General features: G+C 41.3%; 5 protein-coding genes across 5 annotated transcripts; 1 reads left to right on the top strand and 4 right to left on the bottom strand.

The window, feature by feature from the left end:
- Nucleotides 1–27900: 27900 nt before the first annotated feature.
- vegfc (vascular endothelial growth factor c) lies at nucleotides 27901–67626 on the bottom strand. The gene is made up of 7 exons (XM_068592069.1): nucleotides 67496–67626; nucleotides 47029–47254; nucleotides 46250–46440; nucleotides 38913–39052; nucleotides 36361–36503; nucleotides 31418–31739; nucleotides 27901–28487 (listed from the first exon to the last, which is right to left on the bottom strand). The coding sequence occupies exons 1-7, from the start codon at nucleotides 67610–67612 to the stop codon at nucleotides 28379–28381; spliced, it is 1248 nt and encodes a 415-aa protein (XP_068448170.1). The 5' UTR covers nucleotides 67613–67626; the 3' UTR covers nucleotides 27901–28378.
- Nucleotides 67627–78381: 10755 nt separating this feature from the next.
- On the top strand, nucleotides 78382–86690 carry naf1 (nuclear assembly factor 1 homolog (S. cerevisiae)). Its single transcript, XM_068591823.1, has 9 exons — nucleotides 78382–78468; nucleotides 78968–79182; nucleotides 79291–79438; nucleotides 79823–79916; nucleotides 80017–80099; nucleotides 80183–80343; nucleotides 80434–80485; nucleotides 83535–83622; nucleotides 84681–86690. The coding sequence occupies exons 2-9, from the start codon at nucleotides 78968–78970 to the stop codon at nucleotides 85049–85051; spliced, it is 1212 nt and encodes a 403-aa protein (XP_068447924.1). The 5' UTR covers nucleotides 78382–78468; the 3' UTR covers nucleotides 85052–86690.
- A 14836-nt stretch (nucleotides 86691–101526) lies between these two features.
- Nucleotides 101527–105622, bottom strand: LOC137794952 (snaclec coagulation factor IX/factor X-binding protein subunit B-like). Its single transcript, XM_068592120.1, has 10 exons — nucleotides 105557–105622; nucleotides 105398–105465; nucleotides 105195–105224; nucleotides 105053–105097; nucleotides 103286–103357; nucleotides 102990–103022; nucleotides 102557–102648; nucleotides 102217–102342; nucleotides 101995–102094; nucleotides 101527–101709 (listed from the first exon to the last, which is right to left on the bottom strand). Exons 2-10 carry the CDS (start codon nucleotides 105444–105446, stop codon nucleotides 101639–101641), a joined length of 618 nt encoding a protein of 205 aa, XP_068448221.1. The 5' UTR covers nucleotides 105447–105465; nucleotides 105557–105622; the 3' UTR covers nucleotides 101527–101638.
- A 5960-nt stretch (nucleotides 105623–111582) lies between these two features.
- LOC137794956 (ladderlectin-like) lies at nucleotides 111583–114673 on the bottom strand. The gene is made up of 9 exons (XM_068592124.1): nucleotides 114615–114673; nucleotides 114452–114519; nucleotides 114263–114292; nucleotides 114121–114165; nucleotides 112976–113008; nucleotides 112545–112636; nucleotides 112205–112330; nucleotides 111983–112082; nucleotides 111583–111698 (listed from the first exon to the last, which is right to left on the bottom strand). The coding sequence occupies exons 2-9, from the start codon at nucleotides 114498–114500 to the stop codon at nucleotides 111628–111630; spliced, it is 546 nt and encodes a 181-aa protein (XP_068448225.1). The 5' UTR covers nucleotides 114501–114519; nucleotides 114615–114673; the 3' UTR covers nucleotides 111583–111627.
- A 5162-nt stretch (nucleotides 114674–119835) lies between these two features.
- On the bottom strand, nucleotides 119836–141295 carry slc43a1b (solute carrier family 43 member 1b). The gene is made up of 15 exons (XM_068592123.1): nucleotides 141214–141295; nucleotides 136320–136478; nucleotides 135124–135307; nucleotides 134964–135019; nucleotides 134401–134477; nucleotides 129613–129705; nucleotides 128718–128851; nucleotides 127993–128135; nucleotides 126956–127102; nucleotides 126601–126636; nucleotides 125949–126081; nucleotides 125563–125692; nucleotides 125348–125421; nucleotides 124804–124927; nucleotides 119836–124621 (listed from the first exon to the last, which is right to left on the bottom strand). The coding sequence occupies exons 2-15, from the start codon at nucleotides 136471–136473 to the stop codon at nucleotides 124406–124408; spliced, it is 1701 nt and encodes a 566-aa protein (XP_068448224.1). The 5' UTR covers nucleotides 136474–136478; nucleotides 141214–141295; the 3' UTR covers nucleotides 119836–124405.
- Between the last annotated feature and the right edge of the window lie 2884 nt (nucleotides 141296–144179).

The following is a 144179-nucleotide window of genomic DNA, read 5'->3' as shown; positions in this document are numbered from 1 at the left end:
CGGACAAGCAGTTTGATTCAGCAACGACAGGATGGCGCAGCATCTTAACGATAATTGGCTTTCGCAAGTCAGTGTACCGTGATTTTTTTGCAAGAGTTGGACAATTTGAGCTTGCACAAATGAGGCATTTGCATTATTTGCGTCAGTCGTGCTGCCCAGTGAAAATTATGGTTGTGCACAACCATTTGCATCTGTGCATTGACTATGTGAATAAGAGATGTTGTTAGTAAGAAAGTATTGTTGAGTTGTCGGCTTTGCACCTCAGGTGATGCATAAGAAAGGTATTCAGGCAGGATGAGGTGACTTGAGACACTGAGTAGCACTCACGTCACTCTAAATTGAGTTCTCAGTGCTGGATGAAAGTAAACCGATGCTTCCATGAAATCAAGCTCTCAAGGAAATGAGAGCTTCTGCAGGTCTTTGAGGTTCCTCGTTCACTCTAAGAAAACAAGGCACTTCTTTTTTTCTCAAGTGAAGGCTTTGTAATTCCGAGGATTTGGTCCCGAGAGTGTTGGTTAATGGCAGCACTCCTAGCACAACAATGTAGGAGATGACAATGGGAACTTGGTAATCACAACATTGTAAGATAGTTGTCTTGTTGAGTTATCATGATCTATAAACAGCTCATCACTCTTAGTTTGTAACTCTAGTTTTTCTCAGCTGAATGTTGCTGGTATGAATGAGCCAGCTTCCCTGCTCTATTATTATGAAATTACATCACTTATATGTATTGTGTAATTGCTATTTACTTTACAATGTAAAACCCCCGCGGCTTTCTTTCTTTGTCAAAACATCTGGGCTTTAATTGATTCCTTTTCCATGTCATTCACTTTTACCCAGCTTCCTACTTAGACTGTGTGCACATGCTCTCAAAGGTGGAGTCATACAAATCTGTGTGTGTGCATGTGTGTGCATGTGTGTGCATGTGTGTGTGTGTGTGTGTGTGTGTGTGTGTGTGTGTGTGTGTGTGTGTGTGTGTGTGTGTGTAGCATTGTCACAGTAATTGCTGGGATCATATCTCTGCTTGTACGACAGGGAGCTGAGTGACGAATCTATTTCCTCAGCGTAAGAAAAGCTGGAGCACATTCTTCCTTGTACTGCCTCTGAGGGGCGCTGCTCATTGTCTAAACATCTGGCTTCCTGTTGCCTCCGAGTCTCCAACTACTCGACAGCATTTGTGTGCATGTATGTGTGTACGTGTGTGTGTGTGTGTGTGTGTGTGTGTATATGTGCGATGGCAATTGTTTCAATCAGGGAGAGAACGTGCTTAGTGTGTGTGTGTTTGTGTGTTTGCGCGCGCGTGTGTGTGTGTGTATCACAGTGGGATGGAGATGGATATACCAAGTGTGGCATTGATAGATTGAGCTATTTGTTTTTCTACTCAGGAAATAAAGTGCATTGCTTGACTTGGCAGCTACAGTAGTTCAACTCAGTTTATTTTATGTCGCCCAAAATACACATGACATTCTGTCCGAGGACCTCACATCGGATCAGGAACAACTCCCCAAATAAAGATAGTGTAAACCCTTTCACAGGGAAAACAGGAAGAACCCTTTAGGAGAGCAACAGAGGAGGATCCCTCTCCGCAGACGGACAGAAGCAATAGATGTCATGTGACCAGAATGAACAACGTAACAAAGTTACAGCACAATACATGAATATGACAGAAATTATTCAAATAATGAGTAGTAGGCATGGACAAGTAGAACGTTTTCAAGAAGGTGAATTCACACAGCATGGGGAAATTGCAATGTTCTGATTGGATTAAATGATAATTATGTTGCTGTGGCTACCGTGGCAACATCTTTCGTAGCGTGGCTACATCTTCTGTAGCGTGGCTACATCTTCCAATAGCGTGGCTACATCTTCCAATAGCGTGGCTACATCTTCCATAACGTGGTTGTTGGGTGTGTATTATAGGAGACTGTGTTTTACAGAATCTGTATATTTGTATGAGCTATATGTGAAGGAAACACATGACACATTGCAACATTTTAAGGCTGTAACACTTCTCTACTTAAAAATAACTAAAGGGCAATAGAGAGAGAGAGAGAGAGAGAGAGAGAGAGAGAGAGAGAGAGAGAGAGAGAGAGAGAGAGAGAGAGAGAGAGAGAGAGTGTGTGTATTTATTGGGGGGGACTGCAATGTGAATTTTGTTGAGCAACCCTTATAATAAAGTAATCTTGGAACCGTGCTAAATGCATAACATTTATAATGAACACTGATGAAACCAAGCCAGGGGTCAAAGGGTCATCTCATTTATTCAGTGTAACTTCTTTATCTGAATTTCTTAAATCCACAAAACTGCTAAAAGAGAGTGACTTAGTTGTATCTTCAATAGCTGGACACAGACAGCTGAGATGACTGGTAACATAACGTGTAACAAGTGACACTGTGTCGGTTTTAGGACCAGTCGTAAAACCAAGCAGTCTTGGAGGAGTGCAGTACAATATACAACCTAAACCTACTTTAGTTACATCATTTCATTAGATGTTATCCATCCATTTATTTTCAGCCCCTTATCCGGGGTCGGGTCGCGGTGACAGCACGGCCAGCAGACCGAACCAGGCTTCCTTTCTCACCCGCAACATTTTCCAGCTCATTCTGGCGGACCCCAAGGCGTTCCCAGGCCAGATGGGAGATATAATCCCTCCAGCGTGATCTGGGTCTTCCCTGGGGCCTCTTCCCAATTGGACATGCCTGGAAAACCTCTAATAGGAGGCGTCTAGAAGGCATCCGAATTAAATGCCATAACCACCTTAGCTGACTCCTTTCGACATGAAGGAGTAGCAGCTCAACTCCAAGCTCTCTCCTGATGTCCGAGCTCCTTTCCCTATCTCTGAGCCCAGCCACCCTACAGAGGAAGCTCATTTCGGCCGCTTGTATCCGGGACCTCGTTCTTTCAGTCACAACCCAGAGTTCGTGACCATAGGTGAGGGGTGAGCAGTATATGGGGAGCTTCGCCTTCCGACTCAGCTCCCTCTTCACCAAGACGGACTGGTAAAGCACCTGTTTTACTGCATTGGGAGGGGCTTATTGCTTTAAATCTCTCCAAAGGGGCCGATTACACCTGACGCGACTCCAAAAAAACGCGTCACTAGCAAAACCATTGATTCTCTATGGTACGGCACCCCTTTCACGCACGCTTTTTAAACGCTGCGCGGTGCGCTTTTCTAGCGTTTTTTCAGCGCGTTTAAAAGTTAAAATATTCTCAACGCCCGGCAGCGTTTGTGCTTTTGTTCCTTCACAGTTTATGTGTGGACATCACAAATATAAGCATTGATAAGAAACAGAGTGCTCCGTTTTGTGTCTGTCGCCCTCCTCAAAGCCTGAAAGCATGACTTCAGACTTTTGCTCTGTCGGGCTGATTATGCCCCTGGACACGCCCACTAATTGCTCCAATAGCAGCTGATCCTCCACATGTTGGCAGGAGCAGAACTCTACAATACAGAATGCAACATCCATTTCCAAAGGTCTCCGTAAGACGCCTGTCCACACGACCACACAACCCCAGAGGTTTCAAACTTACCTGGTGTTGGCAGGAGTTCTGCAATACAGAATTTAACAGCTGGATGGATAACAAGGTCAGCAACGCCTGTAACCAGAGGGCTGTCTCACGAAGCCGGGTCAACATGCCCAGGGTTTCCCTCAGTTATCCAGCTGCACTTTACCAGCTGTCCGTGGTCTCGCTTTTTGGTCTCATGAAGCCGGTTATGAACTCGTTAAGTCAACCCAGGAGTGCCTCATCAAGATCTGTGCTCGTGCACATAAAAGGGGTGGAGTTAACTCCGCAGTTAACGCCGTAAAAGCCGCCGAGAGCAACGAATTTTACAACGGAGGAGCTAACCATAATCCTAAGAATGTAGGAAAAATATAGAAAAAGAATACAAGCAAAAAGCAACACTGCTGAAACAGCCAGAAGCCGCAAGGAATCGTGGCAAAAAAAACGGCGATTCTGTCAATGTGTAAATTACTGGGATTGTAATATAAAATCACTGTTTCAAATGTATGTGCCTATTTTTATTATCTTTTTCTTTTAACAATCTAACCTCATTTCAGTTGCAACCCCAGTGGAGCTGAAAGAACATGGGAGCAATTTTAAACAAAATACAAAAACATAGTTCAAAGCAGTTAGTGAGTTTATTATAATATCTTTCAGGCTTCATGTATGATGTACGGGTTTTGCCGGTCACGAAACATGCGCTCTCTGCAGAGCGCTGCTCTTAAAATCCGTGCGCCTTCCTCAACAGGATTCTGTAGAAATGGGCGGGACACGTTTCCAGGACAATGATTGGCCAGTAGGCGTCTTATATCCCGCTGAGATCTTATCCGGGAACTTAACCTGCTCTGGAGCAGGTTAGGCGTTCAGCGTAAGGAAACGTACCCCGCTAAAAAGTGAACCAGCTTTGTGAGACGGAAAACCCAGAGTTAATCCAGAAGTTACCTCGCTAAACTGAAATCCAGCTTCGTGAGACAGGCCTCTGGCATCCAAGTTGAATTTCCCACCAGTAATTGATGGGTAACCAAGGCTGCTGTTGGCGTGACCAATCACGTCGTGACAAACGAGATCGAGTCAGGTAGCAAAGGCGGGGTCGATGTCACCATCCCTCCTCCTGTCAGTCCACACAGGGAGGGAACCCTGGAGCTTATAACGAATCTTTCCTTGGAACAATTTTTAAACGTATCGATTTCTGTGCTTTGAAGCGCCATCCTAGTGGTGACGTAGTAAAATATTTAGGGTTTTAAAATACCTTACACACACACACACACACACCTTATCGTAACCCTTTCTACACTATCCCATTTTAATGAGCATTTATATGAATTGTTAAAAGTGTCATGTTCTGTTGATATGCTTTAACATTCATTACCTTTAGTATTAGTCCCACTTTGAGAAGAATTATCTTTGTGTACTGTTATGCTAATCCAATGGACAAGTAAGAATCTTTAAGATCTGAAGTTGTTAGTCATGTGACTCATGAATCCGGAGGACTCTATGAAAAGAAAGAGTCACAAAATATAGGCGTCTGCTTTGTTGTTACTTTTTTATCACGCATGGTGTTTCAAGACCATCTTCCTTTCTTTAAACACTCGTTTGTTGTTTTGTTCACAATTAATAAATGAGGAACTTTATGGACTGAACAGCGCAAAGGGCTCCACATAGAGAAACACTACAATCTGTGTGTGTGTGTGTGTGTGTGTGTGTGTGTGTGTGTGTGTGTGTGTGTGTGTGGCCTGCTTCTTATTCAAAGTGACATTTTAAGCCGTTTAGCTGTCACTCAGCGGCGCAGCGGCACAGTGTTGATGACCACCCCCCCATGGGGGTTTTGGTACGACCCACTGGAGCTTTGCCTGTTAATAAGGGCCCTGCCATGTCCGGTGGGTAGGGGGGCTGGGGTGACAGGATAAGTGGCTACCCTAGTGGGAGTGACACAGCTGAATAAGTCCTGAGTCACTGATGTGATGTCTAATAAGATTTAGAAGAAGTGAAAAAAGAAGCAGTCAGGGCAGAAAGGCAGTTAACTGCAAGTCATTTGAAGCGCTTTTTGAAGTTTTCTGCAGTGACAGAGAATCAATCACGCTTCTGAACTTCCTCAGAGTAAAGCTAACAAGTTCAGTCTGTTGTCTGTGGAGCTGACAGGGACACGTGAAAACGAAGCAACACTACTGCAGAGCTGAGGCCAATCAGGGTCTCAGATCCAGGTCTGTATTATCTTATCTGATAAATTGAAGTGATCACATTATATTGTCAGATTTCCCTGAAGGTTATCTTTGTATCACATACATCTCGGGAGAAAACAACAATATGATTGTACAATCCGTTAATAATTGGCATTTGTATCCAACCGCCCTGGGGACTGTTTCATGTCCTAAAGGTTGGACATGGACAAACAGCTGGAAGAGTTGACAATTCTCTATGAATAATGGATGCTATAGTGCTAAATGCATTTATTAATTTCTACATGACTGAACAAAGCTCTTTACAATGAGCCTTCCATTCACACACATGTTCATACTCCAGTGGGGGAGGAGCTACCATGCGATGCGCTGGCCTGTGGAGAGGAGGAGCAGGGCCAACAACCTGTGTGTCTCATATCTGAGCTACAGCAGTGGACACAGAGCTTCATCTCTGCTTCTGAAAGAGCATCCCCTGCTTCACTGTGTTGTAGTGACGCTGGATGGATGGACAGTGGATGCTCAGTTATTTGTGGCTAGAAGGCGGTTTGAGCTCGACCCCATCACAAAGTATCTTAATGCTCCACCAAAATCCTCCGGGTCCTTAAAGCTTGCTGACCTCTGACCTCATCTCATTTCAACATTCCATTTCAAGATTATTAATAATTTATTATGGATCAAACATGATGAGATAGAAAGTCATAATTATGAGATAGAAAGTGAGCATGCACTTCAGTGATGCTGGCATTTTTTTATTCACCAGAAGGAAAGAAAAAGCCAGTGCCACTGACTTTATATGACTTTATATCTCATAATTGTTTTATTGTACTGACGAAATACGCGTGCAGACTCGTTTTATGTGTGAATGTGTAAACATGGTTGAATGGCCTTTGCACATAAAACATATTAACTCATGGTTAAGATGTTTTTTTTCTTTTCAAATACCAGCTGAGTTCTCTATGAGCCAAATGATGAGAAAAGCTCTGTGTCAGATTGAGGGCTGTACCAGGTGTTCTGAAACGGTGAAACTTCATGCATAAGATTGACATTCAAATTCTAAATAGACATTTGAATATTGCTGACCTTTCCTTTTTTGTCAAGCCTTTCTTGTTTAAAGCCTGTATTTCACAGTTGCAGTTGAAGATCAGGCAACACTAATGTTATTAGTATCATACTATTTATAAAAATCCAGTGGTGGCTGTCAGATTGTCAACAATAAAACATTCACATGTTTTTATCCTATGCAAAGTTCTGCTTCAATCCATATGTGCTGGCGTCTCATGTCTCTACTGCAGGAAACCACAGCTGTCTTCACACATCTTCAGTTCTATTTGCCAGGGAATGGGAGACAACTACACTCAGATTATTATGCCAGATAGACTGTACTTGTTCTTCTCTGTTCCAGTTTTCTGATCACTCAAAGCTCTTTAACACTACTTAACATAATTCACCCCTTCACACGTTCATGGGAGAGGCTACTGTGAAGGTACCACCTGTCCATCAGGACTAACTAACATTCACACACTGGTGGGAGGAGCTACCATGAAGGAGCATTTTCAAAAGGGGAGTTGGAAACATGCATTTGCTGTTCATACTTTGTTATGTTGATTATCAAAAGAAGTGATTTGGTGACTGGCAGATGAAAAGGTTAGTCTTCAGCTGCATCCACTTTCCAAATGGACTAAATTCAAATGTGTTGTGTCTTTTCTCTTTTTCTTTTTCGCAGTTTCAGACATGGTTATGGCTTTTACATTGCTGTTTGGATAGCTGGAGACATCTTACATCAGAGTCCTGTCATGTTTTTAACGCATGATCAGGAGGATGGTGATGAAACTAGATTTTTTTTTTTACTACTTGTGTTTCTATCAGAAACCTGTAAGATTTACCACAAGAGAAAAGATAATGCCCAGGAGGCCAGCTGACTGAGCTTTCTTCTGTGGGCGGTTGGTAATGCGGGGGAACTAAATATTCCTGTGGTTATTCTCCTGTAGGGAGAAAGCAAGGCTATGGAGTGTGTAAGCTGCTCAGAGTGTGGGTGGTGTTGGTGATTGACAGGCCGTGACGAGGTGCCTCTCATTCCCGTCTGGGCACTGAGCTTCCGATCCGACAGCACTCGGGATCAATCAAAAACTTCCGGGATGGGAATGTTGAGGAAGCCGGAAAACATGACTCGCTTCCCTGGTTTTACACAAACCCAGTGAGACAGATGGATCGATCCACAGCCTCTCTCGACTGCTCAGTGCTGAATCTCAAGCAGTTCCAGAGGACCAGCAACTTTAATAGAACGAAAGTTTCCTGCACCAATACAGTTTGAAGTTAACCGTTTGGAAAATGAAATCCAATACATAAACAGGAGGGTTAAGTCCTGCGAAGATTGACTATGTTTTATTTATGTATTACAGCTTTCCTGGAAAATACCAATATGTTCCATTGCAGTACACAAATGAAAATGTAAATAAGGTACGAGGCAACATTTATCCTGACTCCAGTCTTTAAGTTTAAAAACATGTTTCAACAAAATGGGAGATACACAAAAGTAATGGTCAAAGGAAGTTCAACATTTAGGAAAAGCTTTTTTTCCTCTTTGCTGAGCTTGAGATGAGGAGATTGATGTCACTATCTTAGTAGGAAGCTGGACTTGCTTCATAGAGTCCAGCCTCCTGACACCTCAGATGAGCTAAGGTGGACCTACAGCTGCTGACGAGGCCTCAGGTCCACATCAGTCCATCATTATAAAGTTTAAGGAAATGTCACTCCCCCAACATAATATAGTGTTTCAAATTAATTTCCATAGCTTGTCAAAAACATTACTATCTCATAAATATGAAGTGCTAAGTCATAACTTCGACTTACTATATCATAATTATGAGACGCTAAGTCATAATTTCGATTTACTATCTCAGAATTATAAGATGCTAAGTCATAATTATAAGATGCGATATCATAATTATGAGATGCTAGGTCATAATTATGAGATGCTTAGTCATAATTTGGACTTAGATTCTGACGGTGTGGCGTAACAAAGCAGAGCAGGAAGTTCTGGTGAAGAAACAGTGAACCAGGTGAAGTCAAGATGAGGTTTGAGTTAACAACTTCCTGTTTCTGTCCCTGAAGTACAACCTTCACAGGTAAAAGCAGATCAGAGGAGGTGAACTCAACAACATGTAGAATAGCGTCATTTTCTGCTTATTTGACCGCCGTGTCTCGGTAAGTTGTACATAACCACAACACGCTGGTTGTAAAATAAGCTGAAACTGTCTGTATGTGGTCAACTTGTTCACATAGTCTTAAAAACAGGCAATGTATCGTAAACTCAGCCAGCAGCCGAGCCGGCAGCCCTTCCACCTGCCTCCGGTACACGCAGGTAAACCTGAAACACAACTGTTTTAACGGGAAGAGACACACACACTCTATATACAATATGTGCAACATATTGATAAGTTCATGTATAGACTTTCTGAGGTCAACATTATTGTTATGTTTAAAATGTGTTTTCCTGTTTTGCATTTGTTCTTTTAAATAATATATTTTTTATATAAAGCACTTCTTTAGTAATGAAAAAGAGAGGTGTAGGAGAGGATGGTTCATGTTACATCGCATGACATCTCATAATATTGTGTGTTGTTTCCTATGCACCAAAGCAACAGAAGCGAGTGGATGAGACCAAGTTTACCAGAACCAAATGGATGCCTTCATTGAAGACTATGTTAGTCGTGGATTCACAAATCATTTGATTTTAGTCGTTTTGAAGGAATCACATAAAATCAAACTAAGCCTCCAGAGTCTAGAAACAAAGCTACAAAAGAACCAACAAAATAAGACATGGCTGAGCACAATGTGTCTGATGACCTGTATGACATTACGGACTTGTATCTCATGCTGCGTCAAATGATTCCTGATGGGCTGGGGGAATGAAATATCCAGTATGGTATGAGAAACTGAGGAATGAGGAAGGATGATGTCAATATATCTATCAAGTATACTACAGTTGCAATGTTTATCTGTAGAATATATCACAGAACTGAAATCAAAAATACATATAATGTGTTAACACTTCCAGTATCTATTTCAAATTAAAAACCCTCAAGCGTTTCTGTGGATGGAATCCCGTCATTTGTTAAACATTTTATTTTACTGATGAAGCCACGTTGTAAAACAGAATGTGAAGATGTAGCCTCTGTAGGTGATGAAAAACAAAATGTTTGAACTTCTTTTCCAAATGTGATTTCGAACATATTGTAACGCTGACTTGTAAACAACATTTTACACAACAAGCGCTTAACTAAAAAACAAACTGAAAACTAAAAGCATTGTTTTCAACGACCCTGATACATAAAAGTGCCAACAAAAGTTACTTGAACGTACATGTTGAATAGGTCTCTTTGATCTGCACTGGCTGTCGGTGAAGAACAGGAGTTTGTCTTTAGAGCTATCCTTTGAATTTGAATCTTATGCATGGTTTTACATGAAGACGCTTGGTCACTGACATTATACAACTAAATAAACAAACAAGAGATTGCAATGTGTATGAATAGCATAAACACACACATACTCCCTGGACTAGACTAGATCATTTCCATTACCCACACATCAAACACCTTGTTCATTTATGAGCTGAAGTCAGGGGAGCGATCATAATGGACTGACAGCTCCAGCAAACAGCCACAAGTACGAGCCACAGGTTTTCTCTGAAAGATAATCTGAGTAAAGTCAATAATAATGTCTTTGCCCAGGAATAGATCTGACCCTGTGCAGAACCTGAGGAACAAACACAGATGCTGCACATCAGCATTCCTCAAATATGTGGTGAGGTACATCTGAATGTCCATGGAGACTATGGACTAAGTTGTCCATAGTCTCCAACTTTAGGAAAGTATCATTCTTTACATACACTATGATCTACAACACATCTGACCTGGAAGGTCAGACCTTTACACCTTTACATCCCTTCATCAGTGACTCTTATCATTTTGGTGATGACCCAGATTTACATGTTTTCTCATCACTTGATGTTTCTAACAATGTTTCTTATGATGAAACTCAGTTTAATGACTTATGTGTTTCTCTGCCACGGAATACATTCTCTACTTTTCATCTGAATAACAGAAGTCTTCTTGGCAATTATGACAAATTCATTTATTATTTATCTTTACTAAAGCATGATTTTTCAGTTAGTGCCCTGTCATGGCTTACTGAGGACTCAAGAGACCTCTTTAAAATACAAAAATACAACTCAGTTCATGATGTAAGAGGGAATAGATCTGGAGGTGGAGCATCTCTGTCATAGTGACTATGATTTCAAAATGAGACATGATCTGACTTTGAAGCCAGAGGCTGAGGAGGAATCTGTTTTTAGAGCTCTCTGGTGTCTGTGTTGGAAAGAATGTCATTGTGGGTGCTATTTATCTCCCACCTGACTCTGTCATCAAAGTTTTTAATGACAGTCTGCTCTTTTTTTCAATTTATATGTGGAAAATAACGCTGATTTGTCATATCAGAAGTTTATGAAAGTTATTAACCTTACTTTTAATGATTTGTAGTTCCACTCAGAAAAACCATGAAGTTAGTAAAACTGGTTCACAATACATTTATTAAAGCTACAGAAGAAAATAAATAAACTGTACAGAAAACATCATTCAACTCCTACTCCTCTTCCTCACGGTCCTTATAGATCCTGTAAGAATAATAATAGCCATACCATTACATCTGCAAAAACAAAATATTTCAGTGAAACATTTCTCAAGTGTTTAAATGATACAAAAACACATGGAAAGTAATAAAGCAGGTGCTGCAAAGAGAAAAAAAGACTACCATAGAGCTTCCTTCAGTCTTTTTGGATGGAGACAATTCTCTTGACAAGCCGTTTGACGTCTCTCAAAAATGTAATGAATTCTTTGTAAACAGTGGTCAGGATTTAGCTAACAATATTCCGGCTTGTCATGGGAATCCACTGGACTTTATTCCAACAAATATCCCTATTATCTCTCATTCTGTGCCCCTAGATATTCAAGAAATAAGTAATATGATTGATGATCTCCAAACCTCTTCAGCTGGCCACAACATGTCCAACAGGTCAAACAGTCAAACTGTAGCTGCTTGTTCACGTCTTCACACTTTTTTTCAACCTATTTTTCAACACCTGTTTTTTGCCAGAAGATTTCAAAATTGCAAAAGTTATTTCTTTGTTTAAAGCAGGAAACCAATGTTGTTCTAATAACTATAGACCCATATGTATATTGTCTTGTTTTTTTTAAAATACTAGAAAAGATTGTCCTAAAAAGGATATTGTTTCATATGGAGTCTAATTCAATTCTTTACAAACACCAGTATTGGTTCTGTAAAAATCATTCAACGTATATGGCTTTACTTTACCTTGTTGACAAAGTTATCTCTGCACTTGACAGCAATGAATCCAATTGCAGTCTTTGTATAGACCTTTCCAAAGCCTTTGACACAGTAAACCATAATATTCTATTGGAAAAACTGCATAAATATGGATTTCTTGACATTGTATATAAATGGTTAAAAGGTTATGTCACCAACATCAACATGATCAACACCTGATCAGACATCAGGTAGGAGACAGGAGGCAGGAGACAGAAGGCAGGAGGCAGGATGTAGGAGGCTTGGAGACAGGATGTAAGAGGCAGGAAACAGGAGGTAGGAGGCAAGAGGCAAGACTGGCTCCAGACCTTTATAGAAAAGTATTTGGCAGTTACTTGAGCGCTTCTGTGTGACTGCCAATGTAACTGACAGTATGTGAATTCAGCTGCTTCAGATCAGTCAGTGTAAGTTCTCCTTAATGTCTTTGTGACAGTAACAGCAATACATTCTTTAGTGTGTGTATGTTGAGTTCATTACGTTCCTACAGGCTGCTCATGTGTAAGCTGCTCACAACATGCATTACAATGCTTATTAATAACAGGAATAACATAACAATAGTTTTCTCCCTGTGTCGGCTACCCTTTGGTGTCATGGTAACACTTTAGTTATCTATTGTTTTATATACTGTATGTTGCATTGCTGCTTCTTTGTTAAATGGCATGCTAGTGGTTAGCCGTAGACTACACGATATACACACACATGAAAAGCAACATTAAGTTGTGCAAAAACTTCATGAGAGATATATGAGATCTGCTGTTTCGATGAACTCTTTGTCTCTGAATGTGTGAAAGCTTGTCAACGAACAACAAGTGTCATTTAACAAAGAATTTTAGTATCACACATGTTCTGGGACGGGGCAGCATTAGCTATCGAACAATGAACTCACTTGTAGCACGTATACCAATGATTCAGTTCAATTCAGTTTATTTCATATAGCCCAAAATCACAAATACAAAATGATCCTCAGAGGGCTTTACAATCTGTACACATAACATTCTGTCCCAGGACCTCATATCAGATCAGGAACAACTCCCCAAATAAAGATAGTAAAAACCCTTTCACAGGGAAAACAGGAAGAAGACTTCAGGAGAGCAACAGAGGAGGATCCCTCTCCCCAGATGGAAAGAAGCAATAGATGTCATGTGACCAGAATGAAAAACGTAACAGAGTTACAGCACATTACATGAATATGACAGAATTTATTCATATAATGAGTAGTCTACGCATGGACCACGATCCAGATATCCACCATCCATGAAGCAGAAGGAAGTAGAGAGGACGGGCATCAGCAGGGCTATGGCAGGTGGCGGGACCTGTTCCATGATAATAGCCCTAAACTGACAGTGTTCATAATATGATGTGAACAATGGCAAAGAGCCTGCAGGTAACAACACAGATTGTCTGTGTGCCAATTACTTTGTGGGAATTGCTTTTATTTCAAATGTGTTTGGTAATATGCATCGTATCAGCACAACAAAAAACTGAAACGTTCCCAATCTAGTTGCGTCAAAATATATGTCGAAATATATGTATAATGCATTTACTATTACAGGTTGATTTTAGTCTTGCATGATATAATTCGACAACTCAAACTAGCCTTGGCTTGTAGTATTGGGGTCTCAAAGATCGCGGTGATACGTTTAAAAAATAACCCGCAATAGACGAAATCCGCAAAGTTATCAGCTTTATTTTTTTACAATTATTATACATGTTTTAAGGCCGTAAAACTCCTAACCACACACTTTTATACATTTTTCTCAGACAGGCATTAACATTTTCTCACATTTCTCTCTTATTTAAACATTCTCAAAGTTTAAACTTTCGCGGATTTAAAAAAAAATATGCCCAAACATGTTTAACAAATTTAATTTTAATAATCAATCTACGAAGTACTCTACCCTGTCCTCTTGTCCTGGCGCCGCTCCGCTGTCTTTTTAGCCGAACGTATTCTGTACCGAACATATTCTGTTCTGTACAGGAGACACTGCACGGAGGAGATTGATTGACATGGGTGTACAGTACAGTCCTTTAGCCAATCAGGACGCCGAACACAATGTGCGTTCATACTGTAGCTGTGAAAAAAAAAGAAGAAAAAAAAATAATAATCCGCAAAACAGCGAGTTCGCGAAAGGTTAACCGCGTTATAGTGAGGGACGACTGTCCATATCATGAATATGGAAAAAAAACGCCTAGATATTTCATTAGAAAAACGTGTAAAATATTAATTTTCTGCATTTTCTGGATCTAGTTTTAGATTAGGCTTCAGGCTATGGTCCCGTTGTGTTTTCCAGTTCATAAGTCACATTTATAGTCATCTGCAGGCATCTATTTACAAATAAATGTTCAGGCAGAAATACAAATCTTATATTTATTATTTTCAAACTTATATAACTCAGTGTCAGCAGCAATTAAAGTGATTGTGACTATTGAGGGGGGAAAGCTTCAGAGTTTTTTATTTCAAAAGATACCAAGACCATGAATTTACTCAAAATGGTTTAAGTGCAATTTACTTTGGGTGTCATTAAGGCCTTTTCTTTCTGCAAATGTTACTGGATCACTGTAACTTTAAAAAAGATCCCCAGTGGAGTCTGCTCCACTGACATGTTTCAATAAGACCACCAGATGGCAGCCTGGAGCTGTTGGAGGCAACGTGCAGCTGCTCTGTGATTCACTTTGATTCATCATCACTGTCTGGTTCAGGCCAACAGGTGGCAGTATTTAGCCACATTGGCAGAGACATAAACATCAACGGTCATTGACTGTTGCTCTGTTCTGGAGATTACGACATCCAAGGCACACGTGATGGCTGACCTTCAACTGTTGAACTGTTGCAGGTAACTGTTAGTAATGTCACAATATGCGTCTGAGAGGGAATGTTTTACTTCTGACTCCGTACTTCCTCAGTGAGTCAGAGAAGAATCGCTCTAAGGGAGAACCAGCTACGTGTGGAAGCACAAGCTGTCAGGCTTGTGTTTGTCCAGCTAAAATCTTGTTGCGAAGCCTTCTAGCTAAAACAGATTTAGATCTGGAAGCATGACGTGATGGACCCGCCCCCAAGGATCTGTTCAGACTAACCAGTCATGGTAAACAATGTGATAACACTATTGTGTTCTGCAATACAACAGCACTTTCTGTTCCATTGTTTTCTCTTGTTGAAAACACAATAGCTTCTGGAAGTAACGAATCAAGTAAAGTTTTTAATAACTACACACTATTTATCATTACCAAAGCATGAATAAACACTGAACTCATCATTTATAAAGCATTGTTCAACATGTACACTCATAAAAAAAACATAAAACTGTGTTTATGAATTGCATAGTAATGAGTTACTGTGCAATTCATAAACACAGTTTTAAATGTTTTATTCTTGATTAATAAGCTTAACTATTATGTGTGTATTACTTTATTAATGATGGATTGTAAATTAAGTATTACGGGCTTATAGATCATTTACAAGATCATTTATCAAATCAAAAATTATGTAATTGTAATTTATTCATACGTTTATTGATACATATAATGAATTAGATATGGTGCAAATGGTTAGGGACGATATTACCATGTGCTTTATAAACGTGTTGTAATTCTGCAGTTCATGACTCATTCAGTAGTTACTACTCGTTAGTTAAGTATGAGTTAAGTATGTTGTGTGAACTCGTGAAGACTATTTATACTTCACAAAGCATTACTAAGCAGAGCCTCAAATCTAGCAGAAGTCTAAACAAATAGACACACCACAAAGTGATGAATGACATTCATATGATGGTGCTGGAGGCTATGTCCGTCAGTGGCCCGAGTGGTCAGCATGTCTCATAGTTTGTACTACAGATTATTGATTAACTAAAAAAGTATTGAGTCTGCCAGTATAGCACGGTGCCTGGCTGAAAAGAACTCTGACCCGGTGATGGACTGAGGCTTTCTGACCCGGTGATGGACTGAGGCTTTCTGACCCGGCATTGTGGGACACACCTGGTCCTAGAGCGTAACCGTGTGTCCCACGTTGATGACGCGTCACCACCGTGGCCCGCGGCAGACATAATGCTTGATTATGAGTAACTCGCTGTGAGGTGGTGCGTGCCTCTCTCAGGACTTCGAGTTAGAGACTGCAGTATGCTAGCTTGTATACTGGTCGACTAGATACTCTCTATTAATAATGTGTTGTACAAACTATGAAAAACATACTCACAACTTTGAGCATGACGGGCATTGCCTTCCAGCACCATCATATTTATGTTCAGTATCACTTTGTGTTGTGTCTATTTCTTTTTCCTGTTCAGAAGATAACTGAGACCTCTGCTAGCTTTGAGGCTCTGCTTATAGATGCTTTGTAAAGTATAGATAGTCCTCACTTTAGATAAGGTCACACAACATACTGAACTAATACTTAACTAACGACTAATAACTACTGAATTCATTTTGAATCATCTATATTAAAACATGTTTATAAAGCACATGTTAACATAGTCCCTAAACATTATCACCATATCTAATTCAGTATATGTATCAATAAATGCATGAATAAATTACATTTAAATCGTTTTTTATCCATTTACCAACTCTTTATAAATTATCTTATAAATCATCTATATGTCCTTTATACCTAATCTACAAATAGGAAATCCAACATTTATAAAGTATGAAAACTCAATCATGAAACACATAATAGTCAAGCCTATTATTCAAGACTAAAACATGTATAACTGTGTTAATAAATCGCATACTAATAAGTTTTAATGTTGAACAATGTTTTAGAAATGATGAATTAAGTGTTTTCTCATGCTTGACTGATGATAAATAGTGTATAGTTATTATAAAGTGCTACTAAAGACTTTTCTAAAGTGAATCATGACGTCTCATGATGAATCCCCAGTCTGACCCCAGCAGGACCCCAGCATGACCCCAGTCTGACCTTAGTATGGAACTATCTTGACCCCAGCATGACCCCAGCATGACCCTGACACGACCCCAGCCTGATCCCGGCATGGGACCAACAGACAGTGTTGTGTGTGATGGATAGTTTCAGGTTATTACATATCTGTGGCATCTCAGTTTACAGTGAAAATGATAATGAAATGTAGATGTTGAGTCCCATTTTCTTCAGGAACATGTTTGTGATTTAGCTATTCATAATCTGTAAAAACATAAATGAGTTAGTGCGTCATTCATTGTCTTGCTCTGCCTGTGAGCTTTTGCATGTTTTCCTTACTTTGCTGAAAGCTATAATGCTCCACTAAGCAAACAGTACTTTAATAAAGTGAATCAAGATGTCAAATATTTGATACGACAACCTCCCGAACCTGAACATCCCCCTGGACTTTGGACTCCAGCAGATCCCTCTCAAAACATTCTCTCAATAACCTGAGAGGTGATCTGCCATAAATATAGGTTCATGTTCAATAAATATTTTATGTCCCACGTGATTGACTATTTCATTCCCATGTTTAGAACTCAAAATGGACGAGCTTAAATAGAATAATGTGTGTTTTCCAAGGATTTAATATTAGCTAGACCAAGTGTCTGCCAGTGTTGGCGGTCGCTATGTTTTCATAACCAGAGGAGAGAAGTAGTAACTCTGCCTCTGTTTCTCTCTCCACACACACACACACACACACACACATACACACAGACACACACACACACACACAGTCCATCACTGCAGCCAGCGAGTGCTTCAAAGATGTTACATAAAAACACATTTTGGCTGACAGACCTGTTCAGAGTTAGTGGAAGGTCAGACGGTGGAGAGGTTTCAGAGGTCCATACTGTAACAAGGCTGGATACATCACATACTGACCTTTTACCTAAACTCATATTGAACCACACACTCATTCAACCCTCTTTGTCAAGAATTTCTGCTGTTGCAGTCGGAATATTAAATGGTTTGCTTTTTGTCAGAGATTTTTTGTCCACACAATCTACACAAAAGATCTCTCTAAGCCCTTTTCATTTCAGGCTTTTTTTGCAGGTTACAGCATCCACCGGCGATGACCAGCGGTGTTCGTCATGAAGTTCCACAAGGTTCGGTGCTTGGACCAATTTTATTCACCTTATAGTACATGCTTCCTTTAGGCAATAATATTAGAACTCATTTCATAAACTTTCACTACTATGCCGATGATAGTCAACTATATCTGTCGATCAAACCAGATGAAATCTACCAGGTCGCTAAACTTCCAGACATAAAAACCAGGATGACCTGTAACTTCCTGTTGCTAAACTCTGACAAGACTGAAGTTATTTTACTTTATTATTTATATTGTTTTATTCTATGTTCATTGTTAGCACATTCACCTTGTCAAATTCTTTGTATGTACAACGTACTTGGCCAAAAAACAATTCAGATTCAGATTCTGAGATTAAGCAACACCTCTCTCCGCGAACATCTCCACCTGAAGTGGTGGTAATGAAGAATGCTTTCATCTTTTGTCTTAACGAGTGCCGTAAGGAAGATAAGCTTGGTTGACGCTCCATGGATGTTTATATAATAAAAACGGAAACACCAAACATGTATTGCTTTTTGATTTTCTTTGAAAGAGTTTTAAACAGTCTGCGTCTGTTAGACAGCTTGATACACCTTTATCATAATTTCATGGATGTCGAGAGAAGCACTAAGACTTGTCACACACACACACACACACACACACACACACACACACACACACACACACACACACACACACACACACACACATACAGCTGTTTTGAATCTCTGCTGCTTTCATTCACGATTAGTCGCAGCTAGACGGTTTGAATGGTACTGACCCACAGGAGACACAGACTGATATGAGTTAAATACAAACCTCATGTGGAGGTTGTGTGTCTCTGTAGGCACAGGTTTAACAGTACTTTTTTTATATGACCACTTGTATGCAAAGTAAACTACATTTTGAGGGGTGTGGGCCCTGGTGTGTGTTTGGATAGATTTTTTCCATAAACTCCACCAACTGTTCTCAAAGGTTTCTACTTCTAAATCCTCTACCTGTCTCCTGGACCCTGTTCCGACGAGGCTGCTTAAAGAAGTTTTGTCCTTAATAAGCACCTCTCTACTAGATATTATAAATAAGTTTTTACGGGTTATATAGTCTTTTAAAGTGGCTGTAATTAAACCTCTCCTTAAGAAGCCCATCCTCGATTTAAAGGTGTTGGCCAACTACAGACCTATTTCTATCCTTCTCTTCCTTTCTAAGATACTGGAAACTGGAGAAAGTAGTGGCAAATCAATTGTGTGACTTTTTACATACTAATAGTTTATTCAATAAGTTTCAGTCAGGATTTAGAAAGCACCAAAACACAGAGACGGCACTAGTGACAATTACTAATGACTAGGGCTGGGCAAAGTTTAAAAAAATTAATCGCAATTAATCGCATGAATTTTCTGCGATTAATCGCATTATGCGCCAAATTCAACAATGAAGTAAAAAACTAGTGTATTGCATGCTTTTATTTTAAAGTAATGTAACCAGAACAATATAACTGGCACTCTGGAGCAACAGCAAGTTAACATACATACATATATAGTTATATATATATATATATATATATATATATATATATATATATATATATATATATATATATATATATATATATATATATATATATATAGTTTATTTATATATATATATATATATATATATATATATATATATATATATATATATATATATATATATATATATATATATATATATATTTGAACAGGTACTCTTAAGTAGTAAGGGTCACTGTGAGGAACAAACCACTCCTTCTTTTGTCAGTTTTTCTTCCTCAGTGAGAAAAGTCCAGTCTGTATTGTCTTGAACAAGTGCACTGAACATCTTGTGATGTGAGGAAAGTTCTCCTCTTTGAGAGAAGAGTAAAGATCCTGAAGTAATGCTGCTTTAAAGTGCTTCTGACCGCGGGGTCAGGAGCTTTGCGCATGCGTGATTGACTTTCAATCTGGACGCGGAACCTGCCGGTACATATACTTGCAGTGTATTTGCCCGCCAGTGAGCGCGTGTGAAGCGGCTCGCGGCAGCACCGCTGCTTGTTGAGAACAGAAGCTACAGAACAATACGTGCTTTACGTCAGACTCACTTCGTCACGCTGCCAGTCTGCTGCATAACGAAGTCAGGCTGCAGCAGCGTGCGCGCATCAACATGAATCGCCTTTAAAGTGAAAGCAGTGTCGCTGTAATGCGCTCATGGCATTTATCTTATTTATTTATTTTTCATGTTTGATTGACCTCATGCGGGCAGGACTGGGAGAGCCGTGAGACGCCAGGTCTGAACTACGCCTTCTGGGAGAGATTTAAAGCGATAAGCCACTCCCAATACAAAAAAAAAAAAAACATGCACAAAAAAAACATGCAGTTAACGCATGATCAAATAATTAACGCCGTTAGTCGATTGAAAAGTTAACGCGATATTAACGCGTTAAGTTGCCCAGCCCTACTAATGACCTTTTAGCTGAATCAGATAGGGGACTTGTCTCTGTACTTGTCCTGTTAAACCTCAGTGCTGCATTTGACACCATTGACAATGACATTTTTATCACAGAGACTAGACCAGTTGATATGGTATAAGAGGTACAGCCTAAAGCTGGTTTAAGTAGTATTTATCAGATCGAGCTCAGTTTGTACACGTAAATGATGAAGCATCAATGACCACTGCAGTTCGCTATGGGTTTCCACAAGGTTCTGTGCTTGAACCAATTTTATTTACCTTATATATGCTTCCCTAAAGCAATATTATTAGAAAACATTCAATACATTTTCACTCCTATGCCAATAATACTCAATTATATCTATCAATTAAGCCAGATGAATGACACCAGGTCGCTAAAGTTCAGGCGTGTCTTAAAGACATCTGGATGACCTGTAACTTTCTGCTCCTGAACTCTAACAGGCCAAAGCCCAGAACACCTCAGAAATCAATTATCTAATGATATAGTTTCTCTGGATGGTACTGCTTAGGCATCCACCACTGCGGTAAGGAATCTTTGAGTTTTATTTGACCAGGATTTGTCCTCTGGTCCACATATAAAACAAATTTCAAAAATTGCCTTTTTCTTACCTACATACAATTTAAAAAAATAGGCATGTCATGTCTCAAAATAATGCAGAAACATTAATCCACGCAATTGTTTCTTCAAGACTGGATTACTGTCACTCCTTATTATCAGGCTGCTCCGGTAGGGCTCTTGGGTCTTTTTAGTTGATCCAAAATGCTGCAGCTCGTGTATTAACAAGGACTAGGATAAGACATCACATTACTCCAGTGTTTGCTGCTCGCCACTGGCTTCCTGTAAGATTAAGAATTATATTTTAAATCCTTCTCCTCACATATAAAGCCTTTACTTGTAATAACTTTATAATTACCAGCCTTTACTGGTAATGGCACTAGTATATCTTAAGGAGCTTATAGTGCCATGTTACCCCACTAGAGACTTGTGGTTACCAGAGTCTTAAAAAATAGGTTGGGGGCTAGGGCCTTCAATTGTCATTCATTGTTCAATTGTTATGTGGAATAAGCTTCCACTTTCAGTCAGAGGGGCAGACACGGTACGGTCACCTCATTTAGGAGTAGACTTAAGACTTTCCTCTTTGACAGCGCTTATAGTTAGGGCTGGCTCAGGTTAGCCCTGCTCCAGCTTCTAGATATGCTGCTATAGGCCTAGACTGCTGGGGGGCATCTTAGGATACACTGAGCTCCTCTCTCTCCTCTTCTCTTCTTCTTTCTCTCAGCTTTCTTCTCCCTTCCCCTCGTTTTTCTCTCCTTCTGGGATTATTGTATTTAAATGCACATTACTAACTCCACTCCTTTCCGGGAGCCTCTGTGCTTCCTCGCCTCAAGTTTCTATGGACGTGGTTGTCTGGAGCTGGTCCTGCCCTTCCGCCCCCTGCCATGGATCTTGGCTGTGTCTGGAGCAGGTCCCGCGTCAGTCACCTGGCTCTGCTGATGGCCCTACTCTCTACCTCTTCCTCTAACATGGACTGTGATTAATTGGATCGTGGTCCATGCCTAATACTCATATAAATAATTTCTGTCATATTCACATAATATGTTGTAACTCTATTATGTTGCTCATTCTGATCACATGACATCTATTGCTTCTGTCCATCCGGGGACAGGGATCCTCCTCTGTTGCTCTCCCTCAGGTTTCTTCCGTTATTTCCATTTTAAAGGGGTTTTTCAATCTTTATTTGGGTTTTTCCTGATCCAATGTGAGGTCCTGGGACAGAAATGTTATGTGTACAGATTGTAAAGCCCTCCGAGGCAAATCTCGTATCAGAATCAGCTTTAATGGCAATGTACATTTTCACATACATGGAATTTGACGGCAAATTCTGCGCGTTGTACTTCTTTTCAATGCAAGAGCTAATATAAAAGATCAATATAAAAGACCAGAAAAAATAAGACATTAAGGAAACAGAAAAACAGTAAACAGTAAAACAGTAAACAGTAGTCCAGAAAGTTCAGCTAGTGCAGGTGGAAGTGTCTAATTAATTGTATAATTGTTCATCAGACAGTGGGAAGAAGCTGTTCCCGTGTCTGGTGGTTTTAGCGTAAAGTGTTCTGTCGCGCCTACCAGAGGGGAGGAGTTGGAACAGCTTGTGTCCAGGGTGTGAGGGGTCTGCAGTGATCTTTCCAGCTCGCTTCCTGACTCTGGAGGTGCATAAGTCCAGGATAAAGTGGAATGCTTGAACCAATAGTTGTCTCTGCAGACCTGATGATCCGTTGCAGTCTGGCTCTGTCTTGTTTGTGGCCGATCCAAACCACACAGTGATGGAAGAGCAGAGGGCAGACTAGATGATGGCGGAGTAGAACAGGATCAGCAGCTCCTGAGGCAGGTTGTATTTGTGATTTTGGGCTATACAAAATAAACTGAATTTAATTTTGTCTTTACAATGTAGAACAAATCCCCATGTAGCCCATCATGTGACAATAAACAGTGGCAGCGGCTAAAGGGGGATTTCAGGTGCTATCAGCAGCAAGTTACGGCAGACTGAGCTAAGCCAGATTCAGACTCTGTTGATTATTATAACTAGGGATCAATATGTTGCTTTCGTAAAATAAGATGAGGCTGCAGAGTGTTTTGTTTCTTGCACAATGTCTTGAATAGTAGAATACAACAATGTGAAAGGAGGAAACGATTCCTTTAGTAAGCAATAGCTTGCTGCTTTCTGTTAAAAAAAACATACCAGAGCTAAATATATTTTTTTTTTTAAACGCTGTGGACGACCACATTTAGCTGATTGAGTATTCACTGGGAGAGAGACATTATGACATTATAACTGAGCCATTATGAATTAAAAGGAATTCAAGAGATTCTTCCTGACTGAACTTGTAGTTTACAGCACCGCTGTCCTTTTCTGTCTTTTGACAATCTGGATGAGAAAAGACTGGAAGAAACCTCAAGAAGAGCAAGAAAAGACAAAAGACAGACATGCAAGAGATGTGTTGTGGAGAGAATAACCAACATAATAAAGTTACAGTGTAGGCAATGACCAAAACTATACATCAACTGTAAACGTGGATGTGCAAGGCTTTCAAACTGCTTCCAACTGTTGCCAAACACAAACATTCCAAAGAATATTATTTAACCAGGTAGAAGAATGACAAATACTCATGTATAGAGAGACAAGAGGACACGTGTTATAAGGAACTGGCAGACTTCATGTGAACTATGGGGGTACTGGGGATCTAACCAGCAACCTTGTGGTAACGGGAACGGTTTATCCCTGAGTTACACAGTGATAATCTGCCTCTCTGATGGCTGTTGGGAGGGATCCCAGAGGGAATGACTTCTTGGTAGCACTTTATAATAACTGCACACCAGTTAGCATTAGTTCAACTTAATTTATCATTTATAAAGCATTGTTCAACTCATGTGGTCATGGCGCTGCTAGATCAACATGATCATTAGAGGCTGCTGTTCTTAATTCATTGCCAAAGTCTGACTCATAGAGCCTATTAAAAGCCCCAAAGTGAGCACAATTGTCAACTAATTTAAGTGTATCTTTGGTTTCTACTATGTGACAAGATGACTGATGAAACAAGATTTGACACTTTCATCATCTGCCATTTTAAACTTTCAAATCCAATCTCATGTCTGTTATGCTAGTCACATCAGGAGGATTGGTTTCACTAATAAGGCAATCAAGTGATTTAGAGTTACCTTACACCGATCAATCATTGCAGGGCAGAGAACGGACTGTTGTAAGACTTCTGTAAATGCTGGTAAAAGAAATACAAAATGAAAAACACTGTATGAACAAGTGTAATTGGTTTGAAATAGAATGGCTGGCATGGTTCTACTGTTTTGATTTCATTGTAACTTGTAACTTTCTAACAACATTCCTGTCCACATTTTTTAAAGAGGCCATTCCTTTTCTTATCCTGTTGTGAGATCTGAGTAGCTGACACGCCCAACACTTCCTTCTTACGCCACAGCCCTCCTTCTCTCATTCACACTTACCACACACTAAAGTCATAAGTCAGAAAGTGTTTCAATGGCAGGAAGGGAGTGGAATTGTTAATACGGGACTTAATTGTAATATATGGTGTGAACAGCTTTCTCTGCTTTATCTTCACATACTCTCTCTCACACACACACACACACACACACACACACACACACACACACACACACATTGTGTGTGCCAACATCTTATCTTCTCATCGACAGACCTGTGTAGCTCTGTTACCTTCCTTTCCAATTTGGAGGAACTGCTTCGCTGCCTTGCTGTCTCGCTGCCTCGCTGTCTCACTGACTTCATGGTAGCTCCTCCGATTAGTGTGTAAATGTTAGTAAGTCCTGATGGACAGGTGGTACCTTCATTGTAGCTCCTCTCATCAGTGTGTGAGTGTTAGTTATTCCTGATGGACAGGTGGTACCTTCATGGTTGCTCCTCCCATTAGTGTGTTAAATTAGTTTAGTTAGTCCTAATGGACAGGTGATACCTTCATGGTAGCTCCTGCCATCAGTGTGTGTAATATATGGTTTGTTAGTCCTGATGAAGCGCTTTGAGTAGACCACGGGTCACTGTATCCGAACCTTGGACCGATGATCGATTGATAGTTGATCATTTCTAAAAGTCGACAGAGCGCTAATATTTTAACCGACATAGCTTCTCCAGCTTTTACGGCACTCGTTCATCAGACCAGGAAACACACTGATCAATCACATGCATGTAAATTACATCACGTGATGCTACTCGGCCAATCAAATATGCATATTCGGATAAGCGTTGCGGCTTGAATAAGAGATGGGAGAGACGGACGAGAGGCGGAACAGTCGGTAAAGTCCACGAGTGAGAGAAGTTACTTGAGACTTTAACCAAAGACTTTAGGCAGACTCTTTAGCCAGAGGCTTTGACCAGAGTCTTTAACCAGAGTCTTTGACCAAAGTCTTTAGCCAGAGTCTTTCACCAGCGTCTTTAACCAGAGTCTTTAACCAGACTATTCTATGTTCATTCTTCTTAAAAACAGTTCGAAACTCGTATGTCTCATGTGTTCAGACAATTATTAAAGCTCGATGTTAAGCTTTGCTACGAGACAAAGCACAACTCTTTTAAACAAAAGTATGAACTCACATCCAAAGTGAAGGAACAGAATCTAAGAGCCAATATGATTTAGCAGGTCTGTGTTTAAGTAGTGATATGAACCCCAAATGAGTTCCAATACTTGTGTTATTTATAAGGACTGGGCAAAGTTGAAAAAAATGATTAATCACATGATTTTTCTGCGATTAATTGCATTATGCGCCATATTCAATAATGAAGTAAAAACTAGTGTATTGCACACTTTCATTTTAAAGTAATGTTATCAGAACAATATAACAGCACTCTGGAGCAACAGCAAGTTACATTCCATACATAAATAGTTAATAAAAAAAAAACATTCTGAACAGGGTGCCTGTGAGGGACAAACCACTCCTTCTTTGATCCATGTTCAGTTTTTCAATTCAGTTTATTTTGTATAGCCCAAAATCACAAATACAAGATTTGCCTCGGAGGCCTTTAGAATCTGTACACATAACATCCCTGTCCCAGAACCTCCCATCGGATCAGTCTGTTGCTTACCTTCAAGGTGTATGTTAAAGACCAGCAATTGATTAACTTAATACAAAAGCAATAAGTGCTTTTCATGTTTTGCAGTTCAGTTCAGTTTTTCTTCATCAGTAAGAAAAGTCCAGTCTGTGTTGACTTGAACAAGTGCACTGAAGTCTGGTAGAGTGAGCTGGAGATGTGAAAGACAGCCGACAGGTATCAGCGGCAGCTTTGTGCATGCGCGATTAATGTTCAATCTGTGGACTGCCTGCAGCGCGAGGCTGCCGGTAGACTGACCACCTGTGAAGCTTTGTGAGGCGAGTGACTCGCGGAAGCTGAGAACAGAAACTACAGAACAATACGTGCTTTCACGTCAGGCTCCAGTCTGCAAATCGTCCGGTGATGCTACGGAAGCGTGCGTGCACACCTAAATTCATCGCCTTCAGCAAAAGCCCCAAAAATTTCATTTTTTTAAATGCAGTTAACGCATGATCAAATAATTTACGCCATTAATCGAAAAGTTAACACAATATTAACGCGTTAACTTGCCCAGCCCTAGTTATTTTATATCATTTTTTTTCAGAATTTTTTGTTGAAAAGACTTTTTTTTTAAATAATAAAAAAAATGACTACATTTGAAACATTACTAAAAAGACCTAGCATGATCTAAAGAAGATTTCCTGACAATGCGTTTTCAAGCTGCTTTGAGTGTTTTCAACTCCATGGTGAAAGGCCTAAACAACAACCTACAGAGTTGGAACGTTCCTCTTGGAAAGATGACCTTAAAAACCGGAATCTGCAGGAAAAATTACAATAAAACAAAGCCTTGGCCTGTTACCAAGGATTTTAGTCAAAAAACTGTGTCGTTCAGTTCATAAATAAAAACATTATAAGCTTTATACCTAAACATGCTCTGATTAAGTGAAGCCTGTATTCTAAATCTGCATATTTCCCGCCTTAAGACGTGTGATGCGTTTAAAAAAAGAAAAGAAAAGGAGGAAATCGCCTACCCCAGTTTGCATTCTGAAAAGTCAAAGGAGTAAGAAAACAAAACAGTCCGGCTTCACTTGGACTTTTCAGGTAATATACATCCACTAAGCTCCTGTCATACCTTGTTAGATTCGTACAGGCTCAAAGAGGTGTTTAAGTGTCGTTATTACCAGAAAGGTGAAAAGTTACGTTTGTGCGGGAAAAGGGCTGGCAAGGTTTTTGAGGTTATGGGTTTTATGTAATTACATACGGCAATCTTTTTCTTTTCTGTTCGGATAGATCTCTTCCCAAAAGTATTTACTGTATTTTAGTCATTTAAATGAAGTTCATCAACGTTGTGGTTCCGGAGATCCTGTAGGAAACGTCACTTGACCTTTTTTTTTTTAACATTTCCTTGTCTGATGATGGGTGCAGCAGGTTTTGGGGGCCTGGGGCTCAAAAGGTATCACAGCAACTTTAAACCGTCAGACTCTGAGGTCATTTTCTCGATTTGACATAATTTCTTAAATTCACCTTTTAAGGCACTTGCATATAAAATACATACCCATGTGTCACATTATGAATTGCTGAACAATCTCAGCTCTCTATATAATCTGACACAGATTGACTATATCACCTGTTTTACTATTACTGAACTTACTTTTTTTAGAACAACTTTACAACCACTGGTGTGTATTTGTGATCATGGGGAGGATGACGATCAGAATAACATAATATGAACCAAAACAGACACAAAGTTCATCATATGTATCATCCAGTATACTTTATTTTATACATATACTATATAAGATACAACAAAAAGGATCACAGTGTATTTTCATGGAAAAGATTGACATTGCAATAAACAGAGGTTTAAAAACAACATTAATAAATTACATAATCAATATCTGACATAAGAATACTGAGCCATAATTAATACAACACCCTCCAAATATATATAAAAAATATTTAAGACAGTATTTTAAAACAAGTGTTGAGTGTTGACTCTCTCTCAGTCCTTCCTTCATTCTTCTCTGGGTTCCGGTCAGCCACTCTCCCATCAAATGTCCCTTCAAGCTGAGTCAGTGCATTTCCCCCAGAGTGCTTCACATCTGCTCTCCAGTCACTAGAGGTTTGCTCACGTTCACCAGGGTCCGCTCACTTAGCTGCCATCATAGCTGACAGGATACTCGTGACCAGCAGCAGGATGGGTGATGAACTCTCATCGTTAAGTCTGTTATCTGCTCGTTGACATCTTGTTGCCGTCTCGTTGGCGTCCCATTGACGTCTCGTTGGCGTGTTATCCGCCTGTGGTCAGTCCAGTCGTCTCCAATGGGACGGCACGCAGCGACACACTTCCTCGCTGAAGGAGAGACCTGGTTCACACCTTCGCCTCCTGAACTCACAGGGAGGCCTTAGACAACTGCAATGACAAAAGAAAAAGCAGGCTTTAGCATCAATGCTAAATGTCAAGAAAGGTTATGTAACTTAAAATATAAGGACGAACGTATGGCTTTTGCAAAATTGTGTTTATCTAACAAATATAAAATTGCATAAAACTTTTAAGAGCAGAAAAAGGTGCAACAAATGTAGTGCTGCATTTGTTACCTGTGTATTAACCAGTTGTGATCTTACCAAGGGGGGTATGCTGGTGTGTCTCAACTCAATACATGTTGGTCAGAGCCTGCAACTTACAGCAATATAATGCATCATGTAAGAGAGGCTCTTTTCAAGAGTTGGACATAGAACACGGTGGTTGTAGAGCCCAGAACGTCATAGAAATTATGACATTGGTGAACAAACTATTGTGTTGTGTTTGCCAGAAGAAAGGACGAATGTAATGTTTGGTGCTGGATAAATGAAAAGAATGGATTTATCCTCCTGGGAGCATATATGTGCTCAGATAATGTTTTAGTAAAGTGTATTATGAGATTATGGGATTGTTTTCAAAGTTTTGAAATAGTGACCTCAGATGATTCAATCCTGAAGTTCTGGTTCCATGGACAAAAAGTCAATAGGATTGTTTACATTGGCCTTTGGATTATTGCAGATAATACACTTTAACTTAACAAATGTTTATGATACTGGCACAACTTGCTCAGCAAAATAATCTTCACAAATGAACACAAGCTTTTAGATGTTGAAGTGTGAATACTATCGGCAGGTGTAAAAAGTAAACACTAGGCTATGAAAGTACTACGGCACGTGTACTCAAGACCTGTGAAAGCTTTGAAATTCACAAAAAGAGATACTGACTGACACCATCAGCTTAAAATGTCTTAAGATTGTAAAAAAAAAAAAAACATTGACTCAGAACAGTGCTGACATTGGCTCGACTTGAAGCTTGCCTTTTTTTAGTTTTTTTACTTGTCTGTCACAAACTACAAATTGTACTGTTACTGAATGGAGCCCATTATCCTTAGAATATAATCCACCATTTGATCCACCTCTCATAACATGTATTGTAAATACATTCATGCAACAGTTTGTTGGTAGCGAGAGGTCCTCTTGTAACCTGATTCCAATGTTCATATGTGATTCCTCCCTGGAGTGGAAGGAAACTAACGATCAATGGATGGAGTAACTTAAGCATTTTGTTCTTTCTATTTGACATCCATGATCCTCTGTTTACCAGGAGACAGAAAACACTGCTGCAAATGATTGAGAATCCTACTGCTGAAAAAAATCATAAAGAAACAATAATTGCTTTCTTCTGTGTTCTAAAGGTCAAAGGTTACGACTAAGGTTTAGATTTCATAGCAGTAGAAAGGAAAGCCGTCAGAACTACCATGTGACTTACAGCTCATGCCTAAAACACCAGTGCTTTCACCAGAACAGGATGTCAAACTGTTTTACACTTTCACTTCTGATCCACTTATTGTTCTTAGGCGTCGCGTAACCGTGTGGTCTAAATCCTGTTTTAGGGGATTTGTAACCTAACAGGAATAAAGTCCATTGAAGTGACTATATCTACTTTGATTTTCTGTACATGGAAATTCTCAAGTGCATGTCATGTACGTGGCAACAAAATAACTCCTTGAAGCCCAAAAACACAAGTGTTGGCCTTCAACAGTAGATATTTAGTGAGGGTGACCAGTTGTCCTTATTTTTCCGGACATGTCCTCTTTTTGAGACCTACAAAATGCGTCCGGCAGGGATTCCAAAAACGTCCGGAATTTTGTCTCCTTGGATATTTGTGTTTCTCTGGGTCTTTCACAATCTAGTACGCCCTTACAAGTTTTTGGAAACAATATTTCCCTTACGTTCCACCTTCTTGCTCGAGCTCTGACTGTAGAGAGAACTGTCATTGGTCGACCAATCTCAGTGTTGCCAGATGCACGATAATTATCCTCCAAATACAACCATTTTTGAGCCTTTGGTACGATACTACGCCATCACCAATCTTGCAACACTGAGCACCTTGTCACTTCCACTCGCGACGAATATCCTGTTATGCTCTGAAGAAACTAGTTTGGCAAATAACATCGCAACATCAATAATCGACTGGAATTTTAGCGGGATGAAACGATAACAGGGTTCACCTTACGGCCTTACGGCGCGACGAAGCATCCTCTTTTTCACAAACTCAAATCTGTTTACCCTGATTTAGTTAACCCCAGCCCAGAGTCAAGGTCTAAAAAATAATTACACAAAGAGGCATGGAATTAAAGAACACACTAAGCATTGGAGGGATGGAGCGCTTATTCACTTCGTCAACATGACAGAGCTTCTGAAACTGCCATGTGATTGCCAGTGCTTTTCAGGCTGTACAGTGTCACAGAATATTCAGTCATGGTTACTGAGAGATCTATAAACTAATGTCTAAACGCACAACAGAGTTCAAATATACACACACACACACACATACACACACATACAAACACACACACACACACACACACACACACACACACACACACACACACACACACACACACACACACACACTCACTCACAGCAATATACATACTAGGGCCAGATTCTAGATCTAGATTCCAACTGCTGTGTTCTACTCATAAATCACTCTCAAACAAGGTCACAAAGGGTCACGACTGGACGGGATGGATGGATGTGTATGTGTGTGTGCTTCCTTCTTTGCGGGGAGAGGAAATGGTTAAGTGACAGCTCAGAGAAGTCATTAGCACACTAAAGTCTTGTATTACATACTGGGCTCACTGCCGGACCAGCGCTTCCCTCTGAACACAGCGACACATATTGCATGTGTTGGCTAAACTGTCGGACGATACAACCGATCATGACGAGGCAATGGGCATCCATTGCCTCGTCATGATCACAGCAATGCACAACATCATGGCATCTGTCAGTCTTTGTGAACTCGACATTCCTCCTTACCTGCACGTTGCTTGGTGAAACCTCTTTCCCTTCAGGAAGCATTTGTTGGGCGACTCGTTGCACTCGCAGGAACACCTGGTTTTATTGAGGGGCTGAGCCCGCGGACACGTCTTGCTACATGAGCACTGACAGGTGTCCTTGTTGAAAACGTGGTGCTGAGGGCAGGAGGGAGCAGGAAGGTTGCAGATGCACTGGCAGGTGTTGAGGTCGAGGTGTCGGTTCGTACCGCAATCTTGAGTTTGATCCCCGCGCCGACACGCACACTGACAGGTCTCCAGGTCTAGGTCCTTATTCACGCCACAAAAGTCCGCTGAGAACACGTCTGGAGAGAGAAGGAGAGGGATCACTGATGGGTCTTGACTGGAGACAGTGTCACTGATATACACTTTGCAGTTTTCTTTTTTCATTTTACTTCAGTACTCTAATAGTACTGGAGTACAAATTGACTCATATTTCTGGGGTCAGAGTACCGCAGAAATAGACGTCAATTTGTATTGAAATCCACTTAAATGATGTATATAGCATAACCGTAGAGACTCATCAGTAATTAGTAATGTCAGAGTAACTAAAACACAAAACTAATTAAAAACTAACTACTCTAAGGCTGAGGCCTACAAAGAAAACTCATCACCTTACTCTATGTCTGATGCTGTGTTCACACCGAACGCGTCAAGATTTCGACGCGCGTCAAGATTTTATGTAAAGGCAATGCACAGCCGCGTCGAAGCTTCGTAGACGTGTATTTTCCAGCAGGCAGCACGTCAGACGTGTAGAAGCAGCACGAACAGCTCGCAGGTCGCGGAGTGAACTCGGGTTTTTAACGGGTTTGGTGTGAACACAGCATAAGGCTGAGCCTGTCCACCCTATAGAGAAAACTCATTTTAGCCACTTGTATCTGCGACCTCGTTCTTTCGGTCACAACCCAGAGTTTTGACCAAAGGTGAGAGTTGGAACATAGACCGTCCAGTAAATCGATAGCTTCTTCTTCCGACTCAGCTCCCTCTTCACCAAGACGGACCGGTGCAGCTCCTGTTTTACTGCTGCAGCCGCACCGATGCACCTGTCCATCTCCACCTTACCCTTACTTGTGAAGAATACCCTGAGATACTAGAACTCCTTCTTGGTGTAGGCATTTTGTCCCCACTTGGAGGAAGCAATCCATTGGCAGAGCAACATTGCCTTAGATTTGGAGGCGCTAACTCTCATCCCTGCCGCTTCACACTCGGCTGCAAAACGCCCCAGTGAATGCTGGAGGTCACGGTCCAAGGAGGCAAACAGGACCATATCATCTGCAAACAGCAGACAGGTGATCCTGAGGCCCCCAAACCGGATTTCCTCCGCCCCTGGCTATGCCTAGATATCCTGTCCATGAAAGTCAGGAACAGGACCGGTGATAAAGGGTAGCCCTGGCGGACGCCAACAGCCGGGAATGTGTCTGACTCATTACCGAGGATACAAACACAGAGACCAGATGGCCCATGCCAACGGGTCCAGCACCCCATACTCCTGCAGCACCCAACACAAAAAGCCCTGAGGGACCCGGTCAAAAGCCTTCTCCAATTCCACAAAGCACATATAGACTGGTCAGGCAAACTCCCAGGACCCCTTCAGTAGTCTTGCGAGGGTAAAGAGCTGGTCCACTGTTCAGCGACCGGCACGGAATGCGCACTGCTTTTTTGGAATCCGAGGTCGGTTAAGGGGTTGTGACTGTTTGCTATCATTGAAAGCATCACCACATATACAAACTATATATGACAGTTGTTTGATGACACTGATAACTATGAAATTGAGACATTCCTGAACTGAACGAACAATGTTTTCTCTTTCCTTGGGGATAACAGATGGTTCTTTTTCAATACTGGAAAATCCAGAACAACAGTAGAGCTGGCAAACATACTGTGTGTTTGTTTGTGTATCTACAGATGAAGAAACATAGATAACAAAGATACAGTTTATTGCTGACAAAATACAAGCTGTGTCTCCTCCAGCAGAGCAGCATGTGCTTACACAGACTTTAACAACCTCAATTATGTAATGAATTTCAATGCAATTTTATTTGCCCCAGAGGACAATATTAATGAAAAAGATACAAAGTATGAAGTGTATAAAGCCCTGAAATGATTTCCTAATTCAATTCAATTTAGTTTATTTTGTATAGCCCCAAATCACAAATTATTCTCGGAGGGCTTTACAATCTGTACACATGACATCCCTGTCCCAGGACCTCACATCGGATCAGGAACAGCACCCCCAAAAATAAAAATAAACTTTCACAGGGAAAACAGAAAGAAGCAATAGATGTCATGTGACCAGAATGAACAATATAACAAAGGTTACAGCACACTACATGAATATGACAGAAGTGATTCATATAATGAGTAGTATATGCGTGGACCACATTCCAGATAACCATCATTTATGAAGTAGAAGGAGGTAGAGAAGACGGGCATCAGCAAAATAGTAAAATAATAAGAACTGATTGTGTTGCTGACACTCACTTGTGTCACATTCAGTAAGGAAACGGTGTCTTAAATCCTCACTGTTACATGTTCTTTATATCGCGAATGTGTGCTCACTACTAGCCTAATATTTGTTGGATTTCTATACTGTGCCGGGGAGGGACGCAGCCCACTGTATCCGATGTGACTGTCTACCTATATTCACTGTCCTCAGTGCCGAGAGGCGTCGCCAGGGTGTGGATCAGCCCACGTGAAGGGCGTCAGGGGTCTGTGGTGATGTCGGCAACCCCTTGCGTACCTTAATGACAGGCCAGGGGTGCATCTGGCATTGTTAATCTATTAAAAAATGTATTTATTGTGGTTTTCATAAATATACTATGTTGAAAAAGTTATGTCGCTGCTAAGGACTCATGGCAGTTGGTGGTCATAGCAACAAAACATCTTTTCAGGCTAGGGGAGTTTCTAGGTTTTACAGTGTTAAACATATTTGACACGTTAAGCTAAAAAAAATGCTGAAACCTCTCAACTCTCACAGTCTGAGATGACTGAACCTGAGCCCACCAACAAAACTAAGACATGGCTCTTAAAGAAATGTTGTATCTAATTGTATTTCCTCTCTAAATGTTCTGGCCGTGTCTCACATCCTCTCAGGAAGGGGACTCTTAAGGGCACTTCATCACGTTGTTTGGCATATAGGCCACCGCAGAGGGATTTGGCAGCGTTTCTTTTTTTTTTAAAGATAATTTGTTTTGGCCGCGTATTACAAACTGTCTCTGTGTGTATTTGTACTTGTGGCTGTGGAATTTGCATTCTGCTGTTTCTCATTTGTTTACACAGAGTCCAGAGTTTTATCACAGCCAAACACACACACGGAGGAACTCAGGCTCTCAACAAACACAGCGCAGTCATAAATAGTCCTCAGTGAACACATGAGCATTCTCCTGTCACAAAGACTAACATAGAGAAGTGTGTTTCAGTGTTTATATGCATGTGCTCACAGGCATGAGGTGTTTGCAGTCATCATAAAGCAACAGGCCACACTGAACCTTCTTGTCTATTGAAAGCTACCGTATTTATTTGAACTCTACTGTAATCTCTAGGTGGATCTGCAGAGTTGGCTTGTCTGGCGTCAGATCAGTTTTGTGATCTAGTTGGACTCAAGAGACTCTCTTCACTAAACAAACTAGCTGTCATTTGCACGATTCAACTGATGCCACCTGTCAATGAGATGTTCCGTTTCATTTACCAAAATGTAATCCAAGAAGAAAACTTCATAATTGCTGAGTTCAAAGCAAAGATCAGAAGGCAACAGCCTTCTACAGTTCGGCAACTAGAAGCCTCTATAATGTTATTAAAAAATTAGAAACGAGTACTACAGCTGTCAATTATTATGGACTGTGATTTTAAGTGACTCAGACTGGCAAATTACAGTGTTGCATGGGCCCAGCTCCAACAACTTACTGGCTCTGCTCCTTAGACTCTTAAGTAATTGTTTCAGATGTTCTACTGCGATAGACACACTGGACAGTGACCTACATACAGACTGTGGAGTGAGAAGGCCTTTGCAGCGCTCTCCTGTGTATACGCTTATAACGTTGGTGACTTGGTTCTTAATGCTTTTTTCTTACGGTGTTCTTCTGTGGGTATTTGTGTGTGCGCCCTTCCATCCGTTCTCCCCAGCTACTTCCGTATGTATTGGTGAGATACAATCAAAACGTCCATTGCCAGCTGAGTTCCAGAACCACTCCCACACTGCCTGAATTAGAGAGGGGAGCCTTCCGGCCACGACCATCTGTGTCCCCGGCCTATGGATCACCTTGAAATTAAAAGGCTGTGGAGCCGCTAGAGGGGGCGAAGATAAATGACCTGTGAAGTACAGAAGACTGGACTACTGTAACCATGTGTTCACAGGCCTATATAAAAAGTGAATCAGAAAGCTGCAGCTGATACAGAACCTGCAGCTCGGGTCCTCCCTAAGACCAAGAAGTGGATCACATCACTTCAGTTCTGAGGTCTTTACACTGGCTTCCTGTCGAACAAAGAATTAACTTTAAAATCCTGCTGCTGTTTTCTAAAGAACTGAATGGTTTAGAGACTAAATACCTTTGTGATCTGCTGCTACTGTATGAACCATGAGACCCCTCAGGTGGTCTAGGACTGGTCCACCTTATGAACCATCAGACCTCTCAGGTAAATGTTTTACTGACTGTTTTTAATGTTACACTTTCAATCACCTTGTTGTTGAAATGTGCTAACAAATAAACTTGCCTTGCCTTACTCTGTTTATTACTATGTAAGTCTGTTGAAAGCAAACACTTATTTCTGCCATTAGTCATCGTGTATTGCTATCAGCAACTGTAATTGTTCATTTAATATTTACTTCAGGAAAAATAAACAGAACTTCCTTAACAATGTTTTATTAAATATGACCAGGAATACAACATGCATTTGCGTTGTGCAAATGTGTGCTTTGTGTACTCTCACCAAGGTGCTGTTGGGAGGGCCTGGGAGGAGGCAGTGGTGGAGGAGGGGGGTTGCGGTGCACATTGGCGCTCGGGCCGACACAGCGACACTGCCTGCTGCTCCATGACTGAGAAGGAGGACACGACCTGTTGGCTACGGGACACCTACAACAGAGAGACACAGACACAAAGATGTAAAGACACTTAAGACCTTCTTGATTGTCACATCCCTAGAGGTGATTTCCCGATTGTATACGATGAAACACATCATTCACATGTTCCAAGTTAAAGTTTTTTTTTGGCAGTTTTTCCTGATCCGCTGTGAAACAGGCGTGACCTAGAGAGAGACAAACTCTTTTCAGCCCTGTTTTTCACTTAAATAAATAACTGGGGCAGCAAAGGTCCATGTTTCTTTTACATAATCTTCAAAATGTTTGGAGTCCAAATAAACTAAAACCAGTAGCAAACCAGCCCAAAACTAGACATTTGATTTGGTAAATTGTCCGTTTATTGTACTTATATCGAAGTATGTGTACGTCTCTTGACCACTCAAAGCTCTTTAACACTACATGACATCATTCACCCATTCACACACTGATGGGAGGAGCCACGGTGAAGGTACCGCCTGTCCATCAGGATTAACTAACATTTATACACTGATGTGAGGTGCTATCATAAAGGTACCACCTGTCCATCGGGACTAACTAACATGCACACACTGATGGGAGGAGCTACCGTGAAGGTACCGCCTGTACATCAGATCTACCTCACCATTAATACACTGCAGGAACAACATTCGGGGATAAGTGCCCAAGGAATCATCGACATGGAGCTGGGGATCAAACTGCCGAGCCTCTGATTAAAGGACAACCCTGAGCCATAGATCTGTTTGTGTGTGAATACTAACTCGCTTAAGCCATTGCCCATGATGAGCCCATTACTTATGATTTGAGTAATTGAAGACTAAAAAACACCTCGAGCTGAGGAAGATTTCCTGGACCGACTTTAATCAGCTGGTCAGGAGAGAGGGAAGTATCAAAGGATTATCTTTTACGAAACATCTCTGGGACTTCTACTGCCCACTGTCCCTCTTTGTAAGCAGATATGAAAACATGCAGTGGCACGCCTGCTCATGCTGCATTGATCACATTTAGAAATGTTGTATTATTGAATATTATCCGGCAGAACTCAATGAAAAGACTATGGATGTACTTTCTCTCACAAAGTGAACCTTCAGTTTATCAAAGACTTCTCCTAGCAGGGCAACAAGCTCAGGTAAGATCATGAACAAACACTATACCTACATAATATCAGCATGTTAACATTGTCATTGTGAGTGTGTTAGCATGCTGATGTTAGCCTTTAGCTCATAGCACCACTGTGCCTCAGCCTCACAGAGCCACTAGCATGGTTGTAAAGGTTTAAATCGCTGCCAACCTTACCCAAATACCTTTAGACCAACGTCCAAACACAGATGCACACAGATACAAAATGTATAAATAAGCATTTGAAACATGTTGACAGTGATCAGCCTGAATGCGTCATAACGAAACACTCCATACTAACATGCTACTTGAAACCAACAGTATTTTCTTATGCAATAATCAGGAAATGCTGTATTTTCACCAGCAGCTTTACTTCCTGTGTGGGGGGATAGATGATGGAGACAAACTCTTGATAAATTGTCCAAATCGTGTCCACGAGCTGTCCACACCTCACTGAGTTAAGAACTCAATGTGTGCCAGGCCACCTCGGCATGTGGTCGGCGCGTACAGACCTGATATTTAATGCATCTGAGAAGGAATAGGAGGGTGAAAGAAAAAGATGTGAGGGAGGCACAGAGACTTTTGGGAAGTCACTGCTGTGTTTCTTTCACTTCACTTAACGTGAAACATACGAGTTGTTGGATGATTTGTGGGTGAGAAAACCTCCAATGTGTTTCCTTTTGCTGCCATAATCTGACACACAGTGCTGAACCCAACTGTTGTGTGTGTGAAAGCAGATATAGTTAAATACCAGCATGTATCAACATTCCTCTGAAGTCACAAGTGGGGTCTCTCTTTCTCTCTCTCTCTCTCTCTCTCTCTCTCTCTCTCTCTCTCTCTCCTGGCAGAGTATCAGGAACCTTAGCTACAAACCTGCAAACCACCAATGAAGCACCGATCCTTGGGTCACCACAAGGAGACAGTCTGCACTCAATTGCTCGTGTTTACGTCAACCAGACATAATTGTTCAAGAATAGACTATAACATTTAATCCAACTCTAATATATTCACATCATTCTGTTCCCAGGACACACACCAAAATAATACACCAAGAACTACTTCCTCATAGGATCCTGACGGTCACAGAAGGTTCTGGAGAGGTCCTAAATCACAGCATGCTTCATGCAGGTATGCACTCAAGAACATACCAAAATCTCATGGCTCTGTGAAGTTAATCAAGAGTTTGTGTGTGTGTGTGTGTGTGTGTGTGTGTGTGTGTGTGTGTGTGTGTGTGTGTGTGTGTGTGTGTGTGCATGTGTGTGTGTGTGATCCACAGAGACAGATTGATACAGTGAGTATGAGCGCCTACTCCGGCAGCGATCTCCTGATGATGCTGTGAACTTGTTTGTAGACGTCCAGTTTGGACAGGCAGCTGCACTGCGTGTGGTTGGCCACACTGATGGTCACTGGCTTGGTGCCTTGGGTGATCGGTACTGTGATCTCGAACAGCTGCAAAGGAGAGAAGAATCAGAGAGAGACAAGGTGAGTAAAGACAAGGGGCAACAAAAAGGATAGTGCACCAAGAGGAAGGCCGTGCACTTTCTACATGTTCCCTCAGGTGAGCATGACAGGTTGTCTCTGATGGCTCCACAAGTTTCTATTTAATCCAGTTCACCATCTTTTACGATCAGAAATTCAATTTTTTTTGTCCCGCCATTGTACATCTGACATCATTTTGTTGCTGTATTCTAAACCAAACTTTCCGTGATGACAATGTTTCAATGACAAAAGGTGCCTTCAACAAGGAACCTTCAACAAGGAGCTTTCAACAAGGACATTTCATTTCATTTAGCTAAAGCTTTTATCCAAAGTGACTTACATTTTCGCTCTATACACCATATGCACAGCAACGGGGAGCAATTCAGGGTTAAGTGTCTTGCTTAAGGAAACATCGATGTGGACTAACAGAGCCGGGGATCGAACCACCAATTGAAAGATGGGCATGCTAACCACTGAGCCACAGACGCCCCTACCCTTCTACAAGGAGCATGAACAAGGAGACTTCCACAAGGAGCCTTCATCAAGGAGACTTACACAAGGAGCCTTCATCAAGGAGCCTTCAACTTGGAGATCTCAAAACTTGAATCCTTCCCATTTTCTAAAATGGGAAGGATTAGCACTTGAAGGAAAGAAAAAGTAATAAGGAGCTGGGCTTGGTTTTCACATGGCACTGATGAAGACACCTACAGACTGCTGAACAGAAGAGAAGAAAAACCCTGAAAGCCACTTCACTCTTTCAATCATGGAATTGAACAACATGAATAGAAACTAATTAGTCTCATTGACCCCTGTTCAAGCCTCTTAAACAGCTTGAACAGTCTCTCTCCCTCTCATCCTAATGAGGATATCATTAAGTCTGACCTCAGTCTTTCTGACCTGGTAGAGAGTTCACCATGGTTACAGAACACAAACACACGCATAATGAGAGCTTTTTGAGATCACTGAGACCACAACCGGGTAGAAAAGTTCACTTGGACATGTTTCTTAAATTTGTGGTTGAGTTAAAAATCTATCAAAGTCTCCATACTTAAGCATCAACTTCCTGCAGAAGAAAATGCTGAACTGACAGTAGGTGTTAATGTAAGCATGGATGCTTGCGCCTCTATATAAGCCCTAAGATAAACTACACCTGTCTAGGTGAACAGCCTTCACCCATGTCATCTGGGATCGACTCCAGCGCCCCCGACCCTGAATATGATAAACAGTCTGGATAATGGAATGAAAACTGTTCAAGTGTCTTTTAATTTAAATATAAAGACTGAGTTTGAACACAAATGGCAGTGTTGCCGGATTTTTTTTATCCTCTAAAAGTAGGTAGAGGAAAAGAAAACATGACAAAGTCAATCTTGTTAATGAAACTTTATAACTCTTTGAAGTGGTCTCCATGGTCTCCCCGAACTCCTCCCACTCTTGGGGGTTCAGCTGCAGCCTGTTGCAGCTTCAGCCCATTGCAGCTTCAGCCAGATGCAGCTACAGCTTGTTGCAGCTGCCACTGTTCTGGTGAACTCGTACCTGTCTGCTCCTAGACCAACCAAACCCAAAAGGCCTTCTTCTTTAGTGAAACGACCAGAGGGTTCTTAGATTGCAGCCACAGCAGCACAGACGGTCGTCAAACCTTTTCCCTCTTCAAATAAGCATTTTTAATTATAAACGCTACCTTTTGAAAACCAACCTATTTTCGGGCCCTTTTCAATTCAATTCAAATTCTGTGTAGCCCAAAATCACAAATACAAGATTTGCCTCGGAGGGCTTTACGATCTGTACACATAACATCCCTGTCCCAGGACCTCACATTGGATCAGGAAAAACTCCCCCAAATAAAGATAGTAAAAACCCTTTCACAGGGAAAAAAATGGGGAAGAAACCTGAGGGAGAGCGGAGGGAGGTCTCACTCTCCCCTTTTCCCTTGACATATTGCATACCCAAACTAAAAAGGTTGTATCTCTGCAACCATTGGGGCTATTTCAATCATTTTGATTATCATAAAAGGTACACATCTGCTATTTTGTTCAGATGTGTAAATATCAGTCTATATGTTACTGGTTAAGAGTAAAGAGAGTAAGCATGTGAACATTCAGCATGTGAACATTCAACATGTGAACATTCAACATGTGAACATTCGCTCTGCAAAGGTTGGCTTTGATAAAGTGAAGCAGAACAGAGTTAGAGAGGGTTTAGAACAGAGAACATTTAGGCGAGGTCTCCAATATGTGCATTGGTGCACATCTGTGACAGTTGAATTGTCTCATGTACCAAATCATAAAGAGACGCAAAAAGTCCTGGGATACACCCTCTGTTATCCTCAAACTATCCACACGCTATTCACTGTTCTTTGATGATTGATCGAGCCATGCTGGGTCTTTGGAGCTTTTAGGAGTAGCCTGCCAGTTTGGCTAATATTATTTTCTCAGGACTACTTTATTTAATCGTTCCTGATGGAATTGTTTTGTGGCAAAACATGGAAAGGGTTATTCCTCTGAAGAGCATGAATGTGCTCACAACATTTCAAGCCAGGTTGCCTGATATTGTTGGTGAGTATGGAAATCCTGCTCGATGGGCCAATGGAATAGTGAAAAAGTCATTGAAAAGGATTAATTGTCTAGGGATCGTGAATATATACATCCAATGTATCTGCCATCTGGCAATCAGTTGTGAAGACCTCTTGCAATGGACCGGAACGTTAGGAGGAGGGGCCAGCCAGCTGACATTACCATTGTTGGGCTTCATTAAGCAAAAAATAAAATATCTCTAATATAGCATATGTGATGTATTAAAGGTAACGCAGCCAACTATGACAACACCAGGACACATCATTCACAATATGAAAGAGAACAAGTGAGACACTTTAGAGTGAAAATAGATTTTAGAGTGCTGGTGTTGAGCTGAACCCTTATGTAGAGACCAGACAGACATAAATGCTTAAAGACACTTACAGTCAGTCAAAATGTAAATTATACAGTTTAGCAAACTTCTATTACCTGCTACGTGTCAAAAGCTCTCAATGATTGCCAGCTGCTTCAAGGCAGCGCCAAAGTAAATCAGTACAATGAAACTTTCAGGATGACGAAACAAACCACAGAACGCTCTTAAAGAAACAACCACATTTGGCTCTTCACCTTTCCTTACATCCATTTTGAAATAATCATATACTAGAAGTCAATGACATCAGTTAAAGTGTAAATTGTCTAAAGAGTCAACCATTATTTGAATGACGTACTATGAAGCTTATGTAAATCTCTTACTCTGGCCAGTAGTCTGATATTGCAGCCAAAAATAGCAGTTTGGAAAAAGCAGCGGAGTGAAAGAATGTGTTTTGAGACCTCAAGAAGACTCACAGCTCTGTCACTGCTGCCAGGCCAAAGCCTCAACCTTGGCCTCATTGTGTCTTACCTCAACTGACGGGTGGCTGCTGTATGAAGTTTCTTCCACCTTTAGTCCAAGAATTATTTAAACACCTTTGTCCAATTTTCTTATTGTGCAACAAGGCTGACTTTTTAGTCTGCTATTTAACTGACTTTTTGAAGATGTTTGCTTTTTTAAAGACAATGTATGCTCTTTTTGTGGAGGACACAACAACGGTAATAAAATCATTTTCAGCCACCCATATACGAGTGAATAGTGCTGGACCCCAACATTTAACTTTTATTTGTGGGTTTTTAGTTTTTAATTTGGGTACATATTCATAACACATGAGCCACACTAAACCTTTTGTAAAATGTGTCTTATCCACTCTTATTCACAAATAACTATACACACAACAATACTTTAGACCAGTGGTTCTCAACTGGTCTGGCTCCGGGACCCACCATCACCCTTTATGACACCCTTAATTCAATCGAGGAACATTCTTAACATCTCCAATTTATTTAATGAAAAGATGGTGCAGTTTGAACCTGAGATAGTATAGCGACAGTAGTGTTACATGCTGGTTGTGTGTGTAGGGGTGTTGAAGGTGCATAAAATAACAATAAGATAAGTAACAGAACCTAAACTAACTCTGCTGCCCGGGTGCATAATAGTCATATGTGAATAAGAAACAATATCAGTATACTCCTTTAAAGGATTTACATTTTGGTGCCATGTAGTTGAATCACGCTCAAAAACGTCTTTGTCTGTGAGCGAGTGACTCAACGTCCCCTTGGTATCGAACAGCACAGAAAGAATTAAAAAAAAGAAAATTAAAAAAAAACAAGGCTGGTTTTATTTTGAAAAAGTGACCGGATACATCCGTCTGTGCGTCTGAGCCTCTTACTCTTGACACATGTCAGAGGCTACGTGAGAACTATACCCCAAAAATTAAACTTAAATGTACGTTTCAAGTCTGCCAGAGTGCCGATGTTCTGGATTAAAATCAAGGCAGAATCTCCTAAAATCGCCAATAAGAATACAGATCGCAGAAGTGTTGCATGCGGGTATAGAAATGATAAGTGTGAATACAGATCACGAGTAGTATAAAACTCAGTCAGTGATTTCTGAGCTTTGAGTTAGAGAGTCAATTTAACACGTTCTTTGAAGCACAGAATGTAGTCGGGCCGGCGATGTCAGAGGGACGGCCGGCTGGTGATGGAGGTGGGCCGGCTCCAAGCCCGTCGGCCCAACCTGAAAACATGGCCGGGACGACCCAGCGAAAAAAAACGACACTGCGCTGCATAAAAGTGGCTTCAAAATAAAATCACAGTATTTAAAAAAAAACAACTATATATATATATGTATATATATATATATATATATATATATATATATATATATATATATATATATATATATATATATATATATATATATATATATATATATATAGTATATATTTTCCAAGCAAAGGCCACCATTAAAAACGGGTCTGCGACCCCACCAGTTGAGAACCACTGATCTAGCTCTCTATGCAATGACCCTCATGAAATGAACCCACACTGGTTGTGTAGAGACACCTTGTTTCTTATGGACTTCTTATGGGGTATGATGAACTGGATTCACTGAACATATTATTATGACTATATGTTGAACACTGCCTTTCCTGCTCAGAACCACTCTACAATCCAATCAAGATTAAATGATGACACAATAATGGATTTTTTTCCATCTTGTTGGACATTCTTTGGGAACTTAATGTGGTTAACAACGTGAGAGCACACTGTGTTTTATTAGCTGCACACTCTGGAACAACAAGTGGTGACATTTTCTAAGAAGTAAGAACATTCACCTCGAGACACAGCAAATATCAGTGTCACACTCTACCACAAAAGGATAAAACAAACAAACCTGCAATTGTTGTTCAGGTTGTAAATCAAAAGTATAAGGTGGAAGCGTTAAGGTAGTCCAAAAGGATGAAGGGTACTGGAGTGTATGTAAATGAGTACCTGACAAAGAAAAATGCTGAAATAGCTTGGACTGGTCGTATTCTCAGAAAACAAAACACAATTCAAGTAACATGGAAAAGGAATGGAAAAGTGTTCATCAAGTTAAATGGACCACCAGAATAAGCCAATGATAAATACAAGTGACCATGTCTATGGGGTCAAGTCAGGACATGTTGGAAAACGTATCAGGGCAGTGACACCGCATCAACACATCAAGCCGTGTAAAAATGGGTCCGCGACCCACTAGGGACAGAATCCTAAAAAAAATTGAATGACTTAATTTAAACCAAAAGACTAATGTGCTATGCCGCAAAACAAACAAACAAACAAAACTAGCCACCGAACAAGGACAACATTCAATATTTCAGAAGCTCTCCTTCATCCCCCACTGAGCATAAAATGCTCCCCGTTGTCCATCTGTCCCTGAAAGCCTGTATGTTGGTCCATTGGCGTGTATTAGGCGAGTTCGAGCCTGAGCTGGGCCTTCAACAGTCCCTTCATGACGTGCACCGGGTTCTTACTAGCTGAACCCCCGGCCCAATTCTTCCAGGCAGCCAGATGGCCAGCTTGGCAGAACCGGACAAAGAGTTAGCAAGTTATTTTGATCCATTCAACATTTGAAACTTTAGTTTACCACGCATACATTTCAGCCACACCAACAATCCACCTATTTCTCTTGTTTGGATCTCACACTCACAGGATGGACTGGACGGACGACATGGCTGTCAGGAAGGCATACCAACACACCCTGTTTTCTCCCAGTGCAGAACTCATAGGCCACATATCTTAGATGAACTCCGTCAGCAAATTCCTGACCACGATCGTTATGCTTTGAGCCGTGAGCAAAGACTGGGTCCTTTTACCGCTTGTACCGGACAAGGACCTTTCTTGGCCAGACAAGGTCACGTTCGAAGCAGAATTCCCAGATGAAGCTCTGGGCGTCTCTTTTCATCTTCCGGCTGAGCTGAGTTTCATTGCCCCACCTTCTCACCCCCTACCAGTTGCCTAATATAATTTCTTCTCCCATTTTAACACATACAATTTGACTCCAGCAGGATATATTCTTTGATATAAGAGGAACTGGGTTACTTCTTATAAAGCAAAGAGTATTTTAGCAAAGTTAAGGATTTCAGCTGAAAGGCAGATTCTCCTTAATGCACAGACGAGAGCAGAGCATATAAATATATATATATATATATATATATATATATATATATATATATATATATACATACATACAGTCGTCCATCGCCATAACGGAGCGGCAAAGAGGCACGGTCAGAGGACCTCGTAGATTGATCATTAAATTAAATTTGTTAAACATGTTTGGCCTTATTTTTTTTAAATCTGCGAAAGTTTGAACTTTGAGAGTGTTTAAATAAGAGAGAAATGTGAGAAAATGTTAATGCCTGTCCGAGAAAAGTGTATAAAAGTGTGTGGTTAGGGGTTTTGCGGCATGTATACTTCACGGATTTCGTCTATTGCGGGTTATTTTTGAAACTATCCCCGTGATAAACGACGGATCACTCTGTGTGTGTGTGTGTGTGTGTGTGTGTGTGTGTGTGTGTGTATATATATATATATATATATATATATATATATATATATATATATATATATATATATATATATATACATATATATATAGAGAGAGAGAGAGAGAGAGAGAGAGAGAGAGACAGAGAGAGAGAGAGAGAGAGAGACATAATACAAAATAAAACATAATAAACAAATGAAAAATAAATAAAGGCTTGAGCCAGACCTTAATAATACAAAATAAACTGCTTACAGTTTTGCTGAGGTAAGCAGTGGAGATATTCCTGCATTGTTTGTCTTCAGAGTGGCAGCATCCCCCACATCTGTAGACGGACACACAGGGTGGTTTATAGAAGATGTTGGTGGGAGCCCCGAACTCCCTGCCCACGTCGATACACACTTCCCTGGGCATGCACTGAGTCTTCCTCCACTCCGACTCTATACCTGCACACACACAGAAGGTCAGACCACCACAGCCATGCAACACAGCTGCTGAGCACATGAATGGCAATGCACAAAGACACAAATATAATACACACAGACACAAACATTTGGCAACATGTGGAATATACATATGTCTATGTATATTTCAATGTTGCCAAGTCAAAACTGTACAATGTGGGTCATCACCAAACTGTCAATATCAAGGTGGAGCCAATGTCACGATGGATGTTGGTATAGTTAGATTATTTAAAATTTAGCATGTTTACATATATGTACATAGAATCCCTTGCAGAGGTACGGATACTTTGTGGAGAGCTAAAAAAAATTGGGCCTCAAACTCAAGTACATAGTCTAAATAGTGTCTATGTAGCCTGTCTGTCTACTGCGATGCTCTAACTGATGCAGAAGAAAACATGAATGTAGTATTACTTCATATCAATAAATGTTTGGGCCACTCTTTATTAGTTGATTCTCTGATAGGTCATCGAAAGGACAGCAACAGCCTTAGATGCAGTGTGGTTCCCTTGATGGGAGCTGTGTTGATGACCAATCCTCAAAAAAATATATTAAAGTAAAGTAAAAACATACTTTTCAGGACATCCAAGTTGAAGTATGCAGCAGCAAATGTTGGCTCTTCTGTATCAGCCAGCGGCCGTAGTCGGCGAGGTTGGAGCTTGAAGGCGAGAGGGGCAGCAGAGAGTTTGGATCTGCATTTCAGAGCGGCCCAGTAAGACGGATAGATAAGACTCATCAGTTCATCCACACTGGAAGCTGAACGCAACTTCTCCTCCATGTCTGGCTTTGGGGAAGAGTCCTGAAAGAGACAAGCGACACCTTCACTGAGCATATTGCTGGTCTTCTTTAGCAGTACTCAACTAACTGGCCTACAAACACTCTGCTGCCCCTGCAGGACACGTCCCAAAGCTACCTGCCTAGTTAAAACCATGTTCCAAGTCTGGAAATAACCACAACAAGTCCTGAGTATATCAACAATACCTGAGTATAACAACAAGTCCTGCGTATATCAACAAGAACTGAGTATATCAACAAGACCTGAGTATGTCACCAAGTCTTGAGTGCATCAACAAGACTTTTTGGTTCCTCGAAGCAAGTTATTATTATTGTTATTAGTTATATTAGTTTTATAGGGAGAGAGTTCTTCCAGATCACCAATATCCATCTCACATCATGATGACTTCCTGTATGAGCTCACGTCATGATGACTTCCTGTACGAGCTTAAGTCATGATGACTTCCTGTACAAGCGCTATTGATTCTGTCGACAAGGACTCAATTATTTACGAGACTTTCTGGAGCCGTACATTAAAGACCGCACACCAAGCCGAGCGTTGGATGTCTCACACAATGTACACATACTGTATGCATCCTTCTCCTCACCCACAAAGCCCTCCACAATCAGGCCCCTCCTACCTCACCGACCTGCTCCACCACCACACTATCAGGCCCCTCCTACCTCACTGATCTGCTCCACCACGAGACTATCAGGCCCCTCCTACCTCATCGACCTGCTCCACCACCACACTATAAAGCCCTTTCTACCTCACCGACCTGTTCCACCACCACACTATCAGGCCCTTCCTACTTCACTGACCAGCTTCACCACCACACTACCAAGCCCCTCCTACTTCACTGACCTGCTTCACCATCACACAATCAGGCCCCTCCTACTTCACTGACCTGCTTCACCACCGCACTACCAAGCCCCTCCTTTCCATTCCTTGCCCATGTTACTTGAATTGTGTTTTGTTTTCTGAGGATACGACCTGTTCAAGCTATTTCAGCATTTTTCTTTGTCAGGTACTCATTTACATACACTCCAGTACCCTTCATCCTTTTGGACTGCCTCAACGCTTCCACCCTATACTTTCACTTTACAACCTGAACAACAAATGTAGGTTTGTTTGTTTTATCCTTTTGTGGTAGAGTGTGACACTGATATTTGCTGTGTCTCGAGGTGCATGTTCTTACTTCTTAGAAATGTCACCACTTGTTGGTCCAGAGTGTGCAGCTAATAAATCACAGTGTGCTCTCACGTTGTTAACCACATTAAGTTCCCAAAGAATGTCCAACAAGATAGAAAAAAAAAACATTATTGTGTCATCATTTGATCTAAATTGGATTGTAGAGAGGTTCTGAGCACGAAAAGGCAGTGTTCCACATGTAGTCATAATAACATGTTCAGTGAATCTAGTTCATCATACCCCGTCCATAAGAAACAAGGTGTCTCTAAACAATGAGTTAATTTAAGTCTTTCTATACGCATATGCATATTTTGTGTATGTGTTTCTTTCAGCATTGAATTCTTTCTTTTATGTCCTATCGCGGTTTCCTCTCTCCTTCTATATGTGTGTTTGTCTTTCTCTATGTGTCCTGTCTCCATTTCCCCTGTGTGTTTGGAATGGTGTTTTCACACACACACACACACACACACACACACACACACACACAGCCTTTACATGGGAAAAAGACGTTTCTGCGCCGTCACATTGGATGAAAGAAGCCGGAGCAAACAATAGAGAACACAGCAGCTCTAAATAGGACTGTGAAGTCATGTGACAGAGGAACTACAGCTTCCTGTTGTAGAGACCAGACCAGGCTTTGCAGAGCTCATTGGGGACTCAGTGGACTGACATGAAATCAGTTTTATCAACACTTTACAACACATGTTGTCAATAAGAAAAGGAAAACGCTTCTATTAGTTACGTTTGTTTTTTAATTCCAATCCAAGTAATTATGCATTTGCATTTTCTTCCCTTTATCGTTAGTCATTATTCCAAGGCTTACTCCAGCGATGTATCACTTGTGCTACAAAAGCTGTGAACATTGGCTGCTTGTTAAGTGTTAATATGTGATAGGTAATAAGTAATACTGTATGTAATATGTAAGTGTTGATATGTAATAGGTATTACTGTACGTAATAGGTAAGTGTTAATATGTGACAGGTAATAGGTATTGTGTGATAGGTGTGTAACAGGGACCCAGAAACAGTACGACAGAACCAGTGAATCCTTTTGACAAGCTGTATTCCAGGCAGACTTTCAACACACAAACAGTCCAGGATCTGCTTACGGGGGAAAAGCCAACAGGAACCAGAGAGAGCTGAGGCAGTTCTAGTGGTCGGGGTTAGAATTCTTTGGCGGTGTTCTGGGGCAGAGGGCAGGCGGGTAAGTCGAAACGGGCAAGGTCGAAACGGGAGAGCAGTCGGTGGGTAATTGCTGGAGGGTTTTGCATAAATGTGGAGAACAATCTGGCCCAGTGAAGTTAGGGCTTTTATACCAGAGGGATAAGATGCGGCAGAGTGGACAGGTGAGAGTGATAGCTGAACTGTGACAAGCAGTGACGGTGTGTCAATAAAATGTTGTGATGAAGAAAAAAAATAAGAAAAGAAATAATATAAACTGTCTAAAACCTTACATACCAAATAATGTAATAAGAAATATACCATGTTGACGCGTGAAATGTGTGTGGGAGACCGTAAACCCCTGTCAACAACCACTTTAGTTACATGTGACCAAATATAATATATCGCCATTCATCCTCATTGAGAAAAGCCCCTCCCTCACGTAGGGGCGCCGGCCAAATGTGTGTCTATGGCAGCGAGCAAACATTTCACGGTCGTTACGGCAAGGACAGATTCTCATTGGTGGATGAAACTTGAATCTTCTAGCCAATGACATCGTTTCTTATTTCAAAGTGATTGGACTATTCGTCAAATCAAAGACCTTTATCATTCCCTCACATCCCATATAGCTCCTACGTATCTACGCGAGCAACATAGCGAGCAGAGACTTTGATTATGTTAGTATGGCGACTGAAAACTCTGTGGTATCTCTACGCGAAACACCTTTCAATTGACGATCAGATGTTGACGAGAAGAGGCTGAAAGAGTTGGAACTCGGACGTCCATGTTTAAAAATTCAGCAGCAAAGCACTGACGAAGGACGTACACCCGGAGCTTCTCCTCAAGCCTTCATGCTGACCGGACCTGGTTAGCTGGATGCTAAGTAAGTAATGTGTTTTTTTGTTTCCCCTGTCTGTTGTCATAACATTCGTCTTTTACATCAACCATACTAATAAGACAAGTAGGATTTGTGAATTATTTTTATTTTTATTTACAGAGATTCAATCAATGCAATGGTGGTGGAGCAAAGCAGTGGCTCTGAGCAGCCAAGGAAGCGCCGGGCTATGAAGGAAGATGAGCTTGGATGGATTGCTGCAGAGGTGAGTGTCAAAATCAGCAGACGTCTGTGTTAGAGTTTAATGTTTTATCTTTCCCACAGCAGAACACATGTTGGACATTGTTAGATTTGGGTGGATATTATATCAGACTATAACTTTATCTAAAATACCAATTCAACCCCTAACAAGTTAGTTTGTGTGTGTGAGTGTGTGTGTGTGTGTGTCATAGCTCCAAGGCTAGAGCATCAAGGTGGCTCCTGGCCTTTTGTCTATGTTTATGAGCCATCAAGACACACAAAAAATAGTTTTTGTCTGCAACCACGACAATGGTTGAAGTCAAAGGTTATTAGCATCTATATGACCATAGCACCAGACTACAGCCATCAAGGTGGCCCCTGGCCCTTTGTCTATGTTGATGAACCATCAAGACACACAAAAAATAGTTTTTGTCAACTCTGATTGTTGGCTTTTGTCTGTAGTATGAAGCCTGTTTGTAGTAGATATTTCCCCACAACTTATCTGTCTGTCTGTCTGTCTGTCTGTCTCTCTCTCTCTCTCTCTCTCTCTCTCTCTCTCTCTCTCTCTCTATATATATATATATATATATATATATATATATATATAGATATATATATAGATATATATATATCTATATATATATATATATATATATATATATCTATATATATATCTATATATATAGATATATATATATATATATATATATATATATTTGTAGGTTTGTGAAACCATACTTGGACACACCAGGGAACACTTTGCCTTCAAAGACTACCTCATTAGTGCCACCTTACTGCCGGGCCCCCAGTTTTAATGCTAAGTCAATGTATTCTCTGAAGTTGCTCTGGCCATCACATTGAAGGCCTAGCCGATGCTTAATGGAAGTAAGCTGATGTCAGAGCTTAAGGCTGATTTATACTTGGGTTTTACGCAAAGACGCAAAGACGCAAGCACGCATGACACCCTTGCATGGTCAAATCGGCCATTTTGCGTGCGTCACCCCAAATTTCTGACTATCCGTCAAAGCAACGCAAGCCCGCAAGTCTGTGATTGGTCCGCTAACCACATCCTTTCTGAGTCTCGAATTTCCGTTTTTATAGCATAATACCGCTGTTTTTAAAAGCCACAGCAGAAACACAAACAATGAATCCTGTTGAAGAACGTTTGGCTGAAGAGGTCCACAAATATGAGCATTTATATAACCCGTCTGACGGAACATAAGGACATGCAGATGGTGGTGAATTCCTGGAGGGAGATATCGGTGAACGTCGGTGTGCAGGTCTACTCTAAACGGCCGTTGCACCAACTACTGTTCTGGTGGATGGAAAACGCACGGGAACTATAACCCAAAACGAGTCTGTCAATTCGACCGTGTGGTCAGCTGCAATTGTAGTTGCAAAAGTATAATTCGCCCTTTAGCTTCATCTATGGCACTGAGGAATTTCGATCCTGTTGTACTGCTGTGGATTTTTTACAGTTGTTCATGGAAAATAATCCATCGGAGGTATTTTCAGAGAGACACAAACACTTCTGAAAATCATCATCACAATTCCTATGACCACTGCTGAGGCTGAGAAAGTTTTTCAACACTGAAAAGAGTTAACACCTTTCTCAGGAACACAATGACTTAGAAGAGACTGAATATCTAAAGGCTGATTTATACTCTGGTTTTACGCAGAGACGCAAGCACGCAAGACAAGCATGGCTGCCCTTGCGTGGTCAAATCGGCCATTTTGCGTGCTTGCGTGCGTCAACCCAAATTTCTGACTATCCGTCAAAGCAACGCAAGCCCGCAAGACTGTGATTGGTCCGCTAACCACATCCTTTCTGAGTTTCGCATTTCCGGTTTCATAGCATAATACCGCTGTTTTTAAAAGCTATAGCAGAAACACGAACAATGGATCCTGTTGAAGAACTTTGGATGAAGATGTCCGCAAATATGAGCATTTATATAACCCGTCTGACGGATTATAAGACACGCCGATGGCGGTGAATTCCTGGAGGGAGCTATTGGTGAACGTCGTTGTGCAGGTCCATTCTAAACGGACGTTGCGCCACCTACTGTTCTGGCGTATGGAAAACGCACAGGAACTATAAACCAAAGTGAGTCCGTCAATTGGACTGCGTGGTCAGCCGCAGTTGTAGCTGCAAGAGTATAATTTCCCCGTTAGCCATGGTCTTAATGGAAAAAGACACAGACATGATTGACTTTAACCAGAGACTTATTGAGAAGTTTGCCAATTTGAAAGAGAGGAGGAGAATTTATTTCCAAGTAGTGGGGCCTACTCCGTCACACACCCAATGTAAAATGTGATTCATCTCTTTCTGAATCCATTCTGCGTCAAATCTCTTTCATGTGAGGGTGTGGGCACCTCTTTAATTCTGTAAAGCTTTGAAACCCAACCCAATGTTTCTTAAACCATTCCGCTCTAAACCTCTCATGCCCAGAGTTACAGTTTATTGATAGTTGTTATTGGACATTGTTGAGCACTATGTGTTCTGGAAATAAAGCTTTGTTTTTTAGAATATTCTCCTCAAAAAACTCTTTTCTTCTCATTGTGGAGTGCTATTTAAACCGCGCCCCCCAACTGCACCCCCTCCTTCTATGTCCTTCCTACTACCTATTATATGTTACCTATCACAAATTACCTATCATTTGTTACCTATCACCTGTTACCTATCACAAATTACGAGGGCTGGGCTGATTAATCGCATGACTTTTCTGTGATTAATTGTGATTAATCGCATTATGCGCCAAATTCAATAATTAAGCGAAATCTAGTACATTGCACGCTTTTATTTTAAAGTATTGTTATCAGAACAATACAAAAGGCACTCTGGAGCAACAGCAAGTTAACATACATACATATATAGTATATAAATATGTTTTCTTTTTTTTCTCTGAACAGGTACTGTTCAGTAGTAAGGGTCCCTGTGAGGGACAAGCCACTCCTTCTTTTGTCCATGTTCAGTCTGTTGCTTACCTTAAAGATGTATGTTAAAGACCAGTAATAAGTGCTTTAAATCTTTTCCAGTTCAGTTCAGCTTTTCTTACACTATGAAAAGTCCAGTCTATGTTAGCTTGAACAAGTGCACTGAAGTCTGGTTAAATGAGGTGAAGATGTGAAGGACAACTGACAGGTATGATGTATCAGCGGTGGCTTTGCGCATGCGCGATTAATGTTCAATCTGAACACTGAGCTTACAGCACGAGCCTGCTGGTAGACTGACCGCCTGTGAGAGCTTTGTGAGGTGGAGCGGCTCGCGGCAGCACCGCTGCTCGCTGAGAACAGAAAATGCAGAACAATATGTGCTTTCACATCAGGCTCAAGTCACATATTACCTATCACATGTTTACCTATCGCCTCTTTCTCTTATTACTGTTAGGCTATTAGTAAGAGATAATTAAATCTCTCTCTCTCTCTCTGTCTCTCTCTCTCTCTCTCTCTCTATCGACGTCTATAGTTCTAAATTAACTTGTGTATTTTCTCAGAGTTTTAGAAGCCGGACCACACCCCAACTGTCCCACTTCCCGCATTACTATAAATGCTTGAGTAACCTTCCTACCCTCTTTGTCTCTTGCTTACTGCGCCCCTCCCTCTTCCCCTGTTTCCCTTTTCCTCTTCTTCCTTGCTCCATATGGTATTGCATGTAGCAAACATACTAAGTATTCAGTCCCATGGATCGGATCCTGTCTTTAGCAGCCAACGTACAGTGATATCTCTATCAATGCACAGGTTTATATTCTATCTAACTTTTTCATCATGCCTACTCTCATTATATGAATGGGGGAAGCTTTAATGAGGCAAAGTTGTGATTTGTGATTTTGGGCGATACTCAATACATTGAATTGAATATTTGTTTCAAGTCTCTGCAGGCTGATTTAAATTGCAGTTTATTAAAATGATTGAACACATGATCTTAAAAGATCATGGATGGAAAATAGGATGGCTTAATAAAAAAGGTAATAGTACTTCTACCAGACTGTAGTATTCTTTACCATCTGAAATGTCACACATAGATTGTTTTCTAACTCTATGTCATTTCAGATCCTAACCTGGTGCTCCCCTCCATCTCTCCTGCAGCACATCCCGTCTTCAGTCCCTCCCTTGCACTTGTTTCCTGCCGATTGCCAAGCTCTCAGCGCTATTCTTTGCTACTGTTCTCAACTCTAATTTCGCTTTTGGATTCCTCTGACTTTTTGGATTTGTTTGCCAGTGTGACTGATCTTCAGGTTTTTAACTTGCCTAAACTGCAGTAAACAAACTGTCGTTAATCTGTCTATGTGTCGTGCTTTTGGGTTCCTTTGAGACTGGACGTTGCTTTTGCTTTATAATGTCATCATGCATCCTGAACTGTTTGTAGATGAAATCGACTGGAGATTTCTATGGTGAAAGTCTCCCGATCAAGCGTGAATGTTTAAATTTGATCTATTTTCCATAACATTTATTTAATAATAAAAAAAACCTTTCTCACCTTTTTCCAAAGTGAAAGACGATTGCTAACAAGGAATACGTGCTGCTAGCATGGCTCAGAACAAGCATGCTGAGTAGCTGAAGCGACGGCACAAGGGCAGTAGTCTACTCTGAGCTGAAACGACGGCACGAGGGCAGTAGTGTGCTGACATAAACTTGTGTCTCTCTACTTTGTGATCATTTTCAGAAAGGATTTATGAATAATATGATAAGTAAAGGAAATAACTTCTACTGCCATCCAAGTACCCTGTTATTTGTTTCTGAGTATTAAGCTCAGTGCTGCCTGTCTCTCTCCATTCCTGCCCTGTGTGTGTGTGTGTGTGTGTGCGTGTGTTTCAGACCTCGGCCTTCATTAAGTGCCGTATAGTCCACATCACAGAATGACTGGGGTGGGGGGGAAGTATGCCTGGAGTTACTGTCACAAACCGACACACTGAACACACGGCGCATTTATACATGTGTGGACAGCATACACCCAACCCGCAGAGCCACACGGCACCACCACGAGCATTGAGGAAGGTCACGAGAAGAAAAAAATAAAAGGAGACACTCCTGATGACCGACGTGGACCGACCCACGAAGCCACTTCAACCACCAGAGCGGACTCTCCCGCGGAGCAAAGCTCAATGACGCAGCGCCTGACACGCCGGCCCTCACTTTCATTGCGCCAAGGGGTTTCAGAGACCCTCTGACTCGCGCGTGCGTGAATCAGACGGTGACTCCTAGGTTCCGTTTTTTTTGTAAGACGGGTCGGGTGGATTGCCAACATTGCCGCGGACCCCTGAGGCCCTTTACGTGGGTCGATCCAAGCCTTGGCGAATACGAAGCCGCACTGAGGTTAGTGCGCCCCGGTGGACAGTCGCGCCGGAGCCACCTTCGGCTTAAACATTTCCAAGCCGACCGAGAGCCGGTCACGGCGCACCACAGTGTAGGAAAGGCACCAGTAGACTGACCACTTGTTAGAGCTTTGTGAGGCAAAGTGGTTTGCGGCAGCACCGCTGCTCGCTGAGAACAGAAACTACAAAACAATACATGCTTTCAGGTCAGGCTCAAGTCTGCAAGTCGTCAACAATGCCTGTCGGTGAGGCTTTGGAAGCGCACACACGTACATAAATCACTTAAAAGGTAAAAGCAGTGTCGTTGTACTGCATTCATGGCGTGCATCTTATTTATTTTTTATGGACTGAGAGAGCCATAAGACGCCCAGGTCTCTGAACTACGCCGTTGGGGAAAGTGCACCACCTGTGTGGCAGTGATAAGCCCCTCCCACTGCAAAAAAAATGTGATTCAATATTTTAATCATTTGACAGCACTAATATATATATATATATATATATATATATATATATATATATATATATATATATTAATATATATATATTAATATATATTAATATATATATATATATATATTAATATATATTAATATATATATATATATATACATATTAGTATTTGGACAACCCTGACCTCAGCAGATCAAACCCGATATCAAGTTGTGCATATTTATAAGGCAGCTTCTTTTCCATCCATCCATTTTCCGCCACTTATCCGGGGTCGGGTCGCGGTGGCAGCACACCCAGCAGACCGACGTGGGCTTCCCTCTCACCCGCAACATTTTCCAGCTCGTTTTGGGGGACCCCAAGACGTTCCCAGGCCAGCCGGGAGATATAATCCCTCCAGCGTGTCCTGGGTCTTCCCCGGGCCTCTTCTCAGTTGGACGTGCCTGGAAAACTTCTAATGGGAGGCGTCCAGGAGGCATCCGGATTAGATGCCCAAACCACCTCAGCTGACTCCTTTCGATACGGAGGAGTAGCGGCTCGACTCCAAGCTCCCTCCTGATGTCCGAGCTCCTTTTCCTATCTCTAAGGCTGAGCCCGGCCACCCTACGGAGGAAGCTCATTTCGGCCGCTCATATCCGCAACCTCGTTCTTTCGGTCACGACCCGGAGTTCGTGACCATAGGTGAGGGTTGGAACGTAGACCAAACAGTAAATGGAGAGCTTCGCCTTCCAACTCAGCTCCCTCTTCACCAAGACGGACCGGTACAGCGCCTGTTATACTGCTGTAGCCGCACCGATCTGCCTGTCGATCTCCCACTTCACTTAATCCTCACTTGTGAACAAGACCCCTAGGTACTTGAACTCCTTTGCTTGGGGCAGGCATGTTGTCCCCACCTGGAGGGAGCAATCCACCGGTTTCCGGCAGAGAACCATGGCCTCAGATTTGGAGGCGCTAACTCTCATCCCCCCCGCTTCACACTCGGCTGTAAAACGCCCCAGCGAATTCTGGAGGTCACGGTCCGAGGAGGCAAACAGGACCACATCATCTGCAAACAGCAGAGAGGCGATCCCGAGGCCCCCGGACCGGATTTCCTCCGCCCCCCGACTGCGCCTAGAAATCCTGTCGATGAAAGTCACGAACAGGACCGGTGATAAAGGGCAGCCCTGGTGGAGGCCAACACCCACCGGGAACGTGTCTGACATATTACCGAGGATACGAACGCAACTCCTACTGCAGGCGTACAGAGACTGGATAGCCTGTGCCAACGGGTCCGGCAGCCCATACTCCCGCAGCACCCCCCACAAAAGCCCCCGAGGGACCCGGTCGAAAGCCTTCTCCAAGTCCACAAAGCACATGTAGACTGGTCAGGCAAACTCCCAAGACCCCTCCAGTAGTCCTGCAAGGGTAAAGAGCTGGTCCACTGTTCCACGACCGGAACGGAATCCGCACTGCTCTTCTTGAATCCGAGCGGTCGGAGCCTCCTTTCCAGCACCCTGGCATAAGCTTTTCCCGGGAGGCTGAGTAGTGTGATACCACGATAGTTCGAGCACACTCTGCGGTCCCCCTTCTTGAAAATGGGAACCACCACCCAGGTCTCCCGGTCCATGGGCACTGTTCCCGACCCCCATTCGACACTGAAAAGGCGTGTCAGCCAAACAGCCCAGCTATGTCCAGCACTTTCAGCATCTCAGGGCGGACCTCATCCACCCCCGGCGCCTTGCCACCAAGAAGCTCTTTAACTACCTTAGTGACCTCTGCCAAGGATATGGGTGCACCCACACCAAGGTCTTCAGGCACTGCCCCCTCCCCAGGGGACATGTTGGCCGGGTTTAGGAGTTCCTCAAAGTGTTCTTTCCGCCGTCTGCCGATGTCCCCAGTCCGAGTCAGCAGTTCCCCTCCCCCGCTGAGAACATCCTGGGGTAGGCCCTGCTTTCCCTTTCTGATCCGCCGGATGGTTTGCCAGAACCTCTTTAAGGCCAACCAAAAGTCCTTCTCCATGGCGGCCCCGAACTCTTCCCATGCCCGAATTTTAGCATCCGCGACCGCCGCAGCTGCAGCCCTCTAGGCCTGCCTGTACCCGTCAGCTGCTTCAGGAGACACATGGGCCAACCAGGTCTGAAAGGCCTCCTTCAGCTTAACGGCTTCCCTCACCCCTGGTATCCACCACCGGGTTCTCGGGTTACCGCCGCGACAGGCACCGACGACCTTCCGTCCACAACTCCTGGCGGCCGCTTCCACAATAGAGGCTTTGAACAAGGTCCACTCGGATTCCATGTCTCCAACCTCCCTCAGGATGCGTGAAAAGTTCTTGCGCAGGTGGGAGTTGAAGACCTTCCGGACAGGATCCTCAGCCAGACATTCCCAGTTCACCCTCACGACACATTTGGGCTTGCCAGGTCTTTCCTGCCGTCTCCCCCGCCATCTGATCCAACTCACCACCAAGTGATGATCATTTGACAGCTCTGCTCCTCTCTTCACCCGAGTGTCCAAGACATACGGCCGCAGATCAGATGATACGATTACAAAGTCGATCATTGATCTCCGGCCTAAGGTGTTCTGGTATTAAGTACACTTATGAACCACCTTATGCTCGAACATGGTGTTTGTGATGGCCAAACCGTGGCTAGCACAGAAGTCCAACAACAGAACACCGTTCGGGTTCAGATCGGGCAAGCCGTTCCTCCCAAACACCCCCCGCCAGGTTTCTCTGTCATTACCCACGTGACCATTGAAGTCACCCAGGAGAACTTTGGAGTCGGCGGGAGGCGCCCTCTGCTGGATCCCTCCAACCGATTCCAAGAAGGCCAGATACTCCGAGCTGCTGTTCGGTGCGTAAGCACAAACAACGGTCAGGGTCTTACTCCCCACAACCCGGAGGTGCAGGGAGGTGACCCTCTCGCTCACCGGAAAAAACTCCAACATAGCGGCGCTCAGCCGGGGGCTCGTGAGTATCCCCACTCCCGCCCGGCGCTTCTCAACCTGGACAACTCCAGAAAAGGACAAAGTCCAACCCTTCTCCAGGAGCTTGGTTTCAGAGCCCTTGCTGTGCGTGGAGGTGAGCCCAACTATATCTAGCTGGTACCGCTCCACCTCCTGCACCAGCTCCGGCTCTTTCCCCGCAAGCGAGGTGACGTTCCATGTCCCTAGAGCTAGTCCATGCTGCCGGCGATCGGCTCGCCCAGGTCTTCCGCCTGGCCTGCCGCCCGGTCTGCAATGCACCCGACCCCGACCAGCGAGTCGTTGGAGGGTTACTTTTATTATTTTGTAGCGAGCCAATGTCTTCTCAAAAGGGTTGCAGTATTGTAGCAACATGAAATAAAGTTAATCAACAATGTGATTGTGGAGATAACAAAGAAACAAAACTATAATTCTGTATCCGATAATGGGCGCGAGGGGCATTGTGAGGGCATGGTGGGGGCATGGTGAGGGTATGGTCACTATAGTGACTATTAAAGCATGAACAAAGCCACTAACAAAAGAGAGACGTTACACTCTCTGAAATCCTAAATAGTACAGAGAGGATATTTAGCCTGCAATAATGGCTATCTTGCAAGAAACATGTACTGTTAAACATCCCCTGTCAATTCCTTTACTTACATTTACATCCACTGGGGCTCAAATATATTTGGGGGCTGGCTCCCGGGAGCAGGGACGATTTAGCTGTGAGTTTTCTTATCAAGTACAGAGAGACACACATATTGAGAAACGGGCGCTTATAAAAACACAACACAACTTGATAGTGCTTTATTGTAATGTAACAAAGTAGTTGATGAAAAAGCTGATAATCATAAACAGAGTCTGGCTGCAGAGCTCGTCCGGTTTAACTCTTTCATTAAAGCTTCTGTAACTAAGGTAAAATAAAAAAATGAGGGCTCTGGTTCAACGCCAGAGTATTTCAAATGTAGCTGTATCATCACTTTACAGCAGCTCGATCACTTTACAGTTGTGTTAAGCAACGACAACGTAACGTTCATAATTTTCCAGCTGGTTAACAGATTATTGAAAGTATTTACAAGTTACACTACTTATTATTTACATGATCTGCGTTTGTCGGTCATGATCGTTTGCTCTTGTGAACGCCAAATGAAACGTCACTTTAAATGTTGCCGCCGCAAGGGATTGTGGGTCGGCATTATCTCCTTTCCTTTCGTTAAGGAAGGTCCAGTGGTTCCTAAGCTAAAGGAGCTAAGTTAGGAGGCATGAAGCTCCTTTCCTTTGCGTTTAGAGAATTCGACTGGCACTTATCATGGCGGCCACTTAGGTAATTCCGGGTCATTTCCCTCAGTTAGGAAGGTTCCTAACAAAAAAGGACTATTCGACCGCAGCCACACTCTGTCACCTGCTTCATTAGTTCTTTTCTTTGGCTAATTTGAAAGCACTCTTTCCTAATCCCCCCTTGCTCCTCCCTCTTTCCCTTCCTCTATTATTCTACAGCGATTGAGTTCAATTCAAATCTGCTGTGCTGGCAGGACATGAAAGAAAAGTGAATTTCAATGGTGTACCAATCCAAGTTTTACCATACGACTTGACAGATGGATTTCATACAAGCCTCTAAATAGCAAAAAAAAAAAGATCAGCTCAGAGCGTGGCCCACTGTGTCTGTGACCTCACAGGCCCAGAGGTCAGCAGGAGGAGCTAAGACTAAACAAACCTGAACAGGTGATGAACAGAAAAGACTCCCAGACAATGTTGAGTTAAAAAGAAATAATTTAAAAACATGAAAAAAAAAGTTTTGAACTGATTTTAAAATACTTGTGATATAGCTTAATAAGACTGTGTCATTTTAAAGTAAACAGAAATTAGTTTTGAAGATACATTTCACGGGTCGGAGACTAATGGCTCGGGAGCATTTCACGGGCATGTAAAGGTGAAGAAATCTATTTTATCAGATAGCCAACTAGTTTATCCGCTTCAAATCTTGTAACGGAAAAGATGGCGAAATGAAAAAAGACGATGCATTCCAGGCTGCGTGGACAGAGGATTTTGCATTTGTGGAGAGAGCAGGATCTGTGGTATTTCTAGTATGCAATGATAAAATTGCATCGATGAAACGGTCAAATATAAAGCGGCACTTCGATATGCACTATGCTTCATTTGCATCAAAATATCTAACGGAGGGCAACAGGAAAAAGGCATGCGAAGAGCTACAGCGGAGAGTGTAGACGAGTCAGCAGCAACTATGTGTGTGGACCAAGCAAGGTGACGAGAATTCCACTAGCTTTGCGGGTGCTTTGGCAACAGTAAGGAATGGAAAGCCATCCACAGATGGCGAGTATGCCAAAACATTCATGCTTGATGCGGCCAATGAACTGTTTGATGACTTCCCAAATAAAGACAAGATAATAAAACGGATAAAAGACATGCCTCTGTCAGCAAGACCTATTCACGATCGTAGCATCACGATGGCAAATCAAGTCGAGGAAACACAAATTAAGGACATAAACGCAGGGACCTACAAGATGAGTCAACAGACGTTAGCCATCTATCTCAGTGCAGTATAATTGCCACGTATGCTGCAGGTGACACAATGTGTGAGGAAAGCTTGGCTGTTTTGCCAATGAAAGGGACAACAAGAGAAGAGGATTTATTCACGTCTTTCATGAAGTTTGCGAAAGAAAAAAAACTACCGATGGATAAACTTATTTCTGTCTGTACTGATGATGCACCCTGTATCTTGGGGAAGAACAAAGGATTCGTAGCGATTCTCCATGAACATGAAAAGAGAGCCATCCTAGGTTTTCATTGCATCCTGCACTAGAAGCGCACTTTGCGCTCAGACTTGTGGCCAGCCAACCCTGTCTCCTACAAATTACATTTCCCCAGACCTAAAACGTATTTTCAATTACGTTGACTAGGTGATTAACGTATTACAAATACGTCTGTGATTGACGTATTATAAATACGTTGATTGTACGCAGATACGTTGCTTATACACGTATTTTAGTTATATTGTTTATTACAAATACACAATGTGTGAGGAAAGCTTGGCTGTTTTGCCAATGAAAGGGACAACAAGAGAAGAGGATTTATTCACGTCTTTCATGAAGTTTGCGAAAGAAAAAAAAGTTGTGTGCTTGTGTTATTGTTTTCTTGCTTTCCCGTTGAATTTAGGCATATTTAAATTTCTAAACTCTGCGGCGGAAAAGAAAAGTTGCAGTGTGAGGCCGGTAATGGGGCCAGTCTGAAGCCCGCTTGGCCGCCAGTGTGAGGTTTATGTGCCGGTAACGGCCCGGGGCCGGTCTGAAGACTGCTTGCCCGAAGGTACCGGTAACGGCCCGCATCACACCGAGGTCTGGGACGGTAACAGACCCCGTCCCGCTGGTTCCCGGATGGTAGCAGCCCCCGTCCCACCGGGACGGTAACAGCCCCCGCCGCGCCGGGTCCGGTCTTCTGTTACACAGGGTGCGTCCCAAGTCTCTAAATTGCCATCTCCTCGCTCCTCAACTGAACCGGAAGTGGTTCTGCGTTGCCATATTGAATGCCGTCCCAAAGCTCTTATTCGGCTCGGAAGAGCGACGAGCGAGGATGGAAATCGGAGGACCACAGACTTCCAGGAAGTGTTTTAACGCTCGACGCACCCCTTCACTGTAGCTCTGTTATCTGATTGGACGGTGCAGCTGAGCGGACTGATCGCTGGAGTTCCGTAGCACAGTGAAGACGATCACAAAATAAACATTATATATTTTAGTGTTTTCTTATTCACCATCTGATTAAAATGTGTGTTCATTCATTGTAGGTCTGAACAAAAAAAGGACCACAAACTATGTTCTTCAAAGATTTGATCTGTTGTTTCCCTCAATAACTTTTATAATTTATGTAGTTAAAATCAAAGAGCTGGAGAAAGGAAACACGTTTTACAACATGTATGGTTATTTTATGTCACACTTAGAATTTCATAACATACCAACATAAATAATTAAAAAATAAGACACATTCCGCTGGTAATCGATCCTGCGTATAAGCACAACACAGTATAAACACACAATGCAATTAATTGTTCTTCTTCTACAAATTAAAAGAGCGCAACCAACTTGACTATAGGTGCATACAGCGCTACCCAAAGTACCGGAGTGTGTGGTGCTGGGTATTTCTGTCCTACACATTCAGTGTGAGTAGGACAGAACCAGCTAGCAGGCGTCACCTTCGTCGTTTAACCGGCGGAAAGAGAGAAGGGGCCCAATCCCAATCTCCACCCAGACCCTCAAGCCCTGAACCCTCAGGGACTCACTGACGTCAGATGCTGAGAGGTTGAGTGTAGCAGTCTGTGAGGGCTTGATGGCGTAAACTTTTTTTTGTCAAAACTAATTGTTTGATCCCTCAGGCACTCCACAATTTGATAATGGGACACCCTAAACCCTCAAGGGCTTTACAGGAGCGCGCCTCAAAGTCCGTGAATCTGTAAGGGTGGAGAATGGAATTGGCCAGGGAGAAGAAAGAGATACATAGAGAAAGACAGAGGTGACGTGATTGGTCATAGAGCGTTAAGGAGCGTGCATCAAGCTGGCTACAGAAACAGAAAGCACAGACAGGAGACAGAAGCTGCTCAATAAGAACATAATTATAATACATGTAGTGTATTTGTGAAAAACTATTACATTATAAAATATATATATATAACTTTTAATTATGACATTTATTTATTTTTTTATTATAAAATAGGTATAACTTTTTGATTCTGCTTAGCAGAAAAGGCCTAGCTGGCCCTGCCACTGCCACTGATATACACACACAATAGGGGTGGGAATCACCAGAGGTCCCACGATACAATATTATCACGATACTCTGATATATTGATATATTAGTAGTGGATTTGGACATAACTTCTTCCGAAGGCCCGTTTCGCATGGTAGAGACTGGGGACAAAAGATTCAAAGTGGACATTGGCGGTAAACTTGCTCATGTGTCGGTTGATCGCCTTAAGCCAGCACATCTAGACCAGGACCAACCATTTCCAGAGACGAGCATGACGACGCACGAAGCTTCGCTCAAGCTACTGGAGTTGTGCGAGGCACATGCAGCGGTTTGGTTCGCGAGAGCCAAAGCGCAGTTCGCGCTCAGAGACATTTCCGCGGACGCTACGAAATATTACTATGTCGTAGCGGCTCTTAGCAGTTCTACAGCGGGCAGAGTGGTGAGCATACTCGAAACCCCTTAGGGAGCAGCAAATACGCTTCCCTGAAAGACCACCAGTTGAAGGCTTTCGAACTGTCTGAACCCGAGCGAGCTCTCCGGCTGCTCTGTTCTGTTCATTGAACTGTTTATGCAGCAGCTGCCGTTGCAAGTGCGGTCCGCTTTGGCCAACACCAACATTACGGATGTTCGGGAGCTGGCCGAGGAGGCAGATAAGTTTTTTTCGGCCAGCCAACAATATTGCGCGGCTGTGCTCGGAAGCTCCCCACTTTGGCTTCTGCCCCCAGCAAAGCGGAGCCGGGCAGGTCGTTTGATTCGGGCCCCGAGACTTTGATTTGTTTTTCTGTCTTTTTCTTTTTTCCCTAGACTGGGTGAATTCTGGGGAGACGTATGTAGTGGACTTGGACATAATTCACTAAGGTCTCGTGCAGTGGCCCTCAAACTGTGGGGCGCGAACCTCTAGTGGGGCGCCAAGGTATTACAGGTGGGGCGCAGGGGGGAGATGTAGATTCCTAAAAAAAAAATCCTTTTCACATTTTTTATAATAAATAATCTTTATTAATCCCACAGTGGGGACATTATTCTCTGCATTTTACCATCCTTAGTAAAGGAGCAGTGTGCTGGTTTGAAGCTCTGGGGCTTCTGTGTCTTGCTCAAGGACACTTCCAAATAAAATAATGGGGAGAAAACAGGGGTCCAAACGGCTTTCTTGGTCATCTTTTTTGCCAAATACGAGTTATTTTTTGCACATATATAACTTTATTTGCATCGTTTTAACAAAGTGATTGCACATGTCGTTAGTTTTTGTCAGATGGAGCAATCTGGTTTACTTGAAAGGGATTTCAATTTTCTTTAATCTATTAATTGAAAAAAAAAAAAGCACGATGGAGGAGTCTCAAAAAGTTGGACCATTTTGTTCCAATATTGTTGGGGCAGTGGGGCCCGAACATTTTTCTTCCTCTAGAGTGAAGCGAAAGTTTGAGAACCACTGGTCTAGTTGGATGGCTGAATATATGGGTGACTGCCCCTTTAAAAGCAGGTATCATACCCATAGTAATGAATGGGTGTTGATTGGTTAAAGGTGACCCGCTGTTAGTGTCACCAAGAGAAATGTTTGGTGAGCGGAAATAAACAGTTACACACGGTGCAGCCAAAGAGAAGTTGTGTGTGTGCTGCATTCATTCCTGGGCTCGTATATATTGATGTATAGATTATTGCAATTTTTAACATTTTATTCAACCATAAAATTACCGCAACAAGGGACCAGAAGCCAGTTTGTTTTATTCTTTTTTTTACGTTGTCGACCAGCGCTGTCATGAATGTTGTCCTGTGCGCCGTGCAGCAGCTGTGCAGCAGCATGAAGTCCAGACGTTTGATGAAAACGTGTATGCCACATTTCTAATTTCTTTCTCCGTTGTCTCCATTTTAGTTTTGACCAAATTCCTACCAATCACGCTGATCCGGGACCTCTGCTGACCTTGCCAAAAACACCACAGCACCATCTAGTGGGCTGAAAAAGCAATTGATTTTATTATTATAGGACTAAAAAGTTTATAATTGATATAATATAAGATCGATACCTGGCTTCTGTGTATCGATACAATATTGCCACACAAAATATCATGATACTATGCCGTTTCAATTTTTCGTCGTTTCGATGTTTCGCATGTTTTCTACATGTAAAACATGAGCGTCTCCATCAGGAGTCTCCTACAGTACTTAGGCAGGGACCAGGTTTTATCTCATTTAGACTGCAAGGTCCCGAACAGGTCTGCTGGACCCTTTGCTGGCAAGATCAGGTGAACTCTCAAAGCGCATGTTGGTGCTGACAGCACGCAGGCAGGCAGAAGCAGCCAGCGGCACCTCACCTCACTCCACCTCACCACACATCAGTCCACCTCACTAGACCTCTTACAACAACTTACATGTCTCTAGCTCACATCACTTCAGCTCACCACACCTTACCACACCTCACCTCACTCCACCACACCTCTGCACCTTACCTCACTCCACCACACCTCTGCACCTTACCTCACTCCACCTCACATCAGTTCACCTTACCTCATTCTAGCTCACATTACTCCAGCTCACCAACTCACATGTCTTTGGCTCACATCACTCCACCTCACCTCACTCTAGCTCACCTCACTCCTCACCTCAATCCAGCTCACCTCACTACACCTCACATGACTCTAGCTGACATCACTCCACCTCACATGACTGTAGCTCACATCACTCCACCTCACCTCACTCTAGCACTTTTACACACACTTTGGCCTGAACACATGTCACTTTAACATACACTTTGACACTTTGGCATTATTTGTTGTCTGAGCACTTTGTCGTTACCTCATACTTGGTGTAATACACATTTAACTGTTGTTGTCATTTGTCCCATCTGGTGTCTCATATCTAATGTTGCAACTTCAGCCAAAGAAAGTTCCTTGTTTGTGAAAACATTTCTGGCAAATGAACGGTTTCTGATTCTGATCACTCCACCTCACCACCTCACATCAGTCCACCTCACTCTAGCTCACATATCACTCCACCTAACATCACTCTAGCTCACATCACTCCACCTCCCCTCACTCTAGCTCACATCACCTCACCACTCACATAAATCCACCTCACTCTAGCTCACATATCACTCCACCTCACATCACTCTAGCTCACATCACTCCACCTCCCCTCACTCTAGCTCACATATCACTCCACCTCACATCACTCCACCTCCCCTCACTCCAGCTCACATCACTCCACCTAACCACTCACATAAGTCCAACCTCACCAATCCCATCAGTCCACCTCACATCACTCTCGCTCACATTACTCCACCTCACCTCACTCCACCTCACAAAACATCACTCCGCCTCACATCACTCCACCTCACATCACCTCACATCAGCTCACCTCACTCCACCACACTGCCAACGTGCTTCCTCTCACTCACCGGCTCGTGCATGTGCTCGTGCTCGTAGTAATCATCGTAGTCGTGGTGGCTTAAGTCGCTGGCCAGGTTGGTGTAGAGCAGGTAGGCCAGTAAAAGAGGTACTCCCAGGAGGTGCATGTCGATAAAGTCCTCACGGGTTTATGATCCGAGAAGCATGAAGAGAAAGTTAAAAAAAAAAAAAAAAAAAAAACAACCTGCGCCGTCTCTGCGCTGCCGCTCCGTCTGCCGCTGATAACTCTCTTTCATGTGGTCTCTCTCTCTCGCTCTCTCTCTCTCTCTCTCTCTCTCTCTCTCTCTCTCTCTCTCTCTCTCTCTCTCTCTCTCTCTCTCTCTCTATTTCTCTCTCTGTTTCTTTCGCTCTCTCTCTCTCTCTCTCTCTCTCTCTCTCTCTCTCTCTCTCTCTCTCTCTCTCACACACTCTCTCTCCCTCTCTCCTTTGTCTCCGTGTCAAGGTCCAGTACTCGTTCCGCAGAGGGGCAGCAGGATGTGTGCCCGGTCATATGGAAACGGATCAATCCGGTGGGTCCGAGCCTGACGCGTAAAACGCGCCTTCAAAGTAAAAGCCTACAGCTGAGCACTTTTTTTTAGTCAGGGCTAGATAGGACGTTCTTGTAGAGCAGTGGCCCTCAACCGATTTTCATTGATGTACCCAGTGATAATACACCCCGCTGTGTCATCAGGGTCTGATTTAATATAGACTATATCAAATCCAGTTATTGAACTTACTTCATTGAAGATTTATTAAATAACTAATGCTAGTTTTAAATACATACATATATATATATATATATATATATATATATATATATATATATATATATATATATATATATATATATATATATATATATACATATCTCATGCCTTCACACACCCTTGTTTGAGAACCACTGCTGTAGAGCATGACCGGAATGCCTACATCTTCTTCTTTCCTTTTTTCTCAATGCACGGCTTGTTCAGTTTTTATTGGAATCAACCTCCGGTTCTGCCGATGCAAAACTTGACTGACATAATGAATACATCCACCTCTGATATATAGACTATGGTTATTACAGTGCACCTCATCAATCCTATACACACTAAAGCTGATAGCAAACATAAGTGTACCAAGATGAGCTTTATGCATGTGTTATGTCAGAGACATTATCTTGTGTAGGCTGTAGAGGACATGTGGCTGTTCATGGTGGTAGTTCAAGCAAACATATTTTGATATTGTAATTGAGCTCTTAAATTAATATTGAGCTATGTAGTTGAAGTAAATTACCTGCTTGAATGTAACACTAACCAAAAAATCAAGTTACTGGGCAAAAAGACAGAAATAATCAGCAGTTACTGGGAGTTTTTATTCTATGTGAACCAACTTTCTTCCCCTCAAGCTCTATACGTCCTCAGATAATGGAAAACAGACTGTACTTGTAGAGATCTTTTCTAGTCTTCTGACCACTCAAAGCTCTTTAACACTACTTGTTATCATCAACCGAAGCCACTTCAACCACCAGAGCGGGCTCCCCTGCAGAGTAACGCTCAACTACGCAGCGCCCAACGCGCACCATGGGGTTTTAGAGACCCTCTAACTCCACCTTACTGCCACCCAAGATAGTCCTGCATTAAGAGCTGTGAACAACGTGCACAAAAATGATAATTATGTTTGCTTACTCCTCGTTATGACATTCACTCAGCACAAATTGCGACATCCTTTTTAATTTCCTGATCAACCGTCAAAATGAAAGCATCTCATCTTACAGGAAACCAGATAAATATAGCTTTATGCAGGCAACAAAAACAACGATTGACAAACAATTTCTGAAGCCAGAACACAAATTTGACTACTTACATATCATATATTATAATATGGGTGATTTAAAGTGCGCGACCGTTAGTTGTCATTCCAGCTCAACAGTTGGCAAACATGTTTTGTGTCAACTTTGATCTTTTGGGGGGAATGACTTTAGATGAGTGGTTAGCCGAAGAGGTGGACGTCATGGTACCATAGACAAGAAAGAAATTGAGACTCATGAAATGTTGCGCAACAGAAAAACAACGTTTTTGTAGTCGTTGTAAAAAGCCGTAGACAACATGGACACGACAAAACTAAACATCATGGATCGATACCAGCCTGCGGTCAAGCCACAATTAAGGCCTCATTGGATCCGACCACACCAGAGGGTCTAGTTAGAAAAGTCTGGTTCGACATCCAATTGCACTTGGTACGACGAGGGAAGGAGGGCAACCGATAGCTTACCACGGGGTTGTTTTCACAGATGAGAAAGGACAGAAGTATGCCAGCATGACATTCAATGAGAAGACAAAGAATCATAAAGATCCACTGGAGCGCAAGAAACACAGCCATCATGGATACATGTATTATCTTCCAGGAAAACCCCGCTGTCCTGTCACCTCCTTGGAAAAGTATCTGTCACTCCTACCCCCCAACGCACCGGCATTTTACTTACCCCGAAAGACAAGCGCTGCCGCTTCAGATAACATTTGGTAGGTCTTGGTAGGGCTAATCTTTACGCACTTTAGCGAACCAACCCTAACACTCAATTATAATAATGATAATGTATTTTCTCTGTCGCAGGTACAGAATGGAGCCAATGGGCGTAAATTATCTCGCAACAATGTTGCCCTGGGTATGCAAGGCGGTGGGCATACAAATCTACACCAATCACTACCTGCGCAGCGCCTTCATTCAAACTCTCTCTAATGCTGGGTTGGAAGCAAGAGAAATCATGTCATTGAGTGGACATACATCCGAAAGCTTACGTTTACGCCTGATGTTTAAATTAAATATGATTTTATTGAACGTGTCCATTGTCATTTTTTTTAATTTATAAAAAAAAGGTATGTGCATACAGTATGTGTTTGGCGTTGCTACTGAAATGCGATACACAACGTTTGGTGGCTACAACTATGTTGGGTTGAAAGGCAGCTTACTATTACTGTTAATAATGTCGCTGGTAACCGTATTATAAAAGCAATAAGGTACTCGAGGCAGTACTGTATCTACAATAATGTACTGTTCAAGGGTTGCCGCTGCGCGTCAGGCCTAACAACACCCTTGAACAATACATTATTGAACGATACAGTACTGGCTCTCGTACCTTATTGCTTAAGTCAAGCACACTGGAATTTGCGTTGGCTCTAACTTCCAGATTTTGTGACACGGAGATACTGGTACTGGCAAAACAACAGGTACTGGCAAAACAACAGACCTCTTTGTAATATGCTTTAGAACACGGAGACAACGTGCCGTTATAGGGGGAGTCAATAAAAGAACATTTCAACTTAACATACCTGGCAAAACAACAGACACACACTCGTTTCCTCATAGGCCACCTCTTTGTAATAATGCTGAACTGACAAAGTAAACAAACAATCATTTTTAAACACAACCTATAGTATTAATATTCACTAATGCACTAATTCAAAGGACAGTGATGGCAAGTGAAATTATCAACTCTGTTGAACACACACACAACCCAACATACACTGGTTAGGTCATTGACCTGTTTCCTGAGCTCAGTCTAATGAATGGTGTCTCAACCAGCTAACAAAGAAGGCTTATCTCTCCACTAACATACTTTCCTTCAAGCCACTGTGTGTGTGTGTGTGTGTGTGTGTGTGTGTGTGTGTGTGTGTGTGTGTATGTCTGTCCGTGCGTGTGCACGCGTGTGCATGTGTATGCGTGTGTGTGTGCCACAGTGCCGCAATGTGTTTCACTGAAAGACTTTTTTAACACCTGCTGACTGAAATGCTGAAATCTATAGAAAGTAAAAGTTGTTAACTTAAAGCTTTTGTCTATTTCTTATTTCCTCATGTATTGTTTGTTCTACTAAGAATGACATTATACTGCAACATGTTTCATGTCAGTGGTCCAATGAAACCTGATTTAATGGATTTATTGAATGCATTATTTTATGATGTCGAAGGACTTTAAGCTACATTGAGTCTGAGAGAATAACCATGGCATCAGCTAGGGTCTTACAAAACAATATACTATTGGTTTGCTACTGCTAGGTGATATTGCTACCGCTAGTTGCTACTGCTTGTTGCTACTGCTAGCTGCTACTGCTAGTTGTTACTGCTAGTTGCTACCACTTTTTGCTACTGCTCTCCCTCAGGTTTCTTCCCTTTTTCTCCCTGTTGCTGTTTTTTGGAGAGGGCAAGCTCAATTCGTGGCGTGGGCACCTTATAGAGACATGTCCGGTTTTCACTGCAGATGCCCCTAACGATGTAGAGGCATATCCAGTTTTCACTGCAGATGCCCCTAATGACGTAGAGGCATGTCTGGTTCACTTCCGGTTTACAACTCAGACGCCACAAATTACATAGGCAGTTGCCACTAATTCTATGAGATGCCACAGCTTTTGCAACTAATTTTTAAGTCGTGTCACTTGCACCTCGTAGAACGCTGGTGTCAGACCCGTTGTTAGTGAATCACGGGTCTTTGCGTGTGCATAAATAACCCTGTGCTTTTATTTTGAAAGGTTACACAGACCCCACTGCCTGCTTGCAGGCAGGCCTGAAATCACGTCTGTGTATGTGTCTTATGTGGTGGCGTGGTTGCCCTGATAATCAAAAGGTAGCAGATTCGATATCCGTCCTTTACACGTTAGGTTTCCATTTTAAAACGCATATATTTTGCTGCGCTTACACTAAGCGTCCTCACTGAATCAGACTTTTAGAGCACCGCAAAGAGAGGAGGACTGATGCGTCTCTAATAGCGACGCCTCAAGCCTAGTATATGGTTCTGCGTCGAAGTGACGCTGTCGTTGAGCATTCAAAGTTCTGCGTCGAGGGACCGCGTTGCAATTCACCGCTATTCCGCCAGAGGGGTGGGGCTGTGTGGCCGTGTGGTTTTAGGGGTTATAGCCGAATCCTCGCTTTTTCTTCCGGTCACGGTAAACAATGGCGACCAAGTTGGAGCAACTGTATTTGGAGTTGGAGCTTATATTAAAGAGCAAATGCTTATATTGCAAATGTTGAAGCGCAGGCGACAGATAAGACGTTTGCGGAGGTGGTCTGTACAACCACTACAAAAAAAACAAAAAAAGCAACTGCCGGAAATTACGTTCTGAGCAGACCAATCACAGCCCTTGTGGTCCGCATCAACGCGACGCGTTGTTACGAATTTTTGGAGGTGCACGACAGGCTACGGCGTAGGGGTCTGCGTCCACTCGGTAGCTACGGCTCAGAACCATAAACTAGGCTTCACTGTGTTTTGAGTTGCCATAGAACCAGGAGCAGGAGTGGAGTTTGGAGACGATTCACTTCCTGAAAGTATATTTACTTTGCTCAGTTTGCTGCAGCAGTTGAGGAATCGCTCATCTGCAGCTTGATACTGTTCATCAGATGCAGTGTGTTTGTTCTAGAAAACATTACATTTTTTATTGCTTCCTCTAGTATACCAAGTATGCCCTCTAGTATACCAAGAAGACGGTATTTGAATGTTTTGTGATGGTTATCATTCGTTGTAGTTTTTTAGGAGTCAGCACGGAGAAATCTTTTGAATTAGTTTGTCACTTAGAAATTATGACTTTGTACGGCTTAAAGTTATCATACATAGCGAAGGTGAATTGGCATAGTTCCTATGTTGCTGTGGAGAGTGTAGCTTGTGTTGCTCCCTCTCTCTGCATCCCTTCAGCTATCAGTTACATCAACAATAAATCCTTGGCTCAACATTGACCTCTTGGTCAGGCAATTAATTGTGCACACGTGAGCATAAACACACAGGACACACAAAGACTAATAGCAAAGACCCCCCACCAACATCAGGTCAAGGTTGTACAAACTGAGCATCAACCTTTCCCTCCATGTGTGTGTATTGCAGTGCGTCAGTGTTTGTGTGTGTTCCCTAAATAGAATGCAATGCCTTTGGTTGCAGACGTCTGTGGAATTTGAGCTGATATGAAAATAATTACTTCTCTTTGGCTTGGTCCGTTGTACCGAGGGTTGTGTTTTCACAGTAAGAAACACAACCAAATGTGCTCCAAAGTTAAGACTCAGACTTGTTGTAACCCGGTCACAGCCGTCTTTTACTCTGCTTCCACAACGGCTCAACTTCTCATGTTGTGGTCCAGGGTTCTCAGGATGCTTCATCATACCGTAGTGTGAATGTGTGGGGGCCGATTTGTTAACATCGAGACATGTAAATCCCTGATTAGCGTTTTAACATAAATTCCTTCACTGACTGGTCAACACAGGAATACCACTGTATGTGTGTATGGGGGGAGGGGATTTGAGGGTTATTGGTTAAGAAAATCAAGGCACTGAACCAATTATAGTATGGGACTCAAAGGTCAACAGTACATTTGAAATTCTCAGTGGGCCAATGTCTCATGATGCTGATGTAATGTGGAGGACTCACAAGTGAAGGACATGAAATGTGAACTAACTGAGATATCACTGATAAAATTACGGAAACATATTTTTGCAGTTTTTAACAAATTGAAATAGATTTGAACCATTTAACAAAAGAAACGATAAACTGCTTTGTTAGTTTTCGTGAAAAAAACTCATGGTTTGGCTTAAAATGCCACTCTTGTATGATAATGGAGCTGAGACATAAACTGTGGTTATCTAGGTCACAGTCATGTCTTTAAAAATTGTGTCAAATTAAAACTTAAAGTAATCAAAGTGAGATTCATGCGTCTCCAGTTTCTGGCTATTTGGTCTGTTTGGGTCAAGTAGACTTGTACTGTGCGTAACAGCTACTGAATCGATGAAAAATGTGAAACAAAATTAAAAGAAATTGATTCAGAATATACTTCAAGTAATGGTCTGACCATGTGTATTGATTTTGGTGACTGTGTGAATGAGATGGACTAACACACTGTTGGTTTTGATCATGGATGTGTTTACTTTGACAAAAATATAGAATATTACCAGCATTAAGTTACATTGGATATATACACTGTGACCTTTGATGCTAGCACAAAACGTTGAAAATGACAGAGGTAAATGAGATATTGCTTAGACGTTGAAGCTTTGTTTTGCAGACAGATCATGTAAGGTTAGAAAACTCCTAAAAACTAGAGACAAGACTTCATCCGGAACATTGATTTATGGTAATAATTCTCTATTTCGTCAGTGATGACAGGAAACGCGACTAGACTGTCATGTGAAAATCTACACTGTGTACTGACACAGTAAAACTGAAGTTTTACTGTATATATTCCTTTATGGTGTTAAACTATGTCCTTTAAAGCTCATAACCATCACTTCAGGAGGAAATGTGAAAGTGACACAATGAATCCAGGAATTCGAGGAATTGTCTCTGGAAAACGAAAATGTCAGAGCGTGTGTGTGTGTATTTTCTATTTATGAAGAGAAGGCTGCTGAATGCTTTGTGTGATGTAATCAGTCCCATCGGGACCTTAAGAAGACCACTCACTACAAACAGCACCTGGCGACTGTGGCTTAGTGGTGAGCAGGATTGTCTTCAATCAGAGGATTGGTGGTTTGGTGGTCTGGTTGCATAGTGGCTCCTCCTATGTGTGAATAATGTCATATAATGTTAAAGCGCTTTAAGTAGACGGAAGACTAGAAAAGCGTCATACAAGTACAGATCTATTTACTGTCTGAACTGACTGAATAAGCAGTTTGAAGAAATCACTTTCTGGTACTCACAAAGACATTTGTCAAAATACACATAAGCAAAGTTAACGAATCGTTGTAGTTATCTATTTTACTGAGAAACTCCAGCTCTTGCAGCAAAATGTTTCTTATTAAGATGAGATAAGATATTCTTTTATAGTTCCGCAGTGGGGAAATGTACATAGATATCAAATCTTTTCAATGACCAGCTATTTTCTAAAAAATAGTTGCATTCGGTCCTCTATTATACATTTTAAAAACACTGATGGATGAGCTATTGTCTGAAAAGTTTATAGAATCACACTACTTCCAGATTAGCCAACTGATGTGAGTCCTGCTTAACTCCAACAGTTACGTTACTACTTCTGTAAGACACCATCAGAGTGACCTTGATAGGCTGCCATCATGTATTATATTTTTATACATCTTTGTTTCAGCGTGGACTAGCAAACCCAAAGGATTATGTGGGATTAATTATACAATTGCCATCTAGTAAACCATCAGTGACACCACAGTGCAATGTGAGTAAACAATGTTCATTAGTCTCTTAATTAGATGAATGTGTTCTAAGCAGCAAAATAAGGGTTTGCGCATGGGCGATTTCTCAGCTATGTCTCCTGTCTATATAGATAGATAGATAGATAGATAGATAGATAGATAGATAGATAGATAGATAGATAGATAGATAGATAGTTAGATAGATAGATAGATATGTATCGTATTAATCCCCACAGGGAATTTTTTTTTTCATAGGAGTGTCCCACACTTACAGCAGACATTCAATGGAATAAACTAAACACACAAAATAAAATCAGATGACATAAAATAGAATAAAAGAAGAACAGGGATGACAGATGTATACAAATAAAAAAATAATTAAAAAATATATATATATATATATATATATATATATATATATATATATATATATATATATATATATATATATATACACACACACAATTTTTATATACACAATGGAATACTGTATTCAGTGATTAAATTAAATGTAAACGTCCTGTCAACGTGTAAAAGTCTTTTGAAACAATGAGCATGAGTGTCAGAGGCTTGACCCATACAATGTTATCATAGGAAATATCATAGGTCACATAGGCCGGATCTCAATGAGGCGTTCCACTTCCTATCCAATTGAAAGCCCGGGGGCCGGTCAGAGGCCAGGCAGAGGCCAGGCAGGAGCCAAACAGAGGCTGGGCAGGGGCCAGTCAGGAGCCGGACAGAAGCCGGGCAGAGGCCGGGCAGGAGCCAAACAGAGGCCAGGCAGAGGCCAGGCAGAGGCCGGTTGGAAGCCGAGCAGAGGCCGGTCAGAGGCTGGGCAGAAGCCGGTCAGGAACCTAACAGAGGCCTGTTCAAGGGCCTCTGCCCTTCTGTAAAATATGATACCTTTTTTTTTTTTCCTTCTGTAAAATATGATACCTCAGCTCCTGACCGGTCAGGAGCCGGTCAGGAGCTGAGGTATCATATTTTACTGGAAAAACTTGTTTGAAAATGTCTTTCCTTTATATACATCAGAAACATCCTGTTCAGACTTCATTAAAGATTCCTTAGTAGTAGTTGTTGTGATTAGAGCCTCTCAACAGCAAGTTTCTGTCATCACTTTTGGACAGTCTGCATGAGCAGGTTTCGTGCGACTCTTCCACTGCTGGAGTACAACCTTAGAAGCAGGACTAGCGTCTAAAACGTGGTTTAGGTACCTAGAGGCAGAAGAGAGGCCTCCTGAGAACAGTCTGCTAACAAGCAGACTGATCTACCACTGCACCATACTTTGAAGGACTTGTTTCCAGAAAAACATTCCAGTATTTCACTTGTAAACTCCTAACAATAGCTATCAACCAAGAGTCGCAGACATCTGATTTTGGGTTTCTGAAAATAAAACAATAAATGAGTGTAATTAGAAATGTATTTTCCTTGTGTAAGTTCCACATTTGACAGACAGCAGAAGAAAGGTCATAAAATTCTGAAAACATTCTGAAAACTGAGACATTTTAGCAGTCAACCACAGTTTGGCTGTTTTGAAGTAAAACCAACTAAAGGTTTTAACACATTTCTTGGATCATGACGTGTTTTTAACCACACAGAAATACAACTTCTCACTTCACATACCCAAATGTATCACCACTAATGGTTAGTTAAATTCAATGAGGAACACGTATCGTGCATTTATGGGAAAATAATGTCAATCATTTCATTGCAGAATGACCTCAACTGTTCACTGCTTTCAAAGGACCGGAAGGAAAAACTATTTAATTCCAAATATCACACGTCATTGGTTCAGTTCAAATCAAGATGAACGTGTGTTCCCTCCACACTGAACAAGACTCCTTGTGATTACGCCTTGATTAATTCAACACAATTATGCTGCCACCTACTGGTAATCCTGAGCAGTTATACCTGTGTCCTATAAATCCTCCTTAGTACACTGTGTGCTATATATACATTATAAGACACCCACACACTCACTAACACACAAATACTCACAATCACACTCACCATCACACACACACACACACACACACACACACACACACACACACACACACACACACACACACACAATCACTCACTTACTAACACAATCACTAACACACACTCACTAATACTCACAAACACGCATTCACCATCACACACACACACACACACACACACACACACACACACACACACACACACACACACACACACACACACACATATATATATATATATATATATATATATATATATATATATATATATATATATATATATATATATATATATATATATATATATGGATGGACGTTTCAATTGATCCCATTTCGCAGTACAAACACTCTAGCACTTATTTCAACAACAACAAAAACTTCTTTGATGTTGTGAATTGAACTAACAACTGAATCCAATGTTATTTTTCTCGGTATAATGAACACGCATCAGACCAACGAGAAAAATAAATTAAATACGCCAGGAAAAACATGCCCACGTGTTGTAAACTTCGCGGCTGCGTCAAGCTCACAGTGAGAAATGATTTGACTACCGGAATTAAGAAAATTGCCTTCAGAATAAATTGTAGGAATAATTTGGCACAAAGATATAGCAAAATATATGATTCTATTTCTTTTTATATTCCATAATCATCATTTACAATATGATATGAACGTCTATTATGTCTATTTGCAACACCTGAATGTGTTTATAAGTGAAAAAGACGAAATTAAATCAATTTCCCTTTGCACTAAATGTTTCGCGTTAAATTTATATTCTGAAGGTTTATACCGGAAGTAGTTTAGTTCATTGTGGGGAAGCTATACTGGCCAGGAGTTTCATGCGGGTTTTCGGCGCAGAACGGATTCAGTAGCGTTAGCAGCAACGAACAGGTACTACTGCTCTGAACAAAGCCATTGTTACTTTACGTGTTTATGAAGCTCTCCGGAGAGGAGTCTCTGGCATCGAGCCGGCGGGTCACCGTTCACCGGAATCTAGGAGTTAACTTAAGTTCATCGGCGTCTGCCCTGTTAGCTTGTTAGCTATTTAGCCGACTGCCGCTAACGTGGATGTGAATTTGCGCACGTTAACGTTACTATTCTTCGTTTCTTTTGTTTTAGTTCGTACTGGTTTCATTCTGCTCGTCAACTCCATGTGTCCGGTGTGTGACTTTGTACGTAACAGTTAAATTGTCCTCAATGCGGACCAACATGAGTTGTGAAACAACTGTTTAGTGTACCGTTGATACTTTCCCGTTACTTCCTACCTCGTGACGTATTCAAACTCCACTGAACGCGTCCTTTAACCCCACTGGCTGCTCTGTAGGGTCCACTAATGTCACGTGTTATCTGAAGCCTGACCTCAAAGATGTCCAACATATGTTTGTTTCAGATGGATGAACCCGGTAGACCTGATGGACCCGATGGACATGGTGGACCCGATGGACTCGGTGGACCCGATGGACCTGCGCTCAAGGAGGAGGAGTTGATGGAGGTTACCTTAACATCGCAGCTAGAGAATCTCGCACCAGATGAAAAACCAGATGTGCACCCTGCAGCACTGCTTTCTTCAGATGGTGTGTTGAAGGGCTGTGAGGATGAGGACAGGTATTCACACAGAGGGCTTGTTAGCGATGTAGTTAGATTAAACGTTTTGGTTCCAGTACAAGAACAGACACGCATACCTTACTGATGCTTTTCCTCTCCGGTTCCCAGTGACAGCTCCTCCTCCTCCTCCTCCTCTTCCTCCTCCTCCTCTTCTTCATCCTCCTCTTCTCCCTCTGCCCCAATAATTGAGGATGATGACGACGAGGGTTTCAGCCAACCAGCCCCCATCAAAACCAGGGATGAAGTCCTGCTTGAGGTGTGTGTGTGTGTGTGTGTGTGTGTGTGTGTGTGTGTGTGTGTGTGTGTGTGTGTGTGTGTGTGTGTGTGTGTGTGTGTGGATGTATTCAGACTTTTTCTATGAAAAGACATTCTTTACACAACAACAAAAGGATGTCAAATGTTGTCTTAAAGCCAAAACATGAACACAAGTTTGTCTGAATGAAGAACTACATGATGAAAGTCAGCGATGTTGTCCTGGGATCTACGAATGAATCCTGTGTTTATATGAAATACATATTTGTCATTTGTAAGGCAGATACACTCTCTCTCACACACACACACACACACACACGTGTCACAGAATGCACAAGCATGTTGTGAGTGTTCATGGTACACTGTTGTAACCTGGTGTCTGTTGTAGGAGCTGCCAGCTGTGGAGGAGTTGTCTGTGTCATTGCCTCTAGACGCACAGCTGCAGCCTATAGGAACGGTTGCCAGTATTATACAGCAACTTGGTAAATATACTAACACACATTCACACTGTAACTGGACAAACTGGTTTTCTAAATAGAAGAGGCTTTAATGTGCATTTTTAACCGCGTTGAATGTCTGCAGTTGTGGTCCAGTCTCTAAAAGACACGCCCGCTCTGACCGATGACAGCATACTCTTTACATGTGATCGGCTGGCTCTTGGCAAGGTGGGTGCTTTCTCTCGTGTACATGATGTCCTTGCTATGTTTGTATGTCCTTCATGCTAATATCTCATGTGGATGTGTTACAGGTGTTTGAGGTATTTGGTCCTGTGTCCAGTCCGCTGTATATTTTGCGTTTTAACTCTGTGGACCAGATCAGCACCAAGGGGCTGACTGAGGGACAGATGGTTTATTACACACCGGACATCAAAGAGTACACAAGTTACATCCTCACACAACAGCTCAAAGTGTAAGTGCATGCACACATAGAATATGGTGCATGGAGCCATTAAAGCAAGACAAATATCATACTTATTTATTCAATATGCATTTCCTTCAGTTGTAGGGGATCTGATGCATCCTGGAAGAACGACCAAGAACCGCCAATGGAGGTAAGCACAGAGCCTGAATGTACAGATGCTGGAAAAGTCTCTGTATTCTCGCAATAGGACATGAAACCAAATCAGATTCTTTTGGCTTCCCCGAGTGCTTCCAATGGTATTTGCATGATTTCACCATGTCCGATGGAAAACAACCAATCAGAACTGAGGAATCTCTTCATGCATCGTCATCGCTAGAGCTAGCTAGTTAGCTAGTGTGTTTCCTCCCAGCTGGTGTTTTACAGCTGTTGTGTAACCGTGGTAGCATGACAGCACCGCTGCTAGCTGCGTGTCTTCCAGGTGAACGGCGCCTTGTCTCGTTCCATATCAGCAAATGTCTTCGGGATGAAAACTAAATGCTCATGGCGCTGCGGCATGGCACCGTTTATCTTGGCTGCATGTGCTGGAGTGACATGGAGCCTAAACAGGGTATCCATGGGTCCTTAAAAAGTCATCAAACACCAAAAATCGCCGAGTCGCGCAAGCGCAGCGTAATCTGTTCACGGCGTACCGTGAACATTTACCCGAAAGTACAGGCATTTCTCCATCTTTTTATTAATGACTTAGTTTTATGTCAACGTATTTTGTAACGTGTAAAGCCAGTAGCTCACTGTTGGAACAAGACACAAGCACTTTGGCTCGTTTCACTTGGAGCAGGAGAGCTGCTCCTGGTTCAGAGCGCTGCTCCGGTGCTCCTTGCAAGAGGGCTACTGTTACCATCTTCAACCTGGGAGCGTTTAAAAGATATAGTTGTCTGCTTTTCACGCGACATATTTTTCTACGCTCTCTGCCCGCTGCTGGGTGCTCAGCGCTCACCTGTGTGCGCGTACGTGTCTCTGTGCATCGGGGCGGAACAACGCCGTGCACAATACAGAGAGCAGAGCAGCAGTGTTTATGCGCGACCACGTAGAGACATAAATGACAAGCTGTCGTGTAGATCCCATCAATAAAATACGTGTAGACCTGTTCTATAGAAAAGATAACTGTAAATGACGTATTGTGATCTGGCGATTCAGAGAAAATTACAGAAAGGCGGGGGTTTTCTTCAGGGGGGCGCCCTCCTAATATAATGGTAGGGGAACACTGGAGTGATAACATAGTTTTGGAATTCTCATCTCTTGTTCTCTGAGTTCTGAGTGTGTATGTCTGTGAGTGTCTGGCCCAATCCCAATCTCCACCCTTACGCACTCACAGACTCTGAGGCGCGCTCCCGCAAACTCCTTGAGGGTTTAGGGGTGTCCCATTGTCAAATTGTGAAGGGCCTGAGGGCTCTGGCAGACGTTTTGAGCCCTTTATGAACCCTTTCCGTAAGTCAACATTAGATGCTGACTTTGCCTAAGGGAATTACCCATAATGCATTGCAACATGAGGTTAAACACGCAGTTCCCAATGGAAGAATGGAGACGTAAAAAAAAAGGTAAACAAAGAAGCACGTGGGCATTTAGCCTGATAAAATACCTTCACAACATTACGGAACATAAAAACACATGAATTAGAGGAATGCAAGCAGTATGTATGTATGATGTGTGTGTGTGTATATATATATATATATATATATATATATATATATATTATACATTCATCAAACCTTTCATTTTGAGAAAAACAAGTAAATAAATAATTAAAAATGACTTCTCATCTCGTGAGGAAGAAATACATAATTGTACACAATATTGTTTAATGTAGTCACGTGATGTTGCAGCAAAGTGCTGTCCCATTCATATTCACACCAGCTCAAACCCTTACAGACTCTCACACTCAACCAGTTAGCAGCTGACATCAGTGAGTCCTTGAGGGTTCAGGTCTTGAGGGTTTAGGGTGGAGATTGGGATTGGGCCTCTCTGTGCGTCTGTGAGTGTGCATGTCTGTAAGGGTGCATGTGAGTGTCTGTGTGTGTTTGTGAGTGTGAATGTGTGCATCTGTGAGTGTGCATGTCTGTGAGTGTAGAGAACAAGTTCCGACGCTCAAACAAATCCTGTTAAGTTTTCTGATTTTGTATTTATTTTTTTAAATTCCTAATTGTTAAGATTTGTTGCACTGAATTTGCACTCTCAGTTCTGTTTTTTGTAATAAAAGGTTGCAAATTAATGTTTTAAAATTAATATTTCTTTAACCGATTAATCGTAAAAATAATCAACCGATTTAATCGATTATTAAAATAATCGTTAGTTGCAGCCCTACATTAAATGTGCGTTGTGGGATAACGTAGTGCATTAAAATTGTTTAGGTTAACGTTGCTTCCTGTATGGGTAAGTGCAAGTTCAATGAGATATGGCTCAAGATCAGTGCATTTAGTGGTTGGTTGAAAAGAACTCATTTGAAGCCCGCTGCACTTTGTGCAAGAAAACGCTCAAATTAGTTTCTTTGGGTATAAAGGCATTAGAGTCGCATGGCAGATCAGAAAAGCATAAAGCCATTCTAAAAAGCCAGCAGCACACACCTGCAATCACACAGTTTTGTTCTGGTTCATTTGGAGCATCACCCGGCTCCAGTGCAACCCAGTCTCTATCCACTTTGACGCCTACAACTCTGGTAAGCAACCTCCGGACAGCATTCGGATCGACGCCAACATTGATGTTAATAAATTCATTTACTTTGCAAATCATTTTGGAACTATTGATACTTCATATCCTTCATACTTTGTTTGCCAGTAAGGACGTGAAATAGGTGTTACATTGCATTCATAATGGTTTATAAAAAGGTCTTAAAGTCTTTAATTTAACTTGTTGAAACCTGCAGAAACCCTGCTAAAGACTTGTCCCAGTGTAGGGAAGCACAATGCAACAGACGAGTGACAAGCATGAAAGTGTTGATGCATTGTTCTCTGGAAACACTAGAGGGCGGACTAAGGCAATGCGCTGTGAAGATGCAAGAAGACAATGAGTGTTTCCACAATACTCATGAGCTGTTGACTCGCATAGAAACTACAGATGATCTGTCATGTGCTACTGTCATGATGAAGTAACAGTCATGCAGTGGTGTGATGAAGAAAGCCCTGAGACGGGTTCTGATTCCTTTACTGTGAACTTATTTCTCTCTCCCTCTCTTGCTTTCTCTCCAGGCTTTAGATTACAGTGATGATGAGAAAGAACAGGAAGCTAAGAGGAAAATAAAAAACTCCAGAAGGAAGAGGGACGGTAACAATGCAGGTAAATGCACACAGACAGGAAGTACATTGTGTGCCAAAAGCAGGGCGGCAGCTAAAAGGTTAATAGTAGGGCTGGACAAAGTTGAAAAAAAATTAACTGATTAATCACATGATTTTTTTGCCATGAATCGCCTTATGCGCCAAGTTCAATAATGAAGTAAAAACTAGTGTATAGCAGGCTTTTATTTTAAACTAATGTTATCAGAACAATATAAAAGGCACTCTGGAGCAGCAGCAAGTTAACATACATACATATATATATATAGTTTATAAATATTTTTTCTTTTTTTCTGAACAGGTACTGTTCAGTAGTAATGGTCCCTGTGAGGGACAAACCCTCCTTCTTTTGTGCATGTTCAATCTGTTGCTTACCGAGAAGATGTAGGTTAAAGACCAGCAATTGATAAACTTTATACAAAAGCAATAAGTGCTTTTCATGTTTTCAGTTCAGTTTTTTGTCCTCAGTGAGAAAAGTCCAGTCTGTGTTGCTTGAACAAGTGCACTGAACATCCTCTGATGTGTGGAAAGTTCTCCTCTTTGAGAGAAGAGTAAAGATCCCGAAGTGATGATTTAAAGTGCTCTGCCATAGTGGATTAGACCGAGGGGTCAGGAGCTTTGTACATGCGCGATTAACTTTCAATCTATATGCAGAGCCTGCCGGTAGACTACTGCTTTTACTGCTATGAAGCTGCTCTTCACAGCACCGCTGCTTGTTGAGAACACGTGCCTTCAAAGTAAAAGCAGTGCCGTAGTAATGCGTTCATGGCGTTTAACTTATTTACTTATTTTTTATGTTTGATTGACCTCACGGGGGCAGTACTGGGAGAGTTGTAAGACGTGCAGGTATGAAAACGCCGTTTGGAGAGATTTAGAGCATTAAGCCCCTCCCAATGCACATTTCTTTTTAAAAATTGCAACAAAAAAAAATTGCATTCAACGCATGATCGAATAGCTAACGCCGTTAAAGGATTGCCAGATTAACGCAAAATTAACTTGCCCAGCCCTAGTTAATAGTAATAAATGTTACTCTGCTTCATCGGATGTGTTTCCTCCCTCCAGATAATCCTGCCCACGTTACCCAGAACATCTTGCTTCAGCAGCGTAATGTTGGGGGTTTCCCACCAAGACATGCAGGACCTCCGCTCAGGCACCAGAACCAGAGGAATAAACATCCAGCATTCAGACACACGCCTCCTCCACCAACACACACGCCCCCTCCACCCACACATCCTAATGTGCACTCCATGTACCTGCCCCCTCCCTGCCCTTACCCTCCACCGCCTGCTCACTATTTCCCCCCTCCCACCTTCCCTCTGTATCCTCCTCCCTCCTTTTTTAACCCATCTTTCTCCTGTCCACTCTGGCCACCACACTCTGTTCCCTTCTCTGACCTCCCTCCACCACCTCCTCCTCCTCCCCCACCTCAGTGATGTACACACTAACCAAAGCCCCTCTGGGAAGTTGGGTTATCTTGCTAAAAGATGATGTCATGTGTCAGACTGGAAGAATCCTCCATCATGTGGATGAATCACTGGTTTATTGGTTCCTGGTGATCATGAGGCTTTACGATCACGGAGTATGAAATGATAATGGCCAGTTAAAACCTTGTGTGCAAACTATTGTTTCATGTTTACCAACTGGAGCTCCTGAAGAGCCTTCAGTGTCTATGACTTGTTTTGATTTCCCACTATACACAAGGACATAGTTGTTTTCTTTTCTAACCCAACCAAGGAACAATCCTTTTGAGCTAAAGGAAGTGGCCATGTGTCAGTGGCTTCCTGATTCTTTTGTGATTTTAATGAGCTAGCAGGACTTGCTTAAGAACATATCCTCTGTTCACACTCTGTTCCCTTCTCTGACCTCCCTCCACCACTCCCCCCCCCTCTCCGTGATGTACACACTAACCAAAGCCCCTCTGGGAAGTTGGGTTATCTTGCTAAAAGATGATGTCATGTGTCAGACTGGAAGAATCCTCCATCATGTGGATGAATCACTGGCTTACTGGTTCCTGGTGATCATGAGGCTTTACGATCACGGAGTATGAAATGATAACAGCCAGTTAAAACTTTGTGTACAAACTATTGCTTAATGTTTACCAACTGGAGCTCCTGAAGAGCCTTCAGTGTCTATGACTTGTTTTGATTTCCCACTATACACAAGGACATAGTTGTTTTCTTTTCTAACCCAACCAAGGAACAATCCTTTTGATCTAAAGGAAGTGGCCATGTGTCAGTGGCTTCCTGATTCTTTTGTGATTTTAATGAGCTAGCAGGACTTGATTAAGAACATATAAAAATGAATTATTGGCAGAAGTTTAAGTCAAATATTTAGCAATATGCTTTCATTGGTGTATTCACCTGAAACTAAGAATCATTTTTCAACCATAGCCCAGAACACACACACACACACACACTTGAAAAGCAGGCACAGATTTGATGTGGTTGTTCCTTAATGGGTGTTTGGGCTGTGCAGTTGTTCATGAAGGGTCTATGTTCAGATGCTTCTGCATGTTCTTCCTTTGCCTTCCCATTGTCCAAAAAAAACAAAACATGCAGCGAAGGTGAGCGGGTAACTAATAAAAAGAAGTAACCACATTGTCCTTCTCACTGGTTGGAACCTGTTTCTGAAAATAGTCGGTACTCATCTCCTGGAAACATTGGAGCAAAGGAGGCTGCTGCGTCTTCGTGGGTTGTCCTGCGTACCCGTCAGCTGGGATCAGACCAGCCCTAGATGACGAGCCCTGATAGATGCTTGTCCTGCAGAAAAGTTGTGTTTAATTCTACACTCGGGCTTCGTCCTCTAAATGCATCTGTGTCCAGTCTCGCCCATAACTCCTCAATCCAGTCAGCCCCATGTTTTAGAAGTTAATTTTCTGTGGTCGTTGGTTGAAAATAATCAGCTGAATAGTCAGTTAGGGTGTGACCGTGATGCCAGGACAAGTTATGATTCCTAGAGTGAGTTTGTGTATACTCACACACACAATATATATTTTTGTACCAGAATGCGCTGTCCATGTCACTTTGTTTCCGTTTACTTCGTCAGGAGGAATAAATGTACTTATGTAACTAAGGACAGCGTGAGCCTCATGTCTCTTGTACAACATGTCTCTGTAACACTGTTGTGTAACACTTTGTGTAACACTGCGGCTGTAATCACCATCTCTGCCTCAACAGGACGTTTGTACACAGTTCAACTGAATAAAAAGCTCTATAAACATTTCAAAGATCATGTTGTAACACATTACCAAACCCTAATTTAGTATATCTTTGTTTTTTAAATAAATTAAATCAGAAAAATATTTTTACACAAATAACAAAAAATAGCCAAAGAAGCAACAGGTGTATATAGGAACCATTACTTCCTCTTCTCATGACAGGGGTCCAGAGTCATAGGAACCATTACTTCCTCTTCTCATGACAGGTCCAGAGTGATAATAACCATTACTTCCTCTCCTTATGACGGGTCCAGAGTGATAATAACCATTACTTCCTCTCCTTATGACGGGTCCAGAGTGATAGGAACCATTACTTCTTCTCGTGACAGGGGTCCAGAGTGATAGGAACCATTACTTCCTCTTCTCATGACAGGTGTCCAGAGTGACAGGAACCATTACTTCCTCTTCTCATGACGGGTCCAGAGTGATAATAACCATTACTTCCTCTCCTTATGACGGGTCCAGAGTGATAGGAACCATTACTTCCTCTCCTAATGATGGGTCCAGAGTGATAGGAACCATTACTTCCTCTTCTAATGATGGGTCCAGAGTGATAGGAACCATTACTTCCTCTTCTCGTGACAGGGGTCCAGAGTGATAATAACCATTACTTCCTCTCCTTATGACGGGTCCAGAGTGATAGGAACCATTACTTCCTCTCCTCATGACAGGGGTCCAGAGTGACACACAACACACTTCACTGCAGCGGCTTTAACATGGCCGTTCTCTTTCAGTCCACTGAGCCCCACATCGACTTTGACGTTTGTGAATATCAGCAATTCCCCCAACCTGAAATAGAGGATGCTGCAAGAGAGAAGAATCCCAAACCAAGTAAGTAATGAGGGATGTCCACTTCTATACTGTATATGGAGAATGGGATGAATTTACACGAGAGGAAAACTATTTGACTATCTCAGAATTATGAGAAACTTTATGGAAACAAATCTTGATTTTTTTTAATAAACCAGATCCCGAGAGGAAGCAAACATCTGGCTTTATTTTGATGTGTGAGACACATCGGGGATTCTGTAAGAGGTGTCGTTAGTAACATGTAATACAGTATATATGTATGTATATTGTATATAATGTATTGTGTTGTCGACTTTGCAGTGTATCCATTTCTCCAGAGTCAGAGAAAATCTCAATCATTCAGAAATGAGTTTTCATTCAAACTTTTCTCAGAAGTCTGAGAAAATAACATAACATAACTTAAGGAACTTAATATGTTTTGTTAAATTGCTTTTGTGTTTTTGTTGTACAGCCAGTAACATAGTTAATAACATACAAACATTAATATTAGGATTGTTTAATGGGATTTTAAGTCAATGTCAAGCGCCAGATGTATTCTTTGATTGATTAACAACCAGAATTGAGCTAAGAAAGGGTTGTGTGTGTGTGTGTGTGTGTGTGTGTGTGTGTGTGTGTGTGTGTGTGTGTGTGTGTGTGTGTGTGCGTGCGTGCGTGCGTGCGTGCGTGCGTGCGTGCGTGCGTGCGTGCGTCAGAGCTTAAACATCTCAGTGTGGTTCTGCTGAGCTTTTGTCTGCTGTGTGTTCTTCAAGGAATTCTTAACATCTCTCTGAGACTGGCTCTGAGGGATGGTGAAGGTAGATGGACGGACTCTAAAATAAATTATTTCTATGTATGTATGTATATATATATATATGTATATATATGTGTGTATATATATATATATATTTATATATATATATATATATATATATATATATATATATATATATATATATATATATATATATATATTTATATATATATATATATATATATATATATATATATTTAGAGAGAGAAATATTACTGCTATTACACAGTATTAAAGTAATAATAGCTGTTGCTGCATTGTGAAGTATTTAATGAATGAGTCTATAGATTCTTTATGATCGTTCGTCACTTCTTCAATATGTACTGTCCACCTGTACTGTCCACCTTGATAAAAAAGGATTTGTGAGGCCACAAGCAGAATTTGATCCGTCCACTGATGCTCTATACATTGTTTCCTGTTTCACACTGACATGAATAACATTCTTTGTGAAGCACTGAAACATTAGAAGATAAAGAAGCAAATTTTCCTCATTTAGCTCTCGGGTTATGTTGTCATGCAGGATCGCTAGTTTTACATCCAGGTTCTGAAATGTCTGCCTCCACAGCAATACAACGCAAGGTGAAGGGAGTTTAGTTTGTGGCGCTTGCTGAAAGAATCTGACCGGCCTCCATATCCCTCAGAGCCACTAGCGTAATCCAGGATGTCCTCTGAGGGAACAAGTTAATGTCAAACAATGCACATGTCCTGTGTGAAACTAAATGAACATCAGTTTCATCACACAACTTCTGTACCTAACTAACAGCAGTTATGTCACAAACGTGATTATATCTAACAGAAACGGCAGGGACTGAGCAAACCCCAGGGAGGGACCAAGCAGGGACCAAGCAGACCCCGAGCAGATCCCGGGCAGGGACCAAGCAGACCTCAGGGAGAGACCAAGCAGGGACCAAGCAGACCCCGATCAGACCTTGGGCAGGGACCAAGCAGGGACCAGGCAGGGACCAGGAAGGGACCAGGCAGGGACCAAGCAGACCTCAGGGGGAGACCAAGCAGGGACCAAGCAGACCCCGATCAGACCTTGGGCAGGGACCAAGCAGGGACCAGGCAGGGACCAGAAAGGGACCAGGAAGGGACCAGGGAGGGAACAGGAAGGGACCTGGCAGGGACCAAGCAGACGCTAGGCAGGGACCGAGCAGGGACCAGACAGGGACCTAGCAGACCCCGGGCAGACCCCGGGCAGGGACTGAGCAGGGACCAAGCAAGGATCGAGCGTCCTAATGTCCCTGGTTGAGATGGTGTTGTTGCTCGTTGTCGCATCACAAAGCTGTTGTGTCCTCTCTGCTCTGTGTTGTAATGTGCTCTGTGTTGCTGTGATGAGGTGAGGCAGAGGCAGAGGAAGAGGAGAGGTGTCCACAGGGCTGGCTGATGTTCGGCTCCAGTTGTTACTACGTTTCCTCACAGAGGAGGAGCTGGGACGAGAGCCGGCAGGACTGTGTGCAGAGAGACGCTGACCTGGTCATCGTCAACAGCAAACAGGAACAGGTACCTTCATGTTCGTTTACAGCTTCCTGATTTGGTTCTTTTTTTCTTTTTTTTTTAAACACTTTGTGAAGTGTATCGGTAAAGAAGTTTCCTAAGTGAGTGTCCGGCGGACTTCTTGTTGGGATTATCCAGAAACTCACATATCTAAAACAGAAGGGTGTGTTTGTAACAGGCCTTCCTTACTGGATTCACCAGGGCAGCGTGGGTCGGTATGACTGACAGGGCGGAGGAAGGGACTTGGATCTGGGTGGATGGAACACCAGTGAACAGAGACAGGTACTGAGAAACTGATAAACATACATGGTCGCTGCTTCAGGAAGTGACACCCTTTGTTTATAATTCATACAGACGAGGAATGCATGTATTTCAGAGTTTAAATATACTTCCACGTTCACAGGAAATGTACAGATTCTGCTGGTGGCATGCATTTTAAAATGAACTTCAAACATAGGTTTACTTAGTTACATTTAGACAAGATAACTTTATTTGGGTGAGTTTTTTCCTGACCCGATGTGAGGTTCTGGGACAGGGATGTTATGTGTACAGATTGTAAAGCCCTCCAAGGCAAATCTTGTATTTGTTTGATTTTGGGCTATAAAAAAAAGAAACTGAATTTAATTTAATTGAATAACTAGGTGTAGGAAAAAATGTGGTTTGTTGTAAACATAAGTATGCTCATTACCTAAAATAAGTATTTTTTTTACACAACTGGCATTTATAGAGTACGGAAGTTACTAAAACTTAGGTAAAATAAGGTAAAGTGAACTTTTGTTCATGTATGTTATATATGATGGACCCCTGACGTGTTTGCTCTCTATTCCATCTGTTGCCCTGGCCGTCTAACAATGAGACTGATGGTAAAAAAATTCAAGTTACCTGAATACTGGGACGCCTCATGCAGACGCTGAGGGCTTCTTCGGTGCGGTGGTATCAAACGTGGAGGAGCACTGACCAAGCGTCCATATTTGACTGAATCTATTTTGTCCCAAAACCCCAAATTGCACTGTGCTGAAAGTAATAGATAATTCTTCAGAAAGAAAAATACTTATTTGTCCTGAGGAAGAAAAAAAGGCTTCTGTCAGGAGTCACGCACTGTCATCCATGGTGGCCTTACGTGATGAACTAAATTGATACCATAAATCATGTGACCTCTCATGCTGAGTTGAACAGCGTACTGTCTGTCTGCAGGTTGCACTGGGCCCCCGGGCAGCCCGACAACGCGTTCGGAGGAGAAGACTGTGGTGACCTTCGCACAATGATTAATTTCATTGGCTTAAACGACTTCAACTGTAGCGCCAGAGTCCAGTGGATCTGTGAGCAAAGGTTAGGGTAGACTCAACAGATGTGTGTACCTTTCCTCTGCTGGGACCAGTCCTGTTTCTGTTGCTTCTTGATGCAAACAATACATTTAAATTGACCAGCAGGAATGCTATATGTCAGTAACTCGTACACACTGGCCCTTTAAGGGGGATAGAAGATCATTTGATCTCTGGCTTGTTGTTGTGATGGAATTTTGGATAGATCTGCTGTGCATAAGGTGAAAAGTCTGTAGTCGTTTATGTGTTCATGTATTTGTCTGCATTGTTTTGTAATCACTTTACTACACAATAAGAACATAAGATGAAAATAATAATATTGTTTTGGCAAAAGTTGTCAAATGTTTATGTTTGTGCTGCATATGTCTTGAATTAAATCACTGAAATAGAATGATTTTATTTTATTAAAAAACAAGTCAGGCTTAATTCCATACTCATTTTTCATGAACCTTTTCTTAATTGTGCCCGTAAAGTCTAAGTGTAGTTCTAAAGGGTCCTAAAAAAAGTGATAAATGACCCTGGATACCGGAAGATTATTTGATTTCTTCTTTCAAAAGTTATTTAGTCGTGCTTTTGGTTCCATGTCCAGGAAACATTTTCTTGCACATCATCTTGTCATATTTGTCGAGATTTTCCTGTTCCTGAAATGTCTTTTGTCAAATATTGTCAAAGGTTGCATCAATAAGACCAGCCAAGTTCATTTATATAATGTCCTGTGACATTAACATACATATGATTTGTATGTTTAAAAATCAGCAGGACATTCATTAAGGTCAAGTAAGGTTTTACGCCCTAATTCTAATTATATTCTTACTAGTACTATTACGAAACATCTGTAAAAGTATGCATTTTGAAATGTTTTGGCTCTGTGTGCAGGTGAGACAACAAACCTCACTTTTGCTCCCTACAGTCCATGAAACATATATTGATACTTCATATTTTAATAATACAATAAGCAGAACATGTCACAGTCTACATCTGAGATGTACACTGTCACTGAAGCAACAGAATTTTGCATAGAAGAGGATCAAATATACTTATTCCATATGTAGAAGTGTTGCTTTAAATGCTGCCAATTATATATATATATAGAGAGAGAGAGAGAGAGAGAGAGAGAGAAGAGAAGAGAAGAGAAGAGAAGAGAAGAGAAAGAGAGAGAGAGAGAGAGAGAGAGGAGAGAGAGAGAGAGAGAGAGAGAGAGGAGTGTACATATATACTCAACTTTACAGTGTAAACTGTGGAAAAACTCAGATGGTTGATGTGCCTGATTGCATTTTCACAGATAAATCATGAAAACAAGGTAAGCCTTTAAGATTTAAAACAATAAGCTGTTTATTAACGGTCACATCGTTCAACACGTGATGTTTGAAGATGGTACAACTCTGACCTCGAGGAGCAGAGGACAAACACTGCCTCAAAGTGAGGAGGCGCTCAGATCCGTTGTTTGTTTGTTTTTGCAGATGTTTATTACGGAGGCCCATGAGATTTTTTGGGTCCTCTTTCTCAGAATGTAGACTTAATGAGTAAATGTCTCTAGGTTAACATTATGACAATTTGAGTAAGGTATGCTGCATTGTATTTAATAATAATATTTGGTGTTTTGCAACTGTGTGGCTTCTGTCCTTGTAGTGAAGAATGGGGAGAGCAATTCAGTATGTGTGCAGGGCTTCAAATGTTGTACACAGTCCAATTGCAGGGACAGTATACACACATCATATCCGCCCGTGCCCTTTAAATGTAGCGTGTGTACTTTTGCTCCTGGATTTTATTAGGACGAATTGTTACATTAACTTGATAGGGGATCTAGGCTTTCCTCTCGATGTCTCCGTCTCTTTTATATCCTTTCTTTTGGCAGTAGTAGCTGCTATTTCTCTCTTCTTCTTCATAGTCTTTGTTCCTGCTCTTCAATAGCATGATCTTCTTGTAACGTTGATAATCACTCCGCCTCTGCACTTATGCGTGAGGATGAGGAGGAGCTGTCGGACTTCATTGCATGTGAACATCATTCAAACCATCCTTTGTGTAAATGTGTTGTTGCCCTCCTCAAGCAGTGATTCTCTGGCTCGAGTGACAGAAGAGGAGTCCTCAGCTCAGCTGAATGAACTGGGCTTTCCTGTGGCTGAAATCCATTTTATTACGTTGACAAGGAAAGCTACGGTTTGTTCACGGCAAGGCTGATAGCATTTTCCACTGCCTTCCTTTTGTGTGTCCTAATCCAAGAATCCTCTAGAAGAGCATTCAGCTGTTTCCTTTAACTTCATGGAGATAGTCTTCGTCAGTCATTAGATTGTTCACAGTGTTCATCCTCTGTGTTAAATGTCACACGTTTCCTGCTCTGGAAGAGCGCAGCTGCTTCATCTTTGACAGGATTTATTTCTGCTTTGTCACAACTTAAAGATTAACTTTAAAAAACATTGTTATTTCTTTAAGCCAAATAGTCTTCAGAAAAAGGTCCAGAAACAGTTCTAATTCTTTCCAATATATTTGAATTTGTCGAGGCGTCTTCACCTTCTCCATATTTGTCCATGTCGCAGTAAAGTTGGAAAATAAAAGATCACAGTCCTTTACCATTGTTAGAGGTGCCACACATTAACACTCAGGCATGGTTTGTACGATACAGCTGTTAGTTTGCATCTGCAACACCTGTAGGAACACATACAATTCATGTAATACATTTTGAAAATCAATGTTTAATCGTTACGATTATATATCACCTACAATGTGTTCAAAGTGACGGTTTGTCATACCACTGAACGGACCACGATAGCTGCTGCATCTCCTGGGCGTGGTTCGGCTCAGCTGCAGAGGGGAAGGGCGGCTCAGGGAACAGGTGCCGTTGATGAAGCCTAATTGGCCACAGGTGAAGCCGTTTAGGGGGTTGTGTCTTGTCCCTATCGAGCGTACTTATATTCATGCGGTTTAGTCTTTCATTTACACGAAAACTGAGGTTTTATCACAGAAAATGTTAATTTCTAAAAACTCCGGCCAAAGTGGAGATCTATGAAAACTCTGTTTGCGTGTGCACTAGGTCAAATGAAGTTTTAGGTCCTCAAACGTCACTGTATGTGACTAAAAATGCATCAAGTCATATATGAGCGTCCTCTGTTTACAGTTTGCTTACTAATCGTATTTATGCGGGCGTATTTTTGCGGGTTCATGTAAACAGAAGCTTTTTGGAAAACGATCTTGTGTGTACAACGTTATTTTTTAAACGGAGGGGCAGAAATGTTTGTTTCTGTAAATACTATGTGTGAATGTGGCCTAAGGCATGAATGGAGCTGGGATGAGAGAGCAGAGGCACAGATTGCCAGCGTGCATGTCACAATAAAAAATGTATGCTGGGGGGAACCCAAGGGGGAACATTACCAGGTTTTATTGTGAGATGCACACTGGCAAACTGTGCCCACCAAAAAAATAATAATATTGATAAAATTATGAATCCATTTGGCCCAAGAAAGACTGGTCTAAAAGCAGTTCAGCCAATCACTGATCAAAGTTATAAAGGATGGACATGGCTGGATAGATCATTTATCCAATCAGCGCCCTAGAAAAGACTTTCAGGAGGGTGGGCCCCAGACTGACCTCAGGTTGGCCCCAGACTGCGCGTCTCCGTCTCTCGCTCTCGCTCTCGTCAGGGCAGACGAGGCGTACACCGCCCATTTTAACAACATGACAGCAAGCACGAGGAGAGCACTGCTCTTTGAAGAAAACCAAGCGCTAACTCGGTAAAATATCTCCTCCAACACCCGTTTGAGAAAAGAACTTTGGTGGAGAAACTACAGGTAAAACACTTGGTCCAGATCAGCCGGACCTCTCCATAAGACAACAGACTGGTTGAAAGGGAAGCAGCTTCTGTGGAGACGGCTAAACTACAACAGGGCGGTGTGGCTAAGCTAGTTGCTGGATGCAGTCGTCCTAACAACGTATTTTACTTTCGATGCTTGCTTCTTCTTAAATCAACATGGACCAATCCAGCATGGACACATGAAGCACTTGGGTTAGGGTTAGAGGGTTAGGGTTTAGGGTTAGTGGGTTGGGTTAGAGGGTTTGGGTTAGGGTCTAGGGATCAAGTATAACTGTGAGGGTGGCTATCGATATATTTGCACTCTGCCAGAGGTGTATACTCGCTTGACGAGAACTTGTGTACTTCGTTACTGGCTTTAACATACTTCAATACTCTCCAACTCTTCCAAACTACACTCTCATAAGCTGGCTGAAGTTCACTCTTCATTCAGTAACTCTCACCAAGTCAATACCAAGTCATTTTACAACCGGGCACACGTATATGTTTTAACTAAAAGACATTTCATTTTGGATAAGGAAGTCCTCAAAATATTTTTCTTTTGGTAAGAAACAAAAGTATATGAAAGTCAGTCACTGGCAGACTCCCATACCTAGTTCTGTAACTGCTAACAGCTAATCAGATCAGATTTTTCATGTTTAAGTGTAACATTAATGAATAAACACCTTTGTGTTCTTAATGTGTCTTGTTTTCTAGTGTGAGTCCATCATTCCTGCACATCCTTGGAAATTCCAGATGATTAGAGATTTATATTTCTGCAAAAGCAGCAAGGTAAATCAGTGGCTATGTACAGTAAGGAATAAGGAAAAGTTCGACTGATCATGATTTAGTCACTTCGACTGATCATGATTTAGTCACTTCAAATAAATTTGTCGGAAATTATGCGAAAACAGTTCCTTCTTCCTGCAACATAGCTCGATGCAGACGCAGGAGGCAAAGTCCACAAACACAAGTTTTATTGTTGCTTTGTCTCAAGAAGGAAAGGACTCAATGCAGCTCAGTGTGTATATAAAGCTCACAGAGCTTTCTGTCATCACGAGCTGTGTGGTACCTGAAGAACACGTTACTTTCCCCTGACTGCTGGTCATCAAGGAGTTCATTAGCTTTCGTTATGAAGAGTCCACTGATCCTCGCTGTTATCCTTTGTGTGGCTGTGTCGATCAGGGCCGCAACAGGTGAGACACAATGCGGATCAACTACTTTTATTTCAAACGCTTGTGAGACAAGGGATGGGAAGAGGGTGTGGGTCGAGTGTTGATTTAGACAACTATTTGAGGTTACACTTTACTATGACTCATACTTAAGTTAATAAGACTAAATCTCTTAATCACTTAATTCATACAGTCGATTTATAGTTGACTGAAAATAGAGTTTAGTTCCCTTTTGGTCTAAGATAACCATTAACATGTCAATTTGTCGAATAGTCATAACAGTTTGTAGTCTGCAATTTGTACTCAATAGCTGGCTACTACATGCTTTATTATATTTAAGCCCTAATTTAGACGTCATCAGTTTTGTAACTCACATAAATGAATAAGGATCTGTACAGGTTAGGCAGGGATATATAATCTGTGAGACACAGTCCTTGTCGTTTGCTCCGTGGTACTTGTTTAGTACATAACTCTGTAACTGTAAACAAACAAACAGTATTAACCATCTTTCCATTCTCCTCCCTTAGTTGTTCCAGCTGCGGCCCCTGCAGAGCAACAGGACAACGACCCAAAACCAGAAGCAGGTAATTTGTTTAACTTTCTAACTCACTTTGAACACTTGTGAACACTTTGAATTAATTCATCACCTGGTGCAATACTTTTATATACATTTTTATTTAATTGTTTATTCCATCTGTATTTTGAATATTCTTCTTACTGTTTAATTTTTTTATTTTGTTTTATTACTGTTTTATTGTTTATTTATATTACTTGATTTTGATTCTTTATTTACTTGTGAGCAGTGCTGCTGTAATCCTGTAATTTCCCCACCGAGGGACGAATAAAGGATTATCTTATTTTATCTCAGTCAGAATACAGACCACCAAGTATTTGTGACACAGTGTTGCTGTCTATGAAGCGTCTTGTATGATCGGCAGGTTTATTATTGGTAGCAATGGGCGGGCCGTGCATTTCCTACCAAGGCCTGCTGTCTGATATCGTATACATAAATATGCGCATGAAGGGATACTGTTCGATGCGCGCACAGGAACAAGTGTTACAAAGAGTCCACAGGGAAAATCTTTAGCTGCAGCTTCTTCTTCTATAAGTTAAAGTGGCGGATCGCAAAGGCACTTGACTAGGTGCATACCTAATGTATTGGAGCAATCACTTTTACTGTCTCTGTGAGGAACAGTTACAGAACCATCTCACTAGTCGTCACCATGTGTTTAACCGGCGGAGAGAGAAAAAAAAGAGAGACATAGAAAGAGACAGGTGAGAGAGAGACAGAGATGAAATCTGATTGGATAAAGATCATTTTAGGCAATAGCAGGCCGTGTCCCGTGACAACATCCATAATGCTTGCAGATATTAATCCTAGCCAGTTGGCTGTTAGCATTGTTTAACGCACTACTTTAGCATAGATCAACAAAAAGGTGAAATCTGATTGGATGAGCTACACTTAACCAGCTGTCAAGCAAGGCATGCTGCTGGCCTGAGCTGAGGAACAGGCAAGACAGCAGCTTGCAATGAGAAAATAAGCTAATAGGGAAAAATATTTATCATTTATTTAGTGTATTTGTGAATAACAAGTACATTACTTTTAATTATAAAAATAAATAAAAAAATATTTATATATTTATTTAATTAAAAAATGTAATTATAAAATAGATATAACTTTCTGATTTTGTTTAAGCCAGCTGAGAAGGCTCAGCAGGTCCTTAAGGATTCTAACAAGCTGCATAGTAAACTGATATGGAAATGATACACTTTCATGATACGTTCAATCCAGCTTTGACTGATGACAAAAGAATGAACGTGAATGTCACAGAAGGAAAACATGAATGTTAACCTGACAGACTGTCGTTGGGTGTCACAGGGTTGAATGCTGACGCAGTTGCTGGACCTCAGGGTAAGAAAAATACATACATACATACATACATACATACATACATACATACATACATACATACGTACATACGTACATACACTTGCATAAGGAGTAGAATATTGACATTATTTTGATTGAATTATTCATCTTTTTTTCCTCTTCATTCCAGGTCGTTTTGATTTCTGCCTTGACGGTTGGCTTGGTTACCGTGGTAACTGTTACTATTTAGCCAACCATGTTGACACCTGGAGAAATGCAGAGGTAAGAACGTTCTTAAGAATAAAATGTTTGCAACTCATTCTTAGAACTGGTTGATTAACAGTTGTCTCGTCCTGCAGAGCTACTGCGCGAGCTACGACGGCAGTCTGGCCTCAGTGCACAACATCTGGGAGTATAACTTCCTCCAGCGACTAGTCCGGACTGGGGGCCACACTTTAGCCTGGATGGGAGGATTCTACTTCGAGGTTCAGTCACACATTAAAGAATCTTTTAATTAGAAAAATATGATTCTCTCTGAGTGGGTTCTCGACTGCAACACATTTAACGCGTTATTACCGTTTAACATAATCTCCAAATAGAAAAAAAAGTAGATTAACATGGTTTGTGTATAAAAGTTAAACTTTCAGCCCTTTTTTCGGTCTATCCATGAGGAGGGTTTTGGATTAAGATTTGTAGAACTTAATGATAGTTGGCGTCATGTTTTGTTTGCTGAAAAGTGGAACTCCATGCAGCTTTTTTTTTGGGGAGCCTGAAATGACAAATCCTTTACAAACATGTTGAAACTAAATGTGCTACATGTCGAGACACTAAACACAAACTTTCCACCAGGGCGCCTGGAGATGGGAGGATGGCTCGGTGTTTAACTATCACAACTGGGAATCTCAGAGCTCCATCGACAGTTACCAGTGCCTCCAGCTCAACTCTCAAGGTAAGATTCAACAACCTTTGAACTTATAGAGACAGAAGCATCAGGTTACTTCTCCAATTAACTTGATTCATTCTGCTAATGTTTTTATAGAGTCCAAGGGCTGGTCCAATCATGGCTGCAGCATGAGCTTCCCGTTTGTCTGTCAGGTGAAGCCCAACTGCTAGACTTACACATGATACCTAATGCTGCTGCTTGTGCTACTGTTTGTCTCAGCACACAGGAATCCTCATCATTCAAATATATATTAGATGTATGTACCGGAGGTTGTAACTGTTGTTTGTATTATTGCTATTTTAGTCTTTGCCTAAAGTGTGTCATAAACTGTATCTGGTCTTGAACAATAAAAACAAATATATATATATATATATATATATATATATATATATATATATATATATATATATATATATATATATATATATATATACTTTGCTTACTTTGCTTGAATGCATATGTGGAGATGTGGACATTTATTAATTACAATATTATTGTGGTGGAGGTTTTACCGAATAAAGGAAGACTTGCAAAGATAAATTTGTCTTTGTCTATATTTAATAGGCTTTTGCACAGAAGGACCAAAATTAACAGTTTACTTCAAGTGACTGCCCTGGAATCAATGCTGAGTGCATCCTTGCATATAAGGACAAATAATCAATACAGACACTTATTATATGATTAGATATGTCTTACAAAAAGGGGCTTCACCTATTAAAGCTCATGGAAATTTCCAAATCGAAGGCACACTCTTGACATGGACAGGAGGAAAAAGTGAGTGCACATACTTAGCTATATCTCAATTTTATATCAGTGTGTGATACAGTACAGGCATTGTAATGACCAACACAGTTTGTATGCAAAAAACAATAGTTTTAGTATCCCCCAGGGCAGAAAAGGAGTCAGATGACTGTGGTTCAGTCGAAGTTCAACAGGAAGAGGGCTTCATGATGCTCTCTCTCAAGTCATACACAGTACAACACAGAGAGTAGCATTTAAAATAAAGCTTAATTAATTATTTTTCCTCTCCAGTTATCAGAGGTAACAGTAGTAGTGGTAGAGGTGAAGTTGGTGAGGTATTTTGCTCAAGTTTCGAGGAACATGGCTTTGTCTGGAACCGGTCTTGCCTGCTGCCAGGGCATCCCTGCTGAGGCCCCTCCTCCTTGTGCTGACATGGATCGTGGTTATCTGGATCGTGGACCATGCCTACTACTCATTATATGAATAATTTCTGTCATATATGTTGAATGTGCTGTTCAGACATCTCTTGCTTGTGTCCATTTGGGGAGAGGGATTCTCTTCAGTTGCTCTCCTGAAGGTTTTTTTCTCTCCCTTTTTTCCCCTCTGAAAGTTTTTTACTCTGTTTTTTGGGGAATTTTTCCTGATCCAATGTGAGGTCCCAGGACAGGGATGTCTTATGTGTACAGATTGTAAATCGGAGGCACATTTGTAAGTTGTGATTTTGGGCTATACAAAATAAACTGAATTGAATAGACTAATTGTATGCTCTTTACTTGTTTGGTATAACAATGTATATTACTTTTAGCAGTAATGAAGAAATATAGTGCATTACTAATAACATTTCAGAAATACAATTACTTTCACTATGTCAATCTAAAATTATTAATTATTTTAATTTCTTCATTCATTCCCACAAAATGCTGCCATAAAAACACTGTAAGTGGGTGATTAAAAAACAAAGTGTTCACCACTGCATGTGAATACATGAATGGGCCTGAAGCTGGGCTCCATGTCAGTCAGCAATAGTGCTGATGGACATCTTACTCGCCGCTCTACGAATGCCAGAAGAAGTAACTAAATACATCAACGTGGTTCTTTATAACACTGTTCTCCAAACCTTTCTGCCGTTGGATTAGGATTCTGTGTTCAACCATTTTGTAACGCCCACTATTTGTTATCCTGGCTCCTAAATGGTGGAATGAGCTCACCATCGACATCAGGACAGCAGAAAGTCTCTACATCTTCTGTCATAAACTAAAAACACATCTTTTTCAAATATACCTTTTTCAACTACCTCCTCGTAATTGGTGATTTGGCCTTTGTCATCTCCGATTACAGCCATTGCCACGTTGACTTTTTGCAACTTGTCATTGAAATGTGTACGTAGCGACCTGTCAATCACAGTGGCCCAGCCCTAAAGCATACCCTCCTATATGGTCTTTTTTTTAGTTTAAATGGACTATGCTTTACTTAATGAACATCATGCTGTATTGTAGAAGATTTACTAGAGATTGAGACCAAAAATGAATCTTTACAATGTTTACTGAGGTAAAAAAAAAGAAGAGAAGTAGAGTCATTTTAGTTCTGAGATGTATGTATGACCTCAGACTACTGCTGCACTTTAACAGCCACTTTTAAACAAAATCTCTTGAAGGAAGATCACACATTGTCACATTGTCACAAGTCTTTATTATGGAAAAGAACCAACTGTCACAATGAAAAAACAGACAAAGTTACATAACACTTCATCATTTAACGCTTTGAAGAACACACAATAGAAATCAACCATTCAGTAAAACAACAATCAACAGAACACATGAGTTGTCTTTAGACAGTAAAACATTGGCTGATCTGTTCCAAGATGTTGAGGACAGATGTTAACAGCTGAAAGGGCTCTTGGAGCAGATGAAGCGGTTACCAGAGCTGCACTGGGTGTTTCCCCAACCATCTGAAAAAATGAAGTAAGACATTTTTAAGCAAGTCATACACCATAATGTGCACGACGATATAAAAGATTAGTTTTGATCTACAAAATGAGTAAGTCAGCAGTCAGACCAAAAGAAGGGTGAAAAAAAGTGTGTTTGACTTGTACTGTCGGTGCGTGAAGTACAAGTCAGTGAACCGTATCTAGATAATAACCAATATAAATACAGATGTCTGAGACCGAGACAAAAATCCAGGTGACAAGTTGTACTAGTGAAGCTAGCCAGCCAAAGCAAACAGGTTGACTTACTGGAGCTGCGTAAGTAGACGCAGGGGTAGCTGCTGCTGGATGACGGGGAGTACCAGTTGGTGTAATAGAAACCCTCACTGTCAATCCACATCCAGCGGCCCTAATTGACAAAGAGCATGAGAGTAAGGAAGTGTTGTCTTCGTCTCTTCACTAGACTTTCTTTGGACCAGGTCCTGGGCTTGATCTGGACTGAATGGCATGTATTTATTTATAAATTCAGACCTGCAGGTTGAAGCCTCCAAGCCATGCGATGCTCTGACCGGCTGTCTGTGTCATCTGCTGGAGGAAGCTGTACTCAGCGGGGTTTGTGGCTGAAGCCAGGTGGCCACCGAGACCGTTGCAGTGTTCCTGTTGGACAGAGGAAGCACATAAATAGTTGAGTAAATTTATTTCTTCTTTTTCTTCCTCCAAATTGAATTGTTTTTCACGGACTGACGGTGACCGGCTGATCACCATCTAGTAGTGGATCATTAAAATGAATTAAATGAACTACAAAGTCTCTCAGATAACTTTTTTTTCATTGAGCTGCTATAACAACACAGAAATGTAATGGTGACAGTACCTCAGCGCTGTACCAGCTCATGGGATGATGGATGAACAGGTAGCAGTGGGAGCCGTAGCGAGACCAGCCGTTTGGACAGGAGATAAAGTGAGCTGCAGACACACAGAAGAGAATGTTGCCTTCAACAGAGCAGTTTGACTGAAACACACTGAGAGTAGGTCCCAGAGTAGGTCTCTCTTTATACAGCCTGCTACAGCAGGAACAGCTGCTCTAATGTAACCAACATCTGTCTGTATGTGTCTGATATCCTTTGGACAATAGTTAGCAGAGGAGTCAAAACTAGACCGGTTGTAGTTAATAACCTAAGACCTGCCAAAATACTGTGACAATCATCAAAGCACATCATGCGTACTTCCTGCATTTGTGATATTTGGAGTTCATTCACTCATGAAGGAACAAAACTGAAATATTCAAACAATGTCGTGGCACTTACATTCAGGTGCTGCTGCCTCATCCAACACAGGTGCTGCAGAGACAGAGAAACAGTCAACACAATGATTAGTAATATTTATACATATTATATGTATATATTGCAGTATCAAAGTGAGCCAATATGTGCGTTGAGTATTCTAATTGTTTAAAATGTCTAATCTAATTTAACTTGTTTCTATAGTACATCAACTGGATAAAGTATACCTGTAAAAAAATATATATATATTTATTTCCCCGATTTGTTTCCTATAAGCACAGAGTCTAATGTGAACAATGACATGTGTACTTTCTCATTACCGGTTCTTGGAACAGGGATAGCATCTTCTGGCACAGAAACTTCCCCATCTTTCATCATCTTCTCCTCGTTCTCTGAAACATCAACAACTTCATCAGGCCTCCTTTTAGTTGACAGTTTTTTGACTTTACTGTAAGTAAGGCACTACAACAAGAAATCAAGGATGTTGGGTGTAGATCCTTAGTAAGTAGGGAAATATTTATTTCTATAAAAAAAAAAACATAGGACAATGAAAGACAGACCAAAAAGAAATGATGGCATCAAGCACAGAACAGGAAAAGTTAGATATACAAAAGGGATGCGATCCATGAAAAGACTGGCTTTGGCTCTTTAGAAGATGCTTAAAACTGTCTCAGCAGATTTGATAGGTTGGGGAAGATGGTCCCAGACGTTGGGGCTAAAAAAGAACTATCACGATCACCTGCTGTTTTGCAGTTGGTGCTGGGGGTTGATAATCTGAATGATCCGAGGACCGGAATGTTTGAGAGGTAGAACAAGGAGCAAGGAGACCAAAAAGGAAGCTCCATGTGTGGCTCGCATGGCCGTGTTTTGGGACACAAGTATGCTTTGACCTAAACACTAACATTTGTTGCTGTCATGCGCAGAACGACATGAGCAACATTCCGACGTTTAGCAAATATGTTTACCCTGTTCACCAGTTTAGTGCAGCTTGCTACAGGATCATGCTAATATGAGCTAAGTACCACTAGCACAAAGTACAGCTGAGGCTGCACCCATGCCCCAAGCGTGACTATAGAATATATGTAACCAAGTGGGAAAGGTGTTGTCACCGTTGGGACACTAGAGGGCGCTGTAGCCCGAAGGGGAGCCGGCGAGACGCGCGAAGAAAACGGGAAGTCGAATCCGTGATTTCAGGTGGAGCGGTCGTCGGTCTCCGGGTTAGTAGATGGGTTTGAAATGTCACTTTTGCAGAGAATGTGTCCGTAGATGTTCTGTGATATATGTAAATAATTTTCATAAAGTGTTTATGTATCGCTGGATGTGTTGATGTTGAAACAAATTGTCATGATGGTTACAGATTTGAGCTGTGCGGACTTAGCGTCGGCGGCGCGGTTTTAGCTAATGCCAGAATAACATGTGGTGAGTGCGTTGCAACGTTCTGCATAACGTATCTAACTGTTTTGTTTGTTAACTTTCGTAGTTAACTGTGCGGTATGGTTTGTTATTTTGTTTGATTCAAACAGGAGCTACTGCTGCAGTTATTTTTGTACTTTTTGTTGTGTATTTTGCACTTTATAAATGAACCAAAGTAAACTAAATATTCTAAATTTATTAGAGAAATAAAGATCCCTATTGTAGCTGTGTGGAAGCACTCATTTCTCATTTCACCTGCCTACATATATAAAAGTTCTGACAGCTACCAGAGCTACCAACTCTCACGATTTTGCCTTGTGACACACGCTTTTGCATATTTTCGCACGCTCCCACGACACACACAGCAAAAAAAAATACTCTCCCAGTAGGTCTCCTGTGAGGAGCCACCCATTAGCCAATCAAAAAAAAGAAATATTCTAGAAAAACGTATTTTTTGTGTCTGGGCAAGATGTAATGACAGGGACTGGAGCTGTCCGGCAAGGCGTATTTGTCTTCGTTATCGTCCCCCCGCCCCTCCTCAAACTGGTGGAACTTGTTTATCCTATCTTTGGCTATCAATTGACAAGTTGAGCTATTTTGATCATTTGTTTAGCTGATGTTCACACATCACAGTGCAGACTGAATAAAACAAGAGATTTAAAGAGGACACTAACCAGGTACAGCTACTATCTGTTCCTTCAGGGCCTCCGCTGCTGCTTCTGTGGATGAATCACATCAGTGGTGGTGTTAGACACTCAGACAGTAACACCTTCATCTATCTGAGTCTATTTTAAAGCAAAGACCTTCCATACTGACCTGGAGCCTTCCCTTTGTCTTCAGCCGGAGCTGCAGAGAAAAACACTGTCAGTAACAGCAGTGACCTCGTTACACCTCTACCCCTCACTGTTCACTACTACACACAGCTTTACTACAGAATTCAATGTGACAGAGGCTTGCTGATCGACTCATGAGCACATGACGATGTGAGTGCGTCTAAATTGTCTGTGTTGAAAAGTCACCTGCAAATGAAGCACAGAGGAGAACGGAGAGGACCAGGAGAGTCTTCATGGTGATGAACAACGGAAGGCTGAGTGTGGGACAAAATGGAAAATAAATACACAGAAGAGAGTAGAAACACAAGCTCCACTGAAGGAAGAGGAGCACAGCAGCTGCCTTACCTGTCAGGCAATGTGATTCAGGTATCAGCTGAGTGATGCAGTGATGAAGAGAAGATATCCTTGCTCTCTATATACACAATCTTGAACCACACTGAGTGACGTTCACGTGGGCGTGTTGTTTGGCAGAACCAGCGAGTGTGTCAATGTTCGTCTGTGACTCAGCCCTGTCTGCAGGAAGGGGATTACACATAAAGATATTAACCTGAACTCTGATCTTTGTTTCCTGACATCATGTAAACAGTTTATTATTGTGATTTATGATCAGAACAATGCTTAAAACAATAGTGAAACTGGACTTGATATTTAGCTATGTCAGCTATGTATTCTGTATTTGTGTTTTTTTAGATACTACTCGGTCGGGAACTTCAGTTAGTGGCCGTAGTAACTTCAGTTGAGCTTGCGCAGACTCCAGCACCAGGGGGTCTGATCCTGGACCGTCCTGACTCCCGGCCAGATCAGGTCTGGTGGTTGTGCTGTCTGAATCAGAGTTGCCTTTTGCTAACTCAAAGTCTGTCTCTCTTGCTAACAGAGTAGTCTCATGGTGGTGTGGAATCCAATAAAAAAACTATGAGGACGGTCGTGCAGTAAACACACAGATGGCCAAAGCTCTTAACAAGAAACTTTACACACATATTGTTGGATATTTAACAAAACCTATTTTTAGTTCAACTAATGAAAACGCAAAATACCAACGAACGTCCCGGTGTCAATAAATGGTTTTGATGATTTGATGTTACTATTGTTGTGTTTAAACCCGCTTGACAAAGACAGGATGTTGAAAATGGAGGCAAGGTTTTCAGAGGTTTTTTGTTGATCTCAAGGATACTCTGCCTTGATTTTAATCCAGAACACCAAGTTGAAACAGACTTTTGAGTTTCATTTTTGGGGTAACTATCGCGTAACGTGTCAAGAGGTTCATCTGAGGTTACGTGCAGACAGATGTATCCGGTCTTTTTTCAAAATAAAACTTTTCTGACGTTGATTTTAAATTTTTTTCATTCATTCTTACTCTGCAAGGGACCCCTGGACCTCAACGACCTCGCTGCTTCCTGGGGCTGTGGATTATGTGCTTGAAGAAGGACTGTCCTTAGTGCGCCTCAACCGCATTGCATTGCCAGGGTGGGGATCGGCCCACGTAATGGGTGTCAAGGGTCAGCGACAATGTAAACAACCCACCTGACCTGTCTTGAAACACGGACCAAGGTGTGTAACGCGCGCGCAAGTCAGAGGGTCTCTGAAACCCTTGTGGCGCAATGAAAGTGAGGGCGGGCACGCATCGGCTGCTGTGTAATTGAGCGTTGCTCGGCGGGGGAGTCCGCTCTGGTGGTTGAAGTGGCTTCTCTTTTTTTTCTCCTCGTGACCTCCCTCCATGCTCGTGGTGGTGCCGTGTGGCTCTGCGGGTTGGGTGTCTGTCCACACATGTATGAACGCGCTGTATGTTGAGTGTCAGCCTCTGACAGTAACTCCAGAGACACTTTTTCCCCCCCAGTCCACCCGTGATGTGGACTACACAACACTCATTGCCTACGACTGGATTGTATGGTTATTGAAAATTGGCTTTGCAGAATTTAAATTATTTCCTCATAATGTTGAGTTCTTGAAAATTGGCTTTGCAGAATTTAAATTATTTCCTCATAATGTTGAGTTCTTGAATGAAGGTCATCACTTTAGGCCATGGCCTTCCTATCAAGAGCTAACATGTTTCCACATCGGAAAAATCATAGTGGAATAAAGAGAGTCTAACGTTTGTTTAGTGTTCCTGTAAGTCTCCAGTGAATTATCATTATGTTTACATTACTGCCTAAATCAAGGTCACAAGACGCCTACAAGGAAATAACACCATGTTTTATTGTCTGTTTCTCAAGAGTTTACAGACATTTATGAAGTCACAAATGAATCACTTCATGTGATAAAGGCAGAGCCATAATCTCCACTAAAGTCTGTCTGCTGGGAATGTTGCTGTTCCTGCAGTAGAAAAGAAAAAACTGGTTCCTGGCTTGCTGGCATAATAATAATGAAAATAATTTAAATAATAATAAACTCAATATGTGTAACAATATCTTAAATATTTAAATATCCCATTGCAGGACTAATAAAACAATATATAAAACCTTGGTATGACCTGAATATTACTTGTTAATACCTTGGTCAAACCTGGGTAAAGTATAACAGTCATTATGAATTTATTCAACATATTGTGTTTAATGTGTACCCACTTTACAAGTTTCTTGAGGACATGGATGTTAATTCTCTAACGCATCACCTTTGTCTATGGAGTCCTGCCCAGCTATAACCAGCACACAGCATTCAAATGAAGAAGCTGGCTTAGAAAATAAGTTTCTAGCCTTTAAACAATCTAGATTAGAATAGAATGCATCTATCATTGCACATTATACAACAGGATTTGATTTGAAGTCCTTGAAACAGCATATTAACAACCTACACATGCGCGCAAGCTCTCTCTCTCTCTCACACACACACACACACACACACACAGACACACACACACACACACACACACCTTACATATAAATATCAGTCATAAGAAGTTTAAATTAAAAAAAATAAATAAGTGTCATATCAAGCTACTATTATAACGATTTCTACAAACTAGTAGCTGCTTGGCTGATAGCTGAATGTTACAGCACTCCTCAATGTTTGGCAGTCTAATATTTAATTTTTCATATTTAACATTATACTTGCTGTGAAATCTTAAGTGTAGTTAAATATATTTGCATAATTATTTGGATACGAAAAATATATATAACAGGGAGTACAGTGATTTCAGTGCTGGAGAGGAAGGGGACCTTAAAAAACGTATTCAGAGAACTTCTCTGTTTACACTAAATATATTACTCTTCAAGACAAGAAGAGGTTAAGAGGTTTTGCCTTTGGTTGGCACCTCTCTGCTGGATATTATCAATGGGTCTTTTCTAACAGGTCATGTGCCACAATCATTCAACGTAGTTGTAATTAAACCTCCATGATCCAGAGGTGTTGGCTATACGGACTCTAACCTTCTGTTCCTCGCTAAGATCCTTGAGAAAGTTGTGTGACTTTCTCCATAACAAAAGTGTATTTCAGCCAGGATTTAGAAAGCATCATAGCACAGAGACAGCACTGGTGACAATGACTAATGACCTTCTAGTTGCATCAGATAAAGGACTTGGCTCTGCATTCGTCCTGTTAGACCTCAGTGCTGCATTCATTACCATTGACCATGACTTTCTAGTAGACCAGTCGATTGGTATTAAAGGTACCGCACTAAACTGGTTTAACTCCTATTCATCAGATTGATCTCAGTTTGTAAATGATGAAGCCTTGGTGACTACCAACGTTCGTCATGGAGTTAGACAAGGTTCTGTGCTAGGACTAATTTTATTCACCTTATAGTAAATGCTTCCTTTAGGGAATATTATTAGAAAGAACTCCATAAACTTGCATTGTTATGCCGATGGTATGCAATTATATTTGTTGATCAAGCCAGATGATACCAACGAGGTTCTTAAAAGACATAACAATCTGGATGACCTGCAACTTCCTGATGACCTCAGACAAAACTGTAGTTATTTGCATCCAGCACCACCGTAAGGAATCTCAGAGAAATCTTTGATCAGGACTTGTCCTTTGATTCCCACGTGAAGCAAATCTCAAGGACTGCCTTTTTTCACCTATGTAACTGTTAGAAAAAAATCATTATTTATTTTATTAATTATTTGTTGCAAGGAAGGAGCAAAGTCAAAAGTACAACTTAATAGACAACTTGCATAGCCAAGACTGCTCAAAGAATGAGCGAAGCACTACCTTTTTAAATAGCTTATGGTTATCAATACACCAAGGCCACCGAGACGTCTTCATAGCTTCATCCCACCATTACGTCTTTAGATTGGCCTCTGCATGGTATGATAACAATGGAATTGTCAGAATTAACCTCTATGTCTCTATGGAAGAACTCACGACAAATGTAGAGTCTACAAATAAGGGCAACATGTGGGCCTAAATGCGGATTATAAGCCAATCATTTTTCTTTTTTTCCCTGTCAACTTTGATTCGTGCGGTTTTTATATTTGCAGCTGATTTGTGGATTTTTCCGCTTCTGAATTCAGCAAAGATCCTCAGCAGCAGCAGCTGCAGCACCCTAAATCTGCACACCCCGGTACAGTAGGCAGTATGCACCTAGTCAAGTTGGTTGCCATTGAAACTCAAAGAAGAGTAAGCAGCAGCAGCTGCAGCTACAGACATCCCCTGTGGACACTGTATAACACTTGAGATATTATCTCATAATTATGACTTACAAGATCTTAATTTTATTTATTAAAGTGGCGTAAACGGGCTTCCATAGTTTTGATATGAATAAATGTGAGTGGTTCTTGTGAATTTGTTGTCATTGTGTTACTTACGTCAATGCAGATTACATGCAATATCCGTTAATAATGCCTCATCCCATCATGAGCGTATTTATGTATCTGCACTCTGCGGTTAGTGTATTTGTAGGTGTTGCGCTTCATATACCATTTTATTTCACTTGTCAAATGTTGCAGTATTATGTGAATATAAGGTGTTTACACAAAACAAATAATAAACGGTAGCTGTGGCATCATATTGAGGTTGTTCAGCAGAGACGGCACTGAAGCGCAGGTAGAAAATGCACTTCCCGCTATTTGATATACAGGCAGTCATTTTGAAATGTACTGTTTTATTTTTGAATGAGAGTAACTGAAAAAAAAAACCTTTTTCGCCAGGAACACAGAAAACCAACCAATCAGATCCCATGAGATGCCTTAGTGAAAAGGCCATGAATGATTAATAGTTTGATTTTCTTACTTAGATTTTATTTACCTTGGCGATGGAGCTTTTTAAGCATTACTTCATTATTTGCATCAAAACTAGAGTTGTTACTCAGAGACTTCTCCCTCTCTGTCAAGAAGTAGAAAAATAATATCTAGGTTAGCTGCACATTCAGGTGAGACCCAACTTTGCTAGGGACCTCAAGGTTCCAAATGGAAGAAGAATTAGCGTGACAATCTCCATTATTATACACAATATAGAGAATATTTTTTTCAATAGACTATACATATGTTTACACTGGATACCTGGATACTGAAAACCTGAATCAATCATTACCGTCTCATAAGGATACTCAAACTAGTCAGTGTCACTGGGGATACGCATGGATGTCGACCATAGACTGTATATAAGAAGTGGACTTAGTCAAAGTGATGTCACTAATTTGTGGACTGATGTTATGAAGCCTTGAGTTTAGTGATTTGGCCTTTACGACCATCGCCATGTTGACTTTTTGCAACCTGTGAAGTAAAGTTACAGTATTTGGAAAATGGAGCGACGTAAATACGCTATATACATGTATACTTTATTAATCCCCAAGGGGAAATTTAACAAATTAAAGTATCTATCTATATATCTATCTACACTGCTTTATGGTCTGTCTGAAATGGACCACATTTGATAAAATGAACATCATCATACTGTATTGAACGAGATTTTAAACTAGAGATTGAGAGCAAAAAAAAATCATGTTTACAATGTTTACTGAGGGAATAAATCAAGAGAGAAGTAGTCATTTTCCTCATAGGCATTAGTTCTTAGATGTATATGTACCATATTTAAAAAGAGGGGTGATGTAGATACGGCGTATACGTCTCTCAACATATCAAAGAGGTTTTTGGTTTCTTTAATCATCATACCTTTTATAGCAAGAAAACCATGAATCAAAGCATTAGTTCGTAGATGTATGACGCTATACATTGAATCCTAGACTGTTGGCTCAAGTCACTCTGAGGGGAATGGCTGTTCACTGGACTTTAACAGCCACTTTTCAACAAAGCGCTAAAAGGAAGATCACACATTGTCCCATAATCATTATTGGCAAGTCTTTATTATGAAAAAGAACCAAATGTCACACAAATTTACTTAAAACTTCACCACTTAATGCTTTGAAGAATACGCAATAGAAATCAACCATTCAATAAAGCAACAATCAACAGAACACATGAGTTGTCTTTAGACAGTAAAACATTGGCTGATCTGTTCCAAGATGTTGAGGACAGATGTTAACAGCTGAAAGGGCTCTTGGAGCAGATGAAGCGGTTACCAGAGCTGCACTGGGTGTTTCCCCAACCATCTGAAAAATGAAGTAAGACATTTTTAAGCAAGTCATACACCATAATGTGCATGGCAATATAAAAGATTAGTTTTGATCTACAAAATGAGTAAGTCAGCAGTCAGACCAAAAGAAGGGTGAAAAAAAGTGTGTTTGACTTGTACTGTCGGTGCGTGAAGTACAAGTCAGTGAACCGTATCTAGATAATAACCAATATAAATACAGATGTCTGAGACCGAGACAAAAATCCAGGTGACAAGTTGTACTAGTGAAGCTAGCCAGCCAAAGCAAACAGGTTGACTTACTGGAGCTGCGTAAGTAGACGCAGGGGTAGCTGCTGCTGGATGACGGGGAGTACCAGTTGGTGTAATAGAAACCCTCACTGTCAATCCACATCCAGCGGCCCTAATTGACAAAGAGCATGAGAGTAAGGAAGTGTTGTCTTCGTCTCTTCACTAGACTTTCTTTGGACCAGGTCCTGGGCTTGATCTGGACTGAATGGCATGTATTTATTTATAAATTCAGACCTGCAGGTTGAAGCCTCCAAGCCATGCGATGCTCTGACCGGCTGTCTGTGTCATCTGCTGGAGGAAGCTGTACTCAGCGGGGTTTGTGGCTGAAGCCAGGTGGCCACCGAGACCGTTGCAGTGTTCCTGTTGGACAGAGGAAGCACATAAATAGTTGAGTAAATTTATTTCTTCTTTTTCTTCCTCCAAATTGAATTGTTTTTCACGGACTGACGGTGACCGGCTGATCACCATCTAGTAGTGGATCATTAAAATGAATTAAATGAACTACAAAGTCTCCAGATAACTTTTTTTTTCATTGAGCTGCTATAACAACACAGAAATGTAACGGTGACAGTACCTCAGCGCTGTACCAGCTCATGGGATGATGGATGAACAGGTAGCAGTGGGAGCCGTGGCGAGACCAGCCGTTTGGACAGGAGATAAAGTGAGCTGCAGACACACAGAAGAGAATGTTGCCTTCAACAGAGCAGTTTGACTGAAACACACTGAGAGTAGGTCCCTTCTCGTCTCTCTTTATACAGCCTGCTACAGCAGGAACAGCTGCTCTAATGTAACCAACATCTGTCTGTATGTGTCTGATATCCTTTGGACAATAGTTAGCAGAGGAGTCAAAACTAGACCGGTTGTAGTTAATAACCTAAGACCTGCCAAAATACTGTGACAATCATCAAAGCACATCATGCGTACTTCCTGCATTTGTGATATTTAGAGTTCATTCACTCATGAAGGAACAAAAATGAAATATTCAAACAATGTTGTGGCACTTACATTCAGGTGCTGCTGCCTCATCCAACACAGGTGCTGCAGAGACAGAGAAACAGTCAACACAATGATTAGTAATATTTATACATATTATATGTATATATTTCAGTATCAAAGTGGGCCAATACAGTGAGTGACAGTCACGTTCAATGCGTGAGACTTGAGAGCCCAGATACCGCCGTCTCTCCGCTCCTCTCTGCCGGCGGTCCCCCAGTTGCGGACACAGTCCCGCGACTGTCTGTTTGGGGTAAACAAGATGTCTATGCAGCGAATAGGTTTACAGATGCGCTCTTCAGCGCTATCTATCGTCGGGGAGTTTGAAAAGGAACGAACGCGCCCCAGACTTTTTTTTGGCGTGAGATATTGGTTGTGTGGCGTGTGAGCGTGTGAAAACATGAAAAAGCGTGTGTCACACGGCGAAAGCGAGAGAGTTGGTGGCTCTGTTGTCAATATGTGCGTTGAGTATTCTAATTGTTTAAAATGTCTAATCTAATTTAACTTGTTTCTATAGTACAACACCAACTGGATAAAGTATACCTGTAAAAAAATATATATATTTATTTCCCCGATTTGTTTCCTATAAGCACAGAGTCTAATGTGAACAATGGCATGTGTCCTTTCTCATTACCGGTTCTTGAAACAGGGATAGCATCTTCTGGCACAGAAACCTCCCCATCTTTCATCATCTTCTCTATCTCTGAAACATCAACAGCTTCATCAGGCCTCCTTTTAGTTGACCGTGTTTTGGGACACAACTATGCTTTGACCTAAACACTAACATTTGTTGCTGTCACGCACACACACTTTTGCATGTTTTCACACGCTCTTACGACACACACGGCAAAAAAAAAATCTCCCGGTAGGTCTCCCGTGAGGAGCCACCCATTAGCCAATCAAAAAAAAGAAATATTCTAGAAAAACGTATTTTTTGTATCTGGGCAAGATGTAATGACAGGGACTGGAGCTGTCCGGCAAGGCGTATTTGTCTTCGTTATCATTGTCCTCCCTCCTCTCCTCAAACTGGTGGAACTTGTTTATCCTATCTTTGGATATCAATTGACAATTTGAGCTATTTTGATCATTTGTTTAGCTGATGTTCACACATCACAGTGCAGACTGAATAAAACAAGAGATTTAAAGAGGACACTAACCAGGTACAGCTACTATCTGTTCCTTCAGGGCCTCCGCTGCTGCTTCTGTGGATGAATCACATCAGTGGTGGTGTTAGACACTCAGACAGTAAGATCTTCATCTATCTGAGTCTATTTTAAAGCAAAGACCTTCCATACTGACCTGGAGCCTTCTCTTTGTCTTCAGCCGGAGCTGCAGAGAAAAACACTGTCAGTAACAGCAGTGACCTCGTTACACCTCTACCCCTCACTGTTCACTACTACACACAGCTTTACTACAGAATTCAATGTGACAGACTCATGAGCACATGATGATGTGAGTGCGTCTAAATTGTCTGTGTTGAAAAGTCACCTGCAAATGAAGCACAGAGGAGAACGGAGAGGACCAGGAGAGTCTTCATGGTGATGAACAACAGAAGGCTGAGTGTGGCGGAGACAAAATGGAAAATAAATACACAGAGGAGAGTAGAACCACAAGCTCCACTGAAGGAAGAGGAGCACAGCAGCTGCCTTACCTGTCAGGCAATGTGATTCAGGTATCAGCTGAGTGATGCAGTGATGAAGAGAAGATATCCTTGCTCTCTATATACACAATCTTGAACCACACTGAGTGACGTTCACGTGGGCGTGTTGTTTGGCAAAACCAGCGAGTGTGTCAATGTTCGTCTGTGACTCAGCCCTGTGTGCAGGAAGGGGATTACACATAAAGATATTAACCTGAACTCTGATCTTTGTTTCCTGACATCATGTAAACAGTTTATTATTGTGATTTATGATCAGAACAATGCTTAAAACAATAGTGAAACTGGACTTGATATTTAGCTATGTCAGCTATGTATTCTGTATTTGTGTTTTTTTTAGATACTACTCGGTCGGGAACTTCAGTTAGTGGCCGTAGTAACTTCAGTTGAGCTTGCGCAGACTCCAGCACCAGGGGGTCTGATCCTGGACCGTCCTGACTCCCGGCCGGATCAGGTCTGGTGGTTGTGCTGTCTGAATCAGAGTTGCCTTTTGCTAACTCAAAGTCTGTCTCTCTTGCTAACAGAGTAGTCTGATGGTGGCGTGGAAGTTGAAACAGTCATTTTCTACCACTTGGAATTTAATCCAATGAACAAACTATGAGGATGGTCGCGCAGTAAACACACAGATGGCCAAAGCACTTAACAAGAAACTTTACACACATATATTGTTGAATAATTAGCAAAACCTATTTTTAGTGCAACTAATGATAACACAAACTAGTACCAACAAACGTTGATGGTTTGATGTTTTCTTGCTGCTATGGTCGTGCTAAAGCTGAACTAAGCAAGCTATTATTTTTTATCCTATTGTGTATTTATGCACAGTTATGGTTGTATTCTTTTGTGTATATATATAATTTGCAGATAGATAGATAGATATAGTAACAGGAGGGGAGGAAGGACCCAGACGGTCGGGCAGCGCAGCAATCACAGGCAGAGTCTTTTCTGCAGGTTTTAAAGGGTTTTATTGAAATAAACAAAAATAACTCAAAGGTAGCTCTGTCTAGCACTATCTCAACCGGGCCACTACCCGGCTTACCGGTTTCACCTCCGTCGGCACAAAGAGAAGCCGCTCCTTCCTCGTCGCATGTGCCCCTCTCTTCTTTTCCCTCCCTGACCTTTATAAGCGCCTCTGATGAGGAGATCAGGATCAGGTGCGTCTCGTTCCCCACCTGATCCTGATGCTCCTCTAATGCGTGGGTGGAGCCTTCTGGCTGGAATGTAGACGCCTGCGGCAACCCTTCCCCTCAGGCCGTTACAATATATATATATATATATATATATATATATATATATATATATATATATATATATATATATAGTTTTATTTTATTTTATTATTTTATTTGTTTCGTGTATTTAGTTTATTCCATTTGGTGTCTGTAAAGTGTGTTGCGCTGCTACTATGACAACAAATTTCCCTTTGGGGATTAATAAAATATCTATCTATCTATCTATCTATCTATCTATCTATCTATCTATCTATCTATCTATCTATCTAATGTAAACTATAGACAGACCAACAGTCTCTGAGAAAAGGCTTCTGTCAGTGTTACATTGTACTTGGTAGTATTCGATCATTAATACTAATGCATGAACATGTTAACCTGCAGCTGAATGTGGTGGAGATATTCTTTGAAAGAATTTTTGCTAGTCAGCAACATCTACCTGTGTTTTTTCAGACCCATACTAAATCTCTGTTATCTCTTTAAGCACAAGTGCTATTTTACTAATATATTTGTGTAAATGTATTGCTTAGTCTTATAGCTCAGCCTTGTCCGTTTAATCTGTTATATGGTATCACCATATTGGCATCACTATATTGTTCAATATATACTTTTCCAGTATTCTCCAAGGTCTGTACCCCAAAATTAAAGGTGTACACCTGGCCCCATATGAGGAGCTCGTGCTTCAGTTAATGAACACGTGTCATTTATAGCTGCAGCCAGTGTTCCACTGACTTCTGTATTGGTTGAGCTACAGCACCAAGAATCGAGTTAGCTCCACCATGGAACAACCAAGACAATTACTGATCACAATGAGCCCGTTCCGTTTTCACGTAGGTTCCCTTTTGAAGGATGTGTACAGTAGTTTCATGCATGGAAAAGACACAGCAAATATGGTGCTTGAAATTGGCTTTGTAGAATTCAAACCTCATAATGTTGAGGCCTTGAATGAAGGTCATCACTTTAGGCCATGTCCTACCTTTCCATCAACATGTGGGTGTGTTCACATCGGAAGAATCATAGTGTGAAAAAGAAAGTCTGAAGTTTGTTTAGCGTTCCCGTTAGCCTCCAGTGAATTATCATTATGTTTACATCACTGATTAAATCAAGGACACAACACGTGTACAAGGAAATAATACCATGTTGTATTGTCTGTTTCTCAAGAGTTTACAGACATTTATGAAGTCAAACATTAATCATTCCATGTGATAAAAGCAGAGCCATAATCTACACTGAAGTCTGTCTGCTGGGAATGTTGCTGTTCCTGCAGTGGAAAAGAGCATACTGGTTCCTGGCTTGCTGGCATAATAATAGAATTAAACTCAATTTGTGTAACACTATCTTAAAGATATTACAAGGTCGTTCACAGCAAAAAAACAAGATTTTTTATAGAATAATGTTTTGAGAAAATTTCTTTAGCCCTTTGGTCACCAGTCAGGCTCTAGTAACATTAAGAAGCCCACTAGCAGCTGATCTAAGAGAGTGCACAAGCTTAGAAGGTGTTGCTTCATGGTTCAGATTCAGATTGATGATAGTTGGCGAAACAGACTGCTGGGAAAAGGCGGAACTGCTAAAGGATAAGGAAATAACAGAAAGTGTGGAGGAAAATAGAAGGTAAGATATTTATTGTCACCAAGAACATTGCACAGCTTCCAGTAAAACATTTGATCCTTTTATTGCTTAGCTATGAAGGCTGATGGGCTGCACAGATAAGGTGACAGAGAGGCAATAAAAACAAGCTTCTAAAACAGTCACTAACTTTATGAGAAGATTTCCAATTATGTCATTAATTCAGTCATTGCTGTTTCATGACTGTAAAACGTGTCGTGTCTTTCTTTTATGATTGCTTTTCTGTCTCTGAGCTGACCGCCTGTAACTCTGCACACTACGATATTGGTCTTATCATCCAACTCCAGTGCAAAAGAAAATGATTTCTTGAAGGAAATTTGTTTTACTTTTAGTATTATGTTTTGGGCAAATTTGAGCTCAATTATGAAATCCTGACAAAATGTGTCGTGAAGGCTTCAGTGCTCACAGTGGCCAACACACTTGGTCACAGGCCCTACACAGTCAACACAAGCAATATTAAACTAAAGAAAACAACCAAAAAATTATTGTTGTAAGGGCTGCTCTTCATACTTCAATATCCCAACAAGAAAGTATTATTTTCTTAAAAGCAAAAGTTGTATGAATATGGAAACAAACCCGATAATTTACCTTCAAAAGTTTTAAGTAATCGCCATAATTCTCTCTTGTCTAAAAGACTCGAACGGAAAATGTTGTTTTAAGTCTGAAGACATCCCCTCTGGTAAAGCAGCTGGCCAAGATGGCATTCTCTCGAAATATACAAAGAATTTAAAGAGATTTTTGTTCCACGCTGAAGTAAAATGTGCGAATACTCATTCTTGAATAAAAAACTACCTGAATCAACACAGACGGCTGCAATTACATTAATACCAAAGCAAGGGAAAAACCCAGAAGGACCTTCTTCATATAAACCAATTAGTTTGCAATATGTGGAAAATAAAATATTGCCCAAGCTTTAAGCTAAAAAAAAAAACCTGTCCTCTCCACCACCATCGGGCTTGATCAAACAGGATTTGTGCAACATTATTCTAATGTGAATAGCTTATTAGGGGTCATTCAACAGGCCAAAAACAATCCTCTAGAATCTATGGTGGTCTCCTTGGATGCTGAGAAAGTGTTCGATCATACGAATAGAAATACATGTTCAATGTTTCGGAAAATTATTCTCTCGGCAATACATTTCTAAGTTAGGTAAAATTACTGTACACCTCTCCACAAGCAATGGTTATGTCGAATGGTTATGACGAACGGTCACACTTCACCCCGGTTCGCGCATTTGTCAAGGTTGTCCACTGTCCCCACTTCTGTTTACAACTGTCATTGAACCTTTGGCCGAGGCTAGTAGAATACATCCACATATTAAAGGTGTTAATAGTGGGAAAATTGAGCATATTATTTTGCTTCATGCAGATGATATACTGCTATTTCTCCGTAACCAGAAGAAACATTTGTATTTTATCAGGGGACATCATAAACAGTGTGTTTAGTAGTAAGGGTCCCTGTTAAGGACAAGCCACTAATTATTTTGTCCATTTTCAGTTTGTTACTTCCCTTAAAGATGTATGTTAAATACCAGCGATTGAATAACTTTATACAAAAGCAATAATGTTTTTTTTATGTTTTTCCAGTTCAGTTCAGGTTTTCTTACTATGAGAAAAGTCCCGTCTGTGTTGGCTTGAACAAGTGCACTAAACATATTCTAAGCAGGCCTCCGCATGTGGAAAGTTCTCCTCTTTGAGAGAAGAGTAAAGATCCAGATATGATCGTGACTGCCATAGTGTATCATAGTGAGTCAGGAGCTTTGGGCATGCACGATTTATTTTCAATAATGCAGCATGAAGCTCCTGTGAGACTGACCGCCTGTGAGAGCTTTGGGAGGCGGGGCGGCTCGTGGCAGCACCCGCTGCTCGTTGAGCACAGAAAATACATAACAACACGTGCTATCACGTCAAGCTCAATTTGGCGAGTCATCAACACTGCCTGTCAGTGAGGCTACGGAAGTGCGCGTGCACATATATAAATTGCCGTCATAGTAAAAGCAGTATTGTTGTATTGCATTTATGGCGTGCATCTTATTTATTTAAAAATTGCTTTTGTGTAATAATGTGCAAGAACAGAAAAACAAACACAATTTCAGATGTTTAATTCTTTACATTTCTCCACAACAAAACAAAGCAAATTCAAGGAATTTGGCGGGAATTCAAGTCGAAATCCCGCCAAAAAAGAACACAATACTTTTAGAAAAAATATTTACACTGAACAATTATTTGATATATTATTATTATTATTATTATGATTATTATTATTGTTATTATAATATATATATATATATATATATATATATATATATATATATATATATATATATATATATATATATATATATATAATCTATCGTAATGATACTGCTGAGACCATAATCAACCACCGATAAACAATTAAATAATATCACCAAGTAGACGGACACCATACAAGCAGCATCTGTACATGTTTATGTGATACAATAAATACTATCTCTCAAAGCCTATAATATTAATTCTCTGCATTCAAAGGGCCAATATTTCTGTACTATATTGGATCTGCTGTATATTCTGTCCAGTCTGTCCATAGACAAAAAAATCTGATTTTTTAACAAGGTACTTTCTGTATTTGTGTGAGTTCTTAAATGAAGGCACTTCAACATCAGCACTTCCAAAGCATGCACAGTATGTCACACATACAAACTGTAACTATTTCACATATCATTGTGTAACTTAAAGCTCATCATTAAACAATTGTCACATTTCTTGTATTACTATTGGAAGCCATGTGATGCCTCAGCCTGATGGCATTCACAGCAAAACGTGTGAAGTTTAAAATCCTTATTCCACCACGGTGTGCTGGCTTTGTAACATTCAAATGCTTCTTAATGCATAATTATAATGTAATGCATAATTATAATCAAACTAACAAATTAACTTTTCTTCATGAAAAACTCCGTAACTGTGCCTGCACAGGCGAGGAGAAGGGGGTGTGGGGAGGAGAGGTGTGGGGACCAAAATCCTTCAGCTTTTTGAGTCTGTCATTTCATACTCTTCATACACTTTTTTTAAACATACTAAAACTCATTAAAGATATTCATGACCCCCCAAATTTTTCTTAATTTTTTTATTGCGTGCCTTCACGGTGAGACACTAAAGGCATCGACACCTTACTATTTAAACCCCTTCTTCATAAACAGGCTATGATGCATGTGACTATACATGACACTTAAATTATACTGCACCAGTTGTGTGTCGTTTTTACATTCACCGTGAAAACATGAGAGGGAAAACATTGTTTCTTCAAGAATCCAAGGTAAGTCGGGTCATTATTATAAAGATGGTCATAATGGGGGTAAAGTATTCCTTTGAGTCACGTTCATAGAATCCAATCCAAATACCATGAAGATAAGTGTTTGGTAGTTGATAAATGACAACCTGCCAAAGTGATGTTCGAATCTCACCTTTCAAACTGAGAATATGTCAGGTGGCACACGGAAAGGCTGCTTGGTGCTAATACAAAAATAATTATACAATATTACATTTTTATTCAGGAAGCGCTTTTCAAAAAACTCAAGGACATTTTAAAACGGAGATAAAGTACAAGTTTACCAGATAAAACAAACAAGAAAAAACATTCATTTGTAATCTTTGAAGGTGCTGCTATAGTGGATGTTTAACAGTTAGACACAGTCAGGCGGAAAGGAGCGTCTTTATGCTAAGCTAAGCTAATTAGCGAGCCACAAATGAACACACAGACATAAGAGTGGTCAGTCAACTTTTCCTGGCGTATTAACTGAAATTACCTGCATGTTTTGTGTGCTACATTCGGCAAGTAGCTACTTTAGGAATAGAAACTGCCTCTTAAAATTGATGTATATTGCCATATCTGAATGCTATGTGAGATATGGATGCACAGGGTGGCTTGTCTTTCTTTGGGCACATTAGCTTAAAATAACAACTTAAATCCAGACTATGTGACAGTTGTAAAACAGTAGCCACTGTGTCCCACCCCGCCTTAGTTACTGTTGCAAGGTCAGAAAAGCTTGACAAAAGGAAATATGGAGACACCGGCAAAGAGTACAGAAGCAGAGACGAGACCCTGGTGCTGTTTTGGATACAAGGGTAAGATGGCAGTGTGGTAGGACGCTGTCATTTTGGTCTGAAAACGCCATTGGGTCATCAATGTATAAAGATGCGTCTGTAAATCCCGGAGTCTTTTTTTCTAAGATACATCAACTTTACCAGTGCAAACTCTTAAATGACCTCCATGCATGCTCATGGGACTTATCGCATCTTGCCAGCTCCTTGCTCGCTGTATGTGGCTGTAATAATTGATATATTAGCTGAACTGTAAAACCTGTACTGTAATGGATGTATTAAGGGCAGCCTTGTAACTAGTACAAAGTATCACAACATGAACTGAATTTAACGCAGTTGTAGGTAATTCACCAACACGCAGACAAAAGCAAGACCACAACCTGTTATGTACATCCATGGTTTGTGGTCTATTGTCTGTACCTATGTTGGAGGTCCTTGACGAGAAAAAGTTTGAGATTGTCCTCAAAATCTCAAGACTGCTGGATTTCCCTTTTTTTTAATCCTCTGGGAGGCGGGACAAAGTTAAATAAATAAATAGTTATAGTATGCATATTTATGATATTTATACTTTTCACTACATACTGTTACAGTAGATACATTAAATACATGCTAAAGAGTACTCTGTCGGACGTTAAACTTTGATACACGGTAGTCGGCTTCAGTCCAAAATGGTGGAGATGTAGCTTTGCTGCTGCACGCTGATGTTGCAATGAAACAATTAGCATTTACTTCTTATGAATATCAGTTCTTCAATGATAGTTTGATGTAACCAGGTGCCGCAGTGTGTTTGATTTCTGGGATCCAGGCAATACAGCAAGACATATATTATGCAATGAAATCCATGTTCACGATGATACATTTTACCGAGGTGACTTTAACCATTAGGATGCAAGATGTCGTGTATATAGAAATAAATAACAACAACAACAAAAAATGTGTGGGGGAGTAGGAGGGGGGAGCACAAAGCAGAGTATAAAACAAACAAAGAAACCAAATCAGACAAAATCATGTCGGTCGACCAGAGAGGTTTTCTAAAGGGCTGCTGGTGCTCAGACACACTCCTGCTTTTGTCCATTGAGAGCACCAAATTCCACACAAAATAACTGGGCACAATATATTAATGTGTCCGTAAAGATTGTGGAACCAAAGAAGAGATGCAGCATTGTGAAGAATAACAGGAAATTGGAATTGACGGAGGGTCTGCCAAATTCAAAGCTTGCTCAATTGTTACCGGAGCGCAGAACATGGGAGCGCCTGTTACAGGGTAATTGTTACTTGGAGAAGAGTCATCGAGTCAGCAAGGTGGCTTATGCTGCATTCACACCAAATGCGTTGGTGTGCATGTCGCATTTGTGTTCGTGAAGCAATACCTAATACGTTTGCAACAGCTAACATTGAGCGAGCAAAAGCTACTGTTCTTACAAGATCAAGTAAGGTGGTAGAAACAAAACCCCTGAGTGTATAGAATTGAGCAAAAATGTGTCTCAATATTTATGAATTCAACTTTTGCTTTATGTATTTCTTACATAGTCTCATTTTAAACATCTTGTTGTTTTGAGATAGACATTTTTTGTAGTGGCCATTATTTTTTTCAGGATTACAAATAACCTTTTGTTAACCTTGAAGGGTAGGTGCACAATTTTTCAAGTCCACCAAATAATCCTGATAGTGACATGGCCATATGAACACTGACTGCTGTACCCATTCCTCCATCTGGCCATGGACAGATATCTTACAAATGCATTGTAATGCATGTCCACAAATAGAATAAGTATTAGCATGAGGATTGTTTACAGCGAGCAAAGCTGTATTCAGTGTCTACATTTGCACAAACTTGAATCAATTGTGAAGCTATTCTTCGTGTAGACATTAAAAACATGTCTAAATGATCATGTCAAGATGACAGATAGTGCTCATAACTGTAACATACAGTATATGTATGCCTGCTTCTATATTATTAGTGTTTATTAAAGGGGAACACCCCCAAAATAAAGAATTCCAATATGTGATTTTATATGTCTAATGAGCAACTCTCCCATATAGTCAGAAACCAGAGAAGTGGGGAGCTGCTTAAGAGAAGTGTGGAGCTGCACCAGAGACAATAAAGTGAAGGTGGATATTGTTTTTTTTATGCCCTATGAGCTGTTCTCTCTCCCAGTCCATTGTCATAATCCATGGAGCAGTTTCTCTCTGTATACACAATGACGCACATATTTGAGTTTTCGTACTCTAGCGTTCATATTTGGTAATCTCTGTCTTGGAAAATAACATGTATGAATATTGAAAATGGATGTAGTTCCCCTTTAACGCAAGCATGTGTCATGCAAATTCAATTATCAAAAATGTCTGGAAACACTCAGCGCTAATGTGTGTGATGAGAAGTGAACAGCATAAGACATACAGAATTATGATGTGTTCCTTGCTTTTTTATGTTCTTTTATCCCTTAATGTTCGGGTCAAGGATAAGGCGACTGGAAACTTTCCCAACGTGCAATATCCTGGTCCATTAGATGTCCACTTGGTGTGTACCACTGAGCTACCTTTACATGTCATGAGTAAATGATCTCCTGGCGACATCTAGTGAACAGTCAATAAGCATTTTCTAAATGAGAAGCCTGACATTAGGGTTACAGATGTAACTTCCTGTTTCATCGCAAACTTTGCCAAACGTGTCACCATCACTGGATATGATCTTTGTGTTTTGTTTGTGTTAAAGAAAGAAAAAAGAAGACTTGTTTAATATGTCTGCTTTTTTGTTTTGTTTTGCGGTTTTTTAGAGAGAGGTTACATCCTTAGAATATACTACTGAATGTTGTCATATTAACCCATCATTTCACTCCTGTCAATCATCTTAAACACGATGCCCATTTGGTGAATATCCATTAGCCGCATGCCCTTTGGCTTGGCTTTTAGCAGTCCCACTATCTGATTGGGTGAGAGAAATAATCTCTTTGTCTGATTGGCTATCACCCTCAGCCTTTGCTCTGATCAGGTTTCTCCGGTGATAGAACAGATAGCCTGGCAACAGGAAGCCAGCCAGTGAGAAGATGAGAAGGCAGAAATTTATCTGTTGTGAGGAAAGACGTGTCAGTGCATATTATACAAGTTGTTGCATGTGTATACATCCTGATTGTGTGTGTGTGTGTGTGTGTGTGTGTGTGTGTGTGTGTGTGTGTGTGTGCGTGCGTGTGCGTGTGTGTGTGTGTGTGTGCGTGTGCGTGTGTGTGTGTGTGTGTGCGTGTTCCCTACCCAGTAAGGATCTCCCCTCAGGTGTCCCAACATCAGTATAAACAGTGGCTGTTGAAGCAAGGCAAATGCAGCACTGATCATTGACTGCATGCCTGTCAGTGTTCCAAAGTGGTTGGCTGGATACCTACAGCGAGGTGGGAGATCATCAGATTAAAAGCAAAGAGAGACAATGTCCAAATTCACAGTTAACACATTCTAAACCTAGCAAAGCAAGAGGATGAAGTGCCAATTCTACAGAGTGGAGTACCAAGTACCAATTACACAGGGTAGAATTGGTACTTAAATGGTAATTGGTACTTTAGTTGAGTATTTTTATTTATTTGCTACATAAAACTTTGACTCAATTACACCTCGGGAAGGGGGAAATACTGCACATTTTCCTCCACTACATTTAGAGTTGGTGTGAATGCTGAAGAGCAGTTACTCGAGAGGTCACTATGTTAGTTAGAGTGTGGGAAAGCAACAATATGCACAGAAACCCAAATGTTAAGCAATGATAGTTGCCGAGTGGGGCTGAATATAAGATGCCAGTGGTGTTACTCACACAGCAGCGTAGAGTCCTCCACAGCAGGAGTGGATAAATCCTCTCACTATGGTATGCAGAACAAACGACACCAACTAATAGAGGAGTAAAGGCAAAGAACAGATTAATACATGATCATCGAAAGTGTCACCTTGTGTTTGTAAATTCATAGGCATTGCTTCTGTATTAGTATAATATGTCAAATAGGTTGTATTCCTGAACAATATTTTTCTAACCTGTATAGGCAGGTTGTCAAACATGGAAATTATTCCAAAGGTGACCAATAGGAGGTTGGTGAAGATGAAAGCTCTCATGGCATTGGTCAGTTTCTGGATCTTTCGGTCTCTCTTTGAGGGATCTGATTGGCTGAATGGGATAAACGTCAAAAGAGGAGGGGTGAATACAGAGTATGTAGTTTTTTTGGTCTTTGGTGGGCCAGGAAATTGTCCCGTCCGGGTCAGTTTTGGCAGAAAATCAAAACTTTTTTACATCCATTTGAAAGAAACCCTATATGAGTAATGTCTAACAAAAACCATATGTTGCTGAGTGCTGCACAGCAATGTTATGAATGTAGCGACAGGATGTCTAAACCTAAAGAGAAGCCACTGGACCCTCTTCCTACCTCTTCTCTGTTTGTGTGTTGGCATTTTCCTCTTCACACTCCTTCAACCTCCAGTCCATGATGTAGCCAATCAACGGACAAGTCAGTAGACACAGCAGCTGCATCGTACCGAAGATAGATGAGTAGAAACCAACTGGGGAGGACACGTCGAGGTAGATGGAAGTCCAGAGGAGTGCGTGAAAAGAAGTATATAGGAGACAGATTGAAGCCATGACACACAATTGTGTCACACAATGTTTTAAGGATTCTTTTTCCATTACAAAGGTCCAAAAATTATGTTTCAATTAAAGTCGGGATTCTTGTAGAAAAGCACTGCATCTCAAAATATTGGGATCAGTCGAAGGTCCAAGGACACCGAGGGCATGACCTCAGTCACATGTTGCTCATTGATCACCTGATGAATAACGTCAATAAGTAGTTTAATATTTTGATTGGATCACCGGATTTATTATAATGCCTCGCGCTACTATTGCTGTGTGTTTAAATAGTAACGTAGTGTTCCCAGCATTTTAACTGCTACCGCAAAGGCCTGATATTAATACATTTCTGAGAATAGTGACCTAGATATAAAAAAATCTGTCACTTTAACACAAAATATGACTAGAATCAGTCTTAACCTTGCAGTCACTCCACTGAGCATCTAAACTCTTACCTTGTTCATCCATCTCCTTCTGCAGCTCCTCTGAGGCTGAAACAACAACAGTGTGGTCAGCATTCACCCCAGCTGGTTTGACTCAGGCTGCTCTCAATCACAGTTCCTACTCATATCTACAAATTGTAAATCATTTATTTTGTATATGATCCATATCATAGTGAGCTAGCACGTGCAGGGCGACAGCTGATGTGGTATAAAGATGTTGAAGGAGGTTAGTGTAAGTCAGTGCAAAATATTCTTCAACTGGAATCTTCTTCCTTGTTTCCAACATCCATGTTCTTGTCATTATTTTGTTTAATGATAACAAAGTAGCATTATTAAAAATAATGTCCAAGGAGGTTATCATTCTTACGGTTGGGGTTGCCGTGGGTGACCAGGAACTCCAGCATCTTGTTCATGGCACCCATGAAGAAGATCAGCCTCAGCTGGGTCATCGCCATGGTGATGAGACTCCACAGAAAGATAGGAGAGCACACAGAATGGCACAGTGGCACCGCGCCTAAAGGAGGAGAGCTTTATTATGTATAGGGAACTACTCATGGAGTCACTTGTTGGAGCCAAAATGGGATTTATTGTTTGAGGGAAAACACTGGGTGAATAGGGACATGTAGTTCCTTCATTTGGACACAGGGTGGCACATTCACTTCAAGAGGGCATATAAGGAGTGTCAGGTAATGTGAACGAGTGTATGTTTGTGTGTGTGTGTGGATGGGAAGCAAAATAGTTTTTGATTGTGCTCGAGTCAGCTGCTCATGCCATAAGCCAACATTAAGTGTATCCTGTGTTGTGTGAGAAGAAGTTGTTTGTGTCTTCTGTAAAACCAACAGAAATGTGGTTTTTGTCTTTGTCAATCCTTTCATCAAACTCTCAGTTAGTAAGCAGATAAACATATTTCTATCTTTAAATTATATTATACCTGTTTGTGGCCAATGCCACAAACAGTGTAACAATTCTAATAAGATAACATCATCAGTCAAACTATAATCAGTTTTGTTACGTTTGATAGAAATTGGTTCAACTCATTCTTTTACAGTAAATTGAAATAATATGCCAATATTATAACTATTAGTTGTGAATGAAAAAATTGGACAATCCTGACCAGTATTTTAAAGTCTCTTCTGAATTGCCCAACTTTATGGAAGTTCAATGCTAATTTGCTGGAGTCTGCTTTCTATTTGCGTGATTAAAGCAACCACACTTGGTCTTTTCTCTTATTTTGACAATCCACAAAATGACTGACTTGCTAGCTAGTGTGTGTATCAGTATGAAAACAGAGAGCTGCAGTGATCTAAAAGTTGTTTCACACATTTACACGAGGACAAGAGGTACCATGGACATATAAATGTAAATACAACAGAAGTGTATATAGTCAATGAGATTGTTCCATACCCTGGGTTGTGCTTTGAGAGCCTGTCTGCTCAGGTTCTGGCTGCTTAGGTCCCATCATGTCTTCCATGACAGTCACATGGGTGACGTACCGGTCCCCAGTCATCTTGTCCCCAGTCACAACTCCACTCAGCTTCACCTTTTTACTGTTGAGAAAAGAGAAGTAGATTGAGGATACACTAATACGTTTTAGTTTAAAACCAGGGTTTTAATCGGGGTTAACTGTGTGATCACTTGTGGCCCCTACCGACCAGGGGCCAGTTAAGATAAATGAGTGCATTCTGCCAGACTGGTCACTATGTATGGAGCCGATTCCTTACTGTATAAGATAGTAAGGACAGTAAAAGAGCCTAGGTGGAAATTCAGATATTTTCATCTCAAGCTATTCTTTTGAAACATGTCAGCCACGTGTCTCTGATCAAGAACAGCATAATAGGATATGAATGGATTTCACATGATCACAGTTAGAACACTTGAGGGCTCTCTCAAGTGTTCTAACTTAAGCTGGATGGCAGGCTGACTCAACAATAAGGTGTCAGGCTCGTTTATTGAGGATGTCCTCAATCTGAATCACTTGTGTCGGAATTGAATGTGTCTTCCCACAAAGAACCTGAAAAAACAAAGGTTGTGGAGTGGCACGGTGAAAGTGGTTACTGGATTCTCCGGTGAAGATTTGTGATCATGTGCGTTTTCACAAGTACAATAATGTTACTACAGGGTACACTGACGTGTATCTGATGTCTTCAGGTGCGGGGAAGGATTCAGCAGGCCAGTTGAGGAAGCAGTTGATAAAGACTGTGCAGGCCATACCAGACCAAACCCACATGATGACACGGAACGACACGCCAAGGTCATAAATCAACTGCAGCGGTAAGAAGAGGGTTTGAGAGGAGGACAGGTAAAGAGAGAAACAGATAAAAGAGGAAGGCGAGAAAAGACTATTTGTTAGTCGAGATGAAATGAAAAAGGATGTTTTAAACCTATTTAGATCACATACCCGGTCATATTGGGCACAAAGAGCAACAAAATATATGTTCAACAAATGTATGAAATTTCTCCGTATTTTTACATCTTTTATTCCTGTAAAACAAAACATGCTTAGTGCGTATGTAAACTAGTACCAACCAATTTCAACTAATCACATCATGACATCCATTCATCAATCTATCTGCAACGTTTAGTGACAAAAGTCTGTGGCGCCACGGTCCTCTGTGGCGCCACGGTCCTCTGGAGCTCCGTGTCACGCTACATTCTAAGCCCGTTCACTTTGTAGCGGTCCAATACATACAGTCCAGATAAATTGATGAATGAAGAAATCCCACTGTGATCCCTTTTTCTCTTTAATTTCCCCCCTCTCCCTTCTGTCTCCCTGTGTTTATGTTTTTCCTTCTAATCTACTCCTCATTCGCTCATTCTCATCTTTTTAATTCGTAGTTCAATCCTCTCTCTTTCCCCATTTTTTTGTCTCTCTTTTCTTCTGTATCTCTCTTCTTGTACTCTTCCTACAGCTTTCAGCAATCCCAAGTATTTTCTACAAAAATCATATGATTCACTGTCGAACAATGTAAAAGGCCCAGTTGGCAAATATGTTGTGTGTGTGTGTGTCTGCATGTGTGCATGTACCTTGACACCAGGGAAGGTGACGGCTGAAGAAGCATAGGAGCCGATCATCAAGGAGAGGATGGTTGATCGTACATTCCCAAACATGTTAGGCAGCTGGATGACAGAGAGAGAGAGAGATAAGAGATATAGGAGTGTTGAACCACCATCCTTACCAGTCAGCACTATTAATCAGCTACTGTATGATCTTGACCTTGTTAATTTAAATTCAACATACAATTTAAAATCGATTAGAAAAAATTAATATATATCACTGACTAAATCACTGTGATGGGTAAACTACTGTACATTCTACGTGATTCAAGTCCAAATAAAACCCACTAGGTGGTGCTACTGCATTCTTTCACAAGCTTTTCATAAAGAGTGGACATTGAGCTGATTAACACACTCACACTCTCTCAAACACACACACACACACACACACACACACACACACACACACACACACACACACACACACAAATACACAGCGGAACCAACAAAGCAAATCAGCAACATGTGCAGTCAGTATTTACGACATGTTTACAGCAACATGTGCATTCAGTATTTACAGCTCAAACTCTAGTAGCAGAGAGTCCCTGGGAAAGCTGTGCATCTTGCTTATGAACACATTGAGTCTCACATACATTACTCAATAAAAACAACATTTAATTGCAATAATTCATTCCAAACAGAGACACATACCTGTCCCTACATGTAACTACACATGTTAAATAGTAAATGGACCTGTACAGTGCTCTTCGAGTCTTCCGATGACTCAAAGCACTTTAACATTTAACAACAACCCATTCATGAGAGGAGCTACCATGCAAGGTGCCACATCAGTATTATCAAACATTTATACACCGTAGGCAGCTACGGGAGCAATTTAGGGTTAAGAGTCGGGGATCGATCCGCCGATCATCTGATTGAAGGACGACCCAGCTCAACACTGTGCCACAGTCGCCCACAGTTCTAGACCAGGTGTGGCGACATATTGATTGGCATCTGTTGTCATTAGCTTCACTCAACCCTGCACAGATGCAACTAAATGAAACAGACATTGACGATGCTGATGTATTAGTCGATGGAAAGTAAAGGTTTAATGTCAGAGGTCGATCAGATAGCAATAGCAGAGGTGCTAGTAGGGCGATTGAGGAAATCCCTCTCCCCTCACCCCCTGCCACACACACATCCTTTTGTCACAAAAAACTAGTGTGTGTGCATGTGAAAATTCTCTGGCCTGCAGATGGTGTGTTTGTGTATCTACACACTTTCACTCTAACTATAGACACAGCTGGAGAGCCGCCAATCACACAGCTGTTCACACTTCAGGCCTTCATATACGTTTAAACGTATTGCTCAAATCAGGTTTTATGGATTGAAAAAAACCCCATTGGTGGAGGGAACTCGGGCAATGATAACTTCCTATTGGCCCCCAGAATTACGCCATCCCTGCATGACTTTACGGCGTACTTGGCATCCACAGTGTTTATTTCCCTTGTGATGCAGCCAATATGTTGATGGTAGTCCAGCATAACCTCCTGTAGTAAACTGAGTGAATCCAGGGAAAAGAAGAGTGAAAACTACTGAACTCAGTAGAAAACACAGGTCATGTCAAAAACATAAACACACTCGCTGAGGTGTTTCTAACTCTGATATTCATACTGCTACTGGGCCCAAACACAGGGCTGTTCCACCTCTGTAAACATTGTGGACTGATATCAGTCTGTGGGCAAAACAAAAAAATGGTCAGACTTGGCTCTTAATCAAGTGGTTTATTGTGTACTCTGCTTGTTTGTTTTTGCCCTGTGTGTTATCTCAAACTCTCTAATCTAACTTATTCTATGTTCATTGAATACAAGCTTTCTGACTTTTCATGATTTGTTTTGATTCTGTTAACGAGGACCTCATGAGTGTTTAATACAGATGAGGATGTTGTTGAAATTAAAACTACTGGACATGAAGTGGTTTAGTGTATGGGTGCACTGTGTTACTATCACATGTAATAATGAGCCATGATTTGTATTATCTGAAGATCATATACTTTCAGCTGATGGTGCAGATGTATTTATTTGCTTTGTGTGGTTGGTAATCCCGTTTTGAGAACTTTCGGAACAGTTGTAGTTGTGGTAATAAAAGTAGTTATAAAATGTATGTTGTTTATAGACGTTGAAGGCCAAATATCACCTGTTTGTCTCTCCTTCTGTATACAGTCCTCAATTAATGTCATAATTCTCTGCTCACTGACGTTTCCATGTTGTTGCTTTGCTTCAACCTTGGTTTTTTCCATTCTCATTTCCCTCCCCCTTTTCCATTCCCCCCTGTCTTTCCATTCACTTTTCCATCTGCTCTTGCCTTCAGTTCCCTTTTCCCTTTTTCAGTATTGTGCACTGCTGTAGTGCACACGTAATAGTGGTGAAAAACACATGACCATGAAGCTCTTAGTGCTCTATTTCCCGATTTCTATTGTTATTTCTAGAGGTGGATCACACTGATGGGCCATATATATATATATATATATATATATATATATATATATATATATATATATATATATATATATATATATATATATATATATATATATGTTTTACTCTGCCCAAGGACACATTGGAACAACACAGAGCCGGGGATTGAACCGTCAGTCTTCTGATTGAAGGACCCTGCTCTACCGCTGACCCACAGCTGCATTCAAACATAGTCAATGTTGATGAACAATGTTTCCCTTTCAAATTCAAACTACAGGAAAGCACAATTGCTTTTGTTTAGCCATTTCTTTTCTTGTGTAGCAAATGGACTTCAAATGCATTTAGTTGTGTAACCTTTGTTTGCATATTGACAATAAATTATCCTTGACTCCTCGAGCTATATTGTGTGTTTATTGTGAACTAGTAATGGTGCACCATGAATCATAGTCAGGTTTTAGTCAGGCAACACTAAAAACTGCAGGTTTTAGTGTTATCTAGCATAGCTGCTGCTAGTGAACACACATTGGTCCTTGCTCCCTTGTAGCCACTTGTTTGTTTTCTGGCTACTTGTCAATCTGAACAAGAAACCTCGATGTCAGCGCCACGATGAAGGAGCCGTAAAAACACCTTTGTGTTTGCATTAAATAAACTTTGCAGGATTAGGTGTGATCGTCTTCATTTTCCTGGGAGACTGCGACATAGTAGCAGAGCCATAACATTTTACAATCAACATTTACTTCACAATGAGAAGTTAAAGGACAGTGTGCCACTTTCTAATAACACTGCTGGCTCTGGTAAGTGAGTTTGTTATAGAACAAACTGCCTTGCAAAGTTCACAGGGAATGTGTTTGCAGCTAGTTAGGTTAGCTGGGAAGGTACACTGTTTACTTCAAGTAGTTATGTAAGAGCTTATCATCAAGATAATACACATCAGACAGAAACACTCTCAGACCAGAAATGACAGCAGTGAGGCCAAAATGACCATGTCAAGTCCAGGACATGGTCTAGGTCAGAGAGTGGGGGGGGGAGAGAGGTGACAAGGGGAGTTGGCCATCGGAGGGTGTGTTGTCCGCCCATGCTTTGGATTGGCTGGGAGGCCGCATCAGAATTTAGAACAAGTGGAACAGCATGTGCTGTTTGGCAAAATGACCGCACACACACACACACACACACAGACACACACACACAGACACACACACACACACACACACACACATGCACACTCACCCACAAAAACACGCACACAAACATGTGTTTACAATCTCAGGTACGCACATACACACACAGTTTAGAAAATGACGATTGAACTTTATGCTTGTAGATATGTGTACTGGACTTTCTACTTCATGACTTCCAGTTTGGTTAGCTTCTGCTGCAATGACGATGTACAAAGACTGTTGAGATGACCTCATTTAGTACAACATTAAGGCGCTAATTATCTTTAATTTCCTCAGCATCAATTAGAAAACGCCAAAGAGCACTGATAGGTAACGTAGGCAGTCAACATCAATTCAAAAAAGGAATAATCAAAGGAGCAGCATACGTCAATGCTCCGTTCATTGACTTATATTTTTTCACCTAATAAAGTTGTTATGGTTTGCATGTCAGCAAACAGTTGTCTGTTTACACAAAATGTAAACAACATCAGCATTCAACAGGAGTTGAGTTGGTGTCCACCAGATGAAATATAGATGCTGAATACTCGGCTATCATCACTGTGATGCTTGTTATAAATGTATGTTGGTACATTTATGTTCATATATGTTTGGTGGATGTTCATTGTAAATTGTACAAGAGGGGATTTAGGACCATGTGGGGGATTCATATGGGAATCACAATCTGGGAATTGGGTCTGTATGAGGGGACGGCATGACGGCCCGAGGAATAAAGCATTATAATCACAAGCAGTTGTTCTCACGTCTTATGTTTAAATACAAAACACGACAATCACCTGCTTGTCTCTAACAGTGCTGCTGTTTGTTGTTGGGCAAGTAGCGTACGGATGAACTGAAATCAGGGGGAATTAAGTTCATGAGATGGTGGCAAAATCAAAACAATGAGATGAATATGGCTAAGCTGCTTTGTCTTGCTGTGGGAACTGCAGAGTGGGCTGAGGATTGTCTGTGTGTTTGTCACTACAAGATACACCGTTCACATTATGCATCATTCAGTGATCGGTGGCTTGGTGTTGGTATTTGTGTCTCTATCATGTCTTATAGCAATATCACATTATGACAGAATTAGCAAATTCAATTAAAATGTGGGTTAGCATAATATTTTATCGGTCAGATTCAGTGCACTGTGGTCCACTCAGATCAGTTTTTTGTGAGTGGAATCATACTGTGAGTGAAGTGAAGGTCAGGCAAATTCCTCCAAACCCGTTGAAGGAGACAGCGAGGAAGATGAGGCCAGACAACACTGAGGGGACACATGGAAATGAAGGTTAAAAACTTTACTGGTACATTCAGCTTTATTTGCATGTGGGTGTCAACCTATCCCTCATCCCACTTAACATGTCAGTTATTATCACTTATTGCAGAGAAAAACTATGTTAAACAGGTAAAGTAATCAGGAAGGCAAGTGACAAAATGTAATTCCCGTTTACAACACACCGTTTTAACCGGGTATTACTTTTTCTTTCTTTTCCAAGTTACTTAAAGTATTTATGTGGTTCCTGTGACCGCTCACTTTCCTTGTCCCGTTGGAGTCTGTTGTAAAGATGCTGCAGTGTTTTCAAACCTCGCAGTGAAGCTGCAGAGGAAAGTGTTACCATACCGGAATGATTTCAAAACAACAAATCTTTCCTTTAAGTATCTCTGTGGGAATAATCTTGCTGTTGCAGTAGCAGGAATGAATGGAAGCAAGTGGATAACGACTCAAGGTGTTGTGATTGAAGTGTCTTACCTTCGGGGTCATATGCAGCGACAGCTATCATTGCACAGGAGGCTGCAAAACATGAACTGAAATGTACACAGGGGTGTGGTTTTAATGTCATTTTTCACTGTACACGTTAAACTCTCCTCTTCAGATGGAAAGCAGACTACAAATGACCTGTCTGTCTCACCTGCCAATGAGCCTCAGTGGGCGAGGTCCATATTTGTCCATCAAGATGCCCAGGGGTAAAGTGGCTGCACTCAAGAGGAAGGATCCAATGGTGAAGCCAAGATTGAGTACCTCCTCCTGCTCCACACAACTCCGCCAGACACCGTCTTCCATAGCAGTCACGTTGGCGTTGACAGTCAGATTTTCTAAGTTGGATAATTGAATAATTATTAATTCATATCATTGAATGTGCTGCAACTCTGTTACATTGTTCATTCCGTACACATGACATCTATTGCTTCTGTCCATCTGGGGAGAGGGATCCTCCTCTCTTGCTTTCCTGAAATTTTCTTTCCTTTTTTCCAGTAAGTTTTTTTTCTCAGTTTTTTGGGGGGGGAGGGGGAGTTTTTCCACATCCGATGTGAGGTCATGGGACAGGGACTTTATATGTGTACAGATTGTGAACCCTTCCGAGGCTAATTTGTAATATGTGTCACGGTATGGAGGAATTAAGGACCCAAACGTTGACAAACGAATGAAGAATATTTAATTCCCAACAAAAACTAGGAAAGGGTTCCAAAAACAAACCAGATTCTGACGGAATAAAATAAATCTCTTAAATCCATCCGGTTGATCCAGAATGTTGCAGCTTGCAAAAATTAAGAAAATAGATCACATTACTTCTGTATTAGCTGCTCTGCACTGGCTCCCTGTAAAATCAAGAATCAAATTTTAAATCCTTCTCCTCACCTACAAAGCCTTAATTGGTGATGCATAATCATACCTGAGTTTATAGTACCATATTACACCACTAGAGAGCTTATAGTACCATATTACCCCACTAGTGAGCTTATAGTACCATATTACTCCAATAGAGAGCTCTAATTACTCCACTAGAGAGCTTAGATGACCATATTACTCCACTAGAGAGCTGTGACTTCATGTCATGACCATACTTGGACATTGCAGCAATGTTGTAGCAATGCATAGTGTATAAAGATAGAATGAGCAATACTATTATCATATTTTATCATAGCAATACACATTTTTGTGCAATATGTCCACAACGTTCAAGCATTCATCTGTGGCTTATTTACTGTATCACCAGCATGCAGTGCAATGTAAACATCTGTATGTGAGGGAAACAGCTTTGTGACTGATATATCGGATTCCCGGTGATTACTGCAACCAGTAGAGCTGCGTGGAGGGTGGTCTTACCAATACAAAGGTGAGAATAGAAGCCTTCATTCTTTAGCATGATGAGCAGTGAGCCCCAGCCCAGCAGGACAGCAGAGAAGAGCAGGTTCTCTATGATGGCTGTGATAGCCATCCACCATCTCCTCCTGTATGCTTGGGCCAAGCTGGGAGCCATGACTGCTGTGAACACACAAGAAAACATTAGTCCACCAAACAGCCAGAAACCAAGTTGTGTATGAGAAGGCAAATGTCCGAATCAGTTGCTATAAAACAGACCCCTGACAGCTGCCTTGTCTGAGTAATGTTCAATGTGTGAATAAAGCTGCTCATTGTCCAGAGAATTCCCGGCTAGCGAGTCGTGTGTTCATAATGTTTGTGTCACGCAGCTAGCGCTAAACCAGAATAACGCAAACATCCAGGGTGAAGAAGAAGAAGAACAGTCAATGAAGACGGAAATAAAATAGTCTTACTTCAAGAGACTCTGTTGTTTATGACCAAAACACACACTGGCAATGTGACCCGCAGCTTGTCCTGCTTCCTGCACACTCTGCCCAGGCACCACCCATCTCCTAAACCAATGTGAGTATTTCCAGTAGGTGAGAACACATCTGACACAAACAATCTTCTGCGTCAGTGACACATACCATTGAATGCCCTTGCGCAGAGCTCCTTCAGTGTTTTTATTGTTTTAATATATCCTTCTGCATTTCACCTCACAGGTTCTGTCCTAGCAAAGTGTCCCTAAGCAAGGCAGCAAACTCCTCTTCCTCTTTCTCAAACAAGTCTTTTTTGAGCTTTCATTTAACTTGTCTTGCCAAAATCAAGTCACCTTACATCAGAGGTGCAGTTCTCTTCAATTGAACCTTTTCTGTGCTGTTTCTGGCTTCTTGTTTTCTCTCTTTCTCATGTTCTACTAACACCGGCATATGGGTGGTGCCATATTTCTGCAGATAGAAGAGGGCAATAATGCAAATGTGTAGATTGTACGATCCGCAGTGCTAAAGAACAATGGGGGCCACTTTCTTCTAACAAGAACATTACAGGTTGCAGTAATTCACAATTTATAAAACCTATTTTATTGACTGTTTTCCAATGTCATCGACTGCTGACATCTCACTCCTATTAATAATCCTCTTTTCGTAATTTAGGGGAATATTTTATATGTTTTACTATTGAAGATAACACGGACACTGCTAAAAACAGGTCCACTGAGCAAATTAACACATGTTGTCAGTTGCATGATCATACTGAATGTAAACAAGTTACTGTCACACCACGATGAAGTTTGTCTTGCTTGGGGTTTTGTCTCGTAACTTCTTGTTTTATTTTTAAGCCTGAAGCCGTGTCTACTACTGAACACTTGCGCACTTCGAGCACTGACTTTCAGTGCTTAGGGCGCTACACTGACAAAACCAGCAGAATTCAATGCACTAGAAGTACCCGGATGACACACTACAAACGGTCCAAAAATTCAGTGTAAAACGATGGACACTACTCGCACTAAACGGGCGCCATCTTGGCTACGTAGCGGAAGAGGAAGAGCCCTTTCCGACAGCTTTTTATTGATTTATTTATATCCTCCTGCCGCGATTGTGGAGGTGTCGCAGTTTCCACATGGGTTGGAAAAAGGGGTAAACAAGGGACAAAAAGAGGGCAAGAAGTGTGTTCATTTTGTTAGTTTTAGTTTCGCAGGTATTGGGAGCAGATTTGCGGATGTCACTTCCGGCTTAATTTCGCGGGTACCACGAACAGACTTGCATCCGTCACTTCCGCCAATTGGTTAACTTAAGTGTTCCATTTATTACAGCGTTTATCAGCGATGGAGTGCACTACAGATGTCAGTGCACTGTATTAGAGTGCACTGTATTGCAGTGTACTTCGTACTGTGTTCGGGAGTAGACACGGCCTTCCCCTCGTTTCAGGTCACTTGCCCTTCCTCATGTGTCACCGGTCTGATTGTCTCCCCTGATCCCTGATTGTTTCCACCTGTTCCCCATTACCCTCATGCGCTTATAGTCTGCGTCTCCCCTTTGACTTGTGCCAAAGTGTTTCGTCCTTGTCCATTCACCTGTTTCGTCCTTGTCCATGCAACAGCCAAAGTCATTTTTTACCAACAGTTTGTTTTTGCTACACCACTTGAGTTGCTTTCTGAGTCCTCCTTGGAGAGTGACCATTTGTTAAAGTTTTTTTCTAGTTTAGCTTGGATTTGTGTTATTTTGTACGTTGTTTCCTCCCCTCCTCTTGGAGCGCTTTTGTGTTATTTAGTCGTTATCAGTCTTAGTCAGTGAGTTTTCATAGCCATTTATTTATCATCCATCCAAAAGGATCTGAAACCGATAAAAGCGTGCTTGTACGTGATCCGCTGCATCTGAGTCCTCACTTTTGTCCAGGCCTGACAGTTACAAAATGGAAAACCCAATTTGGAATAAATTATAGTATCTTCAAGTTAATATTCAAAGTTATATTAATATCAAAATGTATAGCACATTTTTCTGCTGTTGTAAACCTGGAAGACTATACAAGTTATAAATGTCCTTTGTGTGAGTTACTTTTTAGGCCACAAGGATACACACGGTTGGTTTATGTGAGAAACTGAATGGAAACTTGAACTCTACAGAGTAACCTTCAATATGTCGCCATTATATTGTGTGCCATCATCACTATTGCATCAGAAACACTCTGTGGATCTGCACATGGTATCAGCTGTGAGTGGTCATGAAATCCGAAAGGAAGCATGGGAGGGGGAAGATGAGACCAAACAGGGAGGAGTTTGACCCGAAGCGACCTTCTACGGTAGCTGGAGCATATACAGACTACGAGCTGGAGCTATCAAGTGTCCTGCACTAATATAATCCATGTGCACACGCCAAAGCCTACACACACACAAACATTTCTGTTGAACTACAAATCAGTGGACTCTGTGTTCTTCCCAGCTATGAGTGTGCAAATACACAGACTCACTGGTGAGTATGTGTTGGTGTGAAGAAAGCAGTGACTCAATCTAAGTAAGGCACATGTTTTTACACTGGAAGTACAGCAGACCAGCCCTCTCCCTCTATCCCAATCACACATACATACATTCTCACTCCCACCTTATACTGTGACGCGACAGGTTCCCCTTTAGCCGGTTCTTGACGTTTCAGTTTTGACATGCAAGTGTCTGTTTTCAAAACCTAAGTGTACTTAGCTTTTAGCTTTACTTGGTCACAACTACTTGGTTAGGTTTAGGAAAAGTGATCTATGTTTGTCACATAAAATAAGTATGTTTATTATATACCTGGCACAAACACACAAGAATCAGTAATTGAAGGGGAAAATGCTAATGAGTGGACTGTGATTGTCCATACATGGAAATATCTGCAAAGATATTTAATCATTTGGCTTCCTTTTTCCATTCTATCTGCAACATCTCCACTACGGGACTAAAAGGATTATCTTATGTATCAAAGTGTATGGGAGCGCTTTGGTCTTCACTTTTTGCGATTTTTGTGTGCGGTTGCCAGTTAATAGTGACTTTGTAAAAAGCTAATAACACGCAAAATGAATGAATGAAATGAAATGAAAAGTACTTTATTAATCCCCAAGAAGAAATTTTACTCCTCCATATGAAAGTTGAATTGATGAATAAATACTAATAGCTCCTGCTAGTCTGACTCTTCTCTACTTTAGCATTTAGCATTATCATGTACATGTCACTTGGGTCAATGGCTGCTGTTCAGCTAAAGTTACATAGGCATGCCTAAATTCTTTATCATTTATCATCCTTTATCAAGGATCATCCTGATCCTTTATCATTTTAGTCAAACAAGAAGGAGCACACGTCGGACCTGATAGAAAACCACACAGTGTCCAAAGGCTCATTATTATAAAGAGCTACAGACCCTTTTACAGCCGACGACGTAATCAAAAATATGCGTGTGCATGTCGGTGACTGAAGTAACATTTTTCCCCAGCCATCCAGATGAGTTTGCAAGCTTTAAGCATTGAATTCAAACTCATGTCTGCTTGTTGCATGTTGGATTAGTCAGAATTATTATTCCACCAAAATAAAGTTCAACAGAAACAGAGGTTTAGAGCAACAAGGTTGCAGTTAAACTCGTGACCGTGTTCACTGGGAACTTCCAGCCGAATGCATCCGATCACCATCTCTGCGGGTTAATGGCCTCGGATAGCTTGACAAGCTCCTGGACTCCACCGTGCACCCGGTGCCACGGTGGAGTGCACACTTATGTACGTCATCATTGTTTACAAACTGTAAAAGCTTCTTTTTAAAAAAAAAAAAAATCCCAGCCCATCATGTAACACGTACAGAATGAGGGGCACTCAAGGACGCACTTGCTTTAAATGGCTTATTGTGTCTGTCAAGGTCCATTAATATGACTTCAAAAAGTACTTTTTACAAATATTAGTCATGCTTATAATAAACAGACCAAAGTCAATGTCCCCTAACAAGGTCATGAATACCACTCTAGTTAAAATAGACTCATGGACACAGTAAACACACAGACGTCATATTCTTCTGGTTTCTCTGTCTACATAACAGGTAACATTCATACTTTTACTAACATATTGTAATTTTATATGACACTCACACATCAACAAATGTTTGTTGCCACAAGTTGAGTTATACAAAAGCTATATGACCCATCTCCATTATCATAGAATTCCCTTTCATGTTGGACAATAAGACTCAGCCGAGTCCAAAAAGAATGAAGACACGAGGGTGGTGTTTGACAGAAGAGGGAACTAACTGATCCGAATGCAGTTGTGACAACATGCTACTCCCTCAAAAGTACCTCCAGAGCACATTGCCATACTGCAGCAGAAGTTATGAAGTTCTCAGTGCTGGTTATGTTATGAGGGGACGCCCGTCCCCTTTGTCTCTAATTTGTGCAACATGTTGAAAGTCACTTACTTGATGAGGTGAACTCCTCTACAGTTGATGACCTCTGTTTGAATGGTGAAGAGTCCACACGGAAGCTTCTGTTTCCTGACAGGAGAGTTTGATTCTGTTTTGGAGTTTAACCTTTCTATCTGTCTCTTGTAGATTTAAAGTGTGCTGACCCTCCCACTGAGTGGCAGCTGTATTCACCGCACATGTGCTCTCACATTAACTCTCTCTCTCTCTCTAAGTACAGTATGTCTATAAATGGAGCTCAAGACTCGCCCGCCCACTGACCTTAAAACACACACACACACACACACACACACACACACACACACACACACACACACACACACACACACACACACACACACACACATTTTTTACTTTAATGGAGCAGGACAGAGGCTTTTGCTATATTTGGCCACACTGAATGTGTCTTCCAGTCTGGACAGATCCATAGTTTGCTGTGAGTTGATATCTCTACTAATTTCTAATACTGGAGTGAGGGATGTACATGTTTCTCAGCTGACACCAGTGACAGAGATATACTGTCCGCCTCCTCCATGACCCCATCATGTGGTCAGCTGCAGTATGTCTTGAATCATTGGTTGCACACTGAATTTAATATTTAGGTAGGAGGAAGATGGGATGAGCAGTTCAGTCCAAGCTTTAAAAACAAAGAAAAGAATATTAAAACCAATTATGTTCTTCACTGGTAGCAGATGAGGAAAGGCCAGTACAAAAAAGTAGGAACTAAAAATTCTCTAAATATTTAACAGGCAGGAAAGATTTTATTTTTTGCAGGTAATCCAAGATGGTAGATAGCTCACAGCTGGGTTGATTTTTTAAAATCAAATTTCAAACCAGAACGAAAGATTATTTTTGCATGGTCCTGACATTGGATGATATGCCTAAATGCAGTAATTGTGGTTGCAGCAGTAGTCTGCGAGGCCAAAGATAGGACCAGCGGTTTATTCTGGTCTCGCTGAACGGAGCTTTTTGCCATCCAGGATTTCATATCCTCCATGCAATTTTACAAAGAGCTGACGCTGAATGAAACTCCAGGTTCCAGCAGGTCCAGCTGGGTGTTGTCAGCATAACAATGGTAGAAGATTTGAGCTTTATTTAACCAGATAAAATCAGTTGAGAACCAATTCTCATTTACAATGATGACCTGGAGGCAGCAACACAGTCCACAAGAGGCACAAACAACACAGATACAATACAGGATGACACACACATAAAAATAACAATAAAATAGAAAATAAGAGGCTAAAACAACAACAAAATGTATTTTATATATATAATATATATATATATATATATATATATATATATATATATATATATATAATATTAATAATAATACAATACATAAATAAATACAAATAAAAATATTGAATGGAAGAGAGAGAAGTGATGGGTGGTCAGCAAGTAAAGCAGTCAACTATGACGTTTTGCAGCTTTTGTTTGAATATGTTGAGAGAGGTGAGAGCTGCTAGTTTGAGTGTGTTTTGTAGTGAGTTCCAGTCATTCCAGTCAACATGAAAGGCATTGTGACCAAACACTGTACGGACTTTTGGAATGATGAGCCTAATGAAAGCACTGGATCGTAAATGGTGAATGCTGACAGAAATGTTCAGAGGGTTTGAAAGGTAGTGAGGGGTTGTTCCCAAGATGGATTTATAGACCATGAGCAGCCAATGTTGCAGCCGCCTGGTGTGGAGGGAGGGCCAATCCACCATTCTGTAAAGATCACAGCGGTTGGTGGTGAAGGGTGCACATGTGGAAAAACAAATTGCTAAGTGGTGAAGTGTGTCCAGTTTTCTGAAGGTGGTCTTCAGTGCCATTTTATAAATTATATCGCCATAATCAAATAGAGGAAGGATGGTCATTTTCACAGGGGCAAATTTGGCAGACTTTGTGAAAGTGGTCTTGTTTCGATAAAGGAAACCCAGTATAGCTTTAACTTTAGCCAGAAGGTTATTGATGTGTATGTTAAATGAGAGCGATGAGTCCAACCAGAAGCCAAGGTATTTGTAGGAGCTGACAAACTCCAGCTCCGAGCCAACAGCACAGTAGGTCTTGGGAGGGCTGGGGAAGATGAGGTTTTTTCAGTCATCCAGCATACATTTGGTCTTTTTGGAGTTGAGGAGCAGGTATAGGCTATGGAAAGACTATTGGACGTAGCAGAGTAGAGTGAGGGACCAGCTGAATAAATGATGGTGTCATCAGCATACAGATGAATCCTGTAATTTCCAGCAGGTTTGACAACATCATTAATATAAAGGGAGAATAAAATAGGTCCTAAAATGGACCCTTGAGGCACACCTTTAGAGATGGTAAGAGGTACAGATATGATGTTTTCGGTCTTCACCCGCTGGACACGACCAGCCAGGTAGCTAGCAAACCAGTTGCAACATCCACTGGACAAGAATATGGTGGTAAGTCTTTGTAGGAGAATGTTATGGTTGACCGAGTCAAAAGCCTTAGCTAGGTCTATAAAGGGAACTTCTCAAGTCTGTTTGTTGTCCATGGCGGTGATGATATCATCAAGGACCTTCAGTGTAGCGGTGGTACATCCATGGCCTTTCCTAAACCTAGACTGCAGGTCAGACAAATTGTGATTTAAGTCAACAAGTTGTTTATGAACTAGTCTCTCCAGGACTTTGGCCAGACAGGGCAGAATGGAAATCGGCATGTAACAGTTTGGGTCAGAGAAGAGCCACCTTTAAAAAGGGGGACAATCATTGCTGATTTCCATTCAAGAGGGAAAACAGCCAAATTGAATGACAGATTAAACAGACTTGTGATTGGGGAAGCAATAATATGAGCAGCTGATTTTAAAAACACAGGGTCAAGTCCATCAGAGCCAGCTGACTTGTTAGAATTTAACTTAATAAGTTCATCTCAGACTTCCGAAACCTTCGCAGGTTGAAGGGAGAAGCTATTGACGCTGGGTGATGAAGTTTGAGTGTTAGTTGAATTTGTTT

Source organism: Clinocottus analis, unplaced genomic scaffold, assembly GCF_023055335.1.
Source record: "Clinocottus analis isolate CAN_PGR_092001 unplaced genomic scaffold, fCliAna1.0.p SCAF_26, whole genome shotgun sequence".
Lineage (NCBI taxonomy): Eukaryota > Metazoa > Chordata > Actinopteri > Perciformes > Cottidae > Clinocottus > Clinocottus analis.
Note: the sequence above shows the minus strand (reverse complement) of the source record. Positions and strands in the feature narration are given on the sequence as shown.

Excerpts from the sequence above, each read along its gene's own strand:
- vegfc (XM_068592069.1), bottom strand. The coding sequence starts at position 67,612 with ATGCACCTCCTGGGAGTACCTCTTTTACTGGCCTACCTGCTCTACACC. Across the intron at positions 46,441-47,028 it reads CAACTTGGATGTCCTGAAAA|GTATAGAGTCGGAGTGGAGG; the intron begins GTATGTTTTTAC and ends GTGTGTGTGCAG. Across the intron at positions 28,488-31,417 it reads TTTCACCAAGCAACGTGCAG|TTGTCTAAGGCCTCCCTGTG; the intron begins GTAAGGAGGAAT and ends TTGTCATTGCAG.
- naf1 (XM_068591823.1), top strand. The coding sequence starts at position 78,968 with ATGGATGAACCCGGTAGACCTGATGGACCCGATGGACATGGTGGACCC. Across the intron at positions 79,183-79,290 it reads GGCTGTGAGGATGAGGACAG|TGACAGCTCCTCCTCCTCCT; the intron begins GTATTCACACAG and ends TCCGGTTCCCAG. Across the intron at positions 80,344-80,433 it reads CTCACACAACAGCTCAAAGT|TTGTAGGGGATCTGATGCAT; the intron begins GTAAGTGCATGC and ends CATTTCCTTCAG.
- LOC137794952 (XM_068592120.1), bottom strand. The coding sequence starts at position 105,446 with ATGAAGACTCTCCTGGTCCTCTCCGTTCTCCTCTGTGCTTCATTTGCA. Across the intron at positions 102,343-102,556 it reads TGAGCTGGTACAGCGCTGAG|GAACACTGCAACGGTCTCGG; the intron begins GTACTGTCACCA and ends TCTGTCCAACAG. Across the intron at positions 102,095-102,216 it reads TTGGAGGCTTCAACCTGCAG|GGCCGCTGGATGTGGATTGA; the intron begins GTCTGAATTTAT and ends TTTGTCAATTAG.
- LOC137794956 (XM_068592124.1), bottom strand. The coding sequence starts at position 114,500 with ATGAAGACTCTCCTGGTCCTCTCCGTTCTCCTCTGTGCTTCATTTGCA. Across the intron at positions 112,083-112,204 it reads TTGGAGGCTTCAACCTGCAG|GGCCGCTGGATGTGGATTGA; the intron begins GTCTGAATTTAT and ends TTTGTCAATTAG. Across the intron at positions 111,699-111,982 it reads CGTCTACTTACGCAGCTCCA|ATGGTTGGGGAAACACCCAG; the intron begins GTAAGTCAACCT and ends TTCATTTTTCAG.
- slc43a1b (XM_068592123.1), bottom strand. The coding sequence starts at position 136,473 with ATGGCTCCCAGCTTGGCCCAAGCATACAGGAGGAGATGGTGGATGGCT. Across the intron at positions 134,478-134,963 it reads CGCTGCATATGACCCCGAAG|TGTTGTCTGGCCTCATCTTC; the intron begins GTAAGACACTTC and ends GTGTCCCCTCAG. Across the intron at positions 125,693-125,948 it reads AACACACAAACAGAGAAGAG|CCAATCAGATCCCTCAAAGA; the intron begins GTAGGAAGAGGG and ends TATCCCATTCAG.